This window comes from Nicotiana tomentosiformis, chromosome 4, assembly GCF_000390325.3.
Source record: "Nicotiana tomentosiformis chromosome 4, ASM39032v3, whole genome shotgun sequence".
Classification (NCBI taxonomy): Eukaryota; Viridiplantae; Streptophyta; class Magnoliopsida; order Solanales; family Solanaceae; genus Nicotiana; species Nicotiana tomentosiformis.
In genome coordinates this window covers 111,629,825-111,774,003 of record NC_090815.1, presented here as the reverse complement: position 1 = coordinate 111,774,003, position 144,179 = coordinate 111,629,825, and the positions used below count along the sequence as shown (strand labels likewise).

General features: G+C 38.2%; 6 protein-coding genes across 11 annotated transcripts; 2 read left to right on the top strand and 4 right to left on the bottom strand.

Moving 5' to 3' along the window:
- The first annotated feature begins 37,701 nt into the window (after positions 1-37,701).
- Positions 37,702-44,220, top strand: LOC104088474 (putative lipase ROG1). 3 transcript variants are annotated; one of them, XM_009593145.4, is made up of 10 exons: positions 37,702-38,417; positions 38,701-38,768; positions 39,395-39,465; positions 39,966-40,235; positions 41,750-41,910; positions 41,976-42,031; positions 42,238-42,290; positions 42,361-42,490; positions 42,945-43,042; positions 43,725-44,220. In XM_009593145.4, the coding sequence occupies exons 1-10, from the start codon at positions 38,140-38,142 to the stop codon at positions 43,794-43,796; spliced, it is 1,257 nt and encodes a 418-aa protein (XP_009591440.1). In that variant the 5' UTR covers positions 37,702-38,139; the 3' UTR covers positions 43,797-44,220. The 3 variants fall into 3 exon arrangements, with proteins under 3 accessions (XP_009591440.1, XP_009591441.1, XP_009591442.2); XM_009593146.4 differs by having other exon boundaries at positions 38,000-38,417; positions 38,706-38,768; positions 39,399-39,465; positions 43,725-43,933; XM_009593147.4 differs by having other exon boundaries at positions 38,352-38,417; positions 38,706-38,768; positions 43,725-43,933.
- A 6,941-nt stretch (positions 44,221-51,161) lies between these two features.
- Positions 51,162-52,683, top strand: LOC104088475 (EPIDERMAL PATTERNING FACTOR-like protein 2). The gene is made up of 3 exons (XM_009593148.4): positions 51,162-51,796; positions 52,085-52,122; positions 52,218-52,683. Exons 1-3 carry the CDS (start codon positions 51,688-51,690, stop codon positions 52,476-52,478), a joined length of 408 nt encoding a protein of 135 aa, XP_009591443.1. The 5' UTR covers positions 51,162-51,687; the 3' UTR covers positions 52,479-52,683.
- A 5,923-nt stretch (positions 52,684-58,606) lies between these two features.
- LOC104088476 (ergosterol biosynthetic protein 28) lies at positions 58,607-62,867 on the bottom strand. Its single transcript, XM_009593149.4, has 3 exons — positions 62,627-62,867; positions 59,768-59,974; positions 58,607-59,015 (listed from the first exon to the last, which is right to left on the bottom strand). Exons 1-3 carry the CDS (start codon positions 62,739-62,741, stop codon positions 58,948-58,950), a joined length of 390 nt encoding a protein of 129 aa, XP_009591444.1. The 5' UTR covers positions 62,742-62,867; the 3' UTR covers positions 58,607-58,947.
- A 16,693-nt stretch (positions 62,868-79,560) lies between these two features.
- Positions 79,561-81,771, bottom strand: LOC104091979 (uncharacterized). Its single transcript, XM_009597432.4, has 2 exons — positions 80,894-81,771; positions 79,561-80,553 (listed from the first exon to the last, which is right to left on the bottom strand). The coding sequence occupies exons 1-2, from the start codon at positions 81,517-81,519 to the stop codon at positions 79,845-79,847; spliced, it is 1,335 nt and encodes a 444-aa protein (XP_009595727.1). The 5' UTR covers positions 81,520-81,771; the 3' UTR covers positions 79,561-79,844.
- A 5,226-nt stretch (positions 81,772-86,997) lies between these two features.
- Positions 86,998-92,599, bottom strand: LOC138910352 (uncharacterized). Its single transcript, XM_070201583.1, has 7 exons — positions 92,062-92,599; positions 91,572-91,863; positions 90,118-90,197; positions 89,828-89,970; positions 89,437-89,743; positions 89,104-89,187; positions 86,998-87,044 (listed from the first exon to the last, which is right to left on the bottom strand). The coding sequence occupies exons 1-7, from the start codon at positions 92,597-92,599 to the stop codon at positions 86,998-87,000; spliced, it is 1,491 nt and encodes a 496-aa protein (XP_070057684.1).
- A 7,543-nt stretch (positions 92,600-100,142) lies between these two features.
- On the bottom strand, positions 100,143-106,638 carry LOC104091977 (inositol-tetrakisphosphate 1-kinase 3-like). 4 transcript variants are annotated; one of them, XM_009597429.4, is made up of 10 exons: positions 106,019-106,638; positions 104,258-104,339; positions 103,992-104,024; positions 102,935-103,055; positions 102,675-102,767; positions 102,327-102,434; positions 102,048-102,224; positions 101,054-101,109; positions 100,812-100,896; positions 100,143-100,698 (listed from the first exon to the last, which is right to left on the bottom strand). In XM_009597429.4, exons 1-10 carry the CDS (start codon positions 106,210-106,212, stop codon positions 100,628-100,630), a joined length of 1,020 nt encoding a protein of 339 aa, XP_009595724.1. In that variant the 5' UTR covers positions 106,213-106,638; the 3' UTR covers positions 100,143-100,627. The 4 variants fall into 4 exon arrangements, with proteins under 4 accessions (XP_009595724.1, XP_033510913.1, XP_018624914.1 ...); XM_033655022.2 differs by lacking the exon at positions 106,019-106,638 and adding an exon at positions 103,604-103,790 and having other exon boundaries at positions 104,258-104,345; XM_018769398.3 differs by lacking the exon at positions 104,258-104,339 and having other exon boundaries at positions 106,019-106,159.
- Positions 106,639-144,179: the final 37,541 nt, after the last annotated feature.

Genomic DNA, 144,179 nt, shown 5'->3' with positions numbered 1-144,179 from the left:
GTCGTTCTTTGTGTAGTTCAGAGAAACCTATGGACAAAGAGAGGGAATATGCATTGTATCAGACAAGCATGATGGTATATGGAGAGCAACTTCAATTATTTATCCAGAAGTCCCTCATTGTGCATGTATGTTCTATCTGTGGAACAACATAAAAATGAACTTCAGGAAGAGCCAAAAATAAATCAAAGAAGTATACTTTGCGTTAGTAAGAGTATACACTATTGAAGAATTCAATAGGCATATGGCAGAGTCAGAAGCTATTGATAGTAGTGTGAAAATATACCTGATAAATATTGGATATGATAAATAGTCCCGGGCACATTCCAAGGTAAATAGAACCATGACCATGACATCGAATATTGCAGAATCAGTAAATGCAACAAACAAGCACGCAAGAGACCTCCCAGTTGTGAATTTGCTTGACTTTATGACGACGTTGATTCAGAAATAGAATTACACCAATGTCGTAGAATCATTTATGAAAATCGGTGTAAAGTATGAAAATATATTGGCAGATAATACTATCTTAACATAGACGATGACGGTATGCATTTTCAGAATCATAAAAAACACTGCATGTACTGTAGTTTTACTTCTGCACTTTAGAGATTTCACTAAACAACTGCATATTGTTATTAAAAAAATACTATTACTTCATACAACTAATGACTTTTCTTAATTAAAATTATATTAGGTGTTGCCATCAACTCAATTCTTACATTTAGTAATTGATGGCCAAACAAGAAATGTGGTGTGCCTACATGAAAAAAATTGTACTTGTGGAAGGTTTCAGCTAGATGACATTCCATGTGCACATGCAATGGCAGTTATACAAAAATTTCATATGGATTCATACAAGTATTGCTCGGATTACTACAGCATAGATTTCTTGCTGAAAATATATGAGATACCAGTAAACCCTCTGCCGGATGAAACAACATGATAAATTCCAAAACCTATATCTTCGCAGGTGGTACTTACACCAAAAGAAAAAATCAAACCAGGAAAATTAAAAAAAATGAGGCATAGGAGGTTGGGAAGGAAATACAGTTACATGTGCACTATGCGGGAAAAAAGGGCACAACTGAAGAACGTGCCGAAATATTCCAAAGAGAGATTGATATAATGATTCAATATTTTTATAGAACTCATATATCGTAGAATCATATCATTTGAATTACAAAGAATAAAAAGCATGTCTTGCACTACACATATATTTGGTATGGTGATTCTTTGCTAAATTACTTTTTGGCAAAAATTTTATATAGCTACTTGTGTTTTTAATAAGAATCTGTTTATTTGCTATTTTAGTATATAAAAGAGGGATGCATTTACATCTAGTTGTTGCAGGAAAAAAAGCGCTAAAATATAATGTGATACCCAAGTAGTATATCTGTATACCTTATTGGTATATCTGTATACCTTATTGGTATCAAAATATGTGCAGAAATAGAAGTGGTGCCCCAAAGGTAACATCTGTACATACATCGTTAACAAAATGGGCCTCACGCTTTGCAGGTCATGTCAGTATTGAAGTATAACAAATTGGAAGCCATTTACATGCAGTTACTGCAGGGGGAAAGGTACTCAAATACAATGTGATACCCAAATGGTATATTCGTATACCTTATTGGTATATAGTTGTATTGCACTAATATGGTTAAACCAAAATATATGTAGAAATACAAGTGGTGCACCAAAGAAATGCAACATATGTACATACTTCCTTAATAAAATGGGCACATTTTGTAACTCATGTCAATATTGAAGTATAACAAAAAGGTACTCAAATACAATGTGATACCCGAATGGTATATTTGTATACCTTTTTGCTATATAGTTGTATTGCACTAATATGGTTAAACCAAAATATGTGTAGAAATACAAGTTGTCCACCAAAAAATGCAACATCTGTACATACTTCCTCAACAAATGGGCACACTTTGCAACTCATGTCAATATTGAAGTATAACAAAAAGGTACTCAAATACAATGTGATACCCGAATGGTATATTTGTATGCCTTATTGGTATATAGTCGTATTGCACTAATATGGCTAAACCAAAATATATGCAGAAATACAAGTGGTGCACCAAAAAAATACAATATTTGTATATATTTCCTCAACAAAATTGGCACACTTTGTATCTCATGTCAGTATTTACATCTAGTTGCTGCAGGAAAAAAGGTACTCAAATATAACGTGATACCCAAATGGTATATCTGTATACCTGATTGGTATATAGTTCTACTGCACTAATATACCTGAACCAAAATCTTTGCAGAATACAACTAGTGCAGCAATGCAAAATCTGCACATAATTTCTTAGATTCAACTATAACTAAAAATTGCTCTCAATACAAATTCAAAACCAATTCGCTTTCTAAAAGTATTTCTTCTCATTCAATTCAATAGTCGTCATGTTCTTCAACCAAATAGCAACATAGTTCCTCTTTTTAAACGTCGTAACTCCCTTAAAAATACACCTCCAAAAATAACTTATGTTGCTGTATTACAACGAACTAACAGTGCTCCTCCTACTGCAAATGGCAGTAGGAGTAGGAACTAACAGTGTTGTTGTAACATCCCTGTTCTGCACTAATGGCTTGACTTCAAGTGCTGAGAAAATTTTGTCTCCGAAAGGCATTGCTAATAAACCAACAACTTTATTGAAGAAACCTAAGAAAAGCCTAATAAAATAAACTGAAGATAGATTCCAACATTAAAATAGTTATATCAACATATTGTAATATTACAATTGTATTCCTAGAACACACTTTTAAAAGCTAGCGTTTTTACAATCTAATAATGCAAAATACCATATTTCACCAAAAACTATTAAAATCCTGCAAAGTTTTCATGCTACAAACTAGAAGAAAAAAGAGACCTATACTACTTCTTGCGCTTCTTCCCACGAGTCTTTTTTATTACTACTGGAGCCTCAGATTCACTTGATTCATCATGCAACTTCTTGTTCTTCCCATAGTACCACAACAGTATAACAAACCTAGCTCGAAGACCTTCAACATCAAAATTGTCAATAGGGATTGGAAGACCTTCAATAATGTACTCAGCAAAGCATGCAACATATACTCCACAATCTCTTAAATAAAGCAAATGAATAGAATATAAAAATCGATTAGCAGTGAAAAATGTTAATATGAATGAGGAAAACAAAGTAAAAAGGGTAACTCTTCTTACGAATTTTGATGTGTTGGCAGATTTGTAATCAGTTCAATCTCAAATGGATCAGTCAAGTCCTTTTCCATGTGCAGGCCATTTTCTACTACAATGTCACTTCTTTTGTTATAAAATTCAATGCTAACTAGAAACAGGGGTATCAACACAGCATATGCCTCTGGCACCTTTTGAATAGCTTTTTTGTGCTTTCGACTACGTAGAGAGTCATATACATAAAAATATCTCTTATGGAATGATACACATCCCAATATCCAATGCCATTTTTCTGCCAAATTAATTAGAAAGAGGGCATGATCAACCTTGTGCTATGGAGTGTTGCAATGCATCCTAAATCCTTTCATGTACTCCATGATATCGTCTGATCTATCAATCAAATGATCTTGTTTCTCACCATTTACAAATTCTGTGTAAACTCTTTGAATGATATTATTAAAAAGAGTATTTGTAGTTGTAACTTTGATTGGCATATTAATTCTATATTTCGCCTTATTTCTAAGATAGTAGAATATAATATTCAAATGCTGCAAAAAGAGAGAGGAAGAAAACATGACTAACACTAACAATATGCATGAACTAATACAAAAATAAAAATAAAAAATTGTACACATACCGAACTAGACAGTGCCCTGCCAGAATAGTTTAATGTATGGAAAAATATCTTATCATCAATCTATTCAACTTCAAAGTCAAAACAAGGGTCCAACTTTCGATTACGAAGTAAATACACTTCCCTATTTCATATAAAAGAAGATATGAATAAGAAATACATCAACAAAAATTAAGAAAACATGAAAACAAAAGTACATGGAAACGAATACACACTCTCCCAATTGCATGTCTGCTTCAACAAAGTTTGAGAATGCAGTCGTAAGCTTATAATCAACAACCACTGAAATGTCATTTACAAATGAAAATCTTCCTTTGATAACCTTCGAGGATCCCCCAACTGCACTATACCAGATTTCCAGTCATTTCTGTACGGCGACTGTTTTACAACTGCAGGGCGCCTTCTCCGTGTGAAAACTACAGGAGTTATTTCAACATCTGTTTGTGTTTGGACAATAGTTCTTGATACCGATTGATCAGGTTTAGACTTATGTACATCACGAGTTGTTAGTTCATTTTCAAATTAATTTACATTACATCACCCTCCTTGTGTAATGGCATCAATTAGATCAAGTTGAGAATCAATATACACAAAATCAGAATTCAAGTCAAGATCACCCTCGTGTCGACATGGAGCTTAAATTACAAAATGCTAATGAATCAACAAATATACAGAGTTAAGAATTTTTTTTTAAAAAAGAATAAAAAGTTATATATAGAAGACGTTACCAGAAGACAAATTCACATTAGTGCCACCTACATCTGCTTGACCAACACCATCAACCCGAGATGCTGAACACATAAAAGCATTATCAACATCACTATTTAAATAAAAAAACTATCAAAAATCTCTCATTTACATACCAACTTCAGAATAAGTAACATCAACAATCGTACCATGTGGAGCAGTATTTTGTAGTAAATGAGGAGCTTTAGACTCAATAACATCATCTGGTCATGTTTGTGCAGCGTTTCCTGATGGAAACAGAGCAGGTCCAGACTTTTTAACATCATGAGATGACTACTTATATTTTGCATGTTGTGTAATGGCGGTGATTTGATCAATTGCAGATGCAGACAGTTCAAAGTCAGAACCCTAGCCAAGATAATGCTTATTTACAAATGGGGCTGAAAAAAGTTAAAAAAGGCTACTGAACGCACAAATATATAAAGTTAAATAAATAAAAAAAAGAATAAAAAAATTGCATATACAAAATTTTACCAAAACGCAAATCATCAGTAACTACGCCATGCCTTGCTGTGACGTTCTTCATATTGACACCACTGGAAGCACCCACTCGACCAACTCCACCAAAACCAGACGCTAAATATATAAAAGTATAATCAAGAGTACTATTTTCAAAAAATAACAAACAAAAAAAACCAAATCTGTGATTTACATACTAGAAGACGTTTTGGGCGTGCTATCTCCAATAAATACAGGACCATTCCCGTTGTCGCCCCTTTCAAACTAGTCATAATCATTGTGTATCTCAGCACAGTAAGGATCATTATCATGTTGCTTATGCTGAAAATGAAAAAATGACAATTTTATTATTATATATATTACAAGAATACTATGTGCACTAAAAGTAAAGAATGGAATAGTATCCTATAAGCATATACTGCATCTTTGAATAATATACTATAGCATTATATTATATAAAAGAAAAATACCGCTGAATTTTCCTCTAGTTTCACTGATTGCCTACCAATAGATGCAAACACCTCCTCAAACTTGGTCTCTACAAAAAGTTTCAAACCTTGTAACTCCTTCATTACCTCAGCATTGGTAGGTTCAGAATAACCTCCAGTACTTTGATGCATATTTTGTGTCTTTGGCAATTGAGTGTCAAAAACCTGAAAGCTATCAGGCTGACTATCAGTGCAATAAATTTTAATTTCAAAGTTTAGACCACGCACATCTAATAGTTGCTTCTCAGCATCAGTTGAGGTGATGTTCTTTAGCTGCAATTGTTAATGACACTAGTTAGATATAGAAATGATAACAAAACATGAAAAGATAAAAGTTTCCTATAACCATATGATACCAACATGGTATACATGTATACCAACATAGTATATCATTGCTCTGGGATATTGCTACAACTACCGTCTACCTGTGACTAAACTACTGTACCAAAATATTAAAAGATGCAATAAAAGTACGAAAAAATTAAAAGTATAAGTAGCAAAAAAATTATAAGTAGCAGAAAAGATCCCTATTACCATATCATACCAATATGGTATATATGTATACCAACATGGTATATCATTACTCTAGGATATTGCTACAACTACCTATGACTAAACTACTGTACCAAAATATTAAAAAATACAATAAAAGTATGAGAAAATTAAATGTATAAGTAGCAATAAAAGTATAAGTAACGAAAAATATCCCTATTACCATATGATACCAATATGGTATACATATATACCAACAGAGTATATTATTGCTCTGGGATATTGCTACAACTACCTGTGACTAAACTATTGTACCAAACATTAAAAGATGCAATAAAAGTATGAGAAAATTACCTGCTCGCGTTGCAAGCTAAACATTCGCAAAGCAACTCGCTCATTTTGTATTTGACCTTTGACCACCCAATTCAGAATTCGTGGAAGTTTGTTTCCAATATGATCAGCAAAGTGACCATCCAAACTTGGGCAGCATTCATACAACCAAATCTGTAAAGCCAACGGGAAGCCACCGAGTCTATAAAAAAGGTTTATCTTGAAACTTGTTGGAACACGAGTCGATTGTAGCGTTATAAACATCGACACTCAAGGGATAATTATTAAAATCACCGCACTCAACCAAATCAATGTAAGACCATGAAATAACCTTTGGTTTGAGCAGAGAAAGTAAGAAGTTGTTCACAAAATAAAGAATTATTATTTTCAACGCATCATCATTTGTCTCCCATTTCTTCTTCGTAAAGCAGTCTACTAGTTGGGTCATTGTCACAGATGCAGTCCCAAAATATTTTGAAATCAACCTATTCTCTGGTACGCTCTCTATACTTGTATTACACTTACATTCAGCCCAATAACGAGTGCAAATTCACTCAAACCAAAGCGCAACCTAGAATCACTCACTATAAACGCATCTCATTTTCACCTCATGATGTACTTCTCTAATAAGTAAATGGTGCATAACCCGAATCTGCACAATAACTGGTGGCAGATCCAAAAAATATCCAAAGTATGTTTTCTTAAACATCTGAAGTTGCTTCTTTGTTAAATTCTCTTTCAACAGACGAATGACATTGCAGTCGGTATCCCAATCTACCTTTGGTTTATAATCTATGTCCATAGGTACAAGAAAATTCCAACACTGCAAAACATGTTCATATAAATAATTTCAAAAATAGAATTCACTTAAAAATACAACTAAAACAATCAAAAATATTACAACTACCATATGATACCAACATGGCATATAACTATACCAACAGGGTATACAATGCTACTAGATAATTTCCGACAACTATAAATTACTATACTACTATTATATAATAGACAAACATAAAGAGAAAAATCAAAAAGGTATGCAGTTATAAAGTATTTTCAAGATATTATACGATACTACTATTATTAAAGGAAAAATAAATAGTGTACCAATTAAATGCAGTCAATACAACCAAAAAAGGATCCAAAAGCATATGATACCAATATACCAATATAGTATATAGCTACACTAATAGGGTATATAGTTGTACAGGGTGTTCCAACAACTGCCTAAAACTATAAAAACTATTACATAACATACATACTCTATGTCCATAGGCACAAGAAAATCTCAACAATGCAAAAACATGAACATATAAATAATTTCAGAAATAGAATTCACTTAAAAATGCAGCTAAAACAACTAAAAAATGTTACAACTATCATATGATACTAATATGGCATATAATTATACCAACAAGTTATACAGTTCTACTGGTTAATTTTCGCCAACTATATATGACTATTCTACTACTCCTATTACATAACACACATGCATAAAGAGAAAAATAAAAAAATAATGTACCATATATTAATATATTAAAGTATTTTAAGAAATTGTACTATACTACTATTATCAAAGAAAAATCAGATAGCGTACCAATTAAAGGAAGTTAATACAACAAAAAAGGTATGATACCAATATAGTATATAGCTATACCAACATGGTATATAGTTGTATGGGTCGTTCCCGCAACTGAGGTTCCAACAAACATATGATACCAATATATTATATAGCTATACCAACAGGGTACACAGTTGTACGGGGTCGTTCCCAGTTCCCACAACTGATTATAACTATAATATAATACAAAAGCATACTAGAAAATCAAAAAATAACAATGTACTATATGTTCAAAAGTACAAATCCTAGTTTAAAGAAAATTACCTTCTTGGGTGCCACATCAATTTTTTTCTTCTTTACTTGAGAACCATCGCTACAATCAACATTGACTGGTTGAGTCTCTATGTCAAACACGGATTTACGTTGGCTTCCCCCTAACTCAGAATCCTTAACAACTTTAGCTTTTCCCTTATCATTCACCGCAACACCTGCTATGACTAGTTCGAAATTTGTTTCGGGTAATGACTGGTAGGGAGTTCCATCGACTGACGAAGCATCAGCCTTTTCCACCCTCTAATTCTACATTTTCAATTGTATGTTTTCAACACGACTACTGCTAGGGTTAGGACTAAACACAGATGGAGAATTAGAAAATAATGAAAAACTAGGACCGGACATGGCTGAGACAACTGCTTCAGCAACTACTTGGGTTGAAGAATGATGTTGTGCACGACGCCACCATCTACGCACACAATACTTCCGATCCATAATGAAAAAAATAACCCACAGACATTGGTTCACAAAAATTCTATGATTTTAAAAACCCACTTTCACTAAAATGTACTTTCACATCCAAAATTTTCGCCCAGAAATTATTATTAGACGAAGAGATAGAACGAAATCTGAAGAAAAAATTCAAAAGTCGAATCACTAAATGCTGGGTGAAATATGGTTTCTCATGGTTTGGCTATGGAGGTTTTGAAACTAACTCTGTAGTTAAAACGAAGACAAATTAAATGAGGCATTAAATGATGGTGGGTATGGGATCCGCTAATTGCGTGGGCTGCCGGGTGAAATAGCTTGGGCCGGGTATGGGAATCCGCTAATGAGTAGGCCGCGTAAATAGTTTGGGCCGCATGAGAAGAAAAAATAAATAGTTTGGGCTTAGTATAGAATAAGGTTTTCTCAAAATATTTTCTCAAACTCGTTCCTTGATAGAACCTAGTGGAGGAAATATAAAATTGCTGACTTAATGTTATGGCGGCGTACGGCTAAGTCAAGTTGTGCACCATAAAGTTGTAGAGTTCAAATCAAAGTTCAAACCCTAGTGAACGAGCCTGACAATGAGATTCAGAAAAATATTGCAAATATCACACATATGATTTGAGCTTGTCAAGGGAATTCAAGAAGTTATATTTATATTTAAAAAAAATTAAATTTCCTTCATTGCATGTGTCTCCGCTTATGCATGCGCTATTTGATTTATATATATATATATATATATATATATATATATATATATATATATATATATATATTTATTTATTTATTTATTTTTTGAAAAACAAAACCTATTTCTTGGAAAACACAAAGTTTTCCCATCTTATGCATTAGTTGCTAAGGGTGTGTGCATTATTCGTGTTAGATTAAAATAATCAAATCGAACCAAATATTATTTTTTTGTTTGTTTTTTCGGATTTATAGTTTGGTATGGATGAATTTTTTTTAAAATTATCTCATTTGCTAGCATTCACAAGGTAAGCATAAGGCGTTTGAGAGTCTTGCTTAGGGGGAGTTTTTTTCACGGCAAGTATAAAAAATAAGAAAATTAAAAAATATAACCTACCACTTGTGTGTGCCTTTTGTGACGTTGTTCACTCGATATTTTGTACTCTCTTTTATATAGTGGATTGCTCATTAATTTCTGCCTGTGTATGTTGGTCAATTGATCGAATCACATTAAATGTTTGTGAATCTTTTCGTGTTTTTTTTTGTTATATGATTTATCATCGTTCAAGTTTTTCGTTGTTAGCTTTCGCATGACATCTGATTATTTCGGTCATAACAACTGGTATCAAAGCCAATAATTTGGCGGCAGAACTACGGATATGACGGAGTATGGCGTGGGGCCCGGCTTAGTACCTTTACCGGTCTACGGAGTTTACAACCTTTACCTGTAACTTCGAAGACGCATACCTAGCCTTTGGGCTAAGCTGCGCAAAATATTTAATATATTGCACAATATATCTATCTCAAAGATAATAGAATCACTTTACAGTAAAATAAAGACGAAATATTTCATGGTATAGTATAACTTCTATACACATAGTACATAAAGAAACCTTTTACACTATGGAACCAACTAAAAGGCAACTAAAGGTGACAGTCCAGAATTGGTAACCCTGAAATAAGGTAGGTTACTTGCGAACAACAGATAAAATATATTGTTATACTTCCGGTTTATATAAGTTAAATTAAATACAATCATGATCGTTAGCATGGGTTAATAGAAAGTAACATGCAGAAGCATGGTAAAAACCATAACACAAATTCATAAGAATAATATGCATGTAAAGAAGAGCAATGACAAACGGAGTCATGTTCGTCCACCGTTTTACTAGTGCATTGCCTAGCGGATCTTGTGTTTTCAGCCGACCTCAAAGATGTAGATGTGAACCTTTCCGCACCCAAATCCCTCTCGCCAGTTGCTGCTCTTTTCAGCCATGCTACTTAACACTACATCACTATGTCCCTCGTTTGGTCCTATTCTTCGGTTTAAGGACATGCAAATCAAGGTCTTAACCTCTCGCTTTCCAAAATAGTGGGGTAATCTCCAAATCTTTTGATATTTCCTCATAGACAGCTCCTATTTTTGCACGTGGCATTTCCCCATCCGTTATGTCACGTGCGTGGAGCCGCCAATTAAGCACGTGGTGATTCCCATCACGTGCGTGGATGGCTACTCACCTTCGTGAGAATTTCGGGTGTGTGCAGAACTTGGCACCAAGGCATCCATGGCCACATTAATGGCGGCCGTGGTTGCCTGAACTTATCATGCGGGATACTTTTGGCTTGGTTGGCTATGGATTCCAAGGTGCCTTCAACATGTGGCTTATTATCCCACATATTTTGCTGGACAAGAATTGCATAAAGGCTTAATAGGCACACGCGGCGGACCTAAACAATGCATTCCTAGCTATTGGTAATACCCCCACCACCCTCAAACTCCAGCAATTTCTTTTGTTCTTGGAGTATTTAGTGATTTGTAAGCTAAAAAACTATATTAGTATGAGAAAGATGGGGATATTAATTTATATTATTAAGGGACAGGAGTACGGGTATTATCAATCTTATTATGCAGATATGTTAGTTTAGAAAAATTATCTGCAACGATAGTGAAACAACCACTAATATTTTAAGAAACAACTAAGTTTAACGTTTTCTTTTTTTGAAATTCTCATCGTTTAACAATCTCAATTTCTCACCACTAAGTAGAATGCCAATAACAATTTTATACATTTTGAATAGTTTAAATCTATTTGAAGTTAAAAATGGTTTGGTGCTCTTACAAAAGAAAGAAGTTTAATACATGTTTTTTTTCAAATTCTTATTGTTTAACAGTCTTGATTTTTTACCACCGAATAAAATGTCAATAACTTCACATATTAGTATAGTTCAAATCAATTTAAAAGCTCAATTTTTGGGTCTTAAAGCAATTGTTTTAGTAGCTTTGGACTTGAGCCAACCTTGTTGGTTAGAATATGTATGAGGCAAAATATGTCTCTAGAGTATCTAAGCCAAGATAATATTATGGGAAGGATTCTCAAATTGACGTTAGTCGAAGCGACCCAAGAAGCAGCAAAGTCCTTGGCTGAAGTGTCGACATGAGCCGTAGTCGAGATGTCGACAAGAGCTGTGGTCGAGATGTCAACAAGGATCGAGATCGAGGTTGAATATCGATGATAAGAATTGTAACGGCTAGTTTGTGAGGATATGATATTAAAAGAGAATATTCTAGTGGATATTCTCTGAACTTGTACTATTAGGGTTTTTTAAGAACATGTCCCATATATATAGAAAAAAGAGACAATGATAGGGGCATGTGATATTCATTTGTAAGAACACACTTTGATGGAAAGATTCTCTCTCTCTTGCTAAGATACAAATACTATATTTTTATTGAGATTCTTGTCTACATTATTCCATACGTTTCCATCAGATCCGAGAACAATTCGAATATTCAAGTATTTGTCTGTCACTCATCATTGTCAGGAGGAACAACCATCTAGTTTATCCTTTATTGAGTGAATCATTCCCCCTATTTACTTAAATGTCATTTATTCTTATTCATTGCTATTAAATATACATTATTGCCCATGCTTTTTGGAACAGTTATTGCATATTGTTATCACTATTTGACCAAACTCATCTAACGTTTATTGCACCCTCGGAAGCTACATCTAAAAATATTATTGTTAACTAAGTTTTAACCCATAATTACATAAATTCAATTATTTGAACCAAGAGCCATATTTTTTGTCAAACAATTTGACGTTGCCTATGGGGATTTTTTAGTTAAATTTTTAGTTTTCTCTAGATCTACGAATAACATGAGTCACTAACGTCACAAAACCCAAGATCTCCTTTCTTTATGCATATAAAACCTTACATGGCAGGTAACCGAGAAGAAAGGAAAAGAATAGCAAGTGACCTCCCAACCAACCTCATTAACATTATCAATGAAAGTTGTTAAATAGTGGATGAGGACATAACGCCCAGTGCATCCACTAATTGACACGCTAACCAGCGTCCTCAACAAGCCCACTCAGGATACAACTACATAAAACGCAAGGACTTGCACGATACAACAAGCGGACGAGCAGTGCAACCAGCTTTTTCCTCTAATGACAAGTATTACTCACAATGTCATTGATAGTGCAGGTGATAACGCCCTTGCAGCCATTCTGAAAAGGATAGAAGAAATGGAGAATGAAAACAAGGCGCTCCAAGATCAAATGAAAGAGCACCAAGAAAGGGTGGATAAAATACCAGGTGCTTCTAAGTTGTTGCCGAAGAAGGACGTCGGTCGGTTTGTCGAACAGTCGTACAGTGATGACGCAGCCCCACATGCTATACCAAAAACTTTTAAAATGCCGCCCTACCTCAAGATATATGACAACACAACCGACCCTGAGGACCACGTAACTCATTACGTCACCGCCTTAAAATGCAATGATCTCACCAAAGAATAAGTATCTTCCATTTTGCTGAAGAAGTTTGGCGAAACCCTTACAGGAGGGGAACTAACATGGTATTCAGAGCTACCAGCATGCTCTATAGAGGCTTTCGAGGAGATGACTGACAAGTTTGTAACGGCCCATGCCGGAGCCAAGAAGGCCGAGGCAAGGGTGAATGACATATTCGCTTATTAAGAAGTCCCTGGGAAAGGGACTAAGGGATTTCCACGCCCGGTTCAACCGAGTGAGGATGACTCTGCCAAACGTATTTGAAGGGATGGCGGTCGCAGCCTTTCAGAATGGGCTGAGTAGAGATGGTTCAAGAGAAACTAGAAAATTATTGAGTCGGTTGATGAAGTATCCCCCAACCACTTGGGACGAAATCCACAATGCTTACTGTGCCGAGGTCCGTGCAGATGAAGACGACCTCAACGGACCGACTCACCGACTAATATCGGTATAAGCCGAATCAAGAAAAGATCGGAGAGACAACGCCAGAATAGATCATACAATCCCACGGCCTAACAGGGAACGACATCAACCATATACCAGGGCGTCCGTTGAGCCCTCCCCCCGCTATGAAGAGGGTCCATCCAAACCAGGGACGGAAACTCATCGGAACGATCGAGGTACGCCTCCCCTATTATCTGCTCATAAATTTTGTGTCACATACAGAGATAGTATACGCTCTGAAAAAACTCAGATCGAAAGTGAAGTGGCCGCCGGCGATGAGATCGGACCCGAATGAGGACACAAAACTAAAGATTGCATCGCCCTGAGGCAAGAAGTCATAAACAGGTCACCTCAAAGAGTTATTGAGCGACAAGGGAAGAAACAACTTTGCTAGAGGACGCGAACACCAAGGACCGCCAAAACCTCCCTTACTAGCTCGAACCATCAACATGATCATCGATGACAGTGATGACGCTTCCATCAACAGCGTGAAGTTCACCACTACCTACAAACTCAAGCGATCTATCACCTGCGAGTGGTACGATGAACTCGAAAAAAGTCTTATCTTCAACAAGTCGAACGCCAATGGTTTGACCTTTCCTCATAATGATTCCCTCGTTATTACTTTACGTATTTTAGATACTGATGTTAAACTCGTTATGATAGATGACAGGAGCGGCACATTCATTATCCATCCCCGAGTGCTCACCCAAATGAGACTCGAAGACAACATAGTGTCACGCTGCATCACGCTAAATAGTTTTAACAATGCAGTTGAGCAGACATCCAGAGAAATCACACTCCCTTTTATGGTCGACGGCGTAACTCTGGAGATAACGTTCCACATTATGGACCAGGCCACCGCGTACAATGCCATAGTGGGATGACCATGGATACATCCCATGAAAGTTGTCCCATCCAGCTTATACAAAGTAATTAAATTCCCAACTCGATGGGGGATCTTCAGTATACGAGGAGAACAACACATATCACGAGAATGCTACTGCATCGCCTTAGACGGTGCGGCCACCCAACAAAGAAACGATAAAGAAAATAAGGCATAACAATCAACAGGATCGACGTCGGAGCAAGGGGAAGCAGAAAACGTCATCAGAGAACCAGATACACCCAAAGCCACCGGTTCAACCATAGAAGACCTCGACCCCGTTCAATTAGATCCTAACGACCATAGCAAGAAGGCCTATATCGGTTGCAAACTTCAGGAGCCGGGTAAATTCATTCAATCTTAAAATCTAACGTGGATTTGTTTGCTTTTATCCATGCAAATATACCAGACATTCCAAAGGAAATCGCCACGCACAAATTAAACGTCTATCCCTCCCCCCCCCCCCCCGTGAGGCAGGTCAGTTGTAAATTCAACTCTGTAATCAATGACGCAGTGCACGAGGAAATGAAAAATTATTAGAAAATGGCTCCATCAGGGAGTCGAAGTACCCCAAGTGGGTTTCCATCGTAGTAATGGTTAAAAAGAAGAATGGGAAATGGCAGATGTGTGAGGACTTCACAGACTTGAACAAAGCATGCTTAAAAGATTCGTTCCCACTACCTCACATCGACCAACTCATTGACGTAACAGTCGGGCATGAGCTACTAAGCTTCTTGGATGCTTACTTAGGCTATAATCAGATTCTCATGGAAGAGGAAGATCAGGAAAAAACCACGTTCATCACCCACCAAGGAACGTACTTCTACATGGTCACACCCTTCGGACTAAAGAACGCGGGGATGACTTATCAAAGGTTGGTGACAAGGATGTTCAAGGATTAGCTCGGTAAAACAATGGAAGTATATATAGATGACATGCTAGTCAAGTCCAAAAGGGGAGAAGATCACATCGATCATCTGAAAGAATCTTTCAACATACTTAGATGGTATAGAATTAAACTGAACTCGGAGAAGTATGCATTCGGCATAGCCTCAGGAAAGTTCCTAGGTTTCTGGGTATCGCAGCGAGGGATCGAGGTCAACCCTGACCAAATCAAAGCTATCGAGGGGATACCCGAACTCTTGACCACCAAAAAATAGGTCCAAAGGTTGACTAGCCGCATCGCCCCCCTATCAAGGTTCATCTCGCGGTCATCGGATAGGTGCCATAAATTCTTTGGTGTACTTAAGAAAGATAACGGCCTCTAATAGACTTCGGAGTACGTCCAGGCTTTGAGGGAACTAAAGGCATACATGCCGTCACCACCCTTGCTTTCAAAACCAGAACCGGGGTAGCTGTAAGCGCAGTCCTAATTCGAGAAAATAAAGGTACGCAATCTCCCATCTATTATATTAGCAAAATATTAGTCGATGTCGAGACGAGGTACCCACACCTTGAGAAACTGGCTTTGGCCTTGGTCATAGTTTCACTAAAGCTCAGAACATATTTCCAATGTCACCCCATCTCGGTCGTCACAACTTCCCCCCTAAGAAGCATTTTACATAAACTCGAGCTATCGGGAAGGCTGGCCAACTGGGCCATCGAGCTAAGCAAGCATGAGATCACATCCTGGCCACGATGGTGATAAAGTCACAAGTGTTCGCTGACTTCGCGCCTACTTCAGCGCAAAAATAATGCCTGAAGTCGAAAGGAAAATCATCCAAACTTCCCCCAAACACAAGACCTCTGGGTCCTATACACTGATGGCTCATCCAACGCGTCGGGGTACGGACTGGGACTCATACTTAAAGTCCCAACATGCAAAGTAATTCCCCAGTCCATAAGGTTCCCGAATATTACTAACAATGAGGCCGAGTATGAGGCCGTCGTTAGAGGTTTGAGACTAGTGCTCAAGTATGGGGCAAAAAATTAAAAATTATACTGTGATTCCCAGCTCGTGGTCAACCAAGTCACAGGGGCTTTCCAAATCAAGGAGCAATTATTGAAAAAATACTAGACCAAAATATACAAGCTACTGCCCAAGTTCGATGAATGCCAGCTCGACCAAATTCCACAAGCATAGAACGTCGAGGTAGATGGCCTCGCTAAACTAGCCGCAGCCACCAAAAACAACATAACGGGAGACAAAAACGTGGTCCATCTCCTCAACTCATCACTAGACCAAGTCGAGGTAAGAACTGTTAATTTAACTTGGGACTGGCACAATTGTATTGTTGCATACTTGCAGAACGGCACACTCCCAGGCGATAAAAAAGAGGCCAAGAAACTAAGAATGCAAGCAGCTAGATACAATATCCTCCCCAACGACCTGTACAAGAGAACTTACGACGGCTCTTTAACGAAGTGCCTGGGCCCAAACTAAACTCGGCGCGTCCTTGAAGAAATCCACGAAGGTCATTGCGGGGCTTATTTCGGCAACCGAGCTCTGGTTAGATGCCTTATACGGGCGGGATATTACTGTCCCACCATGAAAAAGGAGGCCACAAATTTTGTGAAAAGCTGCGAGCAATACCAGAAGTATGCCCCAATGATTCACCAAGTGGTCGTTTATCAAATGGGGAATGGACATCGTGGTCCCCCTCCCGACAGGACGAGGTAACATGCGATTCTTTTTGGTTTTAACAAACTATTTCTCTAAGTGGGTGGAAGTAGGAGCATTCGTCCAAATACGGGAACACGAAGTAGTCACATTTAAATGGAGAAATATCATATGTCGGTTCGGCATTCCCAAAGAAATCAGCTATAACAATGGACCCCAATTCACGAAAAAGAAAACCGTTGATTTTTTCGAGAAATGGAATATCAAATGAATACTCTCAACCCCATACCACCCCACTAGAAATGGGCAAGTAGAGTCCTCCAATAAATCAATACTAAACATCATGAAGAAGAAGCTTGAGGACACCAAGAGACTGTGGCCGGAAGTAATACTAGAAGTATAGTGGGCCTACCGAACAACTCTGAAAACAAGCACATGAGAGATGCCCTTCTCTTTGGTCTACGGTACCGAGGCAGTCATACCAGTCGAGGTCGAAGAGCCCAGTCTAAGGTACTCCCATGAGAGCGACGCAAGTAACGATGATAGCAGAAGGCAAGAACTCGACGAACAAAGAGATATGAAAGCTAAGTAGAGCGCTATTATAACAAGAAAGAAAAGGTCAGGCCGCTCAAAATCGGGGACTACATACTAAAAGCTAAAACTCAAGCGAGCAAAGATCCCGGGGAAGGCAAGTTGGGAACAAATTGGGATGGTTTGTACAAAATCATAGCGAAAGTAAATAAAGGATCATTTCAGCTAGAAACAATGGAAGGAAAGCTACTACAAAATAACTGGAATATCAGCCGCCTCAAATACTTCAACTTCTAAAAGAAAAAGTGTCCCCCAAGTCGTACTCTTTTTTTCCTCACTTGAGTTTTATCCCAGTTGGGTTTTCTTAAGGAGTTTTTTAATGAGGCGACGAAGAGAACAATCTAAGTTAAAGTATGCGAAGTAAAGGCCGCAATCACTAATTCATTGCTTGACCTCTCACTATTCTCCAGATCGACCAATGAAGAGACTAGATAGACCAGGACTAGGACTGGAACACCAGCCAATACCCAAAAATCTATAAATCTCCCCAAGTATGTAGCAGAAGCAACAATGTCAAGGCAATAAACTTTACACTTATCAGCACATCTTCCTTAAATTCAGGTTATGTTCGACCTCGCTCGAACTAACACCTACCGGCCCTCGACCATAATTAAACTCAGATTATGTTCGACCTCATTCGAACAAACACCTATCGGTTCTCGACCATGATTTAATGCAGGGTCACGACCAAACAAGTCAACAACCTCGGCCATGTCTCAACGCACAAAAAAATATTTCTAGATGTATAGCAAAGGCAACAAAACAATAGAAGCAAAAAAACATACGAGTACAGAAAATAAACCACAAGAAAGGAAACAGGTGTAGAGAACAACCTTGGAATTTCATACTTAACATTTTTTTACAAAGGCTCGTGAAGACGCCGACAAAAATACACAAGTTCACAAAAAGAAGAAGAAAAATCACTGATCGCAACCATTATGATCCCTTGCACCTTCTCCACCCTGGCCATCGATGTCCAGGCCACATTGATCCCCCTCATCACCGTCATCTTCACCCTCACGGTATGCAAAATCATACCAGGCATTCTCTTCAATCTGATCCACGCTCCCGTCCCCCTCGTCGTCGTCGTCGGTGGCCTCAGGCATGGTGAGATCATATCCATAAGCGATCCGAGCCTCGCGGGCCTTAACACGAATATCATCCAGGGCGACCGCATAAACAGAACCCGCCTTATGCAAATTTCGAAACAGGTCCAACTGAGCCTCTTTATGAATCCATTCTTCATACAGGTCCCGAGGAATGTTGGGAAATTCTGAAGTACGAGAAGAAGACGGATGTGCAAGCAGTTGGGCCTTCTCAGCTTCTAAAGCGGTCACCCGATCATAGAGGATGGAATTGTCTTTCTCCAACTCTCCTCTCATTTCCTCTAGTCGATCCTATTTTACCTTCTTCGTGGACTGATCAAACTCCCGCTCGGCCTAGAGAGTCATATTCGCCAACTCTAGCATCTCTGATTTCCTCCGAGCCTCACGACCCAAAAATCCTAACATGTCGTAATGTCGCCTATCTCTATACTAGGCAAGCCGACAACCTCAATAAACCACGACTTCCTTTAAGTTTGAAAACATAATATTTGAATCTCATAGAAAATCTCACAAATCACTGACATAAAATATATTTCCAAAACCCGGTGTCACAGAGTACATGAGAATCTAATATGAATACAAAGTCTCACTAATAAAACATTGTCTGAAAGTATATAATAGTACAATAATTGAAGAAAAGAGAGACAAGGTCAGTGGACGCCGAGCAGCCACCTTGATAGTCTCCAAGTGGTAACACACTAAGGTCTAACAGTCTCCGTGTCGGGAAGCACCTGGATCTGCACACGAGATGCAGAGTATAGTATAAGTACAACCTACTCAATAAGTAATAAGACTAACCTCTGGACTGAAAGTAGTGACGAGCTCCGCAGGTACAGTCCAATACATAAATAATGGCACAGAAATGTAGGCATGCTTCAAGTTCAACATTCAAACTCAGTACAAGCAAAATATAGAAACATTGCATGATATGAGGAATGTGCCATCCCGAATATATATATAATCATCTACGCTCACTAGGGGTGTGTACAGACTCCGGAGGGGCTCCTTCAGCCCAAGCGTGATATAAAGCCGATATGGCATGCTGCAGGCGGACAACCCCGATCCATATAATGATAAAGCTTATAAGGGATGCTATAGGCGGGCAGCCCTATTCCATATAATAATAATATATATAAAGCCTATATGGCCTGCTGCAGGCGGGCAGCCCCGATCCCATAAATATCCTCACAATGGATGAACATGACTAAGTATGAAATATACATTTTTAAAACAATTAAATGCAACAACAACACGACCATGTGGGTCCCAAAATACCGGCACGTAGCCTAATTATAATCTTTAATACGAGTCTCAGCTCAATTTCCTAACACGTAGAGATTATACAAATAACAACATGATTCTTTAATTTTACAACTTCACAGGAATTATTCAAGTCATAATTTCTATGGTGCACGTCCACATGCTCGTCACCCATCATGTGTGTCACCTTCAAATAATTTATATCATACCAAATTCGGGGATTCATACCCTCAGAAACCAAGTTTAGAAGTGTTATTTACCTCAAGCCATGTAATTCTTTACTCCGCTATGCCTTTGCCTCGCAAATCGGTCTCCAAATGCCTCGAATCTAGTCGTAATTAATTCGATTCAGTCAACGCAAATTATAGGAATTAATTCCATATGAAAATATTTTTTTCCAATAAATCCGAAAATTGCACTCAAAAATCGCCCATGTATCGGAACCCGACAAAAGTTAAAAAATATGAACGTCCATCCAACTACGAGTCCAACCATATCAAATTTCACCAAATTCCTACATCAACTCGACCCTCAAATCTTCAATTAAAGTCTTTGAAGATTTCTACCATTTTCAACCTAATCTTTACCCATTTGAACTTAACAATCTTTCCACAAACCTTATTGGTATGTGTATGTATAAACAATACTCTTACACGCAAGAACCATACTCTCAATCACCCATATTTACCCAAACTCAAAATTGAAGACTAGGGTTAGAAATTCTTACCTCTTTGAAGCCCTAGCAAGATCCTTGTAAAATCTTCAAACCTTGAACAAGAATTGATGGACAAATGCCTAGGTTTTCACTTTATCTCTCTAAGATTCTCTCACCTCTCTCTAAAATATCATATGAAACCCTTCAAAATGACCCCTATTAGTGTTTTATAAGAATGAGGTCAGGTTTATAAAATCAAAAAAATGAAGCCCCGAAACACACTCTGTGGTCGCATATGCGACCGCATAATGCTTCTGCGGCCCGCAAAATGGGTCACAAAAAGGCCCTCCAGAACTGGGCAACACTGTTTCAGTCTGCGGTCATTATGCTGTCCGCAGACCTGAACTAATCATCCCGGCAAGTGACATAACAACTGTAAAGCATAAATTGAGCAGTAAATGGGGGAACGGGGTTGTAATACTCAAAACGACCGGTCAGGTCATTACACCTCCAAACGGGAAGACTCCGCCTTCTCAAGCTCGTTCGACTTCTCGGTGACATCACCATTAAGGACCTCCATCTGAAGCCGACATTCTTCCAATTGCTTGCGCAGCTCGACCACTTATGCTTGAAGGTCGCCGCAATGGGCCTCCACGGCTCTGCTGACCTCAAGTTCCTCTTCCCTACTCCTCAGTGTCCCCTCAAGGACACTACACTTCTCAATGACTCTCACCAACTCGTCATCCTTCTCCTTCAACTTATCACGAAGGGCCTGCAAATTGCGGCCCTTACCAAACCGCATGCGGAACTACCGATACTTGCCACAGTACTCGTAATATTTTTTTTCAACCTCATATATATTTCCCTCTGCTTCTCTACCCTTCGGGCGCTTTCAATCTCCAAAATCACAGTCTGCAAACACAAAAAAAAAAAAAAAAAAAGTAAGGCAAACATGAAAACATGTGATGACCCAAAATGTCATCTTTAAATTTAATAATTAATTTTGTGTTTTAAGACCTCGAAAAGCAATATTTATCATTACTCGACTTGCGTGTGTAGTCCGTAAAAAAAATGAAAAGTTTTCAGGTGAAAATTGAATTAAAATGTGAATTAGAGCTTTAAAACTCAATTGAGTTGACTTTGGTCAACATTTTGAGCAAACGAACTCGGATCAGTGTTTTGATAGTTTTGGTAGGTCTCTATCGTGATTTGGGACTTAGGGCGTATGCCCGGAATCAAATTTTGAGGTCCCTAGCCCGAGATATGGAATTTTGATAAAAAATTAAAAGTTTAAGTTCAAATAGTGACCGGATGTCAAATTATGTACAAACGGCCCCGGAATAGAATTTTGATGATTCCTACAGCTCCGTATGGTAATTTTGGACTTAGGAGCATGATCGAAATTTTATTTGAAAGTCCGTAGTGGAATTAGGCTTGAAATACCGAAAGTTAAATTTTTGGGAAGTTTGACCGAGAGGTTGACTTTTTGATATCGGGGTCGAAATCCGATTCTGAAAATTTTCATAGCTCAGTTATGTCATTTACGACTTGTGTGCAAAATTTGAAGTCATTCCGAATTGATTTGATGTGTTTCGACACAAGATATAGAAATTGAAAGTTCAAAGTTCATTGATTTTGATTTGAGGTGCGATTCGTCATTTTGATGTTGTTTGATGTAGTTTGAAGCCTCGACTAAGTTCGTATGGTATTTTGGGACATGTTGGAATAATTGGTTAAGGTCCCGAGGGTCTCGGGTGGATTTCGGAAGGTAAACGGAATGGATTTCGGACAAAGTGCTGGAAATTTCTGTTTGCAGAAATTTCTGTTGCAGAAATTCCGTGCGTGGAGCCAAGTTTGGAAGCTTATATCTCACAATGCATAAGGAATCAGAAAATGTGCAAAACATGAAAGTTGTATTCGTTGGATTATAGGTTCCATAAAGTTAAACTATGCATTATTTAGACATTAGTACAGAAAGTTATGATGGATTGAATGAAGGCTGGTAGAGCAGTTTCGCCAGAAATTTCTCCAGAAATTCTGATGCATGCAGCCGACTTTGGGAGCTTATATCTCGTAATGCATAAGGAAGCAGAATAATTACAAAACACGAAAGTTGTAGTCGGTGGATTCTAGTTTCCAGAAAGTTAAACCATTTATCATTTGAACATTTGTACATAAAGTTATGATCAATTGAAGTAAGACTGGTAGAGCTGTTTTTGGTAGACTTTTAGTGATGAAAAATGGACTTTTAGTGACGGATTGGCAGAAACTTAAGGACCAAAAATGCTCATTTCATTCATTTCGTTTTGGATTTTTGGAGCACGGTTCTTGGGCGATTTTCACGGAAAAACATTGGGGTAAGTGTTCCTTATCCTATATTGATTATATTTCATAATTCCATACTCATTTACATCATGAATCCGTGAATTTATAGAAGAAAAATCAAGATTTTTGCAAAATCTTCCAAAAACGAAAATTTAAGATTTGGAGGTCAAGTTATTATCGGATTTTGGTAAAATTGGTATGAGTGGACTCGTAATTGAATGGGTTATCGGATTTTATAAGTTTCGCCGGATTCCGAGATGTGGGCCCCACGGGCAAATTTTGAGCTAATTTCGGATTTGAATGAAAATGTAATATTTTCTTATGAAATTGATTACTATAATTTTTGTTGACTGTATCGAATTAATTATGACTAGATACGAGTCGATCGGAGTCGGAAAATCGAGAAAAAAGCATAATACTTGGTTAAATTGGAGCAAGTCGAGGTAAATGACTTGTCTAACCTTGTGTGGGGGAAAATTTTCCTAGGATTGGTATTGATGTGAATATTGAAATGTGTTGAAAATCGTTTGCACGAGGTGACGAGTGTGTACACGGACTAAATTATGAAAGATTATATTTTTAAATTGTGTAGATCACTGTTGCGCATTTATTAAATTATTTTATCTTGTTATATTCTTCATCATTGATCTGAGATATATACTTCAAATTTGTTTGATCTTTTCTTACTAATTGTTTTACCTGTTTAGTTGAAACTTGGTTTCTTTTATTCTGTGCATTATTTGAAGGTTGATTTTTTTAAAATTAAATATTATTAATATGAAGTATTTGACATTTTTAAACTTGATATTGAAGCAACGTAGTAAAGATTTTGAAATATTATTTTCCTAAATTATTTACTCCTGAATATTTTTATACTCATTGTGAGGGAGCCGTGAGCTCTTTATTGTGGAAAAATATTATTGTTGAATTATTTTGACATGAGCCGTGAGCTCTTTATTATGGAAAAATATTATTGATGAATTATTTTGACATGAGCCGTGAGCTCTTTATTGTGAAAAACTATTATTGATGATTTATTTTGGCATGAGCCGTGAGCTTTTTATTGTGGAAAACTATTGTTGTTGAATTATTTTGACATGAGCCGTGAGCTCTTTATTGTGGAAAAATATTATTGTTGAATTATTTTGGCAAGTTAAATTATTTGAGCACTTGAGGTGCAAATTGTGATATATTGTGATATTGATACGCATGCGGTGGTATAAGGTCTGGGTGTTGAAACGCATGCGGTGAGATAAGGGTGACTTGATACGCGTGGCTAGTAGGGGTGACTACTAGAAGTCATGCGGTGTGATAAGGGTGGCTAAAACGCGGGATGCTATTTCGGAAAAAATATTTTCTTTAAATAAATTGTGAAGGCTCCCGCGGTGATATAAGGAAATGAGATATTGTGAATTTATTTATGATTTGGGACTACGAGGCGGTAACTCGGGAGTGCCCTTGTTGATATTGATTTATGGCTGTAGTTGCCTTTGATTATTGTTGTGATTTTCTTAAAGTTGAAAAGAATTCTGTTTTGTTTCAACGAGGTATTTATTTGCCATTATTTGATGTAATTAAATGTGACATACTACTTGATTCATTCTCATTGTCATTTTATCTTATAATATTGTTTAAAAATTTTACCATGCCATTATTTATTCTCCAGCAGGGCCTGACCTGACCTCGTCACTACTCTACCGAGGTTAGGCTTGGCACTTACCGGGTACCGTTGTGGTGTACTCATACTACGCTTCTGCACATCTTTTTGTGCAGATACAGGTACATCTTATCAGACCACGCATCAGTAAACTAGCTATACGAGGAGACTTCGAGGTATATCTGCCAGCGTCCGCAGACTCCGGAGTCCCCTTCTATCTTACTATGTTGTCTTCCTTATTTGCTTTAGACTCTGATGTATAGAGACATAAAGAATAAATTCTTAGAAGCTTGTGACTTATTTCTACCGGGTTTTGGGAGTTAAAATTGTTTGAATTATAGTTTATTTATTTAAGATATTTATTATTATTCCGCATTGATAGGCTTACCTAATCTTAGAGACTAGGTGCCATCACGACATCCTACAGAGGAAATTTGGGGTCGTGACAAAACACCCCTGCTAACAAAGGAAAAAAAGAGAGGGACAAATCATTAAGCACTCACCCTGAGTGCAAAACCGAATATACTCCTCGACAAGGTGACGTTTTCCAATTCTTGGAGGGTCTTACCCTCTATGTCAAAGCAAAGAGGGCCGAGGGCAGGTATCACATTTTCTGTGTTCTTTAGCAAATTGCGGTCCATGGGGATCGCAATGGACCTCGTAAGTCCCTCCAACCTTACATCCAGTTGGGTAAAAACCTTCTCCATCATCTTCAGGTCATCCGCGTCAACGTCTGACCCCGACTCTTTGCCTTCCTCGGCCATATCCTTACCTCTCTTGTTGGTCGGAAAAGAAGTATCATCGGTCGACTGAGAAGTCGATGCCTCCTCTCGACTCGAAGTATCGAGTACGTCAGCAACCGATTCCTCCACCTCTGCCGCTATAGAAGGCATATCCACTTTGGCTGTCTCAAACCTCGGAGTCCCGGACTCCAGCTCGATGTCATCCCTAGTGACAATGGACGTTGTCTCGCGCGGTGAGAAATCACCCGCCACTAAGTCAATGGCCCGGGCGACCCCGCCGCCGGCATCCACATATCTCCTCTTACGGGGCATCAAATGTAACACCTCAAATTTTTACTAATATTTATATTTTCGATTGAGCATCTTTATAATGAGAAAATATTTTTACTTCGCACTTCCTAATCGTGAAATTTATAATACATGAAAATTCCTTACTCTAGGTTGTGTTAATAATGACAAAGAAGTTTCATAGTGTTGCTATGCGTAACACTTAATATTATTTTGATGAATTGTTATTAAATATATTATAATTAAATTATTGGGTTGTCACTCTTTTGTATTTATCTAAGGATATTTAGTAGTTGGGCAGCCATTTGTATTTCATATTTAGCCAAAATTCTTAAAGACAACTTTGATTGACTTAGTCTTCCATAAACTCCCCATTTTCATTCTTTCAAGAAAAAGAAAAAATCACCCCTACCCTCTCTCCTTCTTACCACCTGAAAGCTTCATGAAAACTACCATAAATTTTCACTAAACCAACCAGCAAAATTCGTTCTTGGTGAAGCTCAAGTTGCTCCTCTCTTTTGTGGTAATTTACTAAACCCGTTTTTATACTAGACAACTATTAGTTTTTTATTTATATCATTTTGTATAAAGCTCTGTTTTAAGTGATCTAAGACTTTATGGAAATATATTTCATAGATCTATAACTCTTATGAAGGAACCAAAACTTGTTTTGTCTTTTATTTACCCAAAAATAGGTGATGAAGTACAGGGCGGGTGCTGCCCAGATTTTCTGTTTTGCAAACCCTCCCTGTACTACTGTTAGTAAGTTTAGCATAATATTTTGTACAAAATTGATATGGGGGTGCTTCAAAATGTTCTGAAATTCTAAGACACATATCTACAACTGTAAAGAAGACCAGACAGTCTAGTTTATCCTTTTTCATCTTCAAATCTGAGTCACAACACGAGACAGTGATACTGTCCAGAATTTCTGTTTCAAACATTTTGGGTAAATTTCACCAATATCATGTTTAGTTTGACATGTTAAATCACTGAACTTATATAGATATTTTATTATGTATTTAAGGTATATATATCCTTGTAAAATCTAAGGGGAAGTGTTTGAGAAAGTGGACAGATTTGGTTTGTCTAGGGCGTAGACGATTCGAACGTCCTCAAGTTGTGGTTAAACTATTTTGTGGTAAAACACCAAGGTTTGTGTATAAACTTTGTACTCTTTTTACTTGCTGAAATATTTTAAAATAACCTGATATTTTGTTTTTCTTCTCTTCAATTAATAGCATTGTATTCGTGTTATATCAAGTATTGCATGATATTTGCTAAATCGCCCACTCGTACGGATTGTTTTATCATTTTGCATTCTTGTTGGGACTTTGTCCTTCTTGTGGCAGTGACTTTGTCACTCATCTTGGCATGCCTATTGATTTGGATTTTTTGCCATCTTGACTTTGGATTTGTAGTTCGTCTTAAATTATGAAAGTTGTCCGTGTTAAGTACGAACTAGGAAGCCATTTTTAATATGGTTCTTGATTCTCTTGACTATTGAGTTTTGACCCTACTTGATTTTGGGCTTCGGTCCATCTTGATATCTAATTTTGCTTAGTGTGATGGTATGACGTACATATTGGGCGAAAAATAGATATTTGACAAGCTTTCTTGGATTTATAGTATACGCTTTCTCAACTCTTGAATCTTGAACATAGTTATTGATAATTGGAAACACTTCAAGGGTTGATATTGGATACTTTTGATATATTTGTTCACTTATTTTAAATTATTTTCATTTGAGCTACCTATGACTAAAAATGAGAATTGGAGAAGTTAATGACTCCAAGCCCCCAAAGTTTATACGCCACTAAGCTTTATGATTAGCGATAGTTGTTTTCTATCGTAGGTAATGTACGGGATGGAATTTGAAGACGGCCTTATGAAGTAGTCTTTTTGGGAGCACTTATGGAGATCACATTTGTATATGCACCATGATTTTGTATAGTTTTGGGACTTGTACATGATATATATGTCACACTTATGTATATTTTTTGAAGGCTTGGATATTAAGACCAAAATCTTGTAACTTGAATTTGGTAACTTATTTTGTTATTTTAAGGTATGTTAATAACTCAAGTCTTGTAATATGTTAAATTTACACTTTGTCTTATATATATGTACAAAGGAGAAAACTAGTTTTCCTTTTTATACCTGATAGTTTGAAATTTATGTATAATACAAACTTGCAGTGATGTCGAATGAAAGTATAATTTTGTTAGGAAGTTGCTTTAACGTGTTGATTATTCAAGAAGGGTTATATCACCTTATGTTGAAATTTTGACATTGTATTTTATTTTTAAAAAATAAAATAAAAATTATTAAGCGTATTTTCGAAAATAAAAATATTACACTTTGGACCTCATCACATGGGCCTATTTTCGCTACTAAATTATTCTGAATATTTTTTAATTAATATCTTCTTAATGTTATAAGTAGTAAATTAGATTTGTTTCGTAAGTAGCACCCTCCCAAAGAGGTTGCTACATCAAATCCCCCTCATCCGACACAAGTTCTTCAACTTCATCTATAAGATGATATATCGGAGAGGCGGAGATCTCTGTGGTCTAAGTCCCAACAGCCGCGGAAGGCGCAGGACCAAAAGTCGCCACAAGAGAGGGAGAGGCGCGAGCAGATATAGTCGTCGTCGTGGATGAAGTGGAAGCCAAGGGCATAGCAGCTTTTATTCTTGGGAATGAAGGGGCGGGGGCTCTCGACCTCCTCGAAGATCCCCTAGCCGAAGCTAGAAAAAATACAGGAAAAAGGGGAGGCCAACAAAGTAAATGGAAAGAAAAGAAACGAAGACTCCAACAAAACAAGGGACTTACCAGTCGAAGGGGAGCCGGCCCGAACTTCTTGAAGAAGCCCGGCCACTCACGGATCCTCACGATGTGATGGAGGAGCCGCCTAACCCAGTCTGAAATGTCCTCGGCCAGAGGAGGAGGCGAGGTCTTGGCTGCGCAAAAAAAAAAAGGACCAGAAATAAAAACCCACAACCAAGCAAGAGAGAAAAATCTAACACATACGAACAAGGAAACTAAGTACTTACGAGTGCTATTCCAAACCTCAGGGAAGTTGTCGACGTTGGAGCTTTGAAGTCTGAGTAAAAGCCCAAGAAATTAAGCCGGAATCGTGTTCGGGAATCAATGGATGATAGTTAAGAACGAACGAAGAATCAAGTAGGTATATTGCGCACTGTCTAGTAAAATGCACATAACTTTTCGCTCAGAACTCCATTTGAGCTCCACAATATATTACGTTTTTTCAAATTCCAAACAGAACAGGGTGAAAACTGTGGTCGAATCCGTGGCCGCGGATCTGGCCGTGGATGTGAGGCAGAACACTGGGTAAAATCCGCAGACGTCCGTGGCGAAGGTTTAATATCATCCCCTTGTAAAAGCTAGGGGCGAACAAGTGTATCAAATGCCGAAGTGAGAGTTCGACCCCGGCCAGTTCGACGAATTTAGTGAGCATCCTTATAAGCTTGTAAACATATGGCGCGAGCTGGGCCGACGTTGTAATAACGGCAAAATTCCTCCGCCAGCGGAAGAAAATGGAGAATATAACTGATTTGGAAGGGGTAGGTGTAGAAGGTGCAATATCCAGGGCGATGGGCCTGCACAGTATCCCACCCAGCCGGGATTAATTCGAGGTGATCGAGGATGCCGTACTTAACCTTAAGTTCTCCCAATTCCTTCTCTGACCGAAAGGCTCCACGGTCGATGTCAGTGCATTTCAAGAAATCAGACCTGGTGACAGGATTGTGAAGAATTATCTCCTCCACCAAAGGGAAGCCTCCGTCCTCGACGGAGATAAGAGCATTCCCCTCATGAGGAGGGAGCATTATCGACAAAGGGACCGACTCACTTCCCTCACTAGACTCGGAAGGTACGTTAGTCATGTTTTATCGAAAGAAAAGGAGTATCAAGCAACAAAGGATCAAAAACAATGAAAGCCCTTGGAACAAAAAGTGTTGAATCACAGAGAAGAAAGAAAGAGATACGAAGTTTTGGAGTAGAAGGTCTAAAACTTCAAAGTTACACCCTAGCACATCTATCTATAAGAACCTGGGCATCAAAATCGAAAATGGTTCATCATTACTGGCGCCGTAACCGAAGAGGCAAGTTCAATCAAAGGACGTACGAGAAACAAAGCAACGCATCGGGAAAATGCATCATAATGACGCATGACGTCATGACGTCATCTTAGTTTGTGGACAGCCCAACTCCAACAAACCGATCAGGAAAATTGAGACATCTTGAAATAGGTGGCCCGCATAGGGCCACGTTGCCGACTCACCATGACCACCACGACCTGAACTGCTCGCTCAATTATTTCTATCATAACGAGCAAATCCGCTCATCGACCCCGCCTGAAGTCGGTCTTAATAAGCGGATGGACTAACTGTATGAGGCAAAATCTATCTCTAGAGTATCTAAGCCAAGATAATATTATGGGAAGGATTCTCAATTCGATGTTAGTCGAAGCAACCCAAGAAGCAACAAAGTTCTTGACCGAAGTGTCGACATGAGCCGTAGTCGAGATGTTGACAAGAGCCATGATTGAGATGTCAACAAGGGTAGAGGTCGAGATGTCAATAAGGGTCGAGGTCGAGGTTGAATATCGATGATAAGAATTGTAACGACTAGTTTGTCAGGATAAGATATTAAAAGAGAATATTTTAGTGGATATTCTCTGCACTTGTACTATTAGGGTTTCTTAGGAACATGTCCCATATATATTGTCACGATCCAATTTCACCTATAGGTCGTGATGGCGCCCAACATTACAACTAGGCAAGGCAACTAGTGAATTAAACATATACTTCCTCTTTTCATAAATTTCCGAGTAATTAAACTCGTTTTACTTGTAAGATTTAAGAAAATATAAAAGGTTCTGATTAAATAAAAACCAAGAAAAATAATTCAAACCATAATTCTACTAGTGTGTGTACCAAGACCTGGTGTCACAAGTATATGAGTATCTAGTAGATTATACAAAAGAAATCCAAGATATTGTCTGAACACAAAATAGACAGAAAACAAATACAAAGGGAGACACTAGGTCTTGCGGAATGGCTCAGGAGAAGAAGCTCACTACTAGGCCTCGGGATAGCGTGGGTGCACACCAGTAGGTCTGCCTAAGGTTCCTGTCTCAGATCCTGCACAAAAGTGCAACAAGCATAGCATGAGTACATAAACAACGTGTACGTAGTAAGTATCAAGTCTAATCTCGAAGAAGTAGTGACGAGAGGTCGACTTTGACACTCACTATGAGTCAATAATATTAAAATAGAAATATTTAAATAGATATGGTTTATGTGAATAACAATAATCTTCTCAACAAGTGGTAATAAATAATTCTTTCAAATTCAATAATTTCCAATTAATCAATTATCTTCACAAGCTGCAATAGGGTGTCAAGGTGTCGTGTAATTATTATTATTAAGCACGATTTCTATCGTGGTCGTACGGCCTGATCCAGAGTATCGTGTACACTGTTGAGGGACGTGCGACACGATCCATAAATGCATCTATATTGCCGAGGCGTTCGGCCCGCTCCACAAGAAATGAGGACATTTTCTTATGTACCTTCGAAATGAGAAGTTGTTATAAGGCTGACACATAAGGATGTACAATTTCTATTAATAATCACGTAATTTGCACAAAAATTTAAGTATGTGAAATTTCGGTCTTTTACTATTTACTCTAACAATTTCCAATATAATTCCAGCACTTAATTAAATAAAGAATGCAATTATTACAAGTAATTCATGATTTGAGTCCTAAACTACCCGGACATAGCATAATTAGTAGCTACGCACGGACTCTCGTCACCTTGTGCGTACGTAGCCCCCACAATTAGCAACAATTATTAATTTAAATCACCTATGGGGTAATTTTCTTCTTACAAGGTTAGACAAGAGACTTACCTTGTCTCAAAGTTCACTTTCTTGTCACAACGTCACGTTAAAGCCTCAATTAGGTGCCAAAAAATCCAAAACTAGCCAAAAGTTATATAAAATAATTAATACATGCTTAACAATTTGAAATTTGAGTATTAGATTAATTATCCGACCCAAAATGGTAAATTTTTTTAAATTCACCCCGAGCCCACGTACCCGGATTCCAAAAATATTTGGAGAAAATCATTACCCATAATCTCAAGAACTTAAATATACAATTTTCATCCCATTCAATAACCATTTTCGTGGTTAAAATCTTATTTTTATCAAAACCTAAGTTTTTCATCTAAACCATTGATACCCACAATTTACATGTTATAATCTTCCCATAATCTATGTATTTAACTCAATGTGGGTAGAACTAACTTACCTTCAAGTAGTTGCTAGTTGAATACTCCTCTCAAAAAGCTCTAAAATTGCCTAAGAATGGAGAAAAATGGGCTAAAATGGCTAACTTCCCGTTCCTTTAAACATTCTACCCAAACAGCATTTTCGCACCTGCGGAGGTACAACTGCACCTGCGGTTCCGCAACTGCGGACAAGGGGCCGCTTCTGCGTATCCGCAGGTGCGCCCCAAGTCTTCGCACCTGCGCATTTTTCTGCTTCTGCTCGCCTCGCTTCGCACCTGCGCGCTCGCAGGTGCGCCCAAAAATTCCGCTTCTGCGGCTTGTGGCCTGCCTCCCCTTTTTTGCTTATGCGGCTTGGGGCTCGCTTCTGCGAGCTCGCACCTGCGGCTGGCCAAGCGCAGGTGCGATTGTAGCAGCATCTGGAAGCTTCAGTTGCTGCTCCAAATTCCAAAATTGGTCTGAGCCTCGTCCGGTTAACACCCTAGGCCCCCGGGGTCCCGCCCGAACATACCAACAAGTTTAAAAATCATAAAACGGACTCGCTCGAACCCTTGGAATGTGTAAAACATCAAAATTAAGAATCATACCCCAACCCAAATCGTTTCGACTTAGAAATTTCAAATTCTTCAAACTTACTCCTAACGCGCCGAAACATACTTAAACTACTCAGAATGACACCAAATTTGGCGTGCAAGTCTTAAATCACCATACGGAACTATTCCCAAACTCAAAATTTTAAACGGACCTCGATTACTCCAAAACCTACTCCAAACCGAATTTAAAGAACCTTGAACCTTCAAATAACTGATTTTCACTATTAAGTGTTGAAACGCTCCCGGGTTGTCCAAAACCCGATTCGAACATACGCCCAAGTCAAAAATCATCATACGAACCTATTGGAACTGTCAAATCCCGATTCCGGGATCATTTTCTAAAAATATTGACCGAAGTCAAACTTAGTCTTTTTAAAGCCAACTAAGGAACTAAATGTTCCGACTTCAACCCAAACCCTTCCAAATCCCGAACTAACCATCCCCGCAAGTCATAAAATAAGTAAAAGCACATACGGGGAGTTTTATTTAGAGAAACGGGATTCTAGAAGGTAAAACGACTGGTTGAGTCGTTACATATATAGAAAACAGAGACAATGATAGAGGCATGTGATATTCATTTATAGGAACACACTTTGAGAGAAAGATTCTCTCTCTCTTACTAAGATACAAATACTACCTTTTCATTGAGATTCTTGTCTACATTATTTCATACTTTTCCATCAGATTCGAGAATAATTCGAATATTCAAGAATTTGTCCATCACTCATCATTGTCTGGAGGAACAACCACGAAATTTATCCTTTATTGGATGAATCATTCCCCCTATTTACTTAAATGTCATTTATTGTTATTCATTGCTATTAGATGATATATTATTGCTCATGCTTTGTGGAACAGTTATTGCATATTGTTATCACTATTTGATCAAACTCATCTAACATTTATTGCACCCTCGGAAGGTACATCTAGAAATATTATTGTTAACTAAGTTTAACCCATAATTACATAAATTCAATTATTTGAACCAAGAGATTCTCTCTCTCTTACTAAGATACAAATGTTACCTTTTCATTGAGATTCTTGTCTACATTATTCCATATTTTTTTTCATCAGATTCGAAAACAATTCGAACATTCAAGGATTTGTCCATCACTCATTATTGTTTGGAGGAACAATCATCTAGTTTATCCTTTATTGGGTGAATCATTCCCCCTATTTACTTAAATGTCATTTATTGTTATTCATTGCTATTAGATGCTACATTATTGCTCATGCTTTGTGGAACAGTTATTGCATATTGTTATCACTAATTGACCAAACTCATCTAATGTTTATTGCACTCTCGGAAGGTACATCTAGAAATATTATTGTTAACTAAGTTTAACCCATAATTACATAAATTCAATTATTTGAACCAAGAGTCATATTCATTTATAAGAGCACACTTTGATAGAAAGATTCTCTCTCTCTTACTAAGATACAAATGCTACCTTTTTATTGAGATTCTTGTCTACATTATTTCATACTTTTTCATCAGATTCGAGAATAATTCGAACATTCAAGGATTTGTCCGTCACTCATTATTGTTTGGAGGAACAATCATCTAGTTTATCCTTTATTGGGTGAATCATTTCCCCTATTTACTTAAATGTCATTTATTGTTATTCATTGCTATTAGATGTTATATTATTGCTCCTGCTTTGTGGAACAGTTATTGCATATTGTTATCACTATTTGACCAAACTCATCTAATATTTATTGCACTCTCAGAAGCTACATCTAGAAATATTATTGTTAACTAAATTTAACCCATAATTACATAAATTCAATTATTTGAACAAAGAGTCATATTTTTAATCAAAAAATCATATTAAAGGTGTAAAAGTAAAAATCAGATTAAAGGTGTAAAAGTTAAAAACTTTGCGGAATGAAATTTCTTCTCTCAACCATCATCTAGAAATTTTACCAACGTCCCTTATCTAGATTATTCTAGATAATTAGCGCTTTCCCTATGTAACGAAGAAAATAAAGAGAAGAAAAGTCTGATATCTTAAAAGAGAATTTTAATAATTTACATTGATAATATAAAGATTTATATACTATCAACGTAAATCTTTTCACATTTTCCCTCCAACGTGACTCGAACCCAAAATCAAATAATCATGTGTGGAGGTGCTTTTACCAACTAAGCAAATCTCGCTTGTCCAGGAATCTATCCCCATTTGAGATTATTAGGAATCTCGGCCTTTTGGGATAATTAGGAATCTCCGCATCAAGATAAAAGGACATAAAAAGGATAAAATGCTTTATTGCATCACACTTAAGTTTATTAATGTGAAAAGCCCTCTTTTAATAGGAGTGAGGCACGATTATTAACTTATTAAATCCCATTCGGTTTCATCTACGCATCCGTTATTATATACTGTTCAAATTAGATACACTCAAATTTCTCTATAACAGTTTTATTTGTTCTGATATGTTTTTGGTTGTTACTATTATATAAAATATATATTATAACATAACATAAAAAATTAATTCGAAAGGCTATTATCATAGTATTTAAAAGAATTAGAGTAATATTGAGTCAATGACTATCTAGAACTAGAAGCACTCCAATAGAGAACGCTGACTTCTCTTCGAGATGGCACTTGCTTGGAATTAGCCTGGTACTTAAAAGATTCAATTAACCCTGAAAAACTCCATATGTTTATTTTTAATTAATAACAATTAAAATTTTAAAGTGCAGACCCAGTCAATTTTTGAATGAGAGGTAAATGAAAACCATCATCCTTTCGAGGAAATACTCATGAAAAATTGGGTCATGTATATTCAATATAAAATATCTTACCAACGAGAGTTGTGGTGGAGTGATAAATACTTATTTATCCTTAATCAGATATTTTCGAGTACCTGTGTATGGACTCACCTTTATTAGGGAGCAATTTACCCATAAATGTGGGACTTCATGGTGTGAATCCGAATTTAATCGGATTCCAATGTGTGCAAAACCAAAAAAAAAAAAACTTGACCAAAAAATATCGAATATCTTCCTTCCACCTTGAAAGTATGCTATTCAAATTGACAAATACGAAACTTAAAACTAAAAGTACAGTGTGAAAAACTAAGCCAAACCAATATCAATACGGTAATTTGTTCATCCATCACATATACAAAATTAACGACATTTTGTGAATATTTAATAGTATAAACCTCATTAGTTATGCTACTTCCACTAAGAGTTGAACTCGTAAGATTATAAGAAAATTAGAGTAAATTTTATGGATGGTCATTTAACTTTGCGTTTATTATCCAAAAGTTATTTTTCTTTTTTTTGTTACACAAAAATTATTTTACTATGCTCCAATTATCACAATAATCACTTTGACCAGAGTTTACAAATATTTTAACTGAAAAGTCTATTATGCCCTTGATATTATAAATCTGTCAATTTATGTAATACCTTCTATATTATATGCCATATAATATACTTTTACCCAGATATTTTACTTATAACTAAAATAACTTAATATTATTTTATTTATTATTTTTATAATATATTCGTATATTTAATTTTTTTCTTAATATTAATTTTCAAGATATATAAGTAGCATTATTAAATTTGTAAGCAACATACCGCGAACAAATCTCAAGTCCACGTTCTTAATCATGCTTAATGAAATACGTTTAATGAAAATTAAAAAAATAAAGCTCATTGATTTATCAGCCAAGCCATACCCATTAATTTAATAAATAAAATACCCACATTTAGCAAAATAACATATCAGATTAATACTTTCAAATAAATAATATTAACAAGTAAAACTTTAAAAAACTTAATATTAAACACAAATATCTTTGAAACTTCTTTTAAAAATTTTATTGATTATAAAAAAACTATCATTTGTTAAACAAATTTATTTTTATTATTCTAAATAAATATTAAAACATAAATAGTTTTTTATTATTTTTATATTTAAAACATGTTCATGTTTGAATATGATTAAACAAATTGACTGGCATGAAAAAATTAAATATATGAATATATTATAAAAATAATAAATAAAATAATTTAAAGTTATTTTAATTATAAGTAAAATACCTAAGTAAAAATATATTATATATTATATATTATATAATATAAAAGGTATTATACATAAATGAGAGAATTTATAATGTTAAGAACATAATAGACTTTTCAAGTAAAAGTATTATAAAATATGGCCAAGGTGACTTTTGTGATAAATAGAGCAAAGTAAAATAATTTTTGTGTAACAAAAAAAACAAAAGTGACTTTTGAGTAATCATGAACACAAAGTTGAATAATTTTTACGTAACAAAAAAAAAAAGACTTTTGCGTAATGAATACAAAATTGAATAACACGCATGAAATTTACTCTAACAAAATTAGCATTCTTAAAATTAAGAACGTACCAGTTAAAACATAAGGCGTTGTTTCATCAACGTTTAGAGTAACTTGTTATTACAAATTACAACTATTTTTTTCTTAAAATTAATGATTACAACAATACGTCATGTCTATTTACAACCCTATCTCGAGTAGGTGAGCTTAGCTACACGAATCTTTTTTATGTAGTGATCCAATATATATAATCATACTATTTTAATTTACGTGAACTTGTTTAACTAGATACGAAATTAAAAAAAAATAAAGATTTTTGATATTTGTGGTCTTAAATAAGTCAAAAAGGAATTCGTGTATTTATATGGTTATAAAAAATTTTCATTAAGGTTATAATTGAAAGTTTAAGATAAATTGTTTTCAAATTTAGAAAGAGATTATTCTTTTTTGAATGGATAAAAAATAAAATAGGTTCACGTAAATTGGAACGAAGGGATATAATTTAGTATTTATTTAGTAAAAAATTAAACACATATAGTATAAGATTTGATCCCGTAATTCACTGACTATATTGTCCTCTGTATAATTTTTCACTCAATGGAAGATTACACGCTACGCTTTGATAAATTTGAAAATGCATCAAAATGTCACTATTTTAAACAGACTTTCTGCTCATTTTTTCATTCTAGAAAGTAACAGCAACAGAAAGTCTTCTTTCCCTTTTCCATTTTTTCCCTTCCCAAAGAGTTCAATTGCCTCTAACTAACGCTGCCCTCTTTGTCCAAAAATATATATATATTTATATTTTAAAAAAGAAAAAGAAAGTCAAGCAGGCAAGGTTTAGACCTTTTCTAAATTCTAAGTCTTGATTGACGCTCGTAAAACTTGAAACCTTCTAAGAAACCAGAATTCCAAATTTCCTCTTACAAAAGTATCATTCAACATGCCTATTTTTAATGTCAAAATACTATTGTTGATTTCTAATTTTATACTAGTAATTTATTTGGAGTTTGTGTCAGCAAGATTTAGAAGAAGGTTCCATATTTACTAATCAGCAGCCTCAGATGTGGACTACTAGAAGGTCCCATTGGTTCTATTAAGAAATTTCCGTGCCAAAATCCATAAATGCTGAACTGAAATTCCAAATCCAAAGTACCCAAGATCGTCTTTAGGCCGCATCACTATTTGACCCACAAAAAACTTTCTGCTGTTTGTTATATTTTTCTTTCAATATTGTTGGATTTAGGTGATTATGTGAAAATGGGTTCATCAGAAATGAAAAAAGATTCAAACTTTACTGATGAAGAAAGAAAATCTGAAATGGGTATTACTGAGAAGAAGGAGAATAGCAATAAGAAGACAAGGAGGAGAAAAAGGTTTTCTATTTTCCCTAGGTTCGCATGTATGAGATTGGATGATGAAGTTTCAGTAGTTGAGACACATTCTGGTGAATGTAGTTTTGATGTGGAAGCTAGTCAAAATGGTCATGCTCCTCCTCCTCCTCATTTACTTGTTATGGTTAATGGCCTTATTGGCAGGTGACTTTAAAATCTTTAACTCATTTTTAAACTTCATTCTTTATATATTGTTGAGTAGTTGAAGATATTGAGGATTTATATAGTTGACTTCAACTAGTTTCAGATTGAGACATAATTGTTCTTTATTTTTTCTATAGTTTTTGTATGTTAATCACTTGTAAATGTGAGAATATATGTGCTGATTTTTGTTGGTAATTTTAGTCGTCGTGTTGTGATTGTGTTATATGATGAGAGATCAGTGTGTCGTTTGCTTTTTGATGGTTTGACATCTCTGCTTGTGCAGTGCAGACGATTGGAAATATGCTGCAAAGCAATTTGTCAAGGCCTATTCACGCGATGTCATCGTTCATTGTAAGCTTCTGTTCTTGACTCAATTCCCTGCTTCTGTTTTAATTCTATTTATTCGTCCAGATGTCCGGTTGATTGAATTGAAATTGTAGCGTTAAATCTCATTACTTTGGAATTCTGTTTGATCATCTTTATATGTATGATTGACTAGAAAAGAAAGGCTATCATATTTCTTTTTAGTAAGTAAGAAGAAATGAATGTTGATGCAAATAAGAGAACTGCCTCGTTTCTTCTCTTCTCGTTTCCCTGCAACTATATAACACATTACCGTCTTTCTAACTCTAACGACAGGGACAGCGTCGACCTATAGCGTAATTTGATACTCATGGCAAGATCCACAATTTTAAAGGTGTATATTTTTAAAAAAAAGAAATAACTGGTAGTATTACTTCTTTTGTTTCTTCAAAGAAAAGTAAGTGTAGAGGTCCTTGGAGAGAATTGGGATAATTTTGGCTTTGGGCATTACACTTCCAAAAAATTTATTGGTCATTAGTTTCTGAAAACTAGCATGAGTTCCAAATTCATGTTGATTTCATATTTCCACAATCTTTATGCATCTATCCGTCGGTTAGAGCCATATGTTTCCTGTATTAATTCCAACTATTTCCTAATTAATATTCTATTTCCAGGCAGTGACTCTAATTGTTCGACGTTGACATTCGATGGTGTTGATATAATGGGGACAAGGCTAGCTGAAGAGGTGTGTGAATCATTTATTTCTTCCCCACATTGAATCAATTTAAATAAACTCCTGTTCCTCAACACAAACCGCTTCGTCGCTCTCATTTTATCTGACCTACTTATGTTGTGGGAGTCAAAAACAACCATGATCTTCTTAGTTTCATTGTATCTAGGCCATTGTTTCAGTCCAGTTATTATCTTTATCTTCTTTCAGATCCTTGTTTCAAATTGATTGACTTCTCCACGTATATAGACCTTAAATCTGCATTGCCTACAATATGTATGCTTGAAGCTATCGACCAATTCTTTTATCTTCCATATCTTAGCTCTTGCTAACATACCTACCTACCCTTGTTTGTTAGTTACTAAGGATTTTTTCCATTTGTTGTACAATATGGGATTTGGTATTGTATTAGGATGACATCTAAACTGATTCTTATTCTTCAGGTCTAACATGTAAGTGCTTATTTGACTGGAACTTAATTTTTGCTGACTTTTGCTTTTTGTACTTAATGTCAGGTATTATCTGTTATAAAGCAGCATCCACATCTACAGAAGATTTCTTTTGTTTGTCACTCCCTGGGTGGCCTGGTATGTAGATATGCAATTGCGAAGCTATATGAACAAGGATCTGCAAGAAGAGCTTGTGGAGAAGAGATGGAATGTAGCCTTAATGGTTCCGCTGATTCGTGTGTGGAAGAGGTATCGAAAAGAAAAATTGCAGGGTTGGAACCTGTGAACTTTATAACCTGTGCAACACCACATCTCGGTTGTAGGGGTCACAAACAGGTAACTAGAGGCTTTTTACTCAATCCCCGTCACTTTATTGATCTTTTGTTAAATTATGTTATTATGAGCAGAGGCGGACCCAGAATTTGAGCACGACGGGGGCACCACCGTATGCTAATCACTAGCAATAAAATTCGGCGCGCAACTCTTTGAAAACTTAATGATTATGATGACTTATAAATAAAAAGAAGTTCTAAAGAAAAAGAAAGCACTGAACAAAGAGAGATTTTTTCGTAAAATGGGTGCTATGGGAGCGGAAGGTATTTGATTAAGCATGTGTCACACTTTAAAATTTCTTGTTTTTTAATTAAAAAAGGGGGTCAATGATAAAAAGGGTGTACAAACTTTAAATTATCAAAAACTTACTAAAGAAATCAAGATTAAGGGTATGTTAATAGTCAAAGAACCGAAGAAGAGTCTGAAACTCTTTTTTGCCATTATCGAGGCGGGGTCAAAGTGATTGTTGAAGAAGGTTGTGGCAGAAGGATTTATATTTTTCTCTTTGTGGTGCGATAAGTTGCAATTTGAGGCTTTTAATTTTAAGGGAGGAATTTGAAAAAGAAAATTTAATTAAGTTGACTATTATGTGTTAGTGCTAAACTATAATTAAATTAAAAAAAAAGAAGATAAAAATAAAAAATAAAGCAATTTGCTAAGTGATGGTTTCGAACCCACATCCATCCAGCAAAGCAGAGAACTTAAGCACACAACACCACTTCTCCCGTCTGGCTTTTTGTGTTGGGGGCACAAGAAAAATATTTAAGGGGTCCCATATATATGTATAGATATACATAAGATATATATATACAAAAATTTTGCCGAGGCTAACGGGTCCCGTGACCCCTCAACCCAAAACGTGGTCCGCCTCTGATTAGGAGAAGTTTATATTTGTAAGTAAAATACACGGTTAGATAACAGGTCCTTAGCAGCTCAACCCCAACCTAGCATCAAAAGAATTAAAAGGAAAAGGAAGAGGAAAAACAGATAATTGAGGCAGACTGGCAGAGAAAGATATTCTTCCAAATGAGCTCTGAAACTTGCACTACTAATGAGGAAATTTACCACCAAAAATGCATTCTAGGTTCTCTCAGGGTTTCAAAGAAGATTGTCATTATCATGCATACTGCTTATTCAGACATTCTTTTGAGATTAAACTAACTCACGAATGTCTTTGACTTTAAGTGGACAGTCACTCATCTGGAAAAAATGTTATGCAAACTCGTCTAACATGAACATGATTGCATTTTAGCTGCATCAATACTTATGCTTCTTGAAGTTTCATTGAAATCTTGTATGGTTTTGAATATTTTGGTCTAGTTTCATTTTGAAATTTCCTTATCATATAAGTGCACCGTAGTTAGTAGCATGAGTCATCAAGCATCCCAAATAACTATGTTGCTTTAGTTTCATTCTGCTTCTTTCATGTCAATACTTATTACTTATTTCCAAAACGGGGTGGGTGGGGGGCTGGGGGCAGGACAACCAACTTCTAACGTCTCTTAAAAATATTATAGGCTCCAGCATTCTGTGGGTTATACTCACTTGAAAAAGTTGCATCGAGTTCCTCATGGTTACTTGGAAGAAGTGGAAGGCATCTCTTTTTGAAAGATTGTGATGAAGGGAAACCTCCTCTTCTTCTTCGAATGGCCAGTGATTCTGAAGATCTGCCATTTATGTGAGTGATCATCAACTAACTTCAGAATTTTAAGCAAATGTATTATATCTAACTTCCCCTTGCAGATCCGCTTTGCAGTCATTTAAGCGTCGTGTGGCCTACGCAAATACAAGTTTTGACTGTATCCTCCTGAACCTCGTCACTCTCCGTTTCCTCTTCTCTTATTTCTTTAATCTTCAGTGTATTATATATCTAGAATCAGATGCCCGTGACTTGATTCCATGATGAGATAATTCAACAGTGGGTAAGTGCTTATGCTGATAAGTAAACCCTAATCCCATCAGTTGACTAATTTCCCGTACTGCAAAAACCTTGACACTTGTATAGATCTTGTTGGGTGGAGTACATCATCTTTGCGGCGCAGAAATGAGCTTCCAAAGGTAAAGTTATATGACATTTGAGTTTTAGTAGCAAAAGCTTGCATCACACAACTAATACTTCTCTTTTCAGTGTCGAAACTTGAAAAAAGGGGATAAATACCCACATATTGTAAATGTAGATGAGCCAACAAGTGTTAGTAATCAAGAAGAAACACCTACTGAGGCCAAAATAAATGGACGCAAGTCTAACGAAATGGAAGGTCAGTGTCTTTTTTCTTCTTTTTATGATATTGAGGAGCAATTTTTAGTATGTCAGCCTTCACTTTCGGAAACTCATACCTTCATTATCCTAACATGGGGGGTGTAAGGCCATTGATGATTTGATTCTGCATAATAGTTGCATCTCTTGATGTATACGGTCTTCTAGTGCTTTTTTAAGAAAGTCTAAACTCAAACGCATCAAACTAGTGCCAGCTAAATGAAAAGAGAGCATAGAACTACTTCACACACTAATTCCAGTATTTTACATATAATCCCACCTTCGGACTTAAGCTACTTGTCTCAACTGTATAAACGGTAGAATTTACCACTTCCTTTAAGTAACTAGGGGAATCTCAATGCACATCACATGGTTTTTCCGCTTTTAGCGTTTTTATGATTAGCTTGATCATCCTTTTTTATTGTTTACCTTTTCTTCATGGTTAACTGCTGCAGAGGCTATGATCAGAGGTTTAACAAAGTTGAGCTGGGAACGAGTTGATGTTAGCTTCAAAGGAAGTAAACAAAGATACTTTGCACACACAACAATTCAGGCACGTATTTGTTCTGTCTTGAACATACTATGAGGAGTTTCTACTTACGATGTTTCTTCATGATAAATCATCATGCATTTCACCATATACCATTCTCTTATGACCTAGGCAAATTCATTTTTCATACCTATTTGCTCCGGGATTTTTGTTTTGCATTCACTTATTTATCTTGATGCTTTTGCTTCTGAGCATATGAATCTTCACTATCCAGTCTGTTTCATTCGAACCAAATGTCTTAACTGATCCCAAAAAGAAATGTACAGAAATCATGGTCATCTTGAACTATTTGTTTTCAACAAACAGAAGTAAATTTGGTAGTTTTGTGATTTTCTTTCTTGAGGTTCTTCAAATCAAAACTCTAGGTTAATATGACAGAGAAACAGAGAAGAGAGGAGGGGGTCAAAGAAAGAAAATATCAGTCTTTACAGAAAGTTTAGTACATCAAGCGTCCTGCTTTTAGATGTATATCCCAAGCATTAGGACTGTCAAGTTCTCAAGTCACACAGAGATCCTCCATTGCATTTTATCTCTGAACTTACAAAAACTCCGCCTCTTTCACCTTAAAAAAGTGCTGCATTTTAGGCCAAAGATTTTTCGTTTGGTCCTGTCTTTTGTGCTTCGTTTCGCAGGAAGGTTATCTACAGTAGCAAGGTTTTTAATTTGCTTTGTTCTGCAATTTCAGGTAACGAATTATTGCTTTAATTCTGATGGAGCAGATGTTATACAACACATGATCGACAATTTTGCTGTATAGAAGTAGGGAAGTTGATGTATTTAAAACACCATATTGGCTGGAGGCCTGTGTAATTTACACAGCCTGCTGCATAAATTGTAGAGGGATACATGCATATGTATTCGAGATATAGAGATGATACGTCAAAGTTCAAGTTAGGTGTATCATTGTTATTAGAGCAACAACAACAAACTCAGCGTAATCCTACAAGTGGAGTCTGCGGAGCGTAGTGTGTACGGACCTTATCCTTACCTTGGAAAGATAGCTAGGTTGTTTCCAAGACCCTCGGTTTTAAGGAAAGAGGAAAAAAGATCATTGTTATTAGAGCATATAGAGGAAATTATTTGCATAGTTTTTGGGCCCCAATTTGGATATGTAGTTCATGCAGTGTAATGATAACGAGTACTTCCTGTATTCAATATAATAAATGATGTGATTCAAAGAATGAGTGTTGACTTCCATTATCTTCACTTTGATTTGGACATTGATCGTTTAAAAGTACAATATTTCATTCCTTTAAAAAGTATTTAAAAGACAGCTATATATTTTAAATGAATGAGAGCTTTAGCGTAACTGATAAAGTTGTTGTCATGTGATTAGGAGGTCACAGATTCGAGCCGTGAAAACAGTATCTTGCATAAATGTAGGGTAAGGATGTGTACAATAGACTCTTGAGGTCCGATCCTTTCCCGAATCCCCGCACATTATGGGAGCTTAGTACACCGGACTGTCTCAAGTCCTTTCCCGAATCCCTGCACATTATGGGAGCTTAGTATACGGGCTGATTCTCTTGGTTTTATCATTTTTTTTCTTTAATTTTTAAATCTATTTTGTGAAATCCTGCCTCCGCCCCAGCGACTTCACCCCATCTCCCAATATTAAAAAACAAAAATAGAGGAAAGAAAGGCCCTTTAATTGAAGTGTACGTTAATGCATGTCCAGTTTGGCCAAGTCCTACAGTAGGAAAAAAGCTGATAATAAAGCAGGTAACCTAAAATCAGGTTCAGGTAAGATTTGGTCCCTACTTGCTGACTACTGCCCTTAATGCATGATGTACTATCCACATAAGCAGCACAGTTTTTTAACCTGCTTTTCAAGATTTAATTACTGCTAGTCCTTTCCTCCTGCCAAAATAATTACTGAGATTTTTTGTTAACAAACCAGTTACTCCTATTATTCATTTGCAAATATGGGTGAGGCGCATGTTTTATTTGTGAAAGTTTCTGTGAAATTTACGAAGTTCCTAATTGGGTAATAGAAAGCATAAAAACAAATCTAATACCAGCCATATTTGTAACACTTTACAGCTATTATTGTTGAAATTGGCAAAAGTACCACATCGGTGGATGACAATTTTGAATGAGAATTTCACCCTATAAAAGGAGGCCTAATGTTTAGGATTTAAATACACCTCTCATTTGCCTTTTATCTTCTTAAGGCATTTGTATCTTCTCTCTTTAGTATTATTTCACTTGTAATTTTAGAGTGGAATAAAATATTGATTGTGTCCGAGGAAGTAGGCAAAATTGGCCGAACCTCGTAAATTCTGGTGTTCTTTTATTGTTGTCTTATTGTCTTGTTTATTATTTAGTGGTTGTCATAATTTTTGGTATAGTAGTTGTGACTCATTCACACTATATACATTTGGCTTCCGCAACAATTGGTATCAGAGCCAAGGTACTGTCTAAGTATGCTCTGTGGTTGCAGCATAGTCTGATCTTCCACATCAGAAAAGATCTATCTTGGTAACTGAGTCAAGGTTCTATCTGAGTATGCTCTGTGGTTGCAGCTTAGTCTGATCTTCCACACCAGAAAGGAAATAATCTTGATTTGTGTCGTCAGCTACTAAATAATATTTGTGTCAAAATGGGAGACAGTAAACAAGAAGAATCTACATCAAGTGTCAATAATACGTCATCGTTGGCATCTTCGCTTATGACAAGAATTGTGTCAAATGCGAAATTTGCGGTAGAAATTTTTGACGGGTCAGGACATTTTGGGATGTGGCAAGGCGAGGTTCTAGATGTTCTTTTTCAACAAGGGCTAGATCTTGCCATTGAAGAAAAGAAGCCAGATGTTATTGGAGAAGAAGATTGGAAAATTATCAATCGTGTTGCTTGCGGTACCATTCGATCCTACCTTGCTAGAGAGCAGAAATATCCATACACAAAGAAAACTTCTGCAAGTAAATTATGGAAAGCACTGGAGGATAAATTTTTGAAGAAAAACAGTCAAAATAAATTGTACATGAAGAAGAGACTGTTTCGCTTTACCTATGTTCCTGGTACCACAATGAATGAACATATCACCAGTTTCAATAAGTTGGTCACAGATTTGCAAAATATGGATGCAACTTTTGATGATGGTGACTTGGCCTTGATGTTATTGGGGTCACTTCCTAATGAGTACGAGCACCTTGAAACTACTCTACTCCATGGAAATGACGAAATTTCTCTCAGAGAAGTTTGTTCGGCTTTGTACAGCTATGAACAAAGAAAGGGAGAAAAACAGAAGGGCGGAGAAGAAGAAGCACTAATTGTGAGGGGTCGTCCTCAAAATCAAACGAGGACTAAGAAGGGAAGATCCAAGTCGAGATCTAGACCCAGCAAAGATGAATGTGCCTTTTGTCGAGAAAAGGGGCACTGGAAGAAAGACTGTCCGAAGTTGAAGAATAAGGCCAGACATAACAATGGAAAGGCCATTATGGATTCAAATGTAGCTGATTGTGATGATTCAGACTTCTCATTAGTTACAACAGAGTTATCAACATCATCAGACATATGGTTGATGGACTCGGCTTGTAGCTACCATATGTGTCCCAACAAGGACTGGTTCGTGAATTTTCAAGAAGGAGAATATGGAGTCATCCACACAGCGGATAACAGCCCTCTTACCTCATATGGCATTGGTTCAATAAGATTAAGGAGCCATGATGGAATGATCAGAACATTAACAGATGTTCGATATGTACCGGGTTTGAAGAAGAATCTCATCTCTGTGGGAGCCCTAGAATCAAAAGGGTTCAAAATCATTGCAGAAAATGGAGTGATGAGAATATGCTCCGGTGCACTAGTGGTAATGAAGGCCAATCGGAAGAACAATAACATGTACTGCTATCGTGGTAGCACAGTTATTGGGACAGCAACAGTGACATCCAGTGATGACAAAGAGGCAGAAGCAACCAGGCTATGGCACATGCGCTTGGGACATGCTGGAGGAAAATCCTTGAAAGCTTTATCTAATCAAGGATTGTTAAAAGGCGTAAAGACTTGCAACTTGGAGTTTTGCGAGCATTGTGTCAAAGGGAAACAGACAAGGGTTAAATTTGGTATAGCGATCCATAATACTAAAGGCATTTTGGATTATGTACACTCTGATGTTTGGGGTGCTTCCAAAACACCTTCATTGGGTGGGAAGCACTATTTTGTAACCTTTGTTGATGATTTTTCCCGAAGAGTGTGGGTGTATACAATGAAGAGGAAAGATGAAGTGTTGGGAATTTTTCTCAAATGGAAAACGATGGTGGAGAATCAAACAGGCAGGAGGATCAAGTGTATTCGCACAGACAATGGAGGTGAATACAAAAATGATCATTTCAATAAGGTCTGTGAAAATGATGGCATCGTCCGACACTTCACTGTCAGAAATACACCACAACAGAATGGAGTGGCAGAACGTATGAACCGGACTTTACTGGAGAAGGTACGGTGTATGTTGTCCAATGCTGGCTTGGGCAAAGAATTTTGGGCTGAGGCAATTACATATGCATGCCACCTCATTAATCGTCTACCATCTGCTGCTATTGATGGCAAGACACCATTTGAAAAATGGTATGGAAAACCTGCTGTAGATTATGATTCTTTGCACGTGTTTGGCTCAATTGCATACTATCATGTGAAAGAGTCAAAATTGGATCCGAGAGCAAAGAAGGCTATATTTATGGGGATTACTTCTGGAGTCAAAGGATACCGCTTATGGTGTCCAGAGACAAGGAATATTATATTCAGCAGAGATGTTACCTTTGATGAATCTACCATAACAAATAAGATGACAGTTGAAGATGTCAAACAAACTGGTGGTGCATCAAAGCAGGTGGAGTTTGAGGGAAAATTTATTTTTCCTACACAAGAAGCAGAGGAGGAAACTCATGAAGATTACCCTCTGGAAGAAGAGCCAGTAGAAAGGGAGATTCCAACTCAGGAACCTCGACAACAACTTGAATCAATAGCAACCAGCAGGCCAAAAAGGACAATAACGAAACCTGTTCGTCTTATAGAGACGGTTGCTTGTGCAACCTCAATTGTAGCTGATGGTGTTCCTACCACTTATAAAGACGCAATCCAAAGTTCAGAAGAAGATAAGTGGAGGATTGCCATGAATGAAGAAATGCAGTCCCTTCATCAGAATCATACATGGAAATTGGCCAATCTCCCGAAGGGAAAGAAAGCAATTGGGTGCAAATGGGTATTTGCAAAGAAAGAAGGATTTCCTAACCAAGAAGATGTTCGCTACAAAGCAAGATTGGTGGCCAAAGGATATGCTCAAAAGGAGGGAATTGATTACAATGAAGTATTTTCTCCAGTTGTAAAACATTCCTCCATTAGAATTATGTTGGCTTTGGTAGCACAGTTGGATTTGGAACTAGTTCAGATGGATGTAAAAACTGCGTTTTTACATGGAAACTTGGAGGAGGAAATCTACATGACTCAGCCAGAAGGATTCAAAGTTGCTGGAAAAGAAAATATAGTATGCAAACTTGAAAAATCGTTGTACGGATTGAAACAATCTTCTAGACAATGGTACAAGCGATTTGACAAGTTTATGTTGCGGCAAGGGTACAAGAGAAGCAAATACGATCATTGTGTGTATTTGCGCAAACTTAATGATGGTTCCTTTGTATATCTTCTCCTATATGTTGATGATATGTTGATAACTTCCAAGAATTCGGAAGAAATTGATAAGTTGAAGATTCAACTGAAGGAGGAGTTCGAGATGAAGGATCTGGGTGAGGCAAAGAAAATTCTTGGCATGGAGATAATAAGAGATAGACGTACAAAGAAACTCTGTTTATCTCAGAAAGAATATTTGAAGAGAGTACTAAAGCGTTTTGGCATAGATAAGAAGACTAAGCCAATTAGTACGCCACTTGCTCCCCATTTTAAGCTAAGTACTACTATGTCGCCAAAGGATGAAACTGAACAGGAGTATATGTCAAGGGTACCATACGCAAATGTTGTTGGTAGCTTGATGTATGCAATGGTTTGTACGAGACCTGACATTTCACAAGCCGTTGGAGTTATTAGCAGATATATGCATAATCCAGGAAAGGAGCATTGGCAAGCTGTGAAATGGATTCTACGGTATATTCATAGTACTGTAGATGTTGGGTTAGTTTTTGAGCAGGAAGGCAATCGGTCTGTAGTTGGATATTGTGACTCAGATTTTGCGGGTGATCTGGACAAACGAAGGTCAACTACTGGTTATGTGTTTACTTTTGCAAAGGCACCAGTTAGTTGGAAGTCTACTTTGCAGTCAACAGTTGCTTTGTCTACAACAGAGGCAGAGTACATGGCTATTACGGAGGCTGTGAAGGAGGCAATTTGGCTTCAGGGGTTGCTAAAAGAGCTTGGTATTGAACAAAAAAATATTACAATTTTTTGTGATAGTCAAAGTGCTATTCAATTAGCGAAGAACCAAGTTTATCATGCAAGGACGAAGCACATTGATGTTCGGTATCATTTCGTACGAGAAATCATAGAAGAAGGTGGAGTCACGGTGAAGAAAATTCATACTACGGAGAACCCTGCTGATATGCTGACAAAAGTGGTGACTGCGGTCAAGTTTCAACATTGTTTGGATTTGATCAACATTGTTGAACACTAAAGATTGAAGATGAAGACACAACCAAAATTTGTTATTGAGAGAAAATTGAAGATGTGGAATTTTGCCAAGGTGGAGATTTGTTGAAATTGGCAAAAGTACCACATCGGTGGATGACAATTTTGAATGAGAATTTCACCCTATAAAAGGAGGCCTAATGTTTAGGATTTAAATACACCTCTCATTTGCCTTTTATCTTCTTAAGGCATTTGTATCTTCTCTCTTTAGTATTATTTCACTTGTAATTTTAGAGTGGAATAAAATATTGATTGTGTCCGAGGAAGTAGGCAAAATTGGCCGAACCTCGTAAATTCTGGTGTTCTTTTATTGTTGTCTTATTGTCTTGTTTATTATTTAGTGGTTGTCATAATTTTTGGTATAGTAGTTGTGACTCATTCACACTATATACATTTGGCTTCCGCAACAATTGGTATCAGAGCCAAGGTACTGTCAAACTAAAGCCAACTGTTCACTGTAATATGTGACATACAGTGTTTTAAAGGGAGTAGTAGTTTTGTATGTCAAAAAATGATTGCTCATATCTGCCACTTTCATTATTATGGCTTCGAAAACTGAATTGCTTGTTCAATTGGTAATTATATCTGCCTTACATAATCTTTTGATCAAAGAGTAGCTTTTCAAGATTTGCCACTTATTATTCTTTATTGTCAATAATACAGTGCAATGTCTACTACAATTTAAAGTTGAAAATTTGAGCTAGATGTTATTTACCTAAAAGGTCAATAGCAACAACAAAGCATCATGATTCTGGTCCGGGAAAGTTAGTGTATATGTAGACCTTACCCATATTCTGATGATTAGAAAGACTGTTTCTGAAAGATCCTCAGTTCAAGAAGATAAAAAGAACTAAAAGTTTAATAGCAAATTACACAAATTACTATTGAGCAGAGAAAAAGGTCTTGGTAGAAGAACGTTATTAAGTGGAAGAAGCAAGAAGGTCGAAACCCTTTCAAGAATAAGAGATGAATTTTATTTAAAAAGATTATTTTCGATGGACACTTAGCTCACGAAAAGCATAAAATATAAATATTGATAAAGTATTATTCATGTACCTCTCCCTGTAAGAAGGTATTTGTCCACGAAATGAAAATATTCCAAATCTTTTATTTTTATTTTTTACTTTGAAGAGTTTGACTTGGCAAAATGTGATTGAGCGTGTGATATGCCAAGTATGGTACGAAATAAAGTAGAGAGTAGTAGCATATCATACAACAGTTTTTGCGTGGATTTGGAGGTAACCTTTCTCATCATATTCAGGGCTCGTGCAGATTCCACCATTGCCTAATTACACCCTATACTAACACCTACTTTCCTAAAATCCTTATCTTTCTTGGAAATTAAATACTCCACTACTTCATCACTACACTATTTCAAGAAACAGTAAAAAAATAAAAATAAAGATAGAGTGATATAACGTGTTATAGTTGAATTGCTGAAAAACCAAACAAATCAAAACAGTAACAAGAGAGGGAGGGGGGGGGGGGGTGATATTTACAAATGAGAGGGGGACAAAGTGAGTGAGAATGAAAGAAAATGAAAGACCATATGCTATACCAGTGAATTCACTTGTCACCTTTTGGAAAAAGCTCTTCTTATCATCTGCCCCTCTTCTTTTTTTATGACTGCTCAAATCCATTTTTGTTCTATTAACTGTATTATTGTTTCTACCCTTTCTCCTCCTCCATTTTTTGTACAACTTCTTCATTCTTAATTAAACCTCTATTTCTCTGCCAACAAACAATTCTTGGAATATCTGAAAGGCTCATAATACGAGGTTTTAGGTCATTCCCTTTTCAGAGATTTTCCTCTACTTCTTTTCTTTATTTTTTAATTCCATGTTCCATACTTCTATCAGTGTACTCCTAAAAAGAATGTGTTTTCTCTTCTCTTCTTAAGCATTATGGGATTGAGTTTTCATTCATTCTTTGATCAACTTTTGTCAATTATTCTCACTTTCTGATCTTAAGATACCAAACCTCTGCCTTTTACACTCTCTTAAGAAGTAAATCCAATGGCATGCTCTCAGCTTTTTGTATTTTGCCATAGGAATTTACAGACAATCATCTTTTTACTACTTCTATTCATTTCAGGCTTGACACATGTTAAATTCATGGCTGAAGGTAAGTTTGTCATTCCTAGATTTTGTTCAAGAATATAAAAACTTCAAATCTTTTACATTCGAGATCTTTACCCAATTAGCCGCCTATATTCATTGTTTACTTTTTTTTAGCCGGTATACATAAATTATACACTGATTATACATAGTTATTCATATATACATTATATATTCTAGCGGTTGAGTGGACGGCTGTTTAGGTTAATTCTTTCTTTACAGTCTGTTAGTCACAATTCTATAAAGAAACTAAGAATCCTAACGGATAATTTCTCCGTCTTTAATCATTTTGCAGGTAGGAGAATTCTCAAGCTGCAAACTGGAATTACTCAGGTGAGTTCTTGATCTAAAATGCCTGATCTTTTTAAAGTTCAATATGAATATTAATGAGAAATGATTGTGCATATTTTGTTTTTAAAAAAAAGCAGAGGAAAAATGAAGAGAAGATGTTAAAGGTGAGATCTTTAATAGGTTCAAGGCCACCAAGATGTGAAGGAAGATGTAGAAACTGTGGACCATGTGAAGCAGTTCAAGTCCCAATTGTGCCAAACCTCAAACACCAGCAATTAAGAAGCCATCAATTGAATGCATTCCCTAAATTCTTAGCATATTCAAGAGGTGATGACATCTCCAATTACAAGCCTATGTGTTGGAAATGTAAATGTGGCAACTTTTTCTTCAATCCTTGACATAGCTAGCAAAAGAATAGATCCTCTTTTTTGTATGGAGAAAATAAGTTTCTCTTCAACTGTCTATATACATGAATATCAAATTAGCTAGATTTTGCAGAATCAAGATTGATGATAATGCATATTTGGTACATCTTCTTACAGCTGTTGTAGCACCATATTTCCCTCCCCCTTCTTTCTTCTAATACAAAAAACTTTTAATTTAGGAAGTGCGTGAGCTAATTAGTACTTATTCCGTTCACTTTTACTTGTCCATTATACTAAATTGAAAGACAATCTTTTTTTTTTTTTTTTACCCTTAACATTAATTACTCATTTTCAAAATTATTTCCCAAGATTTTGTGAAATGCTATCATTATTAGGGGTTATATGGATACTACAATTAGTATTTCTTAAAGCGCGTAAAGAAAAATACAAAGTAAACATGTAAAAGTGAACGAAGGTAGTATAGACTAAACAGTTCTGGATTGCCCAATGTTCATGGTTTGGTTCATGTTAGTTAAACGGAGATTACGTTTACTTAGTGATTAATAATGATGGGAATGTTATACTTAAATTATTTAGTCTAAAAGGGCATGTCTTTGCTCTAAATAATAAATTCCTGCATTATTAATACAAATTTTATCTCGCATTATATAATACATAAGTTTTTTACCGAAGTTAATAGGAGTAGGTATTATTTAATATTGCCCAATCAAATATTGCTAACTATTCGATGATTGTTGTAATACGGTCAATCAAGTACTGTATTATTACAAAAACTTTATGTTGGGATAACTTATAAGTATCTAAGGGCTCGTTTGGTACGAGAGAGATTAATTCCGAAATGCACCCTCCGTTTTAATTTATGTGAACCTAATTGATCGGGTATGCAGTTTAAGAAAAGAGAAAAGACTTTTGAACTTGTGATGTAAAATGAGGCATATATATTTTGTGTGACTATAAATCATTGTATAAAGGTAAATTATTTCCAAATAAAAAAATAGATCATTCTTTTTAATACAAAATAAAAAAAAATATGTTTACGTAAATTAAAACGGATGGAGTAGTTAATTATTCCCAATAGTTCAGTTTTGGATTATTGTTCATCGCATTCTGTGAAAGGGGGTCTAATCTAATAGTACTAGTAGTGTGATGTGAATGTGACGACAGTAAGTAAGAGGTGTAATTTTTTAAAAAGGGAAGAGAAAAGCAGAGAAGCAAAGGAGAGTGGGGCGGCTGATGAGCCATGTCAGTTGCACAGTGTGCAGCCAGCAGATTTAGAGAGAGGGGACCTGTGTTTCGTATCTTAGCAAGATTTTTTGTGTATCTCTATTCTCTAATAAAGCAAAAGAGGGGTTGGTTTTCTTTCCCTACACCAATGGGCCTCTCTCTACCTCGATTCTCTAAATGTTATGCAAAGGCTACAGTACTACAGTCTCGTTTGCTGTGTTCTCTCTGCCCACCCTCGTGTGTCTATTACTACTATGTATTTGTACTATCATTAGGAGTATAATTTTTGTCGGTGTAAAAATTTATATGTGATCAAGTGTAGGTTTATCGGGTATATTTGTCATAAAATATTATATGTAATTATTGTTTAAGTAATTGATTGTATAAATATTTTTTATACCATCTACAAAACTTACGTTCGTATCATTGTTATTATTTTTAAAATTTCTACTAATACTAGTACTTGTTCTTTGATTCATAAACTGTTTGTTTCTCCTGTGAATCAACATGAAGTAAGGGATCAGAGGAAATGTGCAATTCACAAGTTTCTTACCATAAAAACACGAAATTATACTTGATTAATGGGGAAGTATACAAGCAGTCATTCTTAGGAATTAGTCAATACTTATTGTGTTCCAAAAAAATAAACTACAAAATTAAAATTTAAGACACATTAATTAATTTCTAAATAACAGTCCCTTTAGCGTGGCTACCTAGTGTCATTTCTGCTTGAACGACTCGGTTTAGTTTGTCAATGAGCTATATGGGCCGTTTAGTGCGGGTTAGATCCTGAATTAGGAAGTCTGTTGCTCATCAATAGAAGCCCAGAAATAAAAAGGCTTGGGCCCAGGACCTATAATACGTGGGGTAAGTGCACAATTAGTCACTAATTAAAAGTGTTTTTACTCTTTAGTCACTGTTTAAAATGTATTTACTCTTTAGCCAGTTCTTAATAAATTTTTACCCGTCCGGACGAATATATCCCTGTGCTAGACATGGGTGCTATGTAAATATTAAGGGTATGGTGTCCTTAACTTCATGAATGTTGTGTAAATATTAAGGACAAAGTGTCTTGTGTTTGCACCTTCCGTTGTTAAACTTTAGGACATCATGTCTTTAACTTCATATGTGCAGTGTAAATGTTAAGGATATGGCGTCCTTAAGTTCATGTGTACAGTGTAAATGTTAATGACATAATGTTCTTAACTTGTATTTGCACCTTCTGTTGTTAAACTTTATGACTTTATGTCCTTAACTTCATATGTGCAGTGTAAATGTTAAGGACATGGTGTCCTTAACTTCACGTGTGCAATGTAAATGTTAAGGACATAATGTCCTTAATTTTATGAGTGTTGTGTAAATATTAAGAACATTGTGTCCTTAACTTCATGAATGTTGTGTAAATATTAAGGACAAAGTTAATATATTTGCACCTTCCGTTGTTAAACTTTATGACATCATGTCCTAAATTTCATATGTGCAGTGTAAATATTAAGGACATGGCGTCCTTAACTTCATGTTTGCAGTATAAATGTTAAGGACACTATTTCCTTAATATTTACACAGCACTCATGAAAAAAGAGTAACAACGTCTTTTCATATTAATTTTAATAGAGTAGTAGCTATTTTTATTCAACATTAAAAATACTGAATAAAAACTAAATACCATATTAAAAATGACCATCCCACGCCATTTCTACACAATACGTTTCATCTTCTATTGCAACTTTTTCAACTAAGTTAATGCTTATACGTCTTTGTCACTTTTGTACGAGGACAGAGATTTCAAATTGGAGTAAATTTGAAGCTAAAAATGCCAAACAAGAAAGAAAGAGAAAAATGATGGCATATTTGGGGCCAGGCAACACACCCATATTTCACATGGAGTTAAGGTTCTCTCAAACCAATAATTTATACTGAGAAGCCCCATTCTTTCTGCCTCCACAGTCCAGCGCAGAGCCCACCTGTTTGCCCCCGCTCCCTGGGGCATCTTATAACGGGATCTTTACACAAATAACCAGTTATATTTATTATTTACTTTTTCTAGCCATATACATAAATTATACATTCATTATGTACAAATATACACATATAATACATAAATTATGCATACACTAATACTATAACTCCACCGGCTATTTTTAGTTTAAGCGGTTAGGCATACGATTATTTGGGTTAATTCTTCTCTTATAAACAAATATTAGATTAACTGTTGAGTTGCATGATTGTCTCCAATATATTATGTACGAGTTACGAAGAGAGTTTATAAAGATCTCATGTCATTTCTGCTGATGGTTTAAGAGCTTAAGTTTTTTATGGAGAAAATATTTTGAAGGAAAATATTTTTCTTTATACCAAATACACCCATAAGCAGGGACGGATGTACGGTTATAGGTACAGGTTCAATTAATCCTATAACTTTTGATGCAAAATATAAATTTATGTGTAAAAATTTATCAGAATTGCAATAAATAATAGAGATGAACCCATAACTTTGATATTATAATGGGTTCAATGTTAAAAACTTAAAAGTTGAATTCATAAAATTTAAATCATGAATCCGCATTAGTCTAACTATTTATGGATAAAAACAAAGTAGTCAAACTACATCCTCCGTTCACTTTTAGTTGTCAAGTATTCTAAAAATAAATTTTCATTTTTACTTGTTAATTTTTGCATATCAAGAGAAAAATAATTTATTTTTCCTCTTTTCCCTTTAACATTAATTACTCATTCCAAATCATTTTTCAAATCTATTAAAACTATACACCAATTAATATGGGTATCACGGTAAATTATGCATCAAGGGTAAAAAATCAAAGTGAACGGAGGATTAATTTGGTCCAATCATTCGCATTTCATAGGACGTTGTCATTATTTGGATAATCGAATACCTTTTATTTGACTGTAATATTTTAGTACAATTTCTTAGGAGTAATATTTAGTTGTAAATTTGTGCTCTTTTGATATAGTTTTTCAAAGCTCAATTCACAATGATGCTTTATAACACGCGGACTTCTTATCGTCACTCTTTTGTATAATGAGATTCTTTTTGAAAGAACAAGGATAATGCTTCTTTACTTAGTAGGCGTTTGGACATAAAAATTGTAAAATTCGAAAAAATGATGAAAAAAAATTTCAATTGAAAATGGTATATGAAATTTAGAATTGTGTTTGGACATAAATTTCAGTTTGAGTTGTTTTTGAATTTTTATGAATGATTTGAGTGAAAATTTTGAAAAATAATTTTTTGCAATTTTTTAAATTTTTGAAAATTTTCAAAATACATTTTCAAGTGAAAATTGAAAATTTTATGAACTAATTTGAAAAAAAAAATAAAATTATTTTTAAAAAAATTTCAACCAAATTTTATGTCCAAACGGGCCCAAATTTAGAGTGAAAAATTATTCTAAAAATTAAAGGATTATAATGTAGGGGCTCAACAGTCAATGTAACTTTGACTCAACTGCTGGACCTCATTAAATTCCTCCCACCGACACAATCCACACAACTTTACAATACCAACACAAATGCACCACATGTACCTACTTGTGACTTGTGATTGCTCCATGTCCCTAAGTTTCCAAATAAAGTTGGAGCCTCACTCCCTTTTCATCTCACCCCTCATCTCTACAACTTGACACTCACCAGTTGCTTTACTCTACTGGTGAGTTCAAATAGTACCCTTATAATTTGTTTTTATCCTAAGGTGAAATCACACAAATTGTATTTTAACTAGAAGTTGGTAAAACATGGAGGAATAGCAGTGTTGTGAATAGTGAACATGTTGAAGCAATCATCAAGTAGGAATATGAGGACAAAAAGGTTTAAACTAAAGCATGCTTTTCAAGCATTTGTACTGCTTTTGATCTGCTTCTGGTTGATTTACCAAGTAAAGAAATCTTACAGCAGGAGCAAGGTGAGGTTAGTGGAGAATTTGGAAGAAAAATCAGTTAAAGAACAAGATGGGGAACAAGTGTTGAAGTTAGGGAGAAAGGATCTGAATCCTTTGTTGTTAGATGAGTTAGCTGCTGAGTTTCAGAAAACCCCAGATGAAGATCTTGAACAGGAAGAAGATGAGGGGAAAAACCAAGAAAATGAAGGAGAAATAGCTAGTAATGATGGAGATGATGAGACAGATGGAGTTGGAGAGCATGAACAATTGGAAGAAATAATAGATGAAGATGATAAAGATGCAAGAAGGAGAAGAGATGCAGTCTAAACAGCTCTAATTATTTTCTTTTACTAGTAGATAGATAATATGAATAGAGTGTTTCAGCACTAAAGGGGAATCACCACATCCCCTTGTTAGTATTCTGATTTTGGAAATCCAAATTGTAACAGAGTACTCTGAGAATAAAGTGTCAAAGGAACTGCAAGAGATAGAAATGCACAGCTGCATAGGCAATTACAAGCCAAGACTGATCCAATGATAGCGGGCTTAATTAGTATATGGCATAGTATAACTTGCTGTTTTTTCCAAAATCCAGTAGTATAAGATACTATCAGATTAGAGAAAAATGTTTTTAGTAGAGTATTTTTAAGGATTTCAACCTGAAACATGGAGAATGCGAGGATTGCTTATATGTAATTGTAATTGTATTTAGGTGGATGGATTAATTTTGGACGAATCCTAATTAATAGTATCTTACTGGTGTTATTATGACCTGTAGAGGTGCATATTTGCAAGTCTATTATTCTATCAATGGTTTTCTACAAATATTTGTCGTGTTTTTGCTTTCTGCGCTCGAAAAGCTTTGCGCAGTTGTAACAGTATGATGTTTTGACCAGATTCAAGCATTCAAACAGCATATATTATCAAAATAGACAGACAATTGCTTTTACTTTCTGCGTATTTCAATGCATAAACAAGTTTTCTGACACTCTAAATATGAATCATTCGGTAAAAGATCTCATTGGTGAAAAGCATAAACTATTGCCAGTTATACTACGAGATAAAGTTGATAATCAACCAAAATGATAAGTTATACAGAAACATGGATTGACCATGATTAGTTTTTGGCTTTCCATGTTTTAGAAAATATTCGAAAAAAATCCGTCGACCAAGTCTGGGACACACAAAATCCTTCCCATTGAGACATTACATTGAGAAAATTGCGGCCAAGAAGTTCAATGAGAGATTCTTCCAGAGCTCACCCAACTAAAACTCTGAGACTTAAATCGCAGCAGCAAAGGCATAGGCCAAAAGGGATAACGTCCGAAAAATCTGCTTCAATCCACTGTTATTGATTCACTTTTATGGACTCTTAGTTTTAATCTGTTGGTGTGCATTCCACTGCAACGACATCCACACTATAGATGTGCCTGAGAGAAAATGGAACTCCATAAGACAGTCAAAAGTGGTGTATGACTTGGAGTGAGATCAAGCAATTGCAAAGAAATGAAAGAATGTGCTGATGCAGAAAGATAATGCCACTAATGCAGCTGTTCTTTTGAGTTACCTCCAGATTATTATAACTTCCTTATTATAGTTAAACCACAAACATAGGTAAAGAAGTTCAGAAGTTGACAACTAATTCAACCCTTCATTAGAATAATCATAAATATTTGCTTCATCATCTCTTTTTTTTAAAAAGTAACTAACATATTTAGGTAGTAAATTGGGCTTAAACAACCAGTACTCCATCCAAAAGATAGGCTTTAATTCATAAGAAGAGCAAGTTCCAGTAGTTCAATTAGGGCAATTAAAAAGTTCACAAGAAAGAAACACGGTAAAAGTTTGACAAAGATTTTTCAGAAAATTTAGGAGCACAAGCAGGTCTTCAAATGATTAAGTTGGGGAAGTAGTGACATGGCACAACTAAATGAACCCAGGTCCATGTTAATAGATGCTAAACAGAAACTCCGAATCACATGGTACTTGGTGAATTAAGGATGAATCACAGGTTATATCATTTGAAAGCAGTTCTTGCATTTTGAAAGCACTAGTTAAGTAAATCCAATTTTCACTATCACTGTTTTATTAGCACATCAAAGCCAGCGATGGAGGGGAAACACAGAAAAACATTACAAGATCTAGCAGCGGTCATAAAAAAGAACTCTGGGAGGAACAATACCTGCAAATATACCAACAGTAATCAGATTTTTTATTTCCATTGTCTGATAGATCAAGAACTCAGTCAGGAAATGACCGAAGGCATAGACAAATGATAACAAGGTTGCCAAATACAAAGGCCTGTCATGAAGGTTAAATGCACAAAGATAGCAAAGAGTGCAGGTTAGAAGAGTCCACACTCCAAATGTCCTCCCATGTACTTCTGACACTGCACATGATAATCGAAAAGGACAGTTTTCATTAAAAACATATCAAATTTAGGACAAGACCTTGAAAAGAAGTGAGTTGACACATTAGTTAACAGGACTTTGGAATACAAGAAAATGAAAAGAGCAATGTAATGCATGGTTATTCCAATGCAATCACAAGTAAAACCTCCCGATCCTGAGCAATACAAAGTATTTATCATTTGTCAAATTGAAGGTACATGCACAGATTTGAGCTTAAAAAGTCAATGTTCTTAAGAGTTACTCAAGAAGTTGAGCACCAAATGTAACGAATCAAATGTGTTACTACTGACTGCACACTGCAGTACCAGTAACTTCTTTTGATTGGTGAATGCACTACCAGTAAGGTTCTATTTTCATGACAAAAGCTACTCCATACATTCACAAGTTGTAGCCACCAAATTCCCACATTGCCGTCCCACATAAGCTAAGGGCAGCCGGTGCACAAAGCATCCTGCATTCGCCGCATCACAAGGGGTAATGATGTAGACAGCCTAATCTAATGCAAGCATTAATGACTGCTTTCATGGCTCGAACCCGCGACCTATGAGACCCGCGACCTATAGGTCAAATGGAGACAACTTTACCGTTGCTCCAAGGCTCCCTTCTACCATCCTACATCATTCCCAATAAATTCAAGCCAGACAAGAAACATCATATTGTCACAGTTACTTGACAATACATAGTATTTATAGGTGCATTGGGGCCAAGCAAGTAGTGACAATAACACTATTCCAACCTATCAAGACGAATAAATTCTCGGATATACTCGACTCCAGCTGAGTTGCAAAATAACACAAAATAACCCAAATGGGATGACATGAAGATATGTAACTTGAACAGACATAACGAGAACATTTTAAGAAGTCTTTTGAGCTGCAATTGTTGGATAAAGACTTCTCTTATGAAAGGATAGGACTATGTGGAGAGCTTGGAGGTACCGATAATGACACCCATTTGTGACATTACAAAAATCTTATAAAGGGGAGCAGCTTTACCTTTTTAAAAGACATGCAGAATTACAAGCTAATATTAAGAGACACATGAAAGAAGTGCTACAAATACTGCAAGAGAATAATTACATTTTTATATGTTCCAAACTTTAAGAGCTAAGTCCAAGCTACAGAAGCTTCTGACAATCAACTTCTCTTAAACAAATTATGCTTCTATATATCCAAATAAGGTTTCAGAATGATTCTTGTCCCATTCCTTATCAAAAAGAAAATTGATTCTTTCCCAGTTCTACGTAATGTTTGTGCTCAAGTAGAAATAATTAGCTTCTTTTGGGAAAACCTTATCGTCCTCATACTTCATTCAAATGGTGGATTGAAAAATCTGAGCACATGTTGATATCACATTCTCACATCATGAATTACTGAGTGTAGATCTGTAGGTATGATTGTTTTTCCTGATTCAACTGACTTTGTTTATGCGTAGGAAAAACGCCTTTTTGTTTGCTATAGGATATCCGTAAATAGGTTAAATTTTCATTAGTTTATAATTGTTGCATCTACATGTTGAATAGATTGATCTAGTAACCAGTTATAAGGAGGTATTATAAATCACAATGTAATACTACCTAAAATGCACAAATATTCCATCCTTAGCAAGGAGAAGAGCTCAATCTGATTCTTGAAATCGTTCCCTTTACTATTGTCCACATTTTGATTTTGATCAGTCATATGTATATTTCAGATAAGTCACTAAACCGAGAACACTAAAGCAAATATCTGGTTACACTTGCATAGAATATCCGAATAGGATAATTCATTAGTGTCTTAAATCAAGAGAATGTGAAATGTGGACATAGTAATCCTTGTACGTAAAGATTGAGAAATGAAAATTTAAGCTTGTTTAGGAGTACTTGGTAAGCAACAAATGTGCATTGGATCCACAGATTTTCAGACCCATAAATCCAATCAAATCTATTGCCTATAGATTCATGCCAAAGACATGAAGTCAAAAGCCAAGTCTTAAGCCCAAATGACATAATGTATTAATCCGTTTAATCATTCTTATCACCATTTTTCAACCGTGGAGTAGCAAATTGATTCAACAGTACATCGTCCCTTATTCCTTTTCCCATTCAAAATGAAACGCGTCTGGTCTAGGGACAGATCCAAAGTTTTAACACTCAACAGCGCATGTGTCCAAACCCGCCACCTTTGCTTTGAATTATATATAGATAACTGGACAGATTGTGTGTGTTTTGACAGTGTACATGAGCTTACACTGAGTATTGTAGCTCGGGTTCGAATTTTATTCATACTAAACTTGCATCTACAAGACTACAACCAGAAAGTAATAATTGCTTAAAATCCTGATCTGTCTTAATCTGATCCCTAATTGATTTTAATTAGACATAGCTGCCATAAGTTCCTATATGTAATCATCCTAGGCGAAGGAATAAAATCACCAAAAAGGACACTTTTTGTATGACAAATCACAGAACAGAAGGCGAAAGTGAGGGGATTTGATGTGTACTGGCATATATTAGATTGCTTCCTATTACAGATTCAAATCAGATCGCGAGAATTAAACAAAAGCCAAAATGTGCGTGCAATGTTCGTTATCCAACGACGAAATGTAGAGCACGAAGCGTGATCTAAGTAAAAAGTGTGTGTAAAACTTACTTGTGGTTTTGGAGAAAACAGCGAGACGAAGAGCCCAAATGTCGAAGAAACCAAACCATACCGATGCAAGCCGAAGTGTGCCCACTAGCATCAACCACCATCCTAACAGCTTCATCTCTCACTTTCTCGCTCTCTCTCTCTCTCTCTCTCTCTCACACACACACACACACTTACTTTTTCTGTTTTCATTTTTCAACCACTAAATAAATAGTAATACATGCCCATTGACACAAGTGAACTCATTTTGGCCCATAATCTCTATTCTCTTGTACCACTTTTAATTGGGCAAGTTACACATTTAGCTTGGTGGTCAAAAATAATTATATTCACTAGTTAAAAATTTATAAGTATGACTTTTTAAGCATTGAATTATTTTTTTAAAGTGGATAATATTGAGGGTTACATTATCTTCAAAAGGATGCTAAAAATGAAAGTTGAAACAAGAAAACTTTTGTTATCAAGAGCCAATCTCAAAGCTGATTAAAAGTATCCCATTGGCATTATCTTATATATTAGACTTGGCATTATCTCACTTAGTTATTACCTCTAACGATACATTTTAAGTGATTTTTTGATTTTTTTAAACATATTAAAAAAATTATCTTTTAGCATTAATTAACAATGAAATTGATCATATTAACTTTAATTTGTTCATGAGAAATATAATAAACTACTTTTAGGCTCTTTACTCCAAGTCAACTTTGGAAAGAAGAACTTAATTCCTTTTTGATATTTTAAAAAGTCAAATATTATGGACCACAAAAAAAAATATCAACAAATCACTTAAAGTGAACCAGAGGAAGTATTTGGTTTTAGAAAAAATAACTTAACAAATATAGTCTATGATTTGTGAACATAATCTGGGACTCCTAATTTAATACTCACATTAAACCCGCCCCACCCTCTCAGATTTTTAAAAAAGAAAATCTCTCTGTTTTGTTTTTGTTTTTCGCCAATAGTTGCATTATATAAAGACATCACAAACATCTACATAACATCTTAAATTTGCCACTTAAATTTGCATAATCGAGAGACTTTCAACATAAAGGATAATTAATAGCAAATCATATACTAATACATGATCTGGAATAAAACATTAAAACTTTATTTCTATTCCTCTTCCCCTTCCTTGGACAGCTTAATCACCTGAAATTAATTAACACAATGCAACATTAGGCACTGTATATATTCTTAAACGAAGAACTACTTCACCAATTAGAAAAACAATTTGAAAAAGAGAAGAAAAGGAAAGGAAAACAATGAACTGTCAAAATGCAAAAGCTCACAGTTTATATATGTGTCTTAGAAAACTAGTTTTTATTCCACTACATTCAATTTACAGAACTTGAATAGACATACGTCTTTATAATGCCTAGCTGGTCTGGGTAACGATCTCATTGACATCATTAAATATGTAAGTTATGAAGTCTTATGTCTTCAAATAGAATGATTTATATACCACAGATGTACATGGTACGGGAGAGGGGGTGGGGGTGGGGGGGGGGGGGAGGTTGTGGGAAACCAATACTATGATATCCAAATTATTTCGGTCAAACATTAAGTCTTTATTTAGTACTCCGTCCGTTCACTTTTAGTTGTCCACTTTGAACTTTGCACGCCTCTTAAGAAACAATAAATAAAGTGTATAATTTATCACGATACTCATATTAATTGGTGTATAGTCTTAATGAATTTGAAAAATGATTTGGAATGAGTAATTAATGATAAGAGCAAAATAGAAAAAATAATTTTTTTTCTTCTTGATATGCGAAAAGTGATAAGTGAAAAAAAAAAAATTATTTTTAGAATATTTGATAACTAAAAGTCAACGGATGAAGTAAATTTTTGGCATTTCATTTATGATAAAAAAGGAGAAAAGAAAGTAAGCTTAAAAGTTTGAGTTTATACAATACATCTCTAATTACTCCCCAGATAATTGGGAACAAATTAAACTGGACAGTTTTAGATGACTAATAATCCATGTGATATAATTATAATCCATGTGAAAAAATCATGAAATATTGGTTTGGTAGTTAATAGTACTAATTTAATACAGAGGTATTGAGACGAAGAGCTTTTCTTTTCTTTTTTTTTTTTTAAATAACGTCGGTACATTCCTTACTAGTATGTGCTAGAGGGTATCAATTTACACCCGTTAGTGCTGTTTTTTTATACTAATAAGTATGTGCTAGAGGGTAAAGAAGTTGTGAAGTACTATTAATTTGAGGTCACTTTCATAATAAGTTTAAATTATGGATGAAGTTGTGATACCATTTTCTTTACCAATTGTAGCATGATCCCAAAAGTAGGAAATGGAACAAGATAAAGGCAAAGTGCATCCATAAATTGAGGATTGTGATTAGTGGTGAGAGGGTGAAAGAGACTTTCACGTTACTCTGTCTACTGCCTGCTGTTTAGAGCCACAATACCCTTGTTTAAGATTGTGTATCGTAGGAGCAAATGTTACTAGTGGGCACAAATAGAAAAACTAATTCAAGAACGTGACTTCTGCGTAGAGATGTTTGGCCGAGGTTTAAAAATCAGCTTATTTTTTTTAAAAATAAATTGGCGAGAAATAATTTGTGTTTGATTAATCTTTGAAAAATATTTTTGAATCGGAATTAATGTTTGGTCAAACTTTTAAAAAGTGATGCTATTTTCTGCTTCTTAAAAATTACTTCTACTTCGATTCAAAAGCACTATTTTTCTTCTAAAAGTCTGGCAAAAAACAATATTCCCTCCGTTTCAATTTAGACGAGGTTGTTTGACTTGACACAAAGTTTAAGAAAAATAAGAAGACTTTTAAAACTTGTGGTCTTAAAAGCTTAAGGGGTAAAAGTGTGTGGGGCCATGACATTTGTGTGGTTATAAAATCTTTTCAATGAAGAGTATAAAGTTGAATTATTTCCAAATTTAAAAATGTGTCATTTATTTTTGAACATACTAAAATGGAAAGTACCTCATCTAATTTGAAACTAGGAGAGTATATATATAATTTCTTCAAAAAAGGAGGAGGATTTGCAGTCGTACCCTATATTTGTGTCACCTTTTAACATGTACCCTATTTTTTAAAATTATTGATTTGGTAGCCATCTCACAAAAAATCCGTAATAATATGACAATTACACCCCTGACAAAAGATATACAATGATCTCCTTCTCTCCTCTCATCAACTTTATAAAAAAATCAGAAACTTGTCCAGATTCATCTTTAGAATCACACTTGCATGAAGTTGTTTCACCTTGAAGCTAAAATTTCATGCTAATGTAGCATGAAGTTGTTTCATGTTGAAGCTAAAACTTCATGCTAATATATCATGAAGTTGTTTCATGTTGAAACTAAAACTTCATGTTAATGCATGCTGAAATTATTTATCCTGCAGTTTACAGTTTTGTCATGAATTTTATCCGAAACTTCAGTCTAAACATGCTGAAGTTATTTAGTTCATTTGCTAAAATTTCAGACTAAACATGTTGAAGTTATTTAGTTCATTTGCTAAAATTTCGGACTAAACATGCTAAAATTATTTAGTTCATTTGCTAAAATTTCAGACTAAACATGCTTAGGTTATTTAGTTCATTTGCTAAAATTTCAGACTAAACATGCTTAAGTTATTTAGTTCATTTGCTAAAACTTCATACTAAACATGCTTAAGTTATTTAATTCATTTGCTAAAATATCAGACTAAACATGATTAAGTTTTTTAGTTCATTTGCTAAAATTTTAGACTAAACATGCTTAAGTTTTTGTCTTATAGTATGTAATTTTTTAATGAGTTTTTGCTAATGCATGCTGAAGTTATTTAGTTCATTTGCTAAAATTTCAAACAAAACATGCTGAAGTTATTTAGTTCATTTGCTAAAATTTCAGACAAAACATGCTGAAATTATTTAGTTCATTTGCTAATATTTCAGACTAAACATGCTTAAATTTTTGTCTTGCAGTATGTAATTTTCTAAAGAGTTTTTGCTAATGCATGCTGAAATTAGTTAGTTTATTTGCTAAAATTTCACACCAAAATATGCTGAAATTTTGTAACGCAGTCTACAATTTTGTCCTGTGTTTTATCCGAAACTTCAGTCTAAACAAGCTGAAATTTTTTAGTTTATTTGCTAAAATTTCAGGCTAAAAATGCTTAAATTTTAATCCTGCAGTTTGTCAATAGTCTTTTATTAAAGAAGGGCAAAATCATCTTTTTTAAAACGCTTTTAACAAAAAAAGGGTACGGATACAAACGAAAAAATAAAACGGGTATAAGTTAAAAATGGACGACCAAACAGGGTACCCATGCAATTTTTACAAAAAAAAAAAAAAGAAAAAAAAACAAGGTTAAACAAGGTATTAGCATCTCGCTGCAGGAAAAGAGTGCTTGGTTACGAAGCAACACAAAAAACGACACTAGGTTCTCTGATCTTGTTAGTAATGACTCATCCTGACCATATTACACCACCAAATACACTCAGCACAATAAATGTTACTACTTCATCTAGTATTCTAGTCCCCCCTTTGAAAGAATATTGACCAGTTTTAATCAGACCAGATCCAAATCTGCTTTACTGGTGTTAAAAGTACATTGAAAGTGCTACTATTCGAAAATGTTTTATGAGGAGTGGTTTAATTTGCTCTGTTAAATTTTAATTAACCTTTGACAGGACCGCAAATAATGTTTAGAATTTACTAGTGTTTATCCGAAAAATCGAATATAGTTGAATTTAAAAGTAGTTCTAAGGATATGTGATATAACCCGACATAAATCGTACGTAGAAGTGGAAATGTTTGGATTCTTGGCTATAGAAATGAGATATAAATTATTGAACTAGAAGAGTGAGTGTGTTGAGTCAAAAAGTTTAAGAGATTTATTCTTCAATAAATAGAAGCAGTCTGTTAGTGCCCTCTCCCCCCTGCTTACAAGGATTCCCCCCTTTATAGTAGAGGATGTTACTTTATTTATAATAATAAAAAATATATAGTGGAGAAACCATGATAAATTGTCTCTTCCTTGATTCCTGCCAAGATTCTCTCCTCTAGTGTGGTTGCAACGGCTCCTGTTTGCGAGCTCGATACTGGCTCGAGCTCGGTATTGGATCGAGCCCTCGGCCTTGAGTTCGAGTTCGACATTCAGGGTAAGTGTCAATTGATCGATGCATCTCCGACAACTTTCTTCTTGCCTTGCGGTTCGATTTGGTCATGGGCTCAATAATGATATCGAGCCGATTCCTCGATCGGTCTTGGAGCTCGAGGCTTGTATGTACTATCCTCGGAACTCGTCTCGAGCTCTCACTTCGATCGCTTACCATTCGAGCTCGAACAAACGTACGGAGGCCGAAATCTATTTCGACCTTATATAGATAGTCCCCTCGTTTCTCACGAAGAATGTGGTGAGAAGCGATATGATTTCCGACGGCTCGATCGGATTATAAGCTGACGTTTTCACTCGGCTCGATCATGAAGTATGTGATAGATGTCCCGTCGATTTAGTCTTTCAAGGTATTTAATGCACGTCAGACGGTGGTCGGCCATCGCTGATACTGAACCGCCACGGTATAAGCCTATAAATAGCCCTTCCATTTATCATTTACCACTTTTACATCTTCAATCTCCCAAAGTTTCTTACTCTTTCTGCCTCTGTTTCGCCGCCTGTAGAGCCACCTTCATCAGCGTTTGGCACCATCAACCTTTCATCTTCCTACGCTTTCTTTCTCTTACATCAATGGCAAAAACTTCAAAAATCGTACCTCAGAAGGAGAAAGCTTCCTCTTCACGGCCGTCCGGCGACAAGGCGCCGGTGGAACCGCCTCCCCATGAGTACGTTCCTGGCCCGTGTACTCTAAAGATCGATTTTAAGGTTGAAAATCCTTTGTCTGTTCCGGGTCGATGTGAGCATGTGTCGATGTACATGTGCTTGATAACAGAGGGCCATCTCGATGTTGTGAGGAAAGACTGCAATTGGGGTTCCGAGGTTGTGTTGCAAATTTCCTCTCCCGAAGAGAGCGTCATCACTCACGTGGAGGGGTTTTTAAGTGTTTATACTTACCCTTCACGTTGGGTCCCGTCGACCCAGTGATCATTGATTTTTGCAAAATATATCAGGTCACCCTCGGTCAAATTCATCATTCTCTATGGCGTATAGTAACCTTACTTCGCTTCTTCTCCGATAAAGTCGGAGGGGTAGATTTTACCCTAAACCACCTCATACGATTGTATCGGCCTCAAATCTTTCGAGGACTAATCAGGCTTCATCGTCGGGCATCGAAAGCTTTGATGTCGAGTATCGACGAAGACAGGGATCGGGGTTGGATGGGTCATTATATTCAGGTGAGGACCCGTGATCTCATTCTGGAAGAGAAAATATCGTTCTTCGAGGAATGGAATTTCGACCGTAAGTGGTTTTTATAAGGCATTGCTTTTCGTATCTTTCTCTGATTCTATCCTCGACTTCTTCTTATGCCGAACGCACTTGGCGTGATTTGGCAAAAGGTAGATGGGAGGCCAAGAATCATGGTAAGGGTCACTTCTCGTGTTCTTCGAAATATTTTTTATGCTCCATTCGTTACCGGTTTTCTTTCATGTAGGTGTAACTAAGGATGCCGCTTTGAGGCCTTCGAGTGGTGAAGGAAGAACCAAGTCCCCGGTCCCGGAACCAGGGAAAGATAAGAAGCGAAAAGCCGTCTCTCGGCCAGAGGACCCCAAGCCCAAAACTCGAAAGGTGAGGAGGAAGGCAATCGCTCTTTCGATGGACTCGGTCCAACGACTGAGAGAAGAAGAAGATGATGAAAATGATACGTCAGTTTTGGTGATCCGATCTGCGAAAGCTATCGAGGTCGCCAGACCTTTTGAGCCGATGACGTCTATACCGATCGGGGTCGGTTTCGGTACCCCGAGTCTCGATCAGAGCGTCCCGAGCGATTCACTTGGGCCTATGACAGTGGGTCATTTGCCTTCTCTTCCGACCTTTTCTAAGGAGGTGTTAAAGGAAGCTCGAGAATTGAAGACCCCCCGATATGGGCGGAGGCTCTAGTGTAGGGGACCCTTTTCGGGATTACTTTACTGGAGTAAATGATGCCTCCGACATCAGTGACGTTTCTCTTATCCTAAAAGAGGCCCAACGTTTCATTTCTCGGGTAATGACGTTTCTAAACTTGACTTGTGTTTTTTCCCTACTATGCAGGCCATTAGCAAGTTTCGAGTCGACCTCAACCAGTGTGAGGCCGAGCTTCAGAAGGTCTCGGGGGAGAGAGATGCATGCGGCTTCTTTGCAGCCAAAAGGACGAGGCTATAAAGGACCTCTAAGCAGATTTGACTAAGGCTCGTGAAGAAGAGGCCGAACTAGATAATCAGGCGAGCCTCGTTCTGTTACCAACTGTGGAAGCTATCCCTTCGTTGTATCAGCTGCAACAAAAGGTTGAAAAGATCGGGTTGCTTCGGGAAGAAGTCGATCAAATCAAGGTCGAATGTAACCGGTGGAAGGAGACTATCGACTGCCTGGCTGTAGAAAAAGAAACCATCTTGGCCAAATTATTATCGGCCGAAGTTCAGCTTCGAAGCGTCAAGCAAAAGGGTTCGGCTCAGGCCAAAAGGATCGAAGAGCTTGAAACACGTCTTGTTGAGGCCAAGGCGGAGGTTGAGTCGTCGAAAGTCATGGCGGACAAGTCCATTGCCGTGTATCGGGCTGATGCCGAGGCTGCTCAAATGGAGGCAAGAGAGGCAGCGGATACGGCTGACAGTTGAGCACATCGATTGCCGAACTTGCTAAGTGTCGGTCTCGGAGGGAGACCCTCGAGGAGATACATGCTCGAGGTTTCGACCTTGCCGAAGAGATAAAAAGGGCTAAAGAGCTCGAAGCTGAAACTGAAGCCTTGGCTTTTGATGGCAATGATGCTGATGATGATGAAGGTAGCAAGAGCGAGTCCGAAGACGGGGGGAGCCCGGTGGAGAAGAGACCGCTCTCGATGATAACCTAGAAGCTTAGCCCTTAGCTTCTTCTATGTTGCATTCATTTATGTAAACCACCCTTGTATATCTATACAATTTATCTTTTTCTTTTACTGTCTTGCTTCATGAAGATTTCATTCATGCCTTGCGGATGTTTTTATGAGGATTTAGGTGATTTCATCGAATTCAGCCTTCGTAGCCTTTATGGCTGAGTGAGTGTTCGCTCTAGCTCGAAATAAAAGTAGCCCACAGGCTTAGTGGTCGAGTGGGTGCTTGCCCGAACTCGAAAAATAAAAGTAGCCCACAAGTTTAGTAGTCGAGTGAACGTTTGAACTCGAAGCAAGATAGCCTTTAGGCTTTGATAAGTGAGTGAGTGATTGTTTCGAACTCGAACTCAAAGTATATTAGCCCGTAGACTTTTACGATCGAGTGAGTGATTGCTCGGACTCGAAGTAAGATAGCCCTTAGGCTTTTAATAATTGAGCGAGTGATTGTTTCGAACTCGAACTCAGAATATCTTAGTCCGTAGGCCTTTTATGATCGAGTGAGTGATTGTTTCGAACTCGAACTCAGATAGCCTTTAGGCTTTAATTTGAGTAAGTGATTGTTTCGAACTCGAACTCAGAATATCTTAGCCCGTAGGATTTTTGAGTGAGTGATTGTTTCAAACTCGAACTCAGATAGCCTTTAGGCTTTAATTTGAGTGAGTGATTGTTTTGAACTCGAACTCAGAATATCTTAGCCCGTAGGCTTTTTGAGTTAGTGATTGTTTCGAACTCGAACTCAGATAGCCTTTAGGCTTTAATTTGAGTGAGTGATTGTTTCGAACTCGAACTCAGAATATGTTAGCCAGTAGGCTTTTTATGACCGAGTGAGTGATTGTTTCGAACTCGAACTCAGATAGCCTTTCGGCTTTAATTTGAGTGACTGATTGTTTCGAACTCGAACTCAGAATATTTTAGCCCGTAGGCTTTTTATGACCGAATGAGTGATTGTTTCGAACTCAAACTTAGATAGCCTTTAGGGAGTAATTTGAGTGAGTGATTGTTTCGAACTCGAACTCAGAATATCTTAGCCCGTAGGCTTTTGATGATCACTATCAAAAATCCCTTTGATGGTGGTTGGCCTTTAAGCCTGTTTGAATCATGAAGCAGGAAAATCTTTTCAAAGTATGAGATATCTGAAAAAGCAGTTCTCCTTTATAAGTCATTACACATGTGTTTGTATCTTGAGCGAAACTACGTGGGCATGGTTCGTTTTGACCATTTGGCCCTTACACCTTTCTCTATCGAGACCCTGTTTGTCATGAATTTGATATGGTGCAACTTTCTTGTTCCGAACTTGATTTATTCGCTTGGTAGCCCCCTAGTATCCGAGGTTGATTATGAAGGAGCTTCGGATACTGTTGATTTGTCCCTGGGTAGCACATAGTTGTTGTCTCATTAAAAATCTTTTCGGAAAAACTCATTTGGGATAAAAGCCGAACTTGAGGGAAAAAGAGTACAACACGTTCTTTAAAACCAGAGGTCTTGATGTTTTTCATCGAATTCCTGCAATAAGTTAGTGTCGAATGTAAGTATGTAGATGATAGAGGAGAAAATCATACCTTAACAGTAATATCGTTTGAGAAGTGATGTGTTCCAATTTTTTGGTAACGGTTTTCCATCCATTGCTGCAAGTTTATAAGACCCTTTCCCGACTATATCGAGGACTTGATAGGGTCCTTCCCAATTTGGGCCGAGCTTCCCTTCATTAGGATCTCGAGTGTTAACGGTGACCTTTCTTAGGACTAAGTCCCCGGCCTTGAAATGGCGGAGGTTAGTTCTTCTATCGTAGTACCTTTCGATTCGTTGTTTTTGTGCAGCCATTCGAACCAGTGCCGCCTCTCATTTTTCATCTAATAATTTGAGGCTTGTATTCATTGCCTCGCAGTTCGATTCTTCCGATGTATATCCGAATCTTACGCTTGGTTCCCCGACTTCGATCGGAATTAGAGCTTCGGATCCATACACTAGGGAAAATGGGGTTGCTCCTGTACTGGATTTAGATATTGTCCGATATGCCCAAAGCACTTCGGGCAAAATTTCCTCTCCACTTTCCTTTAGCTTCGTTCAATCTTTTCTTTATGTTTTGGATGATAATCTTGTTCGTCGATTCGGCCTGTCCATTCCCGCTAGGATGATATGGTGTAGACAGTATTCTTTTTATTTTATGGTCTTCGAGGAATTTCGTCACTCTACCGCCGATAAACTGTCTACCGTTGTAGCATGTTATTTCTGTTGGTATCCCAAATCGACACACGATGTGGTCCTAGATAAAATCTATAACCTCTTTTTCTCTCACCTTTTTTGAACTCCTGTGCTTCAACCCATTTAGAGAAATAGTCAGTCATAAACAGAATAAATTTAGCTTTACCTGGGGCCAATGGTAGGGGGCCGACGATAGCCATTCCCCATTTCATGAATGGCCATGGAGAAATGAACGAATGAAGCTGCTCTCTGGGTTGGTGGATCATCGGTGCAAACCTTTGACATTTATCACATTTTCGAACGAACTCCTTAGTGTCCTTCTCCATGCTATCCCAGTAGTACCCTGCTCTGATGATTTTGTGAATTAACGGTTCGGCGCCGGAGTGGTTTCCACAAATGCCTTCATGAACCTCTCGTAAAACATAATCGGTGTCTCCTGGTCCCAAATATACCGCCAGTGGTCCGTCAAACGTCCTTCTGTATAATGTTCCATCTTCAACCAGTGTGAATCAAGCAACCTTGGTTCGTAGAACCCTCGATTCGTTAGGGTTCGATGGAAGTTTTCTGTTATTTAAATATTCAATATAATTATTTCTCCAATCCCAGGTTAAGCTCGTGGAATATATTTCTACATGTCCATCCTCAATTACAGATTTCGAGAGTTGAACGACAGTCCCCGAGTCGATCTTATCTTCCTCGACCGACGACCCCAAATTTGCGAGTGTGTCGGCCTCACAGTTTTGTTCTCGAGGCACATGCTGTAGGGTCCATTCTTTGAAACGGTGTAGAGTTACTTGTAATTTGTCCAAATACCTTTGCATCCTATCTTCTCGAACCTCGAAAGTTTTGTTTACTTGGTTCACCACTAGTAAAGAGTCACATTTGGCTTCAATGATTTCTGCTCCTAGGCTTTTAGCTAGCTCGAGACCTGCAATCATGGCCTCGTACTCGGCCTCATTGTTAGTTAATCTAGTATTTTTGATGGGTTGTCTAATAATGCCACCTGTGGGAGGTTTTAGGACAATGCTAAGCCCGGACCCCTTCACATTTGAATCACCATCTGTGTAGAGGGTCCAAACCCCCGACGACGTACCCGATTTTAACAAGAATTCATTTTCAACTTCGGGTACGAGGGTTGGTGTGAAATCGGCAATGAAGTCCGCTAAAATTTGGGACTTAATGGCCGTATGAGGCTGATATTCGATATCATACCCACTGAGTTCGATGGCCCATTTGGCCAATCAACCCGATAGTTCGGGCTTGTGCAAAATATTGCGAAGTGGGTAAGTGATCAAAACGCATATGGGGTGACATTGAAAGTACGGTTTTAACTTTCTAGAGGCGCTTATTAGTGCAAATGCTAATTTCTCTAAGTGAGGGTGTCTAGCCTCTGCTTCCCCTAAGGTCTGACTTACATAATAAACAGGAAATTGTGTACCTTGCTCTTCTTGAATTAGGACGCCACTTAGCGTGATTTCCGATACCGCCAAGTATAAGTACAACTTCTCATATGTCCTCGGAGTGTGAAGTAGTGGCAGGCTCGATAGGTACCGCTTCAATTTTTCTAGTACCTGTTGGCATTCCGGGGTCCAGGCGAAATCGTTCTTCATTTTGAGTAGGGAGAAGAATTTGTGGCTTCGATCTGATGACCTCGAAATGAATCAGCCTAAGGCAGCTATCTGCCCGGTCAGCCTTTGCACTTCTTTCACGCTATCCACGACGATGATGTCTTTGATGGCCTTAATTTTGTGGGGTTGATCTCGATTCCCCGATTCGATACCATGAAACCAAGGAACTTGCCCGATCCAACCCTGAAAGCACATTTCTCGGGGTTGAGCTTCATGTTGTATTTTCTTAAGATCTTGAACGTTTCCTGCAAATTAGTCAAATGGTCTTCTGCTCGCAGGGACTTAACTAGCATGTCATCAATGTAAACTTCCATTGACTTACCTATTTGTTCTTCGAACATTTTATTCACTAGGCGTTGGTAAGTAGCTCCTGCATTTTTTTAGCCCGAATGGCATTACATTATAGCAATAGGTTCCGTACTTAGTGATAAATGAAGTTTTTTCCTAGTCCCCCGGGTTCATTCGAATTTGATTGTACCCGGAGTAGGTGTTGAGAAAAGTAAGGTTCTCGTGGCCGGCTGTGGCATCGATCATGCGATCGATGCTAGGCAGTGAAAAAGAATCTTTGGGGCGTGCTTTGTTTAGATCTTTATAATCTATGCACATTCTAAGTTTGTTCCCCTTTTTAGGGACTACAACTATGTTGGCTAACCACTCGGGATTTTTTACCTCCCGAATTGATCCTATTTTGAGAAGTTTAGTTACCTCATCCTTTACAAATGCGTGTTTTACCTCGGACTGTGGTCTTCTTTTTTGCTTTACCGGTTTGAACCTAGGGTCCAAGCTCAGCTGGTGTGTCATTATCGACAGTGGAGTCCCTGCCATGTCTAAATGGGACCAAGAAAAACAGTCTATGTTATCAATAAGAAATCGAATGAGTTTTTCCCTGAGTTCGAGGGTCAATCTCGTTCCCAGGTATACCCTTTTCTCGGGCAGATATTCGATTAATATGACCTGCTCCAGTTCTTCGATCGTAGATTTGGTAGCGTTGGAGTCGTCGGGGATGATGAAAGCTCGAGGTGTCAGAAACTCTTCCTCGTTATCCTTTATTTCCTGTTCCACTGGTTCGATCGAGACTGGTGGCTGTGATTGCTATTTGGTTTCTCGTCTATCTTTAGTGCTCGATCTTTCAGAGATCAATAGCGTTGGCATCGGTGTTACCTCATCAACCGCAAACATTTCCTTCGTAGCATGTTGCTCCCCGTATACTGTTTTCACACCGTCCGACGTAGGATATTTCATTACTTGGTGGAGGGTCGAAGGCACTGCCTTCATATTGTGGATCCAAGGTCTTCCGAGTATTGCATTGTATCTCATATCCCCTTCCATTATGTGGAATTTGGTATTTTGGATGGTTCCGGCTACATTCACTGGTAGAGTAATCTCCCCTTTAGTCGTTTTACTGGCCATATTGAAACCGTTCAAGACCCTAGCTACAAGCATGACTTGATTCTGCAAACCGAGCTACTCCACCACCCAAGATCGGATGATATTCGCAGAGCTACCTGGATCTACTAAAATATGCTTAACTTGGGCTTTATTTAATATGATAGAAATTACCAGAGCGTTGTTGTGAGGTTGAGAGATGCCCTTGGCTACTTCAATTCCAAATGATAAAGTGCCCTCGGGTACATAACCTCGAGTTCGTTTTTCCCCTGTGGCTGGTATCTTGCCGTACTTGAGCACGGGTTCCTGAGGAGTATCGACCCTACCGATGATCATATGGATGGTATGCACAGGTTCCTCTTGTTTATCCTTTTTGCTGGCGTCCCTTTCTCTGAAGTGATTCATGGCTCGGTCGCTGAGGAACTCTCGAAGGTGGTCCTCATCGAATAGGCGGGCTACCTCTTCTCTTAATTTTCTACAATCCTCGGTCCTGTGGCCATGCGTGCCATGATACTTGCACATCGAATTCGGGTTTCTTTGGGAAGGGTCAGTTTGCATGGGTCTGGGCCACCTAGTATCTTTGATTCTTCCGATCGCCGATACAATGCCCGATGTGTCGACACTGAAATTTTACTCCGATAGCCGGGGTGCCTCTATGGGATCGCCATATTTATCGAAGCCACTCTTGCTCATAAGCCCCCGGGAATTTTGTCTTCGATCACTCCTTCGATTGTTCTGAGCGGAGTTGTGCGCCGAGCCATTGTTCATTCGATCTGTGATGTACGGTTGATATCGGTCTCTATTCGACCTTCGTTCTCTATCGATATCCCTTTGTTTTTTTATAGCTGCCCTGTTTTGGTGCATGGATCCGGAAGGAGCTCCCAACTGGTCGTCTTCGACCCTGATTTTTGACTAATATCGGTTGTGCACATCTGCCCAAGTCATTGTTGGATACTCGATCAAATTTTGCTTCAGCCGACGTGATGCTATTGAACTTTACTCATTCAACCCTTGGGTGAAATATTGGACGGCCCAGTCGTCTGTGACCGGTGGCAATTCCATGCGTTCCATTTGAAATCGGGACATGAACTCCCTTAGCATTTCATTACCGCTTTGCTTTACTTTGAAGAGGTCCAATTTCCTTGTTGCAACCTTTATGGCACCAGCATGCGCCTTTACAAACGAGTCTGCTAACATGGTAAAAGAATCGATGGAATTTGGGTGGCAAATTATGATACCAAATCATCGCTCCCTTCTAGAGGGTCTCTCCGAATTTCTTTAATAACACGAATTCGATCTCGTCGTCTTCCAGATCGTTACCCTTGATGGCACATGTGTAAGAGGTGACTTGTTCGTACCATTATATTTGGGAGTTTCGGACATACGAAAATTTTTGGGGATTAGTTTTGGGGCTGCACTCGAGGAAACAGGCTTTTGGATGAATTTCTTCGAATCTAACCCTTTTATCATTGGTGGAGCTCCCGGGGATCTAATCGACCCTGGAATTATATGTTTCTACTTTTTTATCGTTGGCTTCGACTCGCTTTGTGAGTTCCTCGAGCAATTTTGTAATTTCGGGAGTAGTCCCCGATTCTTGCTCGTTTCACTTCACTATGGCTGGCTCCGTTCTGTGGGTGATTTCCTGAAGCGGATCGGGCTCCGGCTTGCTTTGTACCTGAGTTTAGCTCTGCAACTGAGCTATCGCTATTTGCTGAGCTTGTAACATCTCGAAGATCATCCGTAAGTTGACTCTGATCTCCTCCACGTTATGGGTGTCTCAAGCTACGGATCGAGTACCGCCCTGAATGCTTTTTTCCGGTTCGGAACGTTAGTTCGCCTCAAGAGCCACTTGTGAATTGACGTCTAGTGGTACTTCGACTCGAGCTTTAGTGACATCGTTAAGTGGCCTTCCGGCCCTGGGTATCAAGTTGTTGGTTTCATCCTGAAGGCTGGCTTCATGGTCGATAGGTAAAGCCATGAATCGAGGGTTTGCCATTGCTGATTCGGAGTTGTAAACTGGTGCGTATTGCGGATTTGTATCAAACAACCACTGTTATCCTTAGCCCCACGGTGGGCGCCAAACTGTTTACCTGGAAAATCGGATATAGTTGAATTTATAAGTAGTTCTAAGGATATGTGATATAGCCTGACATAAATTGTATGTAGAAGTAGAAATATTTGGATTCTTGGCTATAGAAATGAGATATAAATTATTGAACTAGAAGAGTGAGTATGTTGAGTCAAAAAGCTTAAGAGATTTATTCTTCAATAAATAGAAGCAGTCTGTTCTTGCCCTCTCCCCCCTCCTTTCAAAGATTCCCCCCCTATAATAGGGGGATGTTACTTTATTTATAATAATAAAAAATATATAGTGGAGAAACCATGATGAATTATCTCTTCCTCGATTCCTGCCAAGATTCTCCGCCCTAGTGCGGTTGCAACGGTTCCTGTTTGCGAGCTCGATACTGGCTCGAGCTTGGTATTGGATCGAGCCCTCGGCCTTGAGTTCGAGTTCGACATTCGGGGTGAGTGTCAATCGGTCGGTGCATCTGCGACAATCTTCTTCTTGCCTTGCGATTTGATTTGGTCATGGGCTCGATAATGATATCGAGCCGATTCCTCGATCGGGCTTGGAGCTCGAGGCTTGTATGTACTATCCTCGGAACTCGTCTCGAGCTCTCACTTCGGTCGCTTACCATTCGAGCTCGAACAAACGTACGGAGATTGAAATCTATTTGGACCGTATACAACTAGCTTCTCAAATGATTTGACCGATCTTGCTTAAATCGAGAGGGAAAAAATCCAATGCACCATACAATTGATGAATTCAGATTAAAATTTTATAAAAGTTTAACTGGTCAAATATAAATTATAGTTCCTTCCATGTTCAATTTGACTGGCTTGGCAAGCCAGGCTGTTTATTTAATTTCCAAATCCACACATTAACATTACAATATTGGCGTATCTTTAGGTCCCCACCACCTCAGAGTTACCCACACAGGCTAGAACGGCACAAACCATTTGGCCTTCTGGCACTCTGCTGCAGCTGCTATATACACCCATTGTATAGGTAAGGTAAGGTCCCCCACCCCTGCCTACTAACTCATTTTAAAAATATAGGATTCCTCTCAAATCTGCGATATCCAAATATTCCCACCCTACCTTGTTAAATCTATGTTCAAATATCACATATTTCATTTTTTATTTTCCTTTCAAGTTCCGCCATTATTACTTTGGTCATTAGTATAGCTGGCAAATCCCCACCCATTGTCACCAAACCAAAAATTTCCATATTCAAACCACATTACAGCTATCTCCCACAACCCACATTTAGCACTTTAATAGTAGTAGTCTCAAAGCCACTTAATAAGTAAGTTTTAATGTACCTAACTCCAGTTTTCAACCCTTGCGTGCACGCACATTCCCCTCAAATCCGCTACACATCAAAATCAAATCCTATTCCCTAATATCTCATTGTTAGGGTAGTTCAAACTAATTAATCACGTTATATCTTTAATCAGCTGAAGTACATATTTCCATTTGAATACAAAAGAATGGGTAAATTTCAATAGCACCTCCATCATTTTGCAACTACTAGTAGTATTAAGTTTGCGAAATACAAACCACCAGAAAGTAGACTAAACACTATCGTAATACTTGCAAATGAAGAATAGAGTAGAAAGAGGCATGAGTTCTACTAGAGGTTGAGGAAATACATTGACTGTTTAGGCAAATCGAATTAAGATAACCACCGTTGACATTGACAACTTGAAATGGTGAAAAAGTTTACAAGAGCAAAACACCAAGTTAAGAAAAAACAGCAAAATGCCCTGCCAGTCAAATCCCCCACTCTCTCTGTACATATTGAAGAAGTAGCCTAATGTTCGTTAGTAGTACTAACAATCAGCCAAATTTTTTTAACTAGTGATGACCGACGAAATCTAAAACCCATCGCCATCATTTTACCACTCACAAAAAAAGCAGTAAAAAAAGAAATAAAACAACGGAATGAAAAAAGACTAGTCAGGAGAGTAAATCCTGAGAAGGGCATAATTCTTTGCGAAGCTTTTGAGAGAAAAGCCTGCAAGCATCAATGCTGAGATCAACGGCAGCTGACAAAGCCACGTATGCCGCTGCATCCTCCGTGCAATTCACGTGCTGCACACTAACTTCCACCGTGGGTTTACTGCATTCACCTTCCACGCTAGCCGACATCACAAACCCTCGGTACATGCAATATGGCCACAGTCCGTACCCAAAGTCACCACTACCTCTAGGACTACACGCCGGTGACGTGGAGTTACCAGGTGTCAATTTCCCATTGGTTGAAACGCTGGTTCCGAGGTCTATCACGAATTTTCCGGCTTTACTACAGCTCAGTGTGGACTCGGCTAATACTATTCCAGTTGCGGCTGAGTCAGGGATAAGCTCAAACCGGTAGCCAAGGCTGTCTGCTGAACCACGTTCACGCCAGGCCTCGAGCCTGCCCCATGGTTTCCAAGTTCCGTCACCTGGCCGGAGAATTAGCCATGAGCCAGGGTTGGACCGGCTTACCCTGTCTGAACCGGGAGAAGCAACAAATGGTGTAACCATTGACGCAGCTGCAACTGGTGAACCGGAGAGATCGTGGACCGTGATTGACCAACCCTTTCGCTCCTTCCCTGGTCGCTCCCTTTCACTTCCGAACGAACTCAACCAATTTCGAGAACTACTATGCTCCAACGGTAAAGACCTGCACAATGCAGTTCCAATTTCGTTAAAATTTATGGGAAAAAAAATCATTTTTCTAAATTTAAACAAAAAGAGAGAGAAGCTGTTCAAGGCGTAATGGAAAAGGGAGAAAATCATTTCTAATTACTGACATTGGAAGCAACTTTTTTCACTTTAGTTAGGATTCGTAAACCTAACTTTCCCGTACAATTTGAACATTCTTTTGCACTTGAATACTGAAAAATTCAAATATTTTATGCGGCAAATGTAGTGTGAACCTAATTGTGTAAGTCAAGTCTGTCGGTATCAGAACTAAAGTGCAGGAAAGATTGAAAAAATATATATTAAGTATCGAAACCAACCTGGACCTCTGATTGCGGTCGCCGGTGGTTCGAAAACTGAACTTGCATGTGAAAACCGGTTGACGAATGGTTCCTTGAATTTGAAACACTTGAGGACTGCATTCCGGTTCTCCGTCGAACTGAAACACGAATCTCGGGTCGGGTTCCGCCTTAACACTCAAATGAAATTGCGCACTTGAATTCTTTGCTTCTTTTCCGATAACTATCCAGCCATTATGGAACAATACTGACCTAGACTCCGTTCCCGCAAGATCCAAAGGCACGTCAACCTTCCCTAGCAACCTCCCGGAGTTCACACCACAGGTCGACCCTCGCCGGCCTGTGTAGATTGAGATTTTCAGGAACAACTTCCCACCGCCGAAGAGAGACTTTGCAACGAGCTTCTCGAGATCGCACTTGTTAAGGTGAAAACTCGCTGCGTGGCTTTGTACCTGAGCGTCCGGAAATTGACTCTCCGGAAAAATGCACGGCACAACTGCCGTCTGTAGAGGAAAATTCTTCAGCTTGATTTTACAATAGCACGGCGACGACGACGGGTGCACGACGGAATGAGCCGGCTTTGAAGCAACCGGAACTTTTAACGCCAAATTACACACACTGAGTCGCACAAAAGGACACGGATCCATTGCGGTTTGTTCCCTTCGGGTCAAACCAAAAAATCCAAACTCAAAACTCTCAGTTTTGTAAAGCTAAACGAAGTTGAAGAATTAAGTGAAGCGTAGGTTTAAGAGAAAAACTACTGTGTGCCGGAGTGGAGAAGAAATTGTAATAGAGTCCATAGAAATTTGTGCACAGAGAAGATATAACCCCTGGAATTGGCTCCACTAAAAAATACTAGGTTCATCTTTTGGAAGAAGAGGAACTCTAAAATAAGCCCCTTTTTGGTAATATAAAAATAGAAAAAGAAAAAACACTGTTTATTAAATAATTATTTAATCTATTTGTTCATTTAATATATTTATTGTACGGAGAGGAGTGGGGTTTTAGCTGCTAAATAGAAGCTCTGTTCGTGGGGTTGGATTACAGCTGTGTACAGCCTGGCTTTGATTTTATGCCAGCAGGAGTTCGGCTCCATCTGTTTCGTTTAATGACCAGATTACCCTTGTGCCTACCAATTAAATTACCTTTATATCCTTAGTTGGTTGTGGTTGGGTCCCACGTGATGATCTCTCAACAGTTTGAGGCAAGGGGGAAGATGTTATGCATGGTCTCTTTTTGGCTTACTTTTTTCTGACACGTGGCATGACAGGATTGCAATTTGGCTTCGTGCTAAGTTTCTGATTAAAATAACGTCAGCATGAAGCAATATCATAGTTGTATTCTTTGTATAGTTAAGTTATAATCTAAACTCTTTTAGAAATTACTTAAAAATAATACGTAGACTAAGTTTGGCGGATTTAATTATTTTAAGCAGAAAAGTCAGCAAGTAGGATTAGTGGTATCCATTTATGCAGTTAGCTAATCATGTTTGAGGGATGTCTATGAATGAGTCGTCAAAAAATAATTCACCAACTTAAATGTCAATGATAATAATACAAGGGATTGCAAAAAAATTATGCCCCTATTTGTTTGTTAATTGCGATTTTGTCGTTAGGCGTGTTATTATCAATACTTGACTGCTTGTTATCTTATCAGGAAATAATATAATCTTAGGCTGAAAACTTATAGCCAGTTTGGCCAAGTTTTTTTTGGGTCAAAAATATATATATATTTTTTTTGCCAAAAGTACTTTTGACAACAAAAATTAAGGTGTTTGGCCAAATATTTAAAAGAAAAAAAAATATTTTTGAGGAGAAGCAGAAATAATTTTAAGAAGTAGAAAAATATAGTTTTTCTTCAAAAGCACTTTTATGAGAAACACTTTTGAGAAAAAAACACTAAGAATCAATTTTCAAAAGCTTGGTCAAACACTAATTACTGCTGTGCTTTTCAAATTAATTAGCCAAACACAAACTGATTCTCACCAAAAGTATATTTTTGAAAAATACTTTTGAAAAAAATATTTCTCAAAATAAGTATATTTTAGAAGTTTGGCCAAACATACTATTAGCCGGGAAGAAATATTTGCAATTGCAAACTCACTTAACTTCGTACTTGTCCTTTTTACCATTAAGGGGTGCGATAGAATGATTGGGATCCTTGCATTTTTAACTCAAAATCTTTGGTACAAATCTTATAGATTAAAAAGAAAATTAGAGCATTTTACTTCTTTAGTATGAATTTACTTGGTGCGAATTTAGATTAATCGGATGAATACTAGATGATCTAAACCAAAAAAAGAATACTTCATTGCTTTCAATTATTTTCAAATAAACAATATTGGATATGAAAATTTGACGCGAAAAAGACAAACCACTAATTGCCAACTACAGCTAGATCTAACCAACTCTTTTTACTGGGATATAAGAAGTTTTGGGCTGGTTGCTCTGCTCCAGGACGATTAGCAAGAAGTTGGTCAAGAACAGGCCAACCCATTAATCATGATCCAGATAAGTGGGGTTGCAAGAAATCACGGGCTATAAATTGGATAGACTTTGCATAAACTCACAAGTCTAATAGTATATGCAATTGACCTATGAAACGTACTATATGTTTGTTCTTTTATGTATAACAATCACCAAGTTGTGTTTTGTATGATGCACTGTTTTTTAAATAACTTTTTTGTTGTTGTTTGATTGTCTGTAGAAGAAATGAAATTGTTTTGAGACCAAGTGAAGGAACAATTTCACCTTTTAAAAATCAAGTCATTATCGCCCCAACATGTAACATTATTGTCAATATGTTATACTTAACTTTTAAGAGAGCCGTATTATAGTGCATTATCTTGCATATTCCTCTAATTTCCTATAACAACTTTTATATCCGTATAACATCAGAGAGTGCTTTCGAAAGCAGTTTTGTTAACTATGATAATCAGTTGAAAACATTACCAAGTACACCCAACCCGTTTAGTAGTTGTGTCCGTGATCTATCTTCATAATTCTTAAGGATTCGTCGTAATTAGGCTGTAGTCATTTCCTTTTGCCTGAGCTTTTCCTAAACTTATGTTCTCACGACCTTTCCTCATCAACAATTTTTCAGCTCGCTGCCCTAGCTTCGTGGTAAGGATACAACTTAAAGAACAACTTATTCAAATATTCATTCATAGTGGCTAGGCGGACCGATAAAGTGGCTAGGCGGACAAAGGGCTTATGCGAAAGAGAGCATTGCTTTCCGAGAAGATAGTTCACTTTCCTACAATCCGTGCTCTAGCTCTTGACTCATACGACACTAACATTGGATAAGTTAGTTTAGTTTCTTTTTTCTCAAGGCAATAGCCTTTAATGTCGATACCAATTAGATTAATCTACCAATATACCTATTTGGTGATGTTTACGCAGAGGCGGATGCACATGGGAGGGGGTGGGTTCACGTGAACCCATCCTCCTCTCCGTAAATCATATATAGTACCAATGAATTTCAGCTCAACTACTTAAATTAGCACGGGTGAACCCAAGCTCAAGTGATTATTTTAGTGCATTTTTAAAGAGGCGCACCTTCTATCTTTCAGTTAGGAGTTTGGTCCTATACACTTTCTTCTTTTAAAATTATATTTTAATTAACAAATAGGTTAAATCCTCATGCCCCTATCGTTTTTTCTAATTAAACACTCTATTTTTGTTTCTTTTTTTTTTCCTTTTTTATTGGTTAAATTTTTTTTCCTTCTCTTTCTTTAGTCTTTATTTTGATTTTGAAATTGCTAAACCAAAAAATACATCTCTCAGACATCCTCTCGGAAACTCGGGTCTTTGGAGATCATGGTGCACTCATGCTCTTGAAATCTTGAATACGCCTATGCGTTTACGGTTTTCTCCATAGTACACTATAATTTCTACCTTTTCCCCATTATATTTTCTCAAGAATTTTGTTCCGTGGAATTATATTTTTTATTTTTAAAAATTTGTATTGTGAAGCTTAGTCCACTAATGAGCGAAAGTTAGAAGAAGGAAAGACTTTTGAGAAAACTATCCTCTATAGTCCTCAAAATTTTAATAACCCATATTTTTTCTCACTTATACGAAATGGTCCTTCGGCCCAAATATATTATATCTAATAGCCCGAAATGTCTATTTTGTATATTTTTTGTATAGTGACAGTCTATTTTGTATAATGACAGTCTATTTAGTATATATTTAGTATAGTGACAGTCTATTTTGTTTATAATTTATATAATGTCAATCTAGTATATATAAATTGTATAGTGACAGTCTATTGTATATAAATTGTATAGTGACGGTCTATTTTGATATATTTTTTGTATAGTGAGAGTCTATTTAGTATACACATTGCATAAAATTTGTATATAGAATGTATCGTTTATCTTGCAATGTATCCATAATATATCATTAATATATCCCGAGCGCTTTTGTGTATCCAAAATGTATAGGATATTCTACAATGTATAAATTTAGTATATATAAAGTGTATTGTGCATTTTACTATATAGTGATATAGTAAAATGTACATATGAAAGATTTTCTAGAATTTAATATTGTGTTAAAAATTACAATGATGATAGTTATTGACAATTTATATCTATTATATAGATTTTATTTGAATGTATATTTGCGTTCTTTGTACATAAAGAGATATTTGATTTAAAGAGTGAAGAACATATTACTGTGTATTAAATAAATAAATAAATAAATCTAGAACATATCTTTCTAGATATTGGGCACCCTCCTATTCTATCAATTTTATATACGCAATTCACAGTTTCCCAATTTGAAATATTAATACCTACATAAGGTGGTATTATAATCACCATTCCTTCTATATAGAAGTAAAGGGCAAGAAAATTATAATAAAATATTTTCTTAAAGAAACCAATTGATATATATATATATATATATATATATAAGATTGTAACAGGTACAGACGAGTCTACTACTTGAGCAATAGTTAGTTTTTGGTGTATAAAATATGTAAATTCAGGCTTCGGCTAGTAGCTAGTGGCTGTTAAATTTATTTCTGACTAGTGGTTGTTAAAAGTTTGGCCCGAGAGGCCAACAATGATAAAAGCTCAAGACTTTTGGTACGACTGAAACCTTACACCTTACACCTAAGTGATATAAGGTGGAGTCTCAACACTCAACCACTTGAATGCAACTCAAATACTTCTTTTGAGACTACTATTAATAAGTTGAAAGTTGAAATTATAGTAAATAATTCACAAATCTTTAAATAGAATTACAATAACACGCATGTAAGAATGAACTAACGTTTCAGTTATTGAGATTAATAGTATGTTTGACCAAACTTCAAAAATCAGCTTATTCTGAGAAATGCTTTTTTTTCAAAAGTACTTTTTGGTGAGAAGCAATTCATGTTTGGCTTGTTAATTGAAAAGCACTTCTGAGCAGCAACTAGTGTTGACCAAGCTTTTAAAAAGTGTTTCTAAGTGTATTTTTCTCAAAAGTATTTTTCAAAAAAGTGCTTTTAGGAAAAAACTACTTTTTTCTGCTTCTCCAAAATTGCTTTTGCTTCTACTCAGAAGTACTTTTTTTTCTTCTAAAAGTTTGGCCAAACACTTAAACTTTGAAGAAGAAGAAAAAAAGTATTTTTGGCTACGGAGAAGCTTGGCCAAACATGCTATAAGAAAAGGGAAGATCCTTCAGACTGATTTGGGCCCGAAACAAATGAAGATCAACCCAGTCTCTTTGTCACGACCCAACTCCATGTCAAGCCGTGATGGCGTCCAGCACCATTGCTGGACAAGCCAACAGTGAACAACTTAGTGATTTTCCATTCTTTTTCTTTTGTTTATTAAGAAATTCCAACATTTAGCTTTACTTATATTTAAAGCATCTAATAAATAAAGGATTTTTAAGGCAAACAACGGAAACATCTAAAAGCAGTTATAACTATCGAATTACAACCCAAAAATTAAAGTCTACTAATACGTGCCAATATCTGGTGTCACAAGTGTGTAGGCAACTAGTAGAATATACAAAAGATGACTATCCTACTGTCTGAAACAGAATAGACAGATAAAATAAAAGATAAACTATGGCATGCTGCTGAACGGCTCAGAAGGGCAGCTCACCGTGAAGTCTCGGTCAAAATCAGGTATACGCGCCGGGCAAGTAACTAGATGCACCAGCCTCAGATCCTGTACAGTTAAATACAGAAGCATAGTATGAGTACATAAATAATATGTACACAGTAAGTATCCCGCCTAACCTCGAAGAAGTAGTGACGAGGGGTCGACTTGACACTTACTAGGCCAATAATAATGTAATTTAAAGCATTATACTAAGCATGAATAGCATGAATGATACTGTCAGTTCAACAACAGGAAGAGATAAGTCTTTCTTTTATAATTAGAATTTAAATTTCAGTAATACCATTTAGCAACTTACATTTCAAGGCATTTAAACAGAATAAACCAGGAAAAATTTCCAAATAATTAGCATGCGCAATTATGGCGAGGTCGTACGGCCCGATCCAATAAATATTTAAACTGTGCACTGCCGAGGGTCGAACGGTGCGAACCATAGATACATCTATTTTTTCTGCTCGCAATCATACATGCAACGCGGTCAAACATAAATTTAAGGAGTTACTCCGCTGGCGAATCATACATGCGACGCGATTACACAAAGAATCTCATAAATTTTTATAGTACTCTCCCATTCTTTTCAAAATACGACATTCAAATGAAAACTTTAAAGATCCCATTATTTTTTTCTCAATTCCAAATTCCTTTTGAAACATTTAATAAGTACACTCCATTATGCCCTTCTCAAGGCAAACAATATACATAAAGCAATAATTATATCAACAAGGCATGGTGTAAGCCTAAGACTACCCGAACATAACATGAATAGTAGCTACGTACGGACTCCCGTCACTCCGTGCGTACGTAGCTCCCACCTCCCTCTACAAACATCAACACATATTCATTTAGTTTACCTATGGGGTAATTTCCCTCTTATAAGGTTAGAAATGAGACGTACCTCGTCTCAAAGCCTACTTCCCAATTCAAGAACGAGCTCAAGTCTCCAAATTTGATGCCAAACGACTCGAAGCTAGTCAAATATTACATAAACTAATCAATCTATGCTCAAAGGTTCATAATTCTACCATTTAAGTGATTACCCAACTTAAATTGCAAGATTCCAAAAATTCACCCCAGGCTCACATGCTCGGATTTGCGAAAATTTTTTAAAAAAGTTGTTACCCATAACCTTAAGAACATAAAAATATGATTTTTACTAAATTCCATAACGAATTTCGTGGTTAAATCCCTTTTTTAACAAAAACCTAGATTTTCATCTAAACCCGAAATGTTCACTAATTTACATGTTATAATCTATCCATATACCATGTATTTAACTCACATTTGATAGGAATTACTTACCTCAACTAGTTGATGGAAATTCCCTCTCTAACCAGCTCCAAAATCGCCCCCAAGAAGAGTAAGAAGTGAGCAAAAGTGCTAAGGGTCCGATTTAAAACACACTGCCCTACAACGACTTCCGCACCTGCGGTTAAATTGACGCACATGCGGCTCCCCTTCTGTGGACAACTCGCGCAGGTGCGGACCAAAGCCAGGCTACCTCATATCTCTTCTGCACCCAGGTGATCGGACCTGCGGCCACGCATCAGCAACAAACGACGCGCATCTGCGACACTACCCGCTCCTGCGACACTACCCGCTCTCAGCATGTCCTCCAATATCTGAATTGTCCGCTCTGACTGCCTGTCAGTCTGCGTATGAAACACAGTGCTGAGCTCTACACGGGTCCCCAACTCACTCTGTACGGCTCTCCAGAATTGTGAAGTGAAATGAGGGCCTCTATCTGATATGATGGAAACAGGTACACCGTGCAACCAAACTATCTCCCTAATATAAATCTGGGCCAATTTCTCTGAAGTATAGGTAGTCACAACCGGAATGAAGTGTGCCGACTTGGTCAATCTGTCGACAATGACCCAAACTGCATCAAACTTCCGCAAGGTCCACGACAATCCAACTACAAAGTCCATAGTGATGCGATCCCATTTTCACTCAGGTATAGCCATCTGCTGAAGTAGGCCACCTGGCCTTTGGTGCTCATACTTGACCTGCTGGAAATTTAGACACCTAGCTACATACTACAATATGTCTTTCTTCATCCGCCACCACCAATAATGTTATCTCAGGTCGCGATACATCTTCGTAGCACCTGGATGAATAGAATACCGAGAACTGTGTGCCTCCTCTAGGATCCTCTCCCTCAAGCCATCGACATCAGGAACATATAGACGACCTGGAGTCGCAGAACACCATCCTCACCAATAGAAACGTTTTTGGTGCCACCCTGAAGTACCGTCTCTCTAAGAACTGCCAAGTGCGGATCATCAAATTGTCGGGCCTTGATCTGCCCCAATAGTGAAGACTGAGCAACAACACATGCTAGAACCCGGCTGGGCTCTGAAATATCCAACCTCACAAGTCGCCAGGGACTGAATGTCCAAAGCTAGTGGCCTCTCCTCCGCCGAAATAAATGCCAAGCTACCCATGCTCTCTGCCTTCCTGCTTAAAGCATCCACGACCACATGTGCCTTGCCCGAATGATAAAGAATGGTGATTCCATAATCCTTCAGTAACTCGAGCCATCTACACAACCTCAAATTGAGATCCCTTTGCTTGAACAAATGTTGCAAGCTATGACGATCAATATAAACCTCACATGGTACCCCATACAGAAAATACCTCAATATCTTAAGAGCAAGAATAATTGCGGCTAACTCCAGATCATGCACAGGGTAATTCTTCTCATGAATCTTCAGTTGACGCGAAGCATATGCAATAACTCGCCCCTCCTATATCAACACACAACCCATGCCAACACGTGAAACGTCGCAATATACCGTATATATCCCCAAGCCGGAAGGCAACACTAGAACCGGTGTTGTAGTCAAAGATGTCTTAAGCTTCTGGATGATCGCCTCACAAACATCGGACCAACGGAATGGAGCACCCTTTTGGGTCAATCTAGTCAAAGGTGCTGCAATGGATGAAAAGCCCTCCACAAATCGGCGATAATAGCCTGCTAACCCCAAGAAACTCCTGATCTCAGTCGCTGAAGTAGGACGAGTCCAACTCTAAACTGCCTCAATCTTCTTGGGATCCGCTTTAATACCCTCTCTTGATACAACATGCCCCAAGAATACCACGGACTCTAACCAAAACTCACATTTGGAGAATTTAGCATATAGCTCCTGCTCTAGCAATGTCTGAAGTACCACTCTCAAATGTTGCTCGTGCTCCCCCAGGCTACACGAGTAAATTAGGATGTCATCAGTGAAGACAATAACAAAGGAATCAATACATTAAATCCATGAATGCTGTTGGGGCATTAGTCAAACTGAATGATATCACTAGAAACTCATAGTGACCATATCTGGTACGAAAAGTAGTCTTCGGAACATATGAGTCCCGAATCTTCAACTGATGGTACCCCGACCTCAAGTCGATCTTAGAAAATACCCTAGCACCCTGCAACTAGTCAAATAAATCATCGATACGCGGCATCGGGTACTTGTTCTTGATGGTAACCTTGTTCAACTGGCGGTAATCAATGCACATCCGCATAGTCCCATCTTTCTTCTTCACAAATAATACGGGTGCACCCCCAAGGCGATACATTTGGTCTCACAAACCCCTTTGCTAACAACTCCTCAAGTTGTTCCTTCAACTCTTTTAATTTTTTCAGAGCCATACGGTATGGTGGGATAGATACAGGCTGGGTGCCTGGAGCCAAATCAATACGGAAGTCAATATCACGATCTAGCGGCATGCCTGGAAGGTCAGAAGGAAACACATCGGCGAACTCCCGTACTACTAGCACTGAATCAATTGTCGGAGACTTTGCGGTGGTGTCCCGAACATAAGCTAGATAAGCCAAACAACCCTTCTCGACCATATGTCGAGCCTTCAGAAAAGAGATGCCTCGACTAGCTGTAACCGAGGAACCCTTCCACTCCAATCTCGGTAATTTTGGCATCGCTAAGGTAATAGTCTTGGCATAAAAATCAAGTATAGTGTGGTATGGGGATAACCAGTCCATGCCCCGGATGACCTCAAAGTCGATCATATCAAGTAGCAGAAGGTCCGCCCTAGTCTCATAACAACGGAATGTGACCATACAGGACCGATAGATCCGATCCACAACTACAGAATCGCCCACAGGAGTGGACACATAAATAGGAGTACCCCAAGAACTCACAAGGAACATCCAGGAAATGAGCAAACAGAGATGATACATATGAATAGGTAGATCCTGGATCAAATAACACCGAAGCATCCCTACCACAGACATAAATAATACATGTGATCACGGCATCTGAGGCCACTACATCTGATCTGGCTTAAAACGCATAGAATCTAGCTGGCGCGCCACCTGACTGGCCCCCGCCTGCCTGACCTCCACCTCTAGGACGGCCTCTACCCGCCTGCCCTTCGCCTCTAGGCGGCCGGACGGCTGGTGCGGCTGCTGGAGCTAAAATCATGGGCTGCTGACCCTACTTTGCTACCTTTCCTCGAAGCCTGGGGCAGGATCACTTTATGTGACCCGGATCTCCACACTCATAACAACCTCTCGGTATCATAGACTGCTGCCCCGAAGTGTGACCCTGATAGCCTGAATACCTACTAGAAGAACCCTGAATAGCTGGTGGGCGGTATGAACTCTCTGGCATGTCATTGAAATAAGCACTGGAAGAACCCTGATGAACTGGTGGGCGATAAGAACTCTCTGGCATAGCACTAAAATAGGGTTGCGTCGGAGCACACCGAGGAGGTAGTGGTGCTGAATATGTGGGCCTACTAGGCTGACCCCTCCCGATCTGACCTCTGCCCCTAGCCGGGGCACCTCTAAACTCTCCAGAGAAACGGGCCCTCTTATCCTGCTGCATCTGCTCTCTACCCCTCTGGCGGTAGCCTTAAATCCTCCGAGCAATCTTCACTACTAGTTGATAACCAGTACCCATCTCAACCTCGCGGGCCATACTAGCCCGAATATGGGGGTGCAACCCCGCAACAAATCTCTGCACTCTCTCTGCATCCGTAGGAAGTATCATAAGTGCATGGCGAGACAACTCAGAAAACCTCGCCTCATAATCAGTCACTGACATCTGACCCTGCTCAAGCTGCTCAAACTGATACTGCAACTCTTCCCTCTCGAAGGGTGGAATATACCTATCCAGGAAAAATTGTGTGAACTGGCTCCAAGTTTTGGGAGGAGAATATGCTGGTCTGCCAACAAAATAAGACTGCCACCATCTACGGGCCGTGCCCTCCAGCTGGAAAATAGTGAAGTCGACCCTATGAGACTCCAATATCCTCATGTTGTGTAGTCTGTCCCTGCACCTATCAATGAAATCCTGGGCATCCTCATGACGCTCGCCCCTGAAGACAGGAGAGTGTAACCTAGTCCATCTGTCCAATAATTTCTGCGGATCGCCGTCCGCATTCAGTCTAGGCTCAGGTGTAGCTGCCGTAACTGACTGGGCTCCGCCCACGGGTAGTGCACCCGGGGTCTGATATACCGCAGCTGCGTGGCCAGGAGCCTGAGCAGTAGGGGTCTGTGCTCCCCTTCCCGCCTGAGATGTGGCTGGATCCGCTAGAAATAAACCAGCCTGAGTCATGGTGTCCATGAACCGCATCATACGGCCCATTGTCGCCCCCTCTTTCTCGTGAAATCGGGTTTTGACATTGATAACTCTTTTAAAAGGAAGGGTTATTAAAAGAGAGATTCGCCACCTAACGGATTAAGGTGCGTCGGGGCACCTATTTGCAAATGACTCAGGTTTACTAGTTGCATCACCAAAGATTGGGTAAGGGCTCAAATTACCTTGAGGAGAAGGTATTAGGCACTCCTCGAGGTCCACAACGGTGGGTCTCGGACGAACTCAAATCATGTGAATTAGTCTAAGAGAAAAGAAATAATTTGGACAAGGAAAGAACTATTTTAATAGGAATGTGGGGGGGAGGGGAGGGGGTCCTAAGTTTTTAAGCATAAAGGATCACCCTGTGCAATATAAATAATACTTCGTAACTCCCTCAAGACGGGGTGTTACTCATATTATTCAGCGGGCATAGACTATCATCTCCTGCTACCCGATTACTATCTTTAAGTTGTTTACCTAAAGCGCTCTACTTGATTCTAAGTCGTACCCTATGCATGCACTACCCGTCCCATGCCTATAGTCCATGAGGCATTTGGACCTCTATTTCAAGGTAGTTCTAGACCTTAACTTAGGTTGCTCAAAAGGAGAAAACTAGGCGACATACAAAAAACAGTTAGGACTTTCAAATAGAAACAAGTATGGGTTCAAGTTACCCTCCACATTTAGACATCAAATGCACGCCAAACTGATTAGCATTAACATATTTTATTAATTGCAAAATCCTATAGGCAGGATATCTATGTGATATTGACGAACGAGCAGACAGTCATATACAAAGTCAATTTCTTAATGCGATTATTAGGACTTACAAAGTTTGCCTACTGATTTTAGCATGATACAATTAAGCCTACCAGCATGGTATGTAGGTGTTTTGTGCGATAGTAAATAGTGGCAGGTCACATAAACAAACCTAGAATTATTTGTTTTAATCCTATAAGCATGTTTTCTAATGAAGGTAACAACATAGAAAACAGGCATAAATAAAAATTAAACAGATTCAGGCATACATTCTATAACTTGATCTAGTTTGAATCCTATAGGAATAATTTCTATAATCTGAACAGTTTTGAATCCTATAAACATGATTTCTACAATCTGAATAGTTTTTGAATCCTATAGACATGATTTCTATAATATGGACGAAACAGTATGCAAGCAGAAATTTACACACACATCGGACCATATCATTTCTATAGGCATGGTTTGTAATGGAACATAATTGAGCCAAACATTGAGCCTATGGACATGGTTGCTAACACATAAGGACTGAACACAATAAGACACTTTAGAAGCATGATTTCTAACATATAACATCCAACATCACAGCATTAACCCTATAGGCAGGATTTTTACCTCCACTTTATAGCAAGTATAAAATAAGAACCATTTTTCATTTTTACTAATACCCCAGAATTGTTATTACAAATAATTATTACAGACCCAGAATTGAATGTAGTAAATTACAGAATAAATATAACTATAGAGAGCCTACAACAGACCCAAATACACCTGGATAGGCTAGGCCTTCAACAGCTCCAAAAAATAATAGCCAATTGTTGAGTGATTCACCTAGTGAACATATATCAAGGCTGAGCATACAAAACCCAATACCATAGTTCGTCTGAGTTCCCAAGGGCTTCAAGAACCCAGGGCAATGCTCACACTAGGGAGGTTGATCAAAAATAAATCAGGGAAAGATTAGGGATCGGGTCCTAGTGTGTCAGAGTTCGCAAGGGTCTCACATGAACCCTGAGCAGTGCTCACACTAGGGAGGTCAAAGGACAGAACCTAAATATCCTTGGCTTTCAGCCGACTAAGAAAAAGAATTCAGAAGGACAAGATAGTAAAGGAATAAAATGGAGTCAAGGTATTTCACTGAAGGACATGATTCAAATTGAGCATATACACACAAATAACATGCATGCTTGAACCTAGGCAGACTTAGTCAAGTTTCAGGAAATAAACTCAATCACATGCTAACAAGACAAGTCATAGGACAGATTTATAATGATAAAGGGGGATTCAGATTAAGTTAAGTGCAAAAACTAGTGTCATAAGAAGAAATCAATTAGCAACAGATAAGGACATGTTAGGAACTAATTATGGCAGTTACTAGGGGTGTCAAAATATAATAAAAATAAAGTCAAACATGCCACATTATGATGCACTCAGAAACAAACTTGTTATCCTATTAAGGAACACATCTATACCTAGTTAACTATTCTATAGCAGGAGGAGATGAGAACATGTTCAAAGAGAAAGATAATAACAAACTTAAACTTCAAGAGATTGCTATCGGTGACATATAGGTTAAGCAGAATCGAACTAACAAACTCAAAGTAGATTTAAGCATGTCTCAAACTACAAATGTAGTAGCATTTAGGATAACATAGTCTAATTGAAGTAGCACATTAAATAAATAATCAGAATAAAATGGCAGAGATATGATAACTCACCAGTTAAGATGAAGCAAGGAAGAAGAAAATCCAACAGTATTGTGAGTATCACCAAACAAAGCAAGAACTTAGCAATTTCTGGCCTTGTCTGTTAGCCGGCCAGGAATAAAAAATACTAAACAAGTGTATTCAAGAATGAAAAACGTACAGTCTTAGTTTATAGTATTTTTTTTAAGGATTTTCGAACTTAACCAAAGGGGAGTGGGTAGAGGTTTAAATAGCGTAGGAACTAAACACATAAATACGGAAATATAATTAATTCAAACAATCAGTAAAGAAGAAAAATTTTGAAACCCTAGTTTTTAGGTAAACTCCACAAAATCGGCAGAAAATAAAGGCAAAGAATCACATATTATATAAAATGAACATAGACATGAATAGTATTCACAAAACATAGAACCGAACCAGATTTGGTTCAAATTAAAAGGATCTGAAACCCTAATTTAGGGCAAGTAAAAATAATCGGCAGAAATAGACAGATTCATATATAATAAGGCGAATATATACGAGATAGTACTTAATATTAAAGCTTGAACCAATTTCGGTTCGAATCAAAGAGAATATGTAAACCCTAACCTTAGGGTTAAGTATGAATCAACAAGATACGAACAAATCAGACTCACACGGTGCAAAATAACGTGTTTGGACTTAATATCGTCCAGATTCAAGAGATGACGATTAATATTATCTTGCATCTTGCATATTCCTCTAATTTCCTATAACAACTTTTATATCCGTATAACATCAGAGGGTGCTTTCGAAAGCAGTTTTGTTAACTATGATAATCAGTTGAAAACATTACCAAACACACCCAACCCGTTGAGTAGTTGTGTCCATGATCTATCTCCATAACTCTTAAGGATTTGTCGTAATTAGGCTGTAGTCATTTGACCTTTTTCCTTTTGCCTGAGCTTTTCCTAAACTTATGTTCTTACGACCTTTCCTCATCAACAATTTTTCAGCTCTTGTACTAAACAATCGCTGCCCTAGCTTTGTGGTAAGGATACAACTTAGAGAATAACTTATTCTATTGATCTAATATTCATTCATAGTGGTTAGGCGGACAGATAAAGAGGATCATCACCTTACTTAATAAAGGGCTTATGCGAAAGAGAGCATTGCTTCCCGAGAAGATAGTTCGCTTTCCTACGATCCATGCTCTAGCTCTTGACTCATACGACGCTGACATTGGATAAGTTAGTTTAGTTTCTTTTTTCTCAAGGCAATAGCCTTTAATGTCGATACCAATTAGATTAATCTACCAATATACCTATTTGGTGTCGTTTACGCATAGGCAGATGCACATGGGAGGGGGTGGGTTCATGTGAACCCATCATCTTCTCCGTAAATCATATATAGTACCAATGAATTTCAGCTCAACTATTTAATTAGCACAGGTGAACCCAAGCTCAAGTGATCATTTTAGTGCATTTGTAAAGAGGTGCACCTTCTACCTTTCAGTTAGGAGTTCGGTCCTGTACACTTTCTTCTTTTTTAAATTATATTTTAATTAACAAATAGGGTTAAATCCTCATGCCCCTATCGTTTTTTCTAATTAAACACTCTATTTTTGTTTCTTTTTTCCCCTTTTTTATGGGTTACATTTTTTTTTCTTCTCTTTCTTTAGTCTTTATTTTGAATTATGAAGTTGCTAAACCAAAAAATACATCTCTCAGACACCCTCTCGGAAACTCAGCTCTTTGGAGCTCATGGTGCACTCATGCTTTTAAAATCCTGAATACGCCGGTTTCCTCCATAATACACTATAATTTCTACCTTTTCCCCATTATATTTTCTCAAGGATTTTGTTCCGTGGAATTATATTTTTTATTTTTAAAAATTTGTATTGTAAAGATTAGTCCACTAATGAGCAAAAGTTAGAAGAAGGAAAGACTTTTGGTACGACTGAAACCTTACACCTAAGTGATATAAGGTGGAGTCTCAACTCTCAACCACTTGAATGCAACTCCAATACTTCTTTTGAGACTACTATTAATAAGTTGAAATTTGAAATTATAGTAAATAATTCACAAATCTTTAAATAGAATTACAATAACACGCATGTAAGAATGAATAACGTTTCAGTTATTGAGATTAATAGCATGTTTGGCCAAATTTCAAAAATCAGCTTATTCTGAGAAGTGTTTTTATTCAAAAGTACTTTTTGATGAGAAGCAATTCGTGTTTGGCTTGTTAATTGAAAATCACTTCTGAGCGGCAACTAGTGTTGGCCAAGCTTTTAAAAAGTGCTTATAAATATATTTTTCTCAAAAGTTTTTTTCAAAAAAGTGCTTTTAGAGAGAAACTATTTTTTTCTGCTTCTCCAAAATTATTTCTGCTTCTACTCAAAAGTATTTTTTTTCTTCTAAAAGTTTAGCCAAACACTTCAACTTTGAAAAAAAAAAAATATTTTTCGCTTTGAAGAAGCTTGGCCTAACATGCTATAAGGAAAGGGAAGATCCTTCAGATTGATTTGGGCCTGAAACAAATGAAGATCAACCCAGTCTCTTCTAGGCCCAGAGGCTCTATAGGCCCAATTTCCTAATACGACGGCGTACGGACAGCAAAAGTTAAATTAGCAGAAGATAACGAAGGCAATCCAAATTCAAAGGTTCCAAACAGAACCAGAAAAAAAGAAGAAAACCTGTGGAGTGAAAAAATGTCAGCCTCGGCGATATTCGGGTTGAAAATGGCGGTGTTGCCGCGTTCTTCAACTGCATCAACCACCGGACTCTATGGCGGAGCTACCAAGTTGGCGGCGGCGCCGAAAAGTTTTGGAGGATTGGCAATTGAGTGTTCGTCAAGGCCACAGAAGAAGGCCACAGCTCACCACAAGAAGACGCGGCCACGCAAGACTCAAGCTTGGGACATTCGACGTGGGCCCGCTGTTTATCCTCCATTGCCTACCTTACCTCCTGAGTGGTCATTTGCTACTGATGAATCGGGTCAACCCGCTTCTGCTGGAGCTTCGGAGCCCAAAACCGAGTAATTTTCTGTAATTGTTAATTTGTCATTTGCGCTTTGAATAATGGTATTTTCCATTTGATACTTGAGAATTTTCACTTACTATTTTGCTCTTGCCCGTTGAATGTTACTACTTGTTCAATTTTAGTCTTTTAGGCTTTGGCAGGTGATTAGAACTGTTTATCATAATTACGAGTTTCTTTTCGACGTAATGAAGTAATTATACAAGTGCGATTATTATAGTGTGGTCTATGTGAAATTGTGACTACCTAACATGTTCTAAAAAATGTCTTTGCTTGTGCTAACACAAAACATAGATGATAAACCGTGTACCTTCCGCTCTAAAGTTGTGTCCGTGTGACCTATAACCTATAAATTATGAGTTCGAACTGTGTAAGCAGTTACTAATATTTGTATTACATCATATTCTTTGGGTGCGGCCCTTCCCTGACCCTATACTTAGCCTTTTTTTTTTGACCTTTCTAATGCTGAAAGATATCCTAGTAGTTGCTTAGTCGACCTAAGCAAGATTTTCAATAAATTAATATGTTATGCTATAAAGTCAGCTAGTTAACTTCGTTTGGTTTATAACTGGTTAAAACTCCTATTGATGTAAGATGACTCGATTTTAAGCCTAACTTCCCTTTCTCTCTTTCTTTGTACAAAAATGTTTTAGAAAGCATGAAAATATTCTGATTTTTATAATGCATATTCTTATACATCAGCTAAATCCCAAGTAGGAGAATTGATTATACGTTGCTAATGCTCTTCTTCCTGTCATATTGGTGAGTGGAAATGGGAGTAACCTAGTGACCCGGCATGGACAAAACTAGCCAAGATTAGGGGTCAAATTGTGATACACTAATGCTTGCAAATTCCAGATATCTCTTGTTTTGGGTTTTTGAGTCTACCAAGAACACAGACTATTCACTTTTGTGGACATTGTAAAGAATGCTTACAACAAATTTGTTAAACTGCCAATTCAGAGTTTGCTAAATAACATAACCTCTTATTTCTCCGGACTAAGTCTTAGAAACAGAAAACCGAAGGGAGAACAACGAAGGAACAGCGTCGCAAATTGCAAACTTGAGTGTAAAAGCGAGCAATACCCATGTTTCCCGAGGAACAAGAAATGTAGAATCAAACATTTCTCCATTTTTTTACGTTTTTGTCAGTTAAAAAAGTTCTATCAGAAAGCATTTTCCCCAACAAATTGAATATTTTTTGAAAAACGAAAGTTTTTTCTCCTTTATCACCTTTTCGTTTTATACGTGTTAGAACTTACTAGAGTGTTTTCAAGAACACATTTAACTACTCTTGTGTTGGGCATATTATGTTTGTGCTACAAATCCTGCTTATTCAGATGCTTCATCAGAAGAGCAGAGGCAGGCAGGGGTAAGGACTCCATTGCAGCATTAAGTAAGGAGTTGGAGGCGTACTTATCGAGGAGCAACTCGATGATGGTGTCGAGCAAGTGGAGCACCCCACTCAAGAAGAAGAACAACCTCAAACTCTGAGTATATGAGAGAGGCCAAGGGTAGAGTCATGTAGGTACCCTTCCACAGAGTATGTCCTAATCAGTGATGAACGAAAGCCAGAAAGTCTTAAGGAGGTGTTGTCCCATCCAGAAAACAACCAGTGAATGAAAGCCATGCAAGAAGAGATGAATCTCTACAAAAAAATAGCACGTATAAGCTGGTTGAACTTTCAAAGGGTAAAAGACCACTCAAATGCAAATGGGTCTTTAAACTCAAGAAAGATGGAAATGGCAAGCTGGTCATATACAAAGCTTGATTGGTGGTAAAAGGCTTTGAGGAGAAGAAAGGTATTGCCCTGGTTCTAAACTTGATAATCTGAACATTAATATAAGTAAGCACTCTGGTTAAACCGTTAAAGCTCGTCAAAGCTCTCGAGCTTTTACATCTTGGATTCGAAGTCTCTCCTTTGCGTTTAACACGCTAAACTGTGTTGCAAAGCTAAGGTGATTCAGAAACATTTTCATCGCAACAGCAGCAGCAGCAAATTCAGTGTAATCCCACATAGTGATGTACAGGGAGAATATGTACGCAGATCTTACCCCTATCTAATCTAGCGGAGATAGAGAGGCAAGAGAACACGAAAAGCCAAACTTCCCCAAGAGTTGGAGTAGAACAGAAAAGTCAAGAATGTACATGTATGTTCCTACTGTAAAAGGCATTTTTACAAGGTGGCATATCTTTTGACTACTTATCAAAGACCACCCATCCGAGAATGCAGACACAGCAGGGCTATCCCTACAAAATTCCACCCCAACCAAAAGAAAGAATAGAACTGCTCTATGCCCCCCAAAAAGAAGGGGAAAAAAAAAGACAGCGGAAACTAAGCTGGATCCCAAGGTCAGCAATTGGATTTGTGTTTCCAAAGAGCAACCTTCATCCAGCATTCTTGCTAGAAGGCTAATGGAACTTCTCTGCACTTCACCACCGCATCTTCTACCAGCTTTTAGGAATTGCACAGTAATCAGTTCTATCCTCCACGTACTGGCGGGTGGATAAATTCCTTCTGATACTTTCACTGGAAATAATAGTTAACCAGAAATGGATTTCTCAATTCCTCATTATCTCTGCTTCACCAGGCTGAGGAGAAAATCAGTAAATATGTGTTCATATTCTGGCATTTTCCCATAACCTGCAGCAAATTATAAATATGTTGTAGTCATGACTTTCAGGTGAAAATTTTCTCGACAATCTAACTACTTTTAACACTAGAGAGTGTAATTCCCCTTAGAAGGCTTTGCTTACCAGGAAAGTAATTAATATCTATGACGTAAAACCGATCTTTGGTCCCAAGCTCCCTAATTATATCCAAGTTGAAGAGCCGGAGACCCTGCACAAAACATTGCAATAATATTATATAGAATTTTTGCCTTGTGTCACAGCAGAACAAAAAACATGAAGACAAGAATATAGAAACTGTAAAACAAGCACCAATCATCATTTCCAACACAGATCATTATGGAAAGAGAAAACAGAAAGTAACGTACCAGTCTGCGCCGAAGTTCCTTAGCAAGCCTCTCAAGTAATGGCCGTGGAGGAAGCTCTGCAAAGGAAAAAAAGTGAAAATAATCATATGACCACTTTCTATGATTTACTTCAGGTCTCTACAGCTACATATCCATAATTAAATGCTATCTCCACAACACGTATCTTGCCGAGGAGTATACTATTCACCAAGGTAAGATGGCAATCACTGGTCCGATTCACTAAAGTGAAGTAAATACAGTATGTAACAGAGCTCTATATCTTTAGCTTCTAAACTTCGGACTTAGAGACTGAGTGCTCTATCTGCTAACGACTTCAAACAGAATTATATACCAGAGCACCATCATGACTGAATACCTTCTTAAATAATCCTTTCTTCCTTGTAAACCTTATAATACAACATCGTCACAATGTAATTCATCTAAAGCACTTGCAAGAACTGATAGAGGAAGGTTATTAACCAGCAAATACTCTCTACATCCCAGTTAATCAAACCTACTCTAAATTGCAGGGTTCAAGAATAAAATATTAAAAGCATTAGTGTATTGTGTTTGTTAAATAAGTGTTTAAACAATAGTCTAAAATGTTGAAGCAAGAGCATTTCCATTTCAAGGAGTAAGGGACAGATTTTCTGATGAATAAATTAAGAAAAAGCCCTAGTTTATTGGGGCGAAGAAAGTGCAAAAAGGTAAAAGCTTGTCACCAAAGGTTCAAAATCATAGTTAAAGGAACTCCTCCCAAATTCCTGTGACCCCATGATCCCAAAGTTTTTAGCAGGTCATGGTCCTAGAGAATTATCAACAAGATATGCCTTGAGAATTAGGGAAGTCCAACTCTTCAAATGATTAAATAAAAAAGAAATATAAAAAACAACTTATTATTCATCTGTTTATTCTTTTGGTGTATGCCATAACGGTGCATCTATATATCTAAAGCAACTATGATGTATTCAATTTATCTAGAAACAGAGAGTAGTTGAGGGAAAAGATGGCTCACCCCCAACACAAGGGTCTAAATCTGCTTCATCAGCAGATGCAGCAGCACAAGAAACTCTTGGGAATCGAAAAACCCCAGGGTTTTTTGACAGCTCACGTTTGCTAACATCAGGTAAACTGAATCGTCTAACAACCTTAATTGCTTCCCCGACAATGTATACCTTAAACAGAATTCCTCCTACAAACACAAGGAAAAAAAATACATAAGCAGCAACTAGATGACTCATAAAACAACTGCACATTGAAGACACAAGTTCAATATTTCAACTAATATACGTACCATGGTTGATAAATTCCTGTAGGACAAGTGGGGGTTCAAGCATCTGAAGAGAGAACTTATCATAGGCTAGCGACAACTCATGGGACTTAGCAGCCAAAGGCTTTGCAACTGAGAAGATAAAAGCAGCTTAATTCAGGAAAATTGTGTGAATGGATCACTTTGCCTACATATTGCTCAAGTTTGGAAGACGTCTTGTTCAAAGTATTCAAATGCGTCCCCAGTAAGTTACACAGCTTCAATTTTGATGCCTACACCTACCTTTACCGAGGTATGAAGCTTATTGAGTTTAAAAAGTGGCAACTGCCCACAGATCAGTTGATAAAAGACGAAGAGGAAAAGAATACATACCAAGAGGAAGTCTCAGACCAGCTTTACTCACTGCATCTGAAATAGATGAAGAATCTTTCTCAATAACCAGTTGCCTTGGAACACCAACTTTCCCTATCAAGCAATCAAAAACAAGTTAATCCTTCTTTTTTTCTGGTTATATGGTAAACCTCAAATCCCCAGACAGCAGCCCGACATTGGCCAATCATCAATGGCCACAATTGCATGTAACCTAAGCAGTAATAATTATCAAATGGTCATAACAAGACAGGAAAAATTACCGTAGCTATCCGACAAGTTCAGGTCTGCAACATCTTCAAGCATGTATTGGCGATTGTATACATGCTGTATGGCATCCGGAGGGTCGAGAACTGTGACATCTGGATGTGTTAGCCTATATTCCTTCATATAAAGCAAAGAAAGAGGTAAGGAGGAAAATAATAGTGGTTCTCCAATACATAGTCAGTTGATTAAACTAGATGGCTCTACAGAAGCAAACAGCAGTTAAACCCCAGGATGTAAATAAGGTGATCGGAGCACATAGTGCATTCGCCTTTTTAAACTATGACAAAACTAGTATGAGATAACAGTGGAAATATAGTAGCAACAAACAGTCCGATTGAGTTGTGACTTTCAGTTCAAGTAGAATAAATCTACCATTTCACCATAAGAGAATAATGACCAAAATAAGTGTATTAAGAGTTGAGACAATTATTTTCAGCGCAAGAGCACTCTATCAGTGAGCTATTACGCACTCTTTCAAGGGTGGCTATTCTCACAGCTGCACTTAACGGTCATTCTTCTAAAAGAACAGACTCAAAATTTCATGATCCAGCACGGTCAAGTAACCAACACGCAAGTCAGATAAGACAACATCAAACAACAACAACAACAGCAGTGATCCCAAGCAAGTTGGAGAACATCAAAGCAGCACCTAAAAGGAAAAATACCGAAGATTATAAAACATTGATTAGGTTAGTGCTCTCCTCTTAAGCTGATATAAGGATTGGTGATGAGCCTGGAAAAACAGAATCCATTTATGGAAACCAGGAATCCTATCTGCAATCAGCTAATCTGTCCACGAAGGAGACATATTTTCACTGTCCACGATTCATGACCGAGGGAAGAGATAGCAGTCTGCAAGTTATGTCAGATGGAACAAGTTTAAGCAAAAAGACAGCTCGTCTCACCAACCACTGCCAATGCATGTCTAATCCACGTAATTGCATATATTGTAGCCTATAATTATTACAGATTTGTCCAAACATGCATGTCAACTGTTTCTTACAGGATTCTGTGAATAACACACAAAAAAAGAAAGCTTTCAAATGAACCAACCTCGAGAATACGCCGCCACTTGCTTCCTGACAACTGCAAGAAATACAGAGCACGAGAATGTCAGAAAAGACAGACGGTGACATATTCTAGAACGACATTCTCAGGGGAGAAGCTATAACGCTTAGCTATACAGGCATATACACGCAAGAAAGTAAGATGTTTTGGAAAAGATATTTGATGATGTGAATAGAATCAAAACATAAAGCATATACATTCCAACAAGAAGGAGAAATACACTGAGGAATTAAAAAAGGTGGAATAGTTGCCTTATGGAGCACAATATCAAAAGGGCCTTGATCTGAAAGGGGTTTGCTCTGATCAATAGCAACAAATAATATTCCCTTAGCCCTGCATAATTTATGAGCAAGGTTAGCCACCAGGTTGCAATTGCATTTTGAATCTACTTGGACATTAGCGTAAGACTTGAGCAAAAGAAGTTTAGGTAGAAAATTGGTTGAAGCGAAATCCAGGTAATGGAATGGAGGAAAAGTGAATGGGATCATCATTCATCAGTTTTAAGTTTAATTTCAGTTCTGGTTCTCGGAGACATTTGTAACTGTAGTTAAATGACCAACTTTACATTTCAGAAAGCAGAATATAATAGGGGTAGTTCAACAGCAGCCATCATAGAGCATTCACAATCCAAAGTATGTAAATTACTTGCACAAGACTGCATTAGAGAGCACTATTTGATAATCACATGAAGGAATGGCAATTCAATGAGGCGGGACCAGGCAAAGAAAGCTAAAGTGGGGCATGGATGGCGAGACTCTTAGCAAAGATACGCCGGCTATATTTTCCTTCTCTCCTAGAAAAGTGGCACAAATGAACATGTTAGTTTTAGGTTTTCAGACCTCTGTGAATCTGTTCTTCCCCATGTCTCTCTTATCTCTCTACTCTCATTTAGTTCCATGTTCCTAAAGGCAGAATCTTCAAGAACCCAACAGAGAAAAGAATGAATGAGCTAATCAACCAGCTGGTCCACCTCATACTTAGAGGAGGTCACATGCAAACAAAATTTTCTTTGAAGCACTAGGTAATGCAATTCCAGCTTCTACCTAGTCATTAAGCCAAAAAGGGTGTCAATTCTAATGTTGCCAGAACTATGGTGCAAAATGTGTTCTCCTCACATGCCTAACGTCGTCCTCTTTTTGTAGAATTTTGGTCCATATACAACAGTTTACATGAAAATTGGCGGGGCAAGAATCGGAAACGACGGAAACAGATGAATGAAAATAACATTCAGTTTGAAATAGAATAATGGAACGATAGAAGGAAAATAAAAACATGGTAGGCGGGGCACCCAGTGATGGGAGTAAAGCTTCGACAACCCAAAACCACCTTGCCCGCACCATTGTCATGCCTAGATCAACACAGTCTTAGGGGTGCCAGAATCTGAAGAAATACCATCATCAAGAAAAGGAAAAACAGACTGGAAGGTTCAATTCCTCCCACCCCCGAAAAAAGGGAAGGAAATAATCCCTCTGCTCCTAAAGAATGGGGGTTGGAGTGCGAGCATCAGTGCATCTAATTTTCTTTGTATATGTGTACATCAATTCCTTAATTTAAAATTACTATAAATCACAAATTTTCATAGTTAAAAAAATTTAACAAGTATTGATAAACAGTAGTCATGGAAAAAGATGTTTAACCCCAAATAGTAAATGTGCTGTATGGAAAAGAGGGAGAATAAATAAAACCTGAACAACAAAGACACTTACAATCAATTGAAATGTCCACTAAGTCCACTATGACTAATTAACACAGCATTAGTTAAGGGTCATTTCATAGAAAGCGACCAGTAAATCAATTAGTAATATTTTCAAGAATTTAAAATTCATATATACTAGCACCAAAAATATCTATCTGTCAGAGGTTACAGACCCTCCAGAATGTTCTCCAGCTATGTTGGCCACACAAAGTAAAAATGGAATATTCTTATTCCCATAATCTACTACTGTTCTAAATTCAAGAAGCTCAAATATTTCTATGAAAATGAATCAACAGAAAAAAGAAGAAAAGATTACCTAGCAAGACATTCAAGCTTAGGCTGCAAAAAGCTCTTAGTTTTCTTGGAAGTAAGAGCATAACCCACCACTATAGTTTTCTTGGACTGTACTAACCCACCACCTACCATTTCTGTTTGATTTTCCTCTGTGTTAATTTCTTCCTCCTCTTCCACTCCCCTCTTGTACCCAACTATTTCACCCTTCATCCTCATTCCCCTTAACCCACAAATCTCACTCTCCTTATTACTACACCAACCAATTCAAGAAAGAAAATTTATCCAAAATAATCAAAAGAGATTTTAAAAAGTTTAAGTCTTTAATACCAGAATCACAAATTGAAAAGCTTGTACTAATCTTTAATCCCAGAAACAAAAACAGAAAAAGTTAAGATCTTTGAACCCGAAAACCCAAATAGAAAAGAAAAAGAAAGTTGTGATCTTTCTACGTTTTGTAGCTTGGGTTATCCTTAAAAGGATTCTTGAAATGGCGATATAAGCATGTGGAAAGTGCTTTGCTTTAGAAGAGATGCCGGAAATGAAAGGAGAGAGAGAGAGAGTAGAAGAGAGTCGGATATATATAGGAGAGAGAAATGGGGATACACGCGTATAGATTTGAGAAGTGATAGAAATTGCTTGGGTGGGTGTTGTTATTAGCTGTAACAGTAAATATTAGACTGCTCAAACGCAACGCGTGGATGTATTTATAGGGGATATAACGCTTCTATACTCTATACACATAAAGTTTGGCTCATACCTTAAAAATGGGTAAATACATAGCAAATTTTGCACTTGTTTTTTAAGTGAACTAAGTATAAAATATCTAAAATCAAAGTTTTTTGATATTTTTAAGTGTTTTATGGCCCATAAGAACTTACTTTGTGGGCTTATTATAGATCAATTCACGCGGGTTGATGAATCGTTTCGAGCTTAGTTCAAAAAGTAAACGCTTGATGTTTAATTCGAGAGCTTGCTGATAGGTCAATTGTTGTGAATTGTCGGTATAGGGTCTTGTTGATGGGCTGTGTAAAATTATGTTCAAGGGGTGATTGTTAGGTGTACGAATAAAAGTTTCACATTAATAGTTAGGAAAAAAGTTACATAAAAAGTGCAATAAAACTCTTAGACATGAGGCCTTTTCAAGAAAATCTTATAATTTGACCTAAAACAAATAATATCATGTCATAATAATATTTGGTTGGTCTATCTCAACATTTGCCAAGTAGTGTGTTAATATCTTTTCTTCTTTTTACTGCTTTATAAAATAGTTGCTAATTCCACCGTATGAATGCTTTACATATATTGTTACACTATGCCATGAGGTTCACCTAATTGATTGAGGTTTCTAAAGTTAACAACAAATCTATAAGCATAATGTTTGCTGTTTCTAAGATATTTTGTGATAATCAATTATGTTGGAAGCTTACCCTTTAATCTACACCCTATTAGCGTTTAAAAAATAAAACGAAAATACGTAAATTTAACAATTTATGTATGTTATGCATTTCTGAATTGGTAAAATTCTTTTCAGAATTTGATTGAGGTGTGAATCACGAGTTATGATCAGTAATTATTATGCGTATGTAATAGAAATTACTTTACTATTCTATAATGAATGGAATCCACATGGTCTTCATGTGTTGGACCTTATCTTGAATAGTTGGACATCATTTTCCTGATATGTTTATTTAACATCACACTACGTATCACACACACACACATATATATATATATATATATATATATCATTTAATTAATATCTTATTTAATCACAATAAAATCAAGATTTGTTTACCATAATTTCGTACCAAGTTGGCAACGTGCATATCCTACCCTGAAGTTTCTTTTTTTTCTTTTTCTGTGCTTTTTCTTTATGTGGAAGATTCTATTGCTTGAGTTGATCCTATATGTCAGCTTGGGATAAACAATTATATACATAAAAATTAATTTTTTAATTTCTTCCAAATAGCAACAAAAATAGACTACTATTCTCTAACTTTCGCCCCAATTGTTAATACTCTAGATAAATTTCAGAATTATATCTAATGTTGTATGACTAGCTCATTGCAGAATATGCAACTCTAATTATACAAAAATAAGGAATTGACCAAAAAATATTTATAGAGATAAAAACTAACACTTTTATGCTAGCTCTATGTTCCAAGTTCCAACTCTATGAATTTGGCCACCAACTGTAATTTGCTAGGTTTTTGCGAATTCTACATCAACTCTAATGACTATGTTAATAATAAAAAAATGTATAATGAAAAGGAATCATAATTCACAAATCACAAGTGACAAGACTAAAGTTTAAACTCAAAAACAGATCTGATAGGATAATTTTTGAATTTTTTACGAGGCCAAACATCTTTTTCGTGGCATTGGTATTGAGACACACAAAGAAATGACGAGGACCGAACTCTTTGTTTCACGATACCTATGGAATGCAGAGATCGACGAATTTAGAATTTCAAAAATATGTGTGTGTGAGATATAACAAAGAGATGAATTCGTGATTTATATTTGACTTAGGTTCTTACAATGAATAAATTATATTTTTAAAATTATAATTATAGGTTAAGAATTATCATCATCATCATCATCATCATCATCATTATTATTATTATTATTATTATTATTTGACAATTTTATTGACTTTTATACTCTGCATTAAAAATAGTTGAAGCAGTTAAACCCATTGATTTTATATTACAATATCCTCCATCACCTGTTAATTGTATAGACAATCGATTTGATTATACAAAATTTAACAGTAATGACAGAAGGAGAATATGGATTTCAATTGTTAGACTTGGGGATTTTGAAAAAATAAACGAAAGAAAGAAAAAAGTAAAAATTAAAATCCAAGAGGGGAGACAAGTCATGCTTATCCCCATGGATGGACCTAATTCTAGAAGAAGAAATAAAAAAACAATAACACAGACATGGGATTTGAACCTTCAGACTCAATTCTAGAAAGAAAGAAAAAATAACAATATAGACATGTCATAGGACTCTTTAAATATTGGTGCATATATATATATATATATATATATATATATATATATATATATATATATATAAAGTAATATTAAGAAAAATACAACATCATTATATAAGGTCTAGAGAGAGGATCAATATGAATTCACGTGAACCATGCCCCTTCCCTTAGATACGCCAATCACAATTTTGTTTAATGTGTTGTGTTCAGGGGCGTACACAGAAATTTTTGTAAGCGGTGTCGATATTTACATAAGAGTGTAAAATAAATAACGTTAATTGTTATATTTTTAAACGATTTATAGTCTTAGTGCATTAGTTTTGTGGCGTGTTAACTGTTAAGTTAGAAGAGATCTTGAGTTCAATTCTACTTAATCACAATTTTTAACAAGAGGCTCTTCAAATATTTACCAAAAATATGTTCTTGCTCAATTTCGAACCTCCGACCTCTTAAAGCAAAATCAGAAAACTAACCAACATACTAGACGAGAATACATGTCAACTGGTGTCATTTTATATTTATTATTCGTTCCGACACAATATAATTATATATGCTTAGTAAAATTTCCCAACGAACGCTTCTTCCAATGTATGTCCGCCCCTCGTTGTGTTAACATTTGTTCTTCTTTTATCTTGTGTTAGTACACTTCAACCAAGCAAATGAAGCTGGACTCTACTATACTGTATCAAATTAAACTCGATTATGTAAATTCATACTGTTTGAGTCGCATCATTTAAGTGAAAAGACAAAATCACTTATTCTAACAATAAAACTTAACTAACTTTTTCTTGTTTCATGAACTAGCTAGATGCTTCTAGGAAGGAAAAAAAAAAAGAAGAAACTTATATATAATGAGATTATTTTTTTCGATCGAGCCGATCATTTTCAGGATCTAATTTCAGTTTCTCTTAGATCAATCTCGTTTCAAAAATTATAATCCATCTAGGACTAACGAATCATAATTTCAATTTTTTTTAAAAAACATATTGATATTATTTGTCAGTGTCAACGCAATTACTAAGAATGTATATACTAACTGAATATGCGTATTTTCATTATATAGTCATCATTACATTTGCTAACCGTCATCTACTTGTTAAGCAAGAAAATTAGGCCAAATTGTTTTTACTTGTACTACTTGAAAAGGATATTTTTATCTTGCATGTTTCTCCTTCTTTCTTTAGTTTCTTCTAACAAGTACTTTTCAGTACTTCATTCCACGTAGTAGGGGAGATCATTTGCTAATTTATAATTAGTTAACAGTAACCTTGTGCCTCTCCAGGACAAATTGCATATTAATTAAGAATTAAACATGTTTTGTTGGGTTAGGTACTCCTGTTAAGCTGAAGTTGATATGTTTGGATGAACGAATTAAGTTGATAAATATCATTATTAATTAACTACGTGGGGTTCCATTTCAATTAAATAAATAGATCATGACTTCATGCAGTTAATCTCCTTCGGAAGAGGATTAGTACTATTAATTAGACGAATCAAATGTCATGTTTTAGTATTATTACTTTCTTGGTTGCCATGTACCAAACCCTAAAGCTTCTAGGTTGATAATTAATTCTTCTATTTTTATGTTTCTACACATATTCAATAACGAATCTGGTCGACTTTTCAGGTCCAATTCCATTTATTTTTGTTGAATAAATAGGAAAAGAAATAAAAACATTTGGTCACAATAAAGAGAGACTAGAAATTAAATTTATTATTTAAAGGCCTTTTCGATAATCCTTAATTCTTTGAGTTCACTCATGCAGCCTATTTATAAGCTTCTTCGGTTATCAAATAATTGGATTTTAAAAGTAACTCAATCCAATCCAATCCATTTATTAAACAAATAAAACAAACTCAACAAACAATATTTCAAATCCGACGCTTCTGAGATGCTTTCAACACTAACTAATCCTTAATGACTTGTACTTTCAACACTACTTAATCCTTAATGACTTGTTTAAATGAATTTGTTGAGATAATGTCTCCTAAGCATTGCCTTAACAAAAGGCTTTTATCAGTTTTGTCTATGTCAATGGGTTGTGTATAATTTGGTAAATACCGAATTATTGTACCGAAATCGAAAATTTTGGTATTCGGTATGGTATTTGGTTTAAGTTAAAAAAAATGATATTAGGTATGGTATTTGGTATTTTAAAATAAAATACCGAAATACCAATACCATGCCGAAATATATATTATATTACACAATACACATTTTATTAATTATAACATAAATATAAGAAATCTAAAATTTTACTTTCCTTTATTCTCTAAGTTCATCAAATAACTCTAAACAAGTAACAAGACATTTCTCTAAGTTTTCTCTCTCTAGCTTGGTATTTGCTGGTTTTGGATAAAACTTTTGTCAACAAACGTTTTTAGTTTTGTACTTTTGAGTACTTTAATTAAGAATATTTACCGTCTATGACTCTATGCACTACTTAGTATTCAAATCGAATAAACTGAAGTTACCGAACCGAATAAATCGAAACCGAAAGGAGAAAAATCGAACCATACTGAATTTAATTAGGTACGGTATTGATATAGTATTTTACGAAATCGAATACCGAAATGTCGAACCGAAATGTCTAAATACCGTACCGTACCGACCGACGAACACCCATACTTGTCACAACCTATGAAAATATAATTAAGTAAAAGAAAAGGAACAAAAAAGTAGAAGATGAGCCTTATCTGATAGTTTTGTCCTATACTCAGAGGGGATATTGATAAATAAAATTGACACCTTAAGTATGCGTATGCTTTCGAACAGACTTCTGTTATAATAATAGACGCATAATATAAAACAAATTTGATTAAATTAAGTAGGATGATTATATTAGGGTTAGCTAACCTTCTAAATATTACTAGTCTACAGAGACATACTACAAAAAGGTGGGATTTTGTGGCGACCTGAATTTCTGCAAATTCAAAATATATATCGCTAGGGAAAATCTTTAGCGGCGACTACCAAGGTCGTTGAGTCGACTTCGATGGCTAAAGATTAATCGTAGCGACTATTGACCAAGAACGGTCGCCAGGACGAGAAGAATATACAGCCCAACAAGAGTGTATTATTTTAGGAATACCAATAACTTTTTTAACCGATACAAATTGTGAAACCGATCACGCAAATTTTCAATTCCAGCGAATGATAATGCTATTTGATAAAAAAAATATAAATTTTGGTTCAAATAATTAAATTTATGTAAGTAAGGGTTAATCTTAGCTAATAATAATATCTTTAGATGAGTTTTTTAAATAAGCAATAAATATTGTGCAAGTACGGTCGGATAATGGCAATGGTATGTAGTGAATATTCCACAAATCAGAATTAACAATGTAGCATTTAATAACAATAAATAACAATAAATGATATTTAAGTAAATAAAATGAATGTGTCACCCAAGAAAGGATGGAATGAGGAGATGTTCTTTCTGACAATGATAAATAATATACAATCCCTTGAATATTTGAGGTATTCTCGGATCTAGTGGAAAAGTGTAGACAAGAAAAAGTGATGTTTGTATCTTAGCAAATGAGATTCGATTCTCTTTCTCAAGTCAAAGTGTGTTTTTTACAAATGAATATCACATGTCCCCTATCATTGTCTCTTTTTCTATTTATATGGGACATGTTCCTAAGAAATCCTAACAGTATAAGTGTTGAGAATATCCACTAGAATATTCTCTTTAATATCCTATCTTGAAAACTAGCCATTACAGCTCTGTCAACGGTACTCGACCTCGACCCTTGCTGATACCTCGACTACGGCTCTTGTTGACTCTACGATCACAAACTTCACTGCTTCTTGGGCCATTTCGACAAACGACGACTTGGGAACTCTTCCCTTAGTACTGTCTTGGCTTAAATATTCTAAAGATAAATTTTGACCCATACAATTAGTCCCTCCGCTTATTGAGGCCGGGAGGCGGGTTTGATGAGAAGATCTTGTTCGTTGTGGTTGAAACAATCGAGCGAGCTGTGCAAGTCGTGGTGGTCACAACGAATTGGCAACGTGGCCCTACGCGAGGTGCTCATTTCAAACACTTCAATTTTTCCGGGTGATTTGTGGGAGTCATGCTGTCCACGAGTTAGAATGAAGTCATGACGTCATGCGTTATTATGACGCATATTCCCGATGTGTTGCTTCGTTTCGCGTGTGACCTCTGATTGAACCTGCCGCTTCGGGTCTGCTTCCAGTAATGATGAACCGTTTTCGGTCCTGGTGCCAAGACACTTATAAATAGAGGTATTTGGCTGCGATTTTGAGGTTTAGGTTTTCTGTTGTTTTGAAATCTTATATCACTCTCTTGCTCTTTTCTCGCTTCGAACCTCTCTTCTCTGTTCTAGTGATTTGTACTGCTCTTAGATCTTCCTCGTTTGATACCTCTCTTTCTTTTATCAAAATATGTCTAACATGCCTTCTCAGTCTGGTGAGGGAAGCGATGCGATACCTTTGGCAATGGTGTTTCCCCCTCATTGTGATGACCCAAAATGTCATCTTTAAATTTAATAAGTAATTCTATGTTCTAAGACCTCGAAAAGCACCATTTATCATTCCTCGACTTGCGTGCGCAGTCCGTAAAATTTTCCGAAAAGGTTTCATGTGAAAAATGAATTAAAATGTGAAATAGAGCTTTAAAACTCAATTGAGTTGACTTTGGTCAATATTTTTAGCAAACGGATCCAGATCAGTATTTTGACAGTTTCGGTAGCTCCGTATCGTAATTTGGGACTTGGGCGTATGCCCAGAATTTAATCCCTAGCTCAAGTTATGACCATTTAACGGAACTAGCAATTTAAACGCTAAAGACTTCCAAGTTTGACCATGGGGTTGACTTTTTGATATCGGAGCCGGAATCCGATTCTGGAAATTTGAATAGCTCTGTTATGTCATTTAGGACTTGTGTGCCAAATTTGAAGTCATTCCGGATTCATTTAATATGTTTTAGCACGAGATTTGCAAATGAAAAAGTTTAAAACTCAAAGTTCGAATCGGGGTGTGAATTATAATTTCAGCATTGTTTGACGTAATTTTTGACCCCGAGTAAGTCCGTATTATGTTACGAGACTCGTTGGTATATTCGGACGGGGTCCCAAGTACCACGAGTGTGACTCGAATCGAAATCGGAACAAGAATTGGACTTAAGCAAAATCTGAAATTTTGCCTTCTGTTGTAATCGCACCTGCGGATTTTTGACCGTAGGTGCGAGCTCGCAAAGTGAGCCTTCCATCGCAGAATCCTCCTGGGCAGGCTGGGCAAAGGTCCACAAGTGCGGAAACTTGCACGCACCTGCGCGTCCGCAGAAGCGGACTTGGCAATCACAGAAGCGGAAGGCAGTGCAGGTGCGCATTTTTTCTCCGCAGGTGCGAGGCCTCGCCTGACAGCCCCATTTCGCAGATGCGAGCTCGCATGTGCGAGTCCAGGCACAGAAGGTGCGGAAATGCTTGGGCAGTGTATATATCGAAGAGTCCGATATTATTTTCACATTTTGGTCGTTTTGAGCTCGGTTAAGGCGGAGTTTTGGGCGATTTTCTCAGGAAACATTGGGGTAAGTGTTCCTTATCCTATATTGATTATATTTCATGATTTCATACTCGTTTATATCATGAATCCATAAATTTATGGAAGAAAAATCAGATTTTTCTAAAATCTTCCAAAAATAAAAAATTTAGATTTGAAGGTCCATTTAATATCGGAATTGGATAATTTTTTTATGGTTGAACTCGCAGCGGAACGGGTGTTTGGATTTCGTGAGTTTTTCGGGATTTGAGATGTGGGTCCCACTGTCAAATATTTTAATAAATTTTGGATTTTTATTCGAAAAATTAGTAAATTCATATGGAATTAATTCTTATGATTCGTATTGAGTATATTGAATTGTTTATGAATAGATTTGAAGCTTTTGAAGGCAAATTTAAAAGGAAAAGCTGTGGTTGAGTAATTGATTGGAATTTGCAAAGCGAGGTAAGTGTCGTGATTAACCTTGACTTGAGGGAATAGAACCCTTAAACTATTTATTATATGAAATGCATGTGAACGACGTATAGGCGAGGTGACGAGTGTCTATACGTAGTCAAATTAATTATTTGCATAATTACTTTAAAAATCATAAATTGTTTAAATCATGAATTAATAATTATAATAATTATTTCTCTCCTATTCTTTGTCAAATATTAATTCTTGAATTCCTGCATTAATTGTTACATACTATTTGAATTATGTGTCTTAATTGTTATTTGACATTTAGCATATTAAATATGAAATTGCCTATTTTCTCGCTGATTTTCTTAATAATTTGCTATTTGTCATTGTTTGTTTCATAATTAAATCATAATTATTGTATGCTTGTTGTCTTATAATTTTATATTAATTATTGCATTTATTGGGAAAATTTCTTCTATAAAAATTAGTAAATGAATATATTGGGGGATCGGGTTGCATGCCGCAACAGACTTATTAAAAAGTCCATATTGGAGGATCGGGTTACACGCCGCAACAGACTTAAAAGTCCATATTGGAGGATCGGGTTGCACGCCGCAACAGACTTATTAAAAAGTCCATATTGGAGGAATGGGTTGCACGCCGCAACAGACTTATTAAAAGTCAATATTTGGGGGGATCGGATTGCACGCCGTAATAGACTTATTTAAAAGTCAATATATATACTTGATTAAAAATAACTATATGAGGATGGAAAATGAATATATTGTGAGAGCGGGTTGCACGCTGCAACAGAATTGAATGTGAATATATTGTGAGAGCGGGTTGCACGCTACAACAGAATTGATGGCAATGATAATTGGTTATAATTGCTGAGTTGGTTTCAATTATTATAAATGAGTTACCTGATTTATTTCTATTATTGTTGTTGTTACTAATATTGCGTCCAGGTAATGTTAGTGACCCGCCTTAGCCTCGTCTCTATTTCGTCGAGGTTAAGCTCAGCACTTACCAGTACATGGGGTCGGTTGTACTTATACTACACTCTGCACTTCTTGTGCAGATTTTGGAGTTGGTCCCAGCGGCGTACCATAGACTTGCTCGGATTTCAGCTACTAGAGGAGACTTGAGGTATAACTGCATGGCGTCCGCAGTTTTGAAGTCCCCGTCTATTTTACTTTAGCTGTGTGTTTATTTCCAGACAGCTTTATTTTATTCAGACCTTTATTTGTATTTATTCTAGAAGTTCGTGCACTTGTGACACCAATTTTGGGATGGTATTTATACACCATTATTTTTATGGATTATTCACTACATTTCAGACTTTACTTCCGCATTTATTCTTTGTTATTAATAAATTTAAAAATTATTTTAAAAATGAATAATATTATTTTAACGTTGGCTTGCCTAGCAAATAAAATGTTAGGCGCCATCACGGTTCGAAGGTAGAAATTTTGAGTCGTGACAGTTGGTATCAGAGCACTAGGTTACATAGGTCTCACGAGTCACGAGCAAGCTTAGTAGAGTCTGAAGGATCGGTACGAAGACGTCTGTACTTATCTCTCAGAGGCTATGAAGTTTAGGAATAATATCACTTCTTTCTTATTCTGTCATGCGATTTTGTTCTATCATCGATGATTGAACCATTCTACTCTTATTCTCTCGCAGATAGTGAGAACACGTAATACCTCTACCGATGGACAGGGACCAGAATCCCTGATGGCAACTATGGCTAGGGGTAGAGGTCGAGGCCGAGGTCATGCTAGAGGCCGAGGTAGAGCTCAGTACAGAGCTCGAGCAGCTGCACCTGTTGTAGAACCTCAGGTGGACCTTCAGGAGGAGGTTCCAGTTCAGAATGTACCAGCTGGACCAGTTCAGGTCCCAGAAGGATTCATAGCTACTCCAGTGCTTCAGGATGCTCTAGTCCGTTTGGTGAGTCTTATGGAGGGCGTGGCCCAGAATGGTACATTTCCAATGGAACCAGCCATTTCACAGGCTGGGGGAGGAGCACAAACTCTTACTACTCCCGCTCGGAGTAGATGACTCCCTAGAATCAGGCTCCAGCAGCCCCGCCAGTTGGGGTAGTTCAGCCAGTTGTTGCGGCACAGACTGGTGATAGGCCCGCCATGTCTTTTGAGGCCTTATTGAGACTGGATAAGTTTACCAAGCTCTTTCTAGTTCACTTCAGTGGTACACCTTCTGAGGACCCACATGATTATCGCTGCCACGAGGTGCTGCAGAACATGGGTATAGTTGAGACCAATGGGGTTTATTTTGTTGTATTTCAGATGACGGGTTCCGCCAAGAGATGGTGGAGAGATTATACATTGACCAGACCAGTTGGATCGCATGCACTTATATGGGAGTAGTTCTCTCAGCTATTTCTGGAAAAGTTCCTCCCTATCACACTGAGAGAGGAATTCCGCAAGAAATTTGAGCGTCTACAGCAGGGCAGCATGACTGTTACTCAGTATGAGTCCCGTTTTGTGGATTTGGCATGTCATGCTCTCCTTTTACTACCTACGGAGGGAGAGAGAGTGAGGAGGTTTATTGAGGGACTCACTTACCCTATCAGACTTCAGATGGCCAAGGAGACCAGAAGTGACATTTCTTTTCAGGCGGCTGTTAATGTCGCAAGGAGGATCGAGATGGTTCTTGCATATGAGAGAGGGAAGAGGTCCGATAAGAGGCCTCGTCAGTTCGGTGGTTTCAGTGGTGCCTTGTCTGGAGGCAGGGGTAATTTTGGTAGTGGTCATCCTCCTAGACCGTTTCATTCATCACTTCATGTATCTCCTGGTGCTTCAGGGAGTCACGGTCCTATTATGCCTTACTCCGGACAGCCAGTATTCATTGCACATTCAGCTCCTATCAGTGCTTCACCACTCCAGAGTTATTACAGCGGTTATCCGGCCCATTTGGGTCAGCTTCAGCTTCAGCATCCACGGCATCAGGATGGGTGTTATGAGTATGGGAACATTGGTCACATCAGGAGGTATTGCCCTAGATTGGTGAGTAACAGATCTCGGCAAGATTTTCATGCCATCATACCGGCACTGGTTGCTCCACCTCCTGCTCATCCAGCTAGAGGTAGGGGTCAGGCAGCTAGAGGTGGAGGTCAGGCCATTAGAGGTAGAGGTCAGACCGTTAGAGGTGGAGGCCAGCCAGTCAAAGGCCGTCCCAGGGACGCAGTTCAGAGTGGTGGGGCCCAGCCCCGATTTTATGCTTTTCCAGCTAGGCCTGAGGCCGAGTCATCTAATGCTGTGATCACAGGTATTATTCCAGTTTTCCATAGAGATGCTTTAGTTCTATTTGATCCAGGATCTACTTATTCCTATATGTCCTCCTATTTTGCTTCATATTTGGTTGTGCCTTGTGATTCTCTGAGTGCTTCTGTGTGTGTATCTACACCGGTGGGAGACTCTGTTATAGTAGATCATGTCTATCATTCGTGTGTGGTTACTATTGGTAATCTTGAGACTAGTGTGGATCTTCTACTTCTTGATATGGTAGATTTTGATATCATCTTGGGTATGGATTGGATGTCTCCTTATCATGCTATATTGGATTGTCATGCCAAGACAGTGACCCTAGCTATGTCGGGGGTTACCTCGGTTAGAGTGGAAAGGAACTCCTGGTCATTCTGCCAGCAGGGTTATTTCTTATCTGAAAGCTCGGCGTATGGTAGAGAAAGGGTGTCTAGTCTATTTGGCTTATATTCACGATCCTAGTGCGGATGTCCCTTCTATGGACTCAGTACTAGTTGTTTGTGAATTTCCAGAAGTATTTCCTGCAGATTTGCCGGGGATGCCACCCGACAGAGATATTGACTTCTGTATTGATTTGGCTCCGGGCACTCAGCCCATTTCTATTCCACCATACCGTATGGCCCCGCCAGAGTTGAAAGAATTAAAAGAGCAGTTACAAGACTTGCTTGATCAGGGATTCATTAGACCCAGTGTCTTGCCCTGGGGTGCACCGGTATTATTTGTAAAGAAGAAAGATGGCTATATGCGGATGTGTATAAATTATCGGCAGTTGAACAAGGCCACTATCAAAAACAAATATCCGTTGCTAAGAATTAATGACTTATTTGATCAGCTTCAGGGTGCCAAGGTATTTTCGAAGATCGATTTAAGGTCTGGGTACCATCAGTTGAATATTAGGGCATCTGATGTCCATAAAACAGCTTTTCGAACTCGGTATGGGCATTACAAATTCCTAGTGATGTCATTTGGGTTGACAAATGCCCTAGCAGCATTTATGGATTTGATGAATCGGGTGTTCAAGCCTTATTTGGATTCTTTTGTGGTTGTATTCATTGATGATATCTTGATTTACTCCAGCAGTCGAGAGGAACATAAGCGGCATCTTCGAAGTATGCTTCACACCTTGAAGAATAATCAATTATATGCCAAGTTTTCAAAATGTGAGTTTTGGTTAGACTCAGTTGCCTTTTGGGGGCATGTTGTATCGGCAGAAGGCATAAAGGTGGATCCTAAGAAGATTGAGGCTGTTCAGAATTGTCCTAGACTTACTTCAGTTACAGAGATCCGAAGTTTTCTGGGTTTAGCAGGTTATTATCGTTGGTTCGTGGAAGGGTTTTCATCTATAGCAAGCCCATTGACCAGGTTGACCCAGAAAGGTGTCCCATTCAGATGGTCAGACGAGTGTGAGTTGAGCTTCCAGAAGCTTAAGACCGCTTTGACTACGACGTCAGTGTTGGTATTACCCACAGGTTCAGGATCGTATACGGTATATTGTGACGTATCTCACATTGGGCTTGGTGCAATATTAATGGAAGATGGCAAGGTAGTTGCATATGCGTCGCGGCAGTTGAAAGTTCACGAGAAGAATTATCCTGTTCATGACTTAGAATTGGCAGCCACTGTTCATGCGCTGAAGATTTGGAGGCATTACCTCTACGGTGTCTCGTGTGAGGTATTTACTGATCATCATAGCCTTCAGTATCTGTTCAAACAATAGGATCTTAATTTGAGGCAGAGAAGATGGTTGGAGTTGTTGAATGACTATGATATCACCATTTTGTATCACCCCGGAAAGGCCAATGTGGTGCCCGATGCTTTGAGTAGAAAGGCTGTGAGTATGGGCAGTCTTGCGTATATTTCGGTTGGTGAGAGGCCATTAGCTGCAAATGTTCAGACTTTGGCTAATCAGTTCATGAGGTTAGATATTTCAGAACCCAGTCGGGTTCTAGCTTGTACAGTCGCTCGGTCTTCTTTATATGAGCGCATCAGAGAGAGGCAATATGATGATCCTCACTTACTTGTCCTTAAGGACACGGTGCGGCACGGTGATGCCAAACATATTGCTGTGGGGAAAGATGGGGTTCTGCGAATGCAGGGTCGTATTTGTGTGCCTAATGTAGATGGACTTCGTGAATTAATTCTTGAATAAGCACATTGTCCAGGTATTCTATTCATCCAGGTACCGCCAAAATATATCAAGATTTGCGGCAATATTATTGGTGGAGGAAAATGAAAAAGGATATAGTTGCATATGTAGCTCAGTGTCTGAATTGTCAGCAAGTTAAGTACGAGCATCAGAGACCTGGTGATTTTCTTTAGAAGTTAGAAATTCCTGATTGGAAGTGGGAGCGTATCACTATGGATTTTGTTATTGGGCTCCCATGGACTCAGAGAAAATTTGACGTAGTTTGGGTCATTGTGGACAGGTTGACCAAGTCAACACATTTCATTCTAGTGGTAGTTACCTATTCTTTAGAAAGATTAGCTGAAATTTACATTCGTGAGATTGTCCGCCTTCGCGGTGTGCCCGTGTCTATTATTTCAGATCGAGATACGCAGTTTAACTCATATTTCTGGAGGGCTGTACAGTGTGAGTTAGGCACGCGGGTGGAGTTGAGCACAATATTTCATCCACAGACAGAAGGACAGTCAAAGCGCACTATTCAGATATTGAAAGATATGCTCCGCGCTTGTGTTATAGACTTTGGAGGTTCTTGGGATCATTTCTTGCCACTTGCGGAGTTTGCTTATAATAATAGCTACCAGTGGAGCATTCAGATGGCTCCATATGAGGCATTATACGGAAGGCGATGCCGATCGCCAGTTGGTTGGTTTGAACCGAGAGAGACTCGGTTGTTGGGTACCGATTTGGTACAGGATGCCCTGGATAAGGTCAAGATTATTCAGTATCGACTTCGCACAGCTCAGTCTAGGCAAAAAAGTTATGCCGACCGTAAAGTTCGTGATATTGCATTCATGGTTGGAGAAAGAATATTGCTCCGGGTTTCACCTATGAAAGGTGTAATGAGGTTCGGAAAGAAGGGAAAGTTGAGCCCTAGGTATATCAGACCCTTTGAAATTCTTGAAAGGGTGGGTAAAGTAGCCTACAGGCTTGCATTACCACCTAGTTTATCAACGGTTTATCCGGTGTTCCATGTGTCTATGATCCAAAAATATCATGGTGATCTGTCCCATGTGTTAGATTTCAGCTCAGTCCAAATGGACAAAGATTTGACTTACGAGGAGGAGCCAGTGGCTATTCTAGCATGGCAGGTCCGACAGTTGAGGTCTAAGAGTTATCCTTTAGTTCGGGTGTAATGGAGAGGTTAGCCGGTAGAGGCATCTACCTGGGAGTCTGAGCCGGACATACGGAATAAATATTCACACCTTTTTCCCAGCTCAGGTACTTTTTCTAACTCCGTTCGAGGACGAACGTTTGTTTTAGAGGTAGAGAATGTGATGACCCAAAATGTCATCTTTAAATTAATAAGTAATTATATGTTCTAAGACCTCAAAAATTACCATTTATCATTCCTCGACTTGCGTGCATAGTCCGTAAAATTTTTCGAAAAGTTTTCATGTGAAAAATGGATTAAAATGTGAAATAGAGCTTTAAAACTCAACTGAGTTGACTTTGGTCAACATTTTTAGCAAACAGACCCGGATCAGTGTTTTGACAGTTCCGGTAGCTCCGTATCATGATTTGAGCTTGGGCGTATGCCTGGAATTTAATTTGGAGGTTCCTAGCTCAAGTTATGACCATTTAACGGAACTAGCAATTTAAAGGCTAAAGACTTCCAAGTTTGACCACGGGGTTGACTTTTTGATATCGGAGCCAGAATCCGATTCTGGAAATTTGAATAGGCCCGTTATGTCATTTAGGACTTGTGTGCCAAATTTGAAGTCATTCCTGATTCATTTAATATGTTTTGGCACGAGATTTGCAAATGGAAAAGTTTAAAACTCAAAGTTCGAATCGGGGTGTGAATTGTAATTTCAGCGTTGTTTGACATGATTTTTGAACCAAGTAAGTCCGTATTATATTTTGGGACTCGTTGGTATATTCGGATGGGGTCCCAAGTACCCCGAGTGTGACTCGAATCGAAATCGGAACAAAAATTGGACTTAAGCAAAATCTGAAATTTTGCCTTCTGCTGTAATCGCACCTGCGAATTTTTGACTGCAGGTGCGAGCTCGCAAAAGCGGCCTGGGCAGGCTGGGCAAAGGTCCGCAGGTGCGGAAACTTGCACGCACCCGCGCTTCCGCAGAAGCGGACTTGGCAATCACAGAAGCGGAAGGCAGTGCAAGTGCGCATTTTTCCTCCGCAGGTGCGAGGCCTCGCCTGGCAGCCCCATTTCACAGATACGAGATTTTTCTCGCAGATGCGAGCTCGCATGTGCGAGTCCAGGCACCGTAGGTGCGGAAATGCCTGGGCAGTGTATGTATCGAAGAGTCCAATATTATTTTCATATTTTGGTCGTTTTGAGTTCGATTAAGGCGGACTTTTGGGCGATTTTCACGGAAAATATTTGGGTAAGTGTTCCTTATCCTATATTGATTATATTTCATGATTCCATACTCGTTTATATAATGAATCCATAAATTTATGGAAGAAAAATCAGATTTTTCTAAAATCTTTCAAAAACGAAAAATTTAGATTTGAAGGTCCATTTGATATCGGAATTGGATAATTTTTGTATGGTTGAACTCGCAGTGGAACGAGAGTTCGGATTTCGCGATTTTTATCGGGATTTGAGATGTGGGTCTCATTTTCGAATATTTTAATAAATTTTAGATTTTTATCCGAAAAATTAGTAAATTCATATGGAATTAATTCCTATGATTCGTATTGAGTATATCGAATTGTTTATGAATAGATTTGAAGCTTTTGGAGAGAAATTTAAAAGAAAAAGCTGTGGTTGAGTAATTGATTGAAATTTGCAAAGCGAGGTAAGTGTCGTGGTTAACCTTGACTTGAGGGAATAAAACCCTTAAACTATTTATTATGTGAAATGCATGTGAACGACGTATAGGCGAGGTGACGAGTGTCTATACGTAGTCAAATTAATTGTTTGCATAATTAATTGAAAAATCATAAATTGTTTAAATCATGAATTAATTATTATAATAATTGTTTCTCTCCTATTATTTGTCAAATATTAATGCTTGAATTCGTGCATTAATTGTTATATGCTATTTGAATTATGTGTCTTAATTGTTATTTGACATTTAACATATTAAATATTAAACTGCCTATTTTCTCACTGATTTCCTTAATAATTTGCTATTTGTCATTGTTTGTTTCATAATTAAATCATAATTATTATATGCTTGTTGTCTTATAATTTTTTATTAATTGTTTCATTTACTGAGAAAATTTCTTCTATAAGAATTGATAAATGAATATATTGGGGGATCGGGTTGCACGCCGCAACAGACTTATTAAAAAGTCCATATTGGAAGAACGGGTTGCACGCCGTAACAGACTTATTAAAAGTCAATATTTGGGGGATCGGATTGCACGCCGCAATAGACTTATTTAAAAGTCAATATATATATACTTGATTAAAAATAACCATATGAGGATGGAAAATGAATATATTGTGAGAGCGGGTTGTACGCTGCAACAGAATTGAATGTGAATATATTGTGAGAGCGAGTTGCACACTGCAACAGAATTGATGGAAATGATAATTAGTTATAATTGCTGAGTTGGCTTCAATTATTATAAATGAGTTACCTGATTTATTTCTATTATTGTTATTGTTACTAATATTGCGTACAGGTAATGTAAGTTACCCGCCTTAGCCTCGTCACTACTTCGTCGAGGTTAGGCTTAGCACTTACCAGTATATGGGGTCGGTTGTACTGATACTACACTCTGCACTTCTTGTGCAGATTTTGGAGTTGGTCCCAGCGGTGTACCATATACTTGCTCGGATTTCAGCTACCAAAGGAGACTTGAGGTATAACTGCATGGCGTCCGCAGTTCTGAAGTCCCCGTCTATTTTACTTTAGCTGTGTGTTTATTTTCAGACAACTTTATCTTATTCAGACCTTTATTTGTATTTGTTCTAGAAGATCGTGCACTTGTGACCCCAATTCTGGGATGGTATTTAGACACCGCTGTTTTTAAGGATTATTCACTATATTTCAAACCTTACTTCCGCATTTGTTCTTTGTTATTAATAAATTTAAAAATTATTTTAAAAATGGATAATATTATTCTAACGTTGGCTTGCCTAGCAAGTGAAATGTTAGGCGCCATCACGGTCTGAAGGTGGGAATTTCGGGTCGTGACACTCATGAGGAGAATGTTTATGTCGCCGTCGAGGTTGGAGCCTTTCTGTTGGTAAAGGAGATAATTCCTCGCAACCCTGATTCCAGATCCGACTTCACCAAATTACTTGAAGCTGACCCTGGAGCCTTTCGGTCAGTGATGACGGTAAAGGAGTTAGAAAAACTTAAGGCTAAGTTCGGCCTTCCCAATCATGTTGAATTAATCCCAGCTGGGTGGGACACGGTGCAGGTCCACCGTCTTGGGTACTGCACCTTCTACGCCTACCCCTTCTAAGGCCTTCTACGCCTACCCCTTCCAAGTCGGTTACACTCTCCTACGGCGTTTTCCCAGCTCAGCTCGCATCATATGTTTACAAACTTATAAGGATGCTCACCAAATTTGCCGAGCTAGCCGAGGTCGAACTCACACTTCGGCACTTAATACATATGTTCGCCCCTAGCTGTTATAGGGGGACATTGTTGAATCTTCGCCACCGAGGAGGCAAGTGCTTGGCGGTGAAGATGGACGACAAAGCCAACCGCCAATTCTGGTTCAACTTCTTCTTCATCAGAACCAAGGACGTGGTGGCCAACGTCGACAGTTTTTCTGAAGCTTGGAATTGTGCTCGTAAGTACCTAATTTCCTAGTTTGTATGTATTTGATTTTTCTCATGTGCTTGGTCGTGGGCTTTGACCTCTTGTTCTTATCTTATGCAACCGAAATCTCGCCTCCTCCTTTGGTCGAAGATATTTCTGACTGGGTTGGTCGGCTCCTCCCTTACATCGTAGGGATCCATGAAAGGTTAGGTTTCTTCAAGAGGTTTGGGCCTGCTCTCCCTTTGACTGGTAAGTTCCTTTTATCACCAGTGTTTTAGTTCTTTTTTATTTTTGTTTACCTTTGCCGATCTTTCCCCTTCTTTGTGTTTTTCCTAGCTTCGGCCAGGTTGATCTTCGAAGAGCTTGAAAGCTCCCGCACCCTCATTTCGAAAGAGGAAAGCTACTGTGTCTTCGGTCCCTGCCTCTTCTTAGACTGCGACTGCTTATGTTCGTGCCTCGGTCCCTTCTTCGACTGCGGCTGATTCTATTCATGCCTCGGTTTCTCCAGTGGCTGCATCCGAATCTATCCCTTCTTCGGCAGTGGAGACTTCGGCTCCTCCCTTGTACCGTCTTATCGATGAGGACAAAGAGCCTTTGCCTAGTGATGAGGATCTGATGCCTCGTAAGAGGAGGGCCATGGACGTCGTGGGGGAGAGGTCGGCGGCCACCGATATGGGAAACTGCAACTTTGTTCTTCGGGAGATAGCCATAGTGAATATCAGGGAGAGCCCGGAGGCTAGTCCCGAGACCATTTGTTTGGAGGATACGGATGTATGGACTGAGAGGGCTGCGATCGAAGGCATGGTGGGCCGTGATGGCTCAGTTCTTCAAAGACATAAAGAGGCCTCGTCTTCCGGTGTTGTGGCAGACGTACCTCCTTTGACTGATGATAGAAGTAAGGTTGTTGCCGAGGAGGATGTTGGATCCGATTACAGACGAGCTGATGATGATCGATGAGGGGCTTACTCAGCTTGAAGTGAGGTTGGAGAGGGATTCGAGGATTATTACGATCCCGATGGATCATAATATTCTCGTGAATACCGAGCAGATTATCCCTTCCCTTGTCCCTCTCAGTTTTGATGTTGAGGGTACAACCCTCAAGGATATGAACGACATTGACATGTTGAACTACATTGTCGGCCTCGCCCTTCGGGTAAGTACATTCGCTATTTTGTTCTTTCACAGTCTCTAACTTCTTTTGTTCATTTTGTTGATGGTCGTCTTAGAAACTGAGAGTGCTCGTAGGGAGCAGAGGCATAAAGACATCTATGTGAAGTTGAAGGACAAGTAATTCATAGTCCTTGAGAAGTACTGAGAGCTTCAGTGTCAGCTTCGGGAGGGCGGCAATATTGTGCCAACTGAGGGAGGACTTGAAGGCCAGGGACAAGGAGCTGGTGCAGATGGTAGGGAAGTGCAGCGTCCTGGAGGGGATGTTTAGGAGCAAAGAGGAAGAGCTTAAGCTCACCAAGGGGTCGAAGCCCAGTGCACCGATCTCCAAGCTCAGGTGGTTTTGCTCCGTGCCTCGGTTGAGCAGTGTCAATTCAGGGCGGAGGCTCTAAGTGACGAGGTTGCCGAGAAGGTAGAGGATCTAGAGAAGGCAGAGTCCGCTCGGTCAGAGGCTTTGAGGAAGGCAGAGTCTCTTGAGGTGGTGATCCGAACTCTCCGTTCCGAGCGAGAAAACGACTTAGAAACAGCAAAGCTTAAAGAAGAGTGGCTCGATGGGAGGATTGGAGAGTTGGAGAAGGAGACTTCTGGCCTCTATGATCGAGTTGCTGCTCTTGAGGCTGAGAAGGCCCGATTACTGGGAGTTTTCGTACTTCAGATATTTCTAATGTTCCTTGGGAGTTGTATGAGGAGTGGATTCATGCCGAGGCCCAGTTAGATGTCTTTCGATATTTGCATGTGGCGGGATCCGTTTCTGAGGCTGCCCTCGAAGATGCTCGTGTTAAAGCTCATGAAGTTCGAGTCGCTTGTGGGTATGATCCTGCTACGCCTGAGGTCATTGAGGACGAGGGGGACGAGGGTGTAGACCAGCTCGAGGAGAATGCCTGGTATGATGCTACATATCCTGAGGGCGAAGGTGGTGACGGCGAGGGTGTTGATGGTCAGGGTGGCGACGCTGTTGAGGGCTAATTCGGCGAGGATGTTGAAGGTCGTGATAGTGGTGGCCAGTAGTTTTCTCTTTTGGTTTTTTGTATATTTTTTGCCGGCGTCTTCACGAGCCTATTGTAAATAGTTTTAAGTATATGAAATATCAAAGTTATTCCTTGCATCTTCTTATTTTCCCGTTGTTTATTTTATGTACTTGTGTATATTTTTGTTTCTTTGTTGGGATGTGGCCGAGGGCCGATAGGTGTTTGTTCGAGCGAGGTCGAACTTAACCTTTCGTTAGATCGCTACCGAGGACCGGTAGGTGTTTGTTCGAGCGGGATCGAACATAATCTTTCATTAAATGATGGTCGAAGGCCGGTGGATGTTTGTTCGAGCGGGATCGAACATAACCTTTCATCAAATCACGCCCGAGTGACGGTAGGTGTTTGTTCAAGTGGGGTCGAATATAACCTTTTATTAAATCTCAACTGAGGGCCGGTAGGTATTTGTTCGAGCGAGGTCGAACATAACCTTTCAATAAATTGCGACTGAGGACTGGTAGGTGTTTGTTCGAGCGGGGTCGAACATAACCTTTTATTAAGTCATGACCGAGGGCCGGTAGGTGTTTGTTCGAGCGGGGTCAAACATAACCTTTTATTAAATCGTGGTCGAGGGCCGGTAGGTGTTTATTTGAGCGAGGTCGAACATAACCTTTCATTAAATCGTGGCCAAGGGCCGGTAGGTATTTGTTCGAGTAGGGTCGAACATAACCTTTTGTTAAATCGCAGTCGAGGACCGGTAGGTGTTTGTTCGATCGTAATCAAATATAACTTTAATACAAAAAAGGTGTGCTGATAAGCGTAAAGTTTTTTATTGCTTTGACATTATTGCTTTGGTTACATACTTGGAGAAATTTACAGATTCTTGAGTGTTGGCTGGTGTTCCAATCCCAATCCCAGTTTATCTTGTCCCTTTATTAGTTGATCTGGAGAGTATTGAGAGGTAGAGCAATAAAATAGTAACCATGACCCTACCCTCGCATACTTTGACTCGAAGAGTTCCCTTTATCGCCTCGTTAAAAACCTCATTGAGAAAACCCAAATGGGACAAAATTCAAGTGAGGGAAAAAAGAGTACGACTTGGGGGGCATTTTTTCTCTCAGAAGTTGAAGTATTTGAAGTGGTTGATATTCGAGTTGTTTGGTATTAGCTTTCCTTCCATTGTATCTAATTGGAATTAACCCTTGTCCGCTTTTGCTGTGATTTGTATGGACCGTCCCAGTTTATTCCCAGCTTGCCTTCTCGAGGGTTTTTGCTCGCTTGAGTTTTGGCTTTCAGTACATAATCCCCGACTTTAAGCCGTCGGACCTTTTATTTCTTGTTGTAATAATGTTCTTCTTGTTGTTTTTGGCCGACCATTCTTATGTAGGCCATGTCTCTCTGTTCGTCTATTTCGTCAAGTTCCTGCCTTCTGCTCTTGTCGTTACTCGCGCCGCTTTCATGGGAGTACCTTAGGCTGGGTTCTCCGACCTCGACCGGTATTACTACCTTAAAGCCATAGACTAGAGAGTAGGGCGTCTCTCCTGTGCTCGTCTTCAGAGTTGTTGGATAGGCCCATAATACTTCTGGTAACATTTCCGGCCACAGTCCCCTAGCGTCTTCGAGCTTTTTCTTCATGATGTTTAGTATAGACTTATTGGAGGATTTTGCTTGGCCGTTACCCGCTGGATGGTATGGGATTGAGAGTATCCTTTTGATATGCCATTTTTTGAAGAACCCAACGGTTTTCTTTCATGTGAACTGAGGTCCGTTGCCACAGCTGATTTCCTTAGGTATGCCGAATTGGCATATAATGTTTCTCCACATAAAGGTGATTACTTCCTGTTCCCGTATTTGGGCGAATGCTCCTGCTTCTACTCGTTTAGAGAAATAGTTAGTTAAAACCAAAAGGAATCATATATTACCTCGCCCTGCTGGGAGGGGCCCCATGATATCCATTCCCCATTTGATGAACGGCCAAGGGGAGGTGACCGAGTGGCTTGGTGAATCATTGGGGCGTACTTTTGGCATTGTTTGCTTTTTCTCACGAAGTCTGCGACATCCTTTTTCATGGTGGGCCAATAATATCCGGCCCGTTTGAGGCATCTGACCAGTGCTTGATTGTCGGAGTGAACTCCGCAATGGCCTTCATGGACTTCTTCGAGGACGTGCTGGGTTTGGTTCGTGCCCAAGCACTTCGCTAGAGGGACGCTGTAAGTCCTCTTGTACAGGTCGCTATGGAGGAGATTGTATCTGGCCGCTTGTAATCTTAGTTTTTTGGCCTTTTGTTTGTTGCCTGGGAGTGTGTCGTCCTGCAAAATATGCGATAATACGATTACGCCAATCCCAAGTTAAGTTTATGGTTCTTACCTCGACTTGGTCCAGTGACGAGTTGAAGAGGTGGACTACACTTTTATCTCTGGTTATGATGCTTTTGTAGCTGCGGCTAGTTTGGAGAGGATATCTACTTCTGCATTCTGTGCTCGTGGGATTCGATAGAGTTGCCATTCGTCGAACTGAGGCAACTTGCAGATTTCGGTCTAGTATTTTTGCAATCTTTGTTCCTTGATTTGGAAAGTCCCTGTGACTTGGTTGACTACGAGCTGGGAGTTCACATCGGAGTTTGAACTATTTCGCCCCATATTTGAGTGCTAGCCTTAATCCTGCAATTACGGCCTTACACTCGGCCTCATTGTTAGTTATATTCGGGTACCTTATGGACTGGCGAATTACTTCGCCTGTTGGGACCTCGAATACGAGTCCCAGTCCGGACCCTGATGCATTGGATGCGCCATCGGTGTATAGTACATAGAGGTCTTGTGTTTGGAAGGAAGTTTGGATGGCTTCCTTTTCGACTTCGTGCATTATTTTTGCGCTAAAGTCAGCGAGCACTTGTGACTTTATCGCCGTTCACGACTGATATGTGATATCGTGCTCACTTAATTCGATGGTCGATTTGGCCATCCTTTCCGATAGCTCGAGTTTATGCAAAATGCTCCTCAGGGGGGAAAGTTGTGATGACCGAGATGGGGTGACATTGGAAATAAGGTCTGAGCTTCCGTGAAGCTACGACCAAGGCCAGAGCCAATTTTTTGAGGTGTGGGTACCTAGTTTCGGCATCGACGAGTGTTTTGCTAATGTAATATATAGGACATTGCGTACCTTTATTTTTGCGGATCAAGACTGCGCTTACTGCTACGTCGGATACAGCTAGATAGACGAGGAGCTGCTCCCAGGTTCGGGTTTCGAAAGTAAGGCCGGTGATGATAGGTATGCCTTTAGTTCTTGTAGAGCCTGGACGCACTCAGAAGTTCATTCGAGGTCGTTTTCTTTCTTCAGTACGCCAAAAAATTTATGGCACCTATCCGATGACCGCGAGATGAACCTTGATAGGGCGGCGATACGACAAGTCAACCTTTGGACTTGTTTTTTAGTAGTTAAGAGTTCTGGTATCCCTTAGATGGCTATGATTTGGTCTGGGTTGACCTTTATGCTTCGCTGCAATACCAGAAAACCAAAGAACGTTCCCGAGGCTACTCCGAATGCATTTTTTTTCGAGTTCAGCTTTATTCTGTACCGTTTGAGTATGTCGAAAGTTTCTTTTAAATAATCGATGTGATCTTCTCCCCTTTTGGACTTGACCATCATGTCATCTATATATACCTCCATTGTTTTGCCGAGCTGGTCTTTGAACATCCTTGTTACCAATCTTTGATAAGTAGTCCTACATTTTTTAGTCTAAACGGCATGACCCTATAGCAATACTTCCTTGGTGGGTGATGAACGTGGTCTTTTCCTAATCTTCTTCTTCCATGAGGATCTGATTATAGCCCGAGTAATCATCTAAGAAACTTAGTAGCTCATGCCCAGCTGTTGCATTGATGAGTTGGCCGATATGAGGTAATAAAAATGAATCCTTCAGACATACTTTGCTCAAATCTATGAAATCCACGCATATCCGCCATTTCCCATTTTTCTTTTTGACCATCACTACATTGGCGACCCATTTTGGGTACTTCGACTCCCTGATGGAACCGTTTTCTAACAGTTTTTCACCTCCTCACAGTCTGCGTCATTGATAGTGAGGTTGAATTTATGCCTGGCCTGTCTTACTGGAGGTGGAATGGGTCGACGTTTAATTTGTGCGTGGCGATTTCCTTTGGGATACCTAGTATAACTGCATGATTAAAAGCAAACAAATATGCGTTAGCTGTTAAGAATTGACAGAATTTATCTGGTTCCCAAAGTTTGCAGCCGATATAGGCCGTCTTGTTATGATCGTTGAAGTCCAATTGAATGGGGTCAAGGACTTCTATGGTCGATCCTACGGCTTCAACTGTGTCGGGATCCTTGATGACGTCCTCTGTCTCATCTTGGTCTGACCTCGACCCTGTTGATTGATATGCCTCTTTTTTTGTCTTTTCTCTGTTGGGTGGCCGTGTTATCTAAGGCAATGCGGTAGCATTCACGGGATGTTTGTTGTTCTCTGCGTATACTGAATATCCCCCATGATGTTGGGAATTTAATCACTTGGTATAGGCTAGAGGTGACGACTCTCATGGGATGTATCCATGGTCGACCCACTATGGCATTGTATGCGGTGGCCTGGTCTATGATATGGAATGTTGTCTCTAGAGTTATGCCGCCAGCCAAGACGGGTAGCGTAATTTCCCCAGATGTTCACTCAGCTGCATTATTAAAACCGGTTAGCGTGATGCAGTGCGATATTATCTTATCCTCGAGCCTCATTTGGGTAAGGACTCAGGGATGGATAATGCATGCACCGCTTCCACCGTCCACCATGATACGTTTGAAATCAATATCTAAAATGCGTAAAGTAATAACAAGGGCATCATTATGAGGGAAAGTCAAACCGTCGGCACCTAACTCGTCGAAGATGATACTCTTTCGAGTTCGTTATACCGTTCGCGGGTGATCGTCTGCTTGAGTTTATGAGTGGTGGGGAACTTCACACCGTTGACAAAGGCATCATCGCCGCTGCCGATGATCATGTTGATGGTACGAGCCGGGGATGGCGTCTTTGGCGGGCCATGATGTTCACATCCTCTGACGTAGTTGGTCCTCTCTTTGTCGCTTAACAGTTCCTATCTGAGGGGGCTGTAATCTTCTATTTTGTACCCGCGTTCCTGGTGGAACTCAAAGAGGGCATTGGACTTTCTGGTGTTCGGGTCTGATCTCATCTTTGGCAGCCACTTCACCTTTGTTCAGAGTTTCTCAAGGGCATAGACTATTTCTGTAGGCGATACACAAAAATTGTGAGCAGATAATAAATGAGGCATACCTCTTTCGTTCAGATGAGTCCCCATCCATGGTCTAGATGAGCCTTCTTCATAACGGAGAGAGGGTGCGACGACCACCCTGACATATGGTTGGTGTCGTTTCTTGTTAGGTCGTGGAATCAGGTGATCTCTTCTGGTACTGTCTCTTTATTATTTTCTAGATTCTGCATGTACCGAGGTTAGTTGGTGAGTTGGTCCGTTAAGACTGTTCTCGTTTGCTCGGACCTCGGCACAATAAGCGTTGTGGATTTTATCCCAAGTGGTTGGAGGATATATCATCAATCGACTCAACAGTTTTCTAGTTGCTCTTGAACCCTCTCGATTCAACCCGTTCTGAAAAGCTGCGACTGCCATCCCTTCGAATACGTTTGGCAGAGTCATCCTTACTCTGTTGTACCGGGCAAAGAAGTCCCTTAGTCCCTCTCCTAGGGAGTACTTAATAGCACATATGTCATTTACTTTCGCCTCGGCCTTCTTGGCTCAGGCATGGGCAGTTATGAACTTGTCATCCATTTCTTCAAAAGTTTCTATGAAGTGTGTTGGTAGCTGCGAATACCATGTTAATGCCCATCCTGTAAGGGTTTCGCCAAAATTCTTTAGCAAAATGGGGGATACTTGTTCCTTAGAGAGATCGTTGCCTTTCACAGCGGTGAGGTAGTGAATCACATGATCTTCAGGGTCGGTTGTGTCGTTGTATATCCTGAGGTAGAGTGGCATTTTTAAGGTCTTTGGTGTGGCATGCAGCCGGCATCCCTTTTCGGCAACAGTTTGGGAGCGCCCGGTATCTTGTCAACCCATTCTTGATGTTCTTTCATCTGATCTCGGAGCGCCTTGTTTTCATTCTCCATTTCTTCCATCCTTTTTAGAATGGCAGCCAGGGCATTGTCACCTGCACTATCAGTGACATTATGAGTAATACATGTTGTTGGAGGGAGGGGTTTGTTGCACTGCTCGTCTGTTAGTTGTATCGTGCAAGCCCTTACGGTTTCTACAGTCACGCCTGGGGCGGGTTTTCTGAGGATGTTTGCTAGCGTGTCGGTTAGCCATTCCTCGAGGAGTTTCTTCACAGCTGGGGGCATCCCTTCCTCTGTAGATGTGGAGGCCTCTTTAACGCTGGATTTTGTTATGCTGCATTGTGGGGGCGGTGACCTCTCTCGCCTAGGGGACGCATTGGGAGTCCTGTCCTCGCCTTCTGTTTCACAACTTTCGTTGATGACATTCATGAGGTTGGTTGGGAAGCCACATGTTGTTCTCGTCCTTTATTCTTGGTTACCTGCCATGTAGGGTTTCGTACATATAAAGAAAGAAGATCTCGGGATTTGTTTTACCTTAGTGGCCTGCGCTAATCGTAGATCTAAAGGAAACTAAAAATATAACTAAGAAATTCACACAGACGGCTGATAAGTGGGGATTTTGACTGCTCATTAGCATCTTTAAGCTTTAGTTTTAGTCCGAAAGTATTGAATTGTGTTCCCGAAACTAATAAAATTATGCAAAATTGTAGGAATCCTGGAAGTTTGGTCTTCCGAGATGAAATCCGACTCAAAAAGGAGTGTCCCTAAGCACAAGGCAAAAAAGGGCGCAGAAGCACACATGTGCGGTCCGCAGAAGGAATTCTGCGGCCTCAGAAGAAAGTACGGACCGTAGAATTCCATCTGTGGCCACAAAATAAGAAGAAAAATTTAGTAGACCTTTCAGCAATGTGCGGCCATAGAACTGGGCTAGGAGCCAAAGATCAGAGAGTATGCAAAAAGACCAAGTCTAGGAGTTTTTGAGAATTGCGGACCACACAAGAATTGTGCGGTCGCAGAAGATTTCCTCGCGGTCGCAGTCCAAAAATGTGCGGCCGCAGAAGATTGCCTCGTGGCCGCAGTTCAGAAATGTACGGCCTCAGAACTCCACTTCTTGCCAGCTGAAGAATCTTCGGACCGTACATGGAATTGTGCGGCCGCAGAACCTCCCGTGGGGCATTTTTGTCAGAGATTTTCGGCCATGTATAAATAGACGAGTTTCACAAAATTAGGTCAAGTTTGAATATCTGAAGTTGTTGTAGCTATTTTTCTTTACTACTTTAGGAAATTTTACATTATTTTTGTGTATTTACATTAGATTTCATCATTTTAATCTTCCATTATGATTAGTTTTTCTTTATTTTTTTCAAACCCCATTATGAGTAGCTAGACTTTTACTAGGGTTGTGACCTAACCCTAGTATATAAACCTTATGGGTATCTAATTTAGTGCTTGTTTATGATTGGGTGTTAATTATTTAGCTTAGTTCATGCTTCAATTTTAGAATTAATGGTTGCAAAGATTGATTCACGCCTATTTGACTTAGTCTCTACTTGAGAAAGAGAGACCTAGTCTAGGATAACTTAGCTAACAAGGAATTGGGTCAATTGAGAGATTGATTAACCCAATTAAATGGTTCAACCTAGAGATAGTAATAACCCGACTTGAGCTCTTATCAACTGTTTTGGTTGATACCCATTTGGACTTGAGAAAGCCAAATTGGGCAAAATCACTCTCTGACAGAGAGGTATTGAATAGGTAACATAGAGTTGAGAGCTATACTACACCCCAATCAACAAAACAAGCATTAACGTCTTTCTCCCATTAGGCAAACACCTAGGTTATGGTCACAACCCTAGGCCTTTAAAATATTTGGAAAAACACCAAAAATACTGATTCGCTTCTAGTTTCTTTTCTTAGCTTATAATTGCTAGAGTAAAATTAGAATTAGAAATCAAAATCTGTTTTGGAAGTGCAATTTAGCTATTCCTTTTCTCTTTCGTCAAGTGTATACTCCTAACACCCCTAGTAACTCCCCGTGGAAATCGACCCCGACTCTTGTTGGGTACTATTCTTTCAACGACAATTTCTACTCACTATTGAGTGAGAAATGGACGTGGATCAATTTTTGGCGCTGTTGCCGGGGAGTTAAAATAGTATTAGCTACATATTTGGGTGCGATTTTGGAATATCTTCTTTTCCTTCCGTGTTACTAACTTGTTTGAGAAATCATAGGTACAACCATGGCGAACAATGAGTTGAGAAATCTTTGGGTGATGTGGACATCGAGGATGATCAAGTTGATGAGGTTCCTCTTGAACCTCAAATCGATAAAAGAGGCCGAGTGCCTCATGACAATGTTCCCGCTCTACCCCCACCTCCACCACGAGCGGCTCCACATTGGGTGGTGCCCAATGAAGGATATGCTAGTGCAATAGTTCCTCCCCGTATTAGGGTGGGCAACTTTCAAATCACTAATGTGATGCTCACTTTGCTAGAGCAACGAGGTTTCTTCACCGGTGCTCCAAGTCAAAATGCATACAAACATTTTAAGGGGTTTGTGGACGCTTGTTGGGGGAATAAACAAACAAATGTCTCCGAGGATGCATTGAGGCTAAGAATTTTTCCCTTTTTTCTCTGGGGAAAAGCTTTAGATTGGTTGGAACGTTTGCCGAACCATTTCATTCACACTTGTGATGAGTTAGCGGAAATGTTTATCTTTAAGTTCTTCTCTCCCAGGCATATGGCTACACTTCGAAATGAGATTTTGGTATTCAAGCAAGAGCCCAATGAACCACTATATGAGATATGGGAGCAGTATAGAACAATGGTCAAGGAATGTCCCAACAACGATATGGCGGAAAATATGATTCAACATACCTTCTATATTGGGATTAACACAACCAACCAATGTGTAGTGAATCAACTTGCTGGTGGAAACTTTATGAATACGCCTTATGCGGAGGCGTGTGAGATTTTGGATGAAATGGCGGAAACATTATTGGTGTGGCAATCCCGGGCTAATGTTCCACAAGGTGATTTGAACGTGATCCACCTTCACAAAGAGTTGCATGACCATGGGCAAGCCATTGCCAAATTGACTACCACCATGAATCAACTAGCAAAAGCTCAACTTCAACAAGTGCAAATCCTAAGCAAGTCAATGCCATGGAAGGGGTGAACATGATGGTAAATAAAAGAAGGACCAGGGTCTACAAGTGTAAAATCAAGTGGAGAATTATGTGCAAGAGGATAGTGGTTTTGATCAAGATAATTCTTACAATGAACAAGAAGAGGAGGTACAATGTGTGAACAACTTTCAAGGTCAAAGAAACAACCTCCAAGGCCCAAACCAACAACAATGACGACCTCAAAACAATCAAGGCAATTGGAATTCTAACAAACAAGGAAATTGGAGTGGTGGCAACAATCAAGGGAATTGGCATAACAACAACTATCAAGGAAATTGGAGTGGAAATAATTAAGGAAATTGGGGGGGGGGGGGGGAGTAACAATCAAGGAGGATGGAATAATAATCAAGGCAACCAGGGGTCAGGTTTTCAAAGGCCCCCGATGTATAAACAATCAAGCAACCCACCTCCTTATCCTTCCCATGGTCCAAGTTCTTCAAATAATGAGATGGGGCGTATTGGGAATATGTTCAAGCAAATGATGGGAAAGAATGCCGATTCGGATGCCCAACTTGACTCACACAATATATCGATCCGTAACTTAGAAGTGCAAATGGGGCAAATCTCTCAAGCTCTAAATTCTCGTCCTAAGGGGGCACTACCAAGTGACACGGTAGTAAAGTCAAAGGGTGGAAATAATACGGGGCATGCCATGGCCGTCACTACAAGAAGTAGAAGAGGTGGGAATGCACCCCAACTCAAGTCAAAGGCAACTTGTGGATGATGAGAAAGTCATACAAAAAGAAGAGGTCCCGAACAATGTGGTGCAATCAAATGAGGAAGTTCGGATTGATATTGATGATAGTATGAAAGAGACTCAAGAGGAGGTGAACCCATCTAAGGATAACATTATTGACATACCGGATCCGGTAGTGCATAAGGCTAAGGCACCATTGCCCAAGCCTCCACCTCCATACCCTCAAAGACTTGCTAAGCAAAATGGAAAGAATGAATGCCCGGCTATGCAAAGTTTATGAAGGATCTCATGACAAAGAAGCGGTCAATGAATTTTGAAACCATCAAAGTCACTCATCAAGTGAGTACAATTGTGCATTCAATGTCTCCTAAGTTGGAGGATCCCGGTGCTTTCACGATTCCTTATAGAATTGGAAGTGCCGAGTTTGCAAAAGCTCTTTGTGATCTTGGGGCAAGTATCAATTTGATGCCCTATTCGGTTTTCAAGACCTTGGGAATTAGGCAACCAAGATCCACCTCTATGAGATTATAAATGGCCGATCGTACTATGAAGAGACCTTTGGGAGTGATTGAATATGTCTTGGTTTGTGTTGATAAATTCATTCTTCCAGCGAATTTTGTCATTCTAGATTGTGAAGTTGATTATGAGGTGTCGATTATTCTTGGAAGACCTTTCCTTGCTATGGGGAAGGATCTTTGTGATGTTGAAGAGGGAGAACTTACCTTCCGTGTTGGTGATGAAAAAGTATTTTTCCATGTGTGTAAGTCAATGCGGCAACCTAATAGCAATGGGGTGTGCTCTTTTGTGGATTTGGCGACCGATGTTATTGTTGATGATATAAGTGCTATGATCAATGTGGATGATATGTTGGAGGCTGTCTTGCTCAACTTTGATGATGACGAGATGTATGGCTTCATGGAATGTATGAACTCTTTGCAAGGAATGGGGTCATACAACTATGCACCCCGAAAATTATCCTTGGATCTTGAAAATAGGACAACTCCTCCTACAAAGCCTTCTGTTGAAGAGCCTCCTACCTTGGATTTGAAACCATTGCCTCCATATCTTCGGTATGAATTTCTTGGTCCTTGTTCTACTTTACCAGTTATTCTTTCCTCTTGTTTGACTAACGTGCAGGTAGACTCCACTTTGGCGGTGCTACAAAAGAGGAAGAAGGCTATTTGGTGGACTTTGGCGGATAAGCCCCATATTTTGCATGCATAAGATCAACTTGGAGAAAGGTGCCAAACCATCTATTGAACATCAAAGGAGACTCAATGAGGTTATGCAAGAAGTTGTCAAGAAGGAGATTATCAAGTGGTTGGATGTCGGGGTTGTCTACCCCATCTCCGATAGTTCATGGACTTCTCCGGTTCAATGTGTCCCCAAGAAGGGGGGCATAACAGTGGTCACCAATGACAAGAATGAGTTGATTCCTGCAAGAACGTTGACCGGTTGTAGAGTATGTATGGACTATCGCAAGCTCAACAAAGTCACAAGGAAGGATCATTTTCCACTTACTTTCTTAGATCAAATGCTTGATAGATTGGCCGGCCGTGCTTTCTATTGCTTTCTTGATGGGTATTCGGGCCATAACCAAATTCTCATTACTCCGGAGGATCAAGAGAAAACTACCTTTACATATCCCTATGGTACTTTCACCTTCAAGTGGATGCCATTTGGTTTGTGCAATGCACCAACAACTTTTCAAAGGTGTATGATGACTATTTTCACAGACATGGTGGAGGACTACCTTGAAGTTTTCATGGATGACTTCTCGGTTGTTGGAGTTTCTTTTGATGATTGTCTTGCAAATTTGGATAAAGTATTGGCAAGATGTGAAGAAACGAATTTGATGCTTAATTGGGAGAAGTGTCATTTCATGGTCGAGGAAGACATTGTCCTTGGCCACAAAATCTCAAAGAATGGAATTAAAGTTGACAAGACAAAGATTGAGGTGATTTCTGAACTTCCACCTCCAACTTCGGTAAAGGGTGTACGGATTTTCTTAGGCCACGCGGGTTTCTACGCGCTTCATAAAAGATTTCTCTAAGGTGGTGAATCCATTGTGCAAGCTTCTTGAGAAAGATGCTAAGTTCAACTTCAATGATGATTGCATGAGAACTTTTGAATTATTGAAGTTCAAGTTGACAACTACTCCCATCATCACTGCTCCAAATTGGAGTGTCCCTTTTGAACTCATATGTGATGCAAGTGACGTAGCGGTTGGGGCTGTTTTGGAGCAACGCATCGACAAGATTTTTTATTTGGTCTACTATGCTAGTAAGACCATGAATAGTTCCCAAGTCAACTACACCGTTATGGAGAAAGAGCTCCTTGCCATTGTTTTTGCAATTGAGAAGTTCTGCCCATACTTGATGGGTGCAAAGGTCATTGTCCACACGGATCATGTGGCGCTTTGTTATCTTATGAGCAAGAATGACTCCAAAGCTCGATTGATGAGATGTGTGCTTTTGTTGCAAGAATTTGATATTGACATCCAAGATAGAAAAGGGAATAAAAACCAAGTAGCGAACCGCTTATCTCGTTTGGAGGAGGAGGGGAGGCCGCATGATAGCCTTGAAATCAATGACTCCTTCCTTAATGAGCAACCCTTGGCAATTTCAATAAAATAAGTGCCATGGTTCACAAATCTAACAAATTTCCTTGTGTGTGGAATCATCCCGGATGAGTTCTCTTCAAACCAAAGGAAGAAGCTCAAACGGGATTGTCAAGATTATTATTGGGATGAACCATACCTCTTTCGGATTTGTACGGATGGGGATTCTTGGGGCTTGTCATTCTTCTCCATATGGTGGTCATCATGGTGGAACAAGAACCGCGACCAAAGTACTGAGTTGCGACTTTTATTGGCCCACTCTTTACAAGGATGCTAGTGAGCTAGTGAAAAGATGTGATGAATGTCAACGAGCCGGTAGAATCTCAAAGAAAAATGAAATGCCTCTCACTACCATTTTGGAGATTGATATTTTTGATATGTGGGGTATTTACTTTATGGGTCCTTTTATGAGTTCTTGTCGAAACACCTACATCTTGGTCGCGGTGAATTATGTGTCCAAATAGGTTGAAGCCGTTGCTCTACCCAACAATGAGGCGAGAAGTGTGGTGGCGTTCTTGAAGAAGAATATTTTCACAAGGTTTGGTACTCCACAGACAATTATAAGAGATGGGGGGTCACATTTTTGCAATAAAACTTTTGACACTTTACTTAGCAAGCATGGTGTCCTTTGGTAGATATGTGTTTATTTTTGTTCTAACTTGATTTGAAGTGTGCTACAGGGCTGAGTGTGACTTACAGGAACTGTGGACAAAAATGTGGCTAAGTGTTGAAAGAAGTGCAGACTGTAGTTGCTTTGTGCGGACCACACATTTATGGTTGCTGCAACAAAAGTGCAATGCGGCCGCACAATTATCTTGCGGACCACACAATTGAAAAATGGAAAAGATCAACTCTATGAAGTTTAGTCTGTTAGAGAAAAGGTCGATGTGCGGTGCAAAAGGAAATCTGCGGCCGCAATATAAAATTCGCTAAAATTGTGTGGACCGCAGACGAGGTGCCAAATTAAGGTCACCAGGTAACAGAGTGCAGACCGCACATGAATTCTATGGCCGCACTCGCCCTTCCTTACCGTAGCAAAACCAAGTAGTATAAATAGAGGAATAAAGGCTACTATACATTTTTCTTTCCCTCTCTGAGCACAAAAATAGTACTCTCTTGCAATTTATTGGTGAATCTATATGTCTACACATACAACATCTTTGTTCAGTCACTCATCACACTCATTCATCTGGTATGCTTCAATTTCTTGTTACTGTTTTTCTTTTAATTTGTAGAGTTTTAGTCATTTTTAGGCCATTTGTTAATAGATTTCAATTGTGCATTCATGTGGGGATAAATCTGTAGTGGGTTAACTAATACATACTCTATGGGGACTGGGTCAACATATTTTCATGTCTCTATGATGTTACCATGTCAAATTGTGCACAAAAATTGCAAAACCTAGAATGAAATAACTGAAATGTTAGTAATTTTTGAATTCTGGGCCGCACTTGAATTTGTAGGGTCCGCAGAAATTGATTCTTGGGTATCATTAGTGAAGAAGGGATCTGCGACCGCAAGGTAAAACGTGCGGACCGCAGAATTTCCATTGCGGCCGCAAAAATATAATTTTACTGTCATCAGAGAGTCACTACTTTGAGACTTTAATGCGCGGCCGCAGATTTAATTGTGCAGACCGCAGATATCGTGTTGCGGCCGCACATCATCCAATTCTCTATCATCATAGAGTTGGCATATTTGGGTTTCAGAGATGAAACCGCAAGTGAAATTGTGTGGACCGCACTTTATTTCTGTGGCCGCAAAATAAAATTGTGCGATCCGCAAGGCCTCATCTACGGCCGCAAGAAAATTGTGCGGATCGTAGATCCTTCTCCTGCAAGCATGCTTTAACTGTAAACCTCACTGTGTTTCCTAGTGTATACTAGCATATCTCTTATTTATTTTGAACATTGAATTGCAACTAACAATCGCCTTTGCTTGATACAGACAATGGTTCAATCTAGAGGCAGAGGCGACACTTCTAAAGGGAGGGGTGAACCTTCTCGGGGTCGAGGCAAGAGTGCTCTACCCCTCAGCCAACATAAGACAATTGCAAAGAAAGCTACAGCCGACAGGGGGAGATGTGTAGATCTTTCTGACACGAGCTTATATGTCTCGTCTAGGAAAGCATCAGAGGGTAACTCAGCCTCTGTTCAGAAGCATCCGGATGTACAGTCAATGCCGCAAGGGAGGTACCAACTCAGGGACGAGCCGTCCTCATCTCATAGCACTTCCGAGGACTCGGAGAGTGGTAGTCAGGCTTCTGAGCCATCAACCACACCTGTCCCTAAGGCACAGGTTACACCAGTTTAGGATATCCCTAATGATGGCAGAGGGGGAGATGCTACAGCTGCCAGCCTTGAAAGGTCGAAGAAGAAAGAGGTTTGGGAGGACCGCTTTGTTAGCTTGGCTACCTTCACCATCTTTCATACATGGTGGCCAGTGAGGTTGCTAACTCACGAGCGACAGTTTCTATTGAAAGATTTGGAGAGGTAAAACCCAGCAGTGCTGAGACAGTTCAGGGAACACAAGGGGAGGATATGGTTCACTCAAAGTTTAGTGAATGCCAAAGAGTACCTGGTCCGGGAATTCTATGCAAATGTGGCTCACATAAAAAAAAGGGACAAAAGTGACTAAAGTACGGAGCTTAAAAGTGATATTTGATTAACATACACTCAAGACGTACTTGGAATTCGAAGATGTTGAGACAAAAGAATATTTAGAGAAGTATTCATTAGGAGATGCAACTCGTCCTTGGTTAGCGGTAATTCTAGCAGCACCGAGGCCACCACCTCTATAGATTGCCACTGGGTATCCTATCCACCAGAGCAATCTCAGTTTCTAGGTGAAGGGGTGACAAACTTTTGTCTGCAGCAGACTAGACCCGAGTTAGAATGAGACTTACCTTCCGATTCCTCGGGTAGTTCTAGTTGCTTCTATTATGGCCAGGTACCCTATCAATGTGGGTGCCTTGATGTCGGCCAACATCTCAATGATTGCTCGACAAGAAGACTCGTTCTACCCGTATCCCACAACTATTACAGAATATCTCACGGATGCAAGGGTAAACCTGAGGGATTATGACACAAAAGTGAGGCCGAAGAAGCCTTTTACTTGGTATTCACTGATGGATGCGAACAATCCAAAGAAGAAAGTTCAGCCTCCTACCACTGCGGGCCAGTCTGATGAGCCAACTACGGTAGCTGCTGAAGCAGTTAATGTTCCATCCACTTCATTTGAGCCTTCCTCAAATATTTCAGCTATGCCTCCGCCATCATCCACAACCCCTACTGCAGCTTCTGCCACAACCCCTACTTCAGCTTTGAAGCCAGTGCCCATGCCTACTGCCCCACTCTCTGTGCTGCGAGTCTCCCAGACATTGGCGAGCCTCAACAACTGGATGCAGACAGCCACTGCAAAGTTATCTGACTTATCCAGTATTGTTGCAACACAGTCTTCTGTTCAATCACCCCAGTTTCCCCCGATAGTTGAAGAGACATTGAAGAAGCTCCTTAAGAACCAGAACACTATTATGACTACCTTGGTACAACACGGGTCAGTGATCGAAGAGCTGGGAAAAGAAGTAAAGAAGATGAGAAAGTCCTAGGCCAGCAAGAAGTCAGTGGACATGCTCTGGAGACAGGTGACCAAGCTTTCTACAACCAAAGATCTCCCATTTGACATGTTGATTGACCCACACCATTCAGGCCCAGATCCTACAGCACCAACAGCACCGGTGGCACCAGTTGGCCAATTTGAGGAGCCAGACCTTGATGCCGATATTGATGAGGCAATGCGTCTGATGTTCACCAACCAAGCCACACCGAGAGTTGATGATGATGAGATTCAGTTGGATGATCCTGCGGGCGGTGACATTGCTGGGGACACAGAGATGTCCAAGGAGCCATAGGGAGTTTTCTTCACTCTTTCCCCTATTTTACTCTTATTTTGTTAAGTATTGAGGACAATGCTTAACTTTATTCGGGGGTGGATTTTATTGATTATATTTCATACATTCTGAGACAATTGGCCTGTAATAACTTGATATTATTTTCTCTTTTCTTATTATATATATATTCTCTCTCTTTTTCTCATTATGTATATTCATGCTATCTTCAGTAGTTTTTGCTTATTAGCTTCTTTATTTTTGTTTCTTTATTAGTTCTTTGTTTGATTTAGTAGCTTCTTTGTTTGATTTAGTAGATTCTTTTTATGTTTTAGTAGATAATAAGCCTGTGGTTTTCTTAATGCCATAGTTCTTTCCAAAGATAGTTGTTGTACGGACGGGGTGACTCATCCTAACGATAGATGGCGTGACAACCTTCTTAAGGGAATGAGTCTATTTTTGTGTTTAGGTAATAA

What these genes read in the sequence shown, in the direction of transcription:
- LOC104088475 (XM_009593148.4), top strand. Translation starts at nt 51,688, where the DNA reads ATGGCATGCTCTCAGCTTTTTGTATTTTGCCATAGGAATTTACAGACA. An exon ending in TGTTAAATTCATGGCTGAAG is followed by an intron (nt 51,797 to 52,084) that starts GTAAGTTTGTCA and finishes ATCATTTTGCAG; the next exon opens with GTAGGAGAATTCTCAAGCTG. An exon ending in TGCAAACTGGAATTACTCAG is followed by an intron (nt 52,123 to 52,217) that starts GTGAGTTCTTGA and finishes AAAAAAAAGCAG; the next exon opens with AGGAAAAATGAAGAGAAGAT.
- LOC104091977 (XM_009597429.4), bottom strand. Translation starts at nt 106,212, where the DNA reads ATGAGGATGAAGGGTGAAATAGTTGGGTACAAGAGGGGAGTGGAAGAG. An exon ending in GAACTTGTCGGATAGCTACG is followed by an intron (nt 102,768 to 102,934) that starts GTAATTTTTCCT and finishes ATTGCTTGATAG; the next exon opens with GGAAAGTTGGTGTTCCAAGG. An exon ending in TTTAGACCCTTGTGTTGGGG is followed by an intron (nt 101,110 to 102,047) that starts GTGAGCCATCTT and finishes TTTCCTTTGCAG; the next exon opens with AGCTTCCTCCACGGCCATTA.
- LOC104088474 (XM_009593145.4), top strand. Translation starts at nt 38,140, where the DNA reads ATGGGTTCATCAGAAATGAAAAAAGATTCAAACTTTACTGATGAAGAA. An exon ending in GTTAATGGCCTTATTGGCAG is followed by an intron (nt 38,418 to 38,700) that starts GTGACTTTAAAA and finishes CTGCTTGTGCAG; the next exon opens with TGCAGACGATTGGAAATATG. An exon ending in GTTGTAGGGGTCACAAACAG is followed by an intron (nt 40,236 to 41,749) that starts GTAACTAGAGGC and finishes AAAATATTATAG; the next exon opens with GCTCCAGCATTCTGTGGGTT.
- LOC104091979 (XM_009597432.4), bottom strand. Translation starts at nt 81,519, where the DNA reads ATGGATCCGTGTCCTTTTGTGCGACTCAGTGTGTGTAATTTGGCGTTA. An exon ending in GACCGCAATCAGAGGTCCAG is followed by an intron (nt 80,554 to 80,893) that starts GTTGGTTTCGAT and finishes TGCATTGTGCAG; the next exon opens with GTCTTTACCGTTGGAGCATA.
- LOC138910352 (XM_070201583.1), bottom strand. Translation starts at nt 92,599, where the DNA reads ATGGGCCGTATGATGCGGTTCATGGACACCATGACTCAGGCTGGTTTA. An exon ending in CAGGAAGGCAGAGAGCATGG is followed by an intron (nt 89,188 to 89,436) that starts GTAGCTTGGCAT and finishes CTGCGACTCCAG; the next exon opens with GTCGTCTATATGTTCCTGAT. An exon ending in TCGGTATTCTATTCATCCAG is followed by an intron (nt 87,045 to 89,103) that starts GTGCTACGAAGA and finishes TTAACTGTACAG; the next exon opens with GATCTGAGGCTGGTGCATCT.
- LOC104088476 (XM_009593149.4), bottom strand. Translation starts at nt 62,741, where the DNA reads ATGAAGCTGTTAGGATGGTGGTTGATGCTAGTGGGCACACTTCGGCTT. An exon ending in TGTTTTCTCCAAAACCACAA is followed by an intron (nt 59,975 to 62,626) that starts GTAAGTTTTACA and finishes TATCATGTGCAG; the next exon opens with TGTCAGAAGTACATGGGAGG. An exon ending in TACTGTTGGTATATTTGCAG is followed by an intron (nt 59,016 to 59,767) that starts GTATTGTTCCTC and finishes ATTTTCTCTCAG; the next exon opens with GCACATCTATAGTGTGGATG.